The sequence below is a fragment of the Camelus bactrianus genome, chromosome 23 (genome assembly GCF_048773025.1).
Source record: "Camelus bactrianus isolate YW-2024 breed Bactrian camel chromosome 23, ASM4877302v1, whole genome shotgun sequence".
Classification (NCBI taxonomy): domain Eukaryota; kingdom Metazoa; phylum Chordata; class Mammalia; order Artiodactyla; family Camelidae; genus Camelus; species Camelus bactrianus.
The window spans coordinates 37,905,742-38,049,920 of NC_133561.1; the positions used below are offsets into that span (position 1 = coordinate 37,905,742).

At 34.8% G+C, this 144,179-nt stretch overlaps 7 protein-coding genes and 9 pseudogenes across 7 annotated transcripts; 8 read left to right on the forward strand and 8 right to left on the reverse strand.

Annotated features, from left to right (window-relative positions):
- The first annotated feature begins 6,704 nt into the window (after nucleotides 1–6,704).
- LOC105076751 (olfactory receptor 4C6-like) lies at nucleotides 6,705–7,632 on the forward strand (annotated as a pseudogene).
- Nucleotides 7,633–17,062: 9,430 nt separating this feature from the next.
- Nucleotides 17,063–17,979, reverse strand: LOC105081082 (olfactory receptor 4A47-like; annotated as a pseudogene).
- Nucleotides 17,980–20,532: 2,553 nt separating this feature from the next.
- Nucleotides 20,533–21,463, reverse strand: LOC105061715 (olfactory receptor 4A47-like; annotated as a pseudogene).
- Nucleotides 21,464–27,610: 6,147 nt separating this feature from the next.
- Nucleotides 27,611–28,540, reverse strand: LOC141574817 (olfactory receptor 4A47-like; annotated as a pseudogene).
- Nucleotides 28,541–34,702: 6,162 nt separating this feature from the next.
- Nucleotides 34,703–35,572, reverse strand: LOC141574856 (olfactory receptor 4A47-like). The gene has a single exon (XM_074352114.1). The coding sequence runs from the start codon at nucleotides 35,570–35,572 to the stop codon at nucleotides 34,703–34,705; it is 870 nt and encodes a 289-aa protein (XP_074208215.1).
- A 9,018-nt stretch (nucleotides 35,573–44,590) lies between these two features.
- Nucleotides 44,591–45,565, reverse strand: LOC141574818 (olfactory receptor 4A15-like). The gene has a single exon (XM_074352095.1). It carries the CDS (start codon nucleotides 45,563–45,565, stop codon nucleotides 44,591–44,593), a length of 975 nt encoding a protein of 324 aa, XP_074208196.1.
- Nucleotides 45,566–48,696: 3,131 nt separating this feature from the next.
- On the reverse strand, nucleotides 48,697–49,601 carry LOC123619611 (olfactory receptor 4C11-like; annotated as a pseudogene).
- An 11,540-nt stretch (nucleotides 49,602–61,141) lies between these two features.
- LOC105081044 (olfactory receptor 5J3-like) lies at nucleotides 61,142–62,076 on the forward strand (annotated as a pseudogene).
- An 11,928-nt stretch (nucleotides 62,077–74,004) lies between these two features.
- On the forward strand, nucleotides 74,005–76,233 carry LOC105081014 (olfactory receptor 8I2). The gene is given in 3 exon segments (XM_010970135.2): nucleotides 74,005–74,019; nucleotides 75,296–75,866; nucleotides 75,869–76,233. Coding segments are annotated over 3 exon segments (951 nt in total).
- Nucleotides 76,234–83,645: 7,412 nt separating this feature from the next.
- On the forward strand, nucleotides 83,646–84,593 carry LOC105081043 (olfactory receptor 8H1-like). The gene has a single exon (XM_010970164.2). The coding sequence runs from the start codon at nucleotides 83,646–83,648 to the stop codon at nucleotides 84,591–84,593; it is 948 nt and encodes a 315-aa protein (XP_010968466.2).
- A 5,580-nt stretch (nucleotides 84,594–90,173) lies between these two features.
- LOC141574819 (olfactory receptor 5T2-like) lies at nucleotides 90,174–91,105 on the reverse strand (annotated as a pseudogene).
- An 11,678-nt stretch (nucleotides 91,106–102,783) lies between these two features.
- On the forward strand, nucleotides 102,784–103,734 carry LOC105081010 (olfactory receptor 8K3-like; annotated as a pseudogene).
- Nucleotides 103,735–111,141: 7,407 nt separating this feature from the next.
- Nucleotides 111,142–112,040, forward strand: LOC141574857 (olfactory receptor 8K3-like; annotated as a pseudogene).
- A 5,353-nt stretch (nucleotides 112,041–117,393) lies between these two features.
- LOC105081007 (olfactory receptor 8K3-like) lies at nucleotides 117,394–118,335 on the forward strand. Its single transcript, XM_010970129.2, has one exon. It carries the CDS (start codon nucleotides 117,394–117,396, stop codon nucleotides 118,333–118,335), a length of 942 nt encoding a protein of 313 aa, XP_010968431.2.
- Nucleotides 118,336–124,704: 6,369 nt separating this feature from the next.
- LOC105081006 (olfactory receptor 8K3-like) lies at nucleotides 124,705–125,643 on the forward strand. The gene has a single exon (XM_010970128.2). The coding sequence runs from the start codon at nucleotides 124,705–124,707 to the stop codon at nucleotides 125,641–125,643; it is 939 nt and encodes a 312-aa protein (XP_010968430.2).
- Nucleotides 125,644–131,643: 6,000 nt separating this feature from the next.
- LOC141574858 (olfactory receptor 5J2-like) lies at nucleotides 131,644–132,579 on the reverse strand. Its single transcript, XM_074352116.1, has one exon. It carries the CDS (start codon nucleotides 132,577–132,579, stop codon nucleotides 131,644–131,646), a length of 936 nt encoding a protein of 311 aa, XP_074208217.1.
- Between the last annotated feature and the right edge of the window lie 11,600 nt (nucleotides 132,580–144,179).

Consider the following 144,179-nt stretch of genomic DNA (forward strand, 5'->3'; position numbering starts at 1 on the left):
ATCATATTCAGTAAAACTGGAAGAGTCTTCCTTCTCCAGGGACTTCCCAGAGTGTACGGTCAAATATATTAATGACCCAGTTGTAATCTATGAAGGGTATTATTAAGTGTACGGTATTGGTACTTTTACTTTTAAAGGTAGAAATGAATGAAGGCTATAACCCCAAATATTTCTAAGTTGAAAACAAATCATTTGATAATACTAATTCTTTTGCAGTGAGAAAAGATTTAGTTATTTTTCTGGCTAAGAAACATTTTAAAATCCTTTATTATGGCAACTGTCCTGCAGTTAGATGTGACACAATTTTAATAATAGCCTTGAGAGATGTAGACAGCACCAGATTGGGTGACAGAAAAATTCAGTTCTGGTACCAGCTAGGTGGCCAAAAACAAGTCCTACTGACATTTTCATTTGTTAATACAGGGAGATGGATCATCGTGTGGCCATTCTTCTATTGAAAAAGAGAGTTTAGTTGTGGAAAAAATAAGTGAACTTTTAATACCTTGATCTGGCTTTGAGCTGGTAGAGCATTGGGTTGGCATGTCTCCAGTGAAGCTCTGCCCCTGGGAGAAGTGGATCATCACAGGGACAGATGGACATTCACTGGTATGATGATTAGTGCCTCGGTCAGCAGAGACACAGCCTCAGAGGGATGCAGGTGAAATGATGCAAGTCTGCACATGTTGAAATCCTGTGTCATTTGAAAATTCTTCAAAAATAGTAGAAATCCTGGTTGTGTCAAAATAACTTCCCACTAAGTATTTGGATGATTTGTTTCCAGTGTAAGTCCCGATTTACTCACTTCAGTGTTAGGAATTGCTAAGTTGAAATGCTAATGTATTATGAGTCCTACCTTTTTTGTACATAAAACTTTGTATGAGTACATCCTTGATGAGGTGAGGCCTTTGGTTACCCTGACTTGATTCTAGAAAATTTACTTTTACAATCTCTGCCTCACACTTACAGGGACCATGAGGTGGCTGGTTTTAGAGGTCACAGAGACCACATCAGACTGAGTTGTGGAGGTGATTTTAGAAATGTTTTGAGTATTAAACATGATATTATTAATTTGAAGTACTATTTTGAAATCACTGAAATAATTGAATCACTTGTATACATGCACAACTATATTTTAAATGTGCTACTAGATCACCTGTTTTTTCTGTATAAACAAATTTTAGCCTCAAGATGGAGAGCTTTGAGCTATCGACAGTCTTTAGCTTAATTTACATTCCTCTTGGTTGGCATTATGGAAATTTAAGTGTTTACCTTTTGGACTCTATCCAGATTATGAGATTAGTAAATAAGTGTTTGTTTATGTTTCAGAGATGATATGTTAGGAAAAGGAGGAACAGGAGTAGCTGGAATGTATAGGACACTTCAAGACAGATTTTATGTTTCCCACTTTTTCAGCAATTTTCTCTGTATATGTATTATATAAGTAATATATATAATAATAATATATATAGTATATATTTCTGTGTTCCTCTGGTACCAACTTCCTTTAACTTTATTCTTTCACTAATCAGTTTTGGAAAGACTTTCTGTTTTGGTCAGTATATATTTATTATAGTTATTTAATGAAACTAATACATTGAACTAAATATATATGTGCATGCATATATGTATATACATGTAAGTCAGTGCTATGGGTGATGCATTAGGTTGCTCAGGAATTAAGCTTGTTCCCTTTGGAAGCATTCCAAGACAGAATTAATTTTTATATCTACAAATGCATATTAATTTTTTTCCAGGGAAAGTTCTACTGTAGATAATTCCATGTCTATTCATCTTTCAAGGAAATCACAGTGAGTTAGGAAGACTAACTGACTGAAATAAGCCTGCAAAGCCCTGCACTAGAGACAGTCTTAGTGATGCACATGCTCAGTGCACAGGCCTTGTGAGCAGCACAAGGCCCTACTGCTCCTTAAAAATGACAACACAGGGACACTCCCTAAATACACTGCTGTCACCCTCCTGCTATCCAGGATTTTACTGAATAAATCATCTAGCTCCATAAGAAATTTAGACACAAGAAACACAATCAACTCTAAAGTTGTCTCCTTGGATTCAAATCCAGTATTTATTACTTGCTAACTGTATATTCTTAAGCACATTAATTATTTTGCTTCATCTCAGCCATACTGTATGTCTCATCATAGCTAATTGTGAAGATGAAGTGAGAAAACATGTATAAAATATTAGAAAAATTTCTAATACATAAGATATACTAAATAATATATTATTGTTGTTAGTTTGAGTTAGACACTTAGATATGTGTATAGATTATATATCTCTATATAGATATTGCATTGCATTTAATTTAGCTTTATCTGGAGGCCAACATTCATTTTTTATCTCACAGTGAAATTCTGTGAATGAATGATTAAATGAATGTAAATTAAAATGATTTAAATTTTTACCTCATTTTTAAAAAAAGTATATATTCAATGTTGATAATATTTAGTGTCTGTAAGGCTGTGGGGAAAATTACTCTTTAATACACAATTTATGGGAATGAAAGATGCTTCAGGATGTTGAGAGCAGTGTTACAGGATCTACCAAATTTAAATCTATGCATATTTGTTTTGTTTGGTGATGACATAGATTTCTCCAACAGAAATATTCAAACAAGCAAGTAGTGATTTCTGTAAGTTATGTTCATTGTAACCCTGTGTATAAGGCAAACTATTAGAATAAATTTTGAGCAAACATGGACTTATTAAAGGAATCATGTGGTAACCATAAAATGGAATGATATGTAGCAATTAAAACGAAGGAAAAATCATAAGTACTGACAAATAGTGCCCGTACAAAGTGCAACTAGAATTTCAAATGCATTAGTATATACTTATGTACTTTGACATAGAGTAAAACACATACATGACTGCGTATATACCTACATACAAATGCAACTCTAAGGAGCATTTACTAAGTTGTTAATAAAGGGTTGAATGAGAATGAGCACTTATGGTTGGGAGAGGTTCTTGGACTTTAAATTTCTGTCACTCTATCTACCTATATAAACTATGTTCCTTGGGTCCATTTTAAATTTACTTTAAATTTTTATAAAAGTATATTATTTTTATTTGAACTATTATACTTTTTGTTAAAATTGTGTTTTAGAGAACAAGTTTGGAAGAATTTTCTCTTAAAGTCAGTTTAAAAAGCTATATGTTGCCAAGTGTGGAGGAGTCATTGGACTGATATCCTGCTGGCCATGGAGCATTTAATGCAAACATATGTAAACACATGGTCCATAGGCAAGGGACCTGTTTTAAAATAGTTTGTGGTCTGTATCATCCTCCTCTTGCTGGGAAAAGAAATAAGGAAGCTGGTCTAAGCATTTTATGTTTAGAAAATCACTTATTCTTTACAACAAAATTGCACAATAGGTGTCTTTTTTTTTTAATTTTACAGAGAATAAAAGTGAGGCACAGAGAGGTTGTCTGACTTATTATAAGTACTCAGAACACAGAAGTAACTCTAATGTGAAAATTCAAAAATTTACACAGATTTCTTTAGGATTATAGCTCTTACTACCCATCCCTAACTGAACTCCAGTCTGGCTGGGTGCATCTACTCAAGACACTTCATACCCGGGATTAATGGGGGGGTGGGAATGGGACTAAGTTTTATGAGAAACACAAAACGTGCCAGGCCATTATACTACTTAATAAACATTTAAACGAATATAAGTTCACATTCTTATTACATTTTACTGTTTATAAGGTTGAATATTAAAATTTAAGCTATAATTCTAGGAACTTAATGTTTAATACCACAACTCTGAAAAGCAACTGAGATTTAGGGGAATAAATAACTTCTGGTTAATTATATCCCTGGAAGGTCCATAATGAAACCCAGGTTTTCTGATGTCAAAAGTCCCTGAATTTTGACTCTACACCGTGTTTCCCCTTCTTTCTTCATGCCTTTTTTGTATAGTTGTCCTTCTTGTTCAGTTTCTAAATTTACAAATTTGTAATATTCTCAATGCTCGTGTCAAGGATTAGCTCACTTCATCTTTTTTGAAGTTTGTAGATCATACTGATATTTTCCCTTCTGGAACTTATTTTGTACGTGCATTGTTTCAGGAGTGCTCATGCAGTCTTGTCTCCCTCTTTATGGAGAAGGCATTGCCTTGAATCTTTTGCATTAATATACATGCTATGAAACAGAAATATATACAGTCTAGGTAATAATTAGACAATTGATGAAATGTAATTCCTCACTTCTTTATATGAGCACTCTTTTGAGCAATGGCATTTCACAGGAACACTGGAAGGAAACAGACAACATCACAAAGAGGATTTGAAGGCAGTGATTCAACATTCAACTGGGAGTCCAGGTATGGTCCAGCTCTTGGTTTTGGCTAAAACATGTCTAGGGATAAAAATGGTAAAGATGGAAGATGCGAAATGGGATTCTGAGCCTCACTGTCAGAGGAATGGCAGCCAGGCTCTGAGAACCGTACTCGGTTCTGGAGACATAGGCTAGCACCAGTTTGCTTGGGTGCCGTGGCTCAGTGAAATTTTCTTTAAATGAATTCAATTTCATGGATTTATATAAATTTAATTAAATAATTGGTATGCACACAGCACACCATTCAAAATTTTGTGGATAGAGAATCAATTATCTATCCCTAAACATCCACATAAGGAGTTAAAACTGATATGAAAATTGTCCTTGAAAATACCCTGATTTTTTGAGAATATGTCCTTTTTCTTCCCATAGGGCTATTAACTTTTTTTCTTTTTTTTTAATTTCTTGGCCTGGATATGGGAGAGGTTGGAGTTAATCTAAACTGCAGATTTGCAAAGTGTCCTGGAAAATATATCCTTTGTTTAATAAGAGAAATGAGTCTAAGAATGGGTCTTTGAGTGTTGAGAAGTTTCTTAGAGAACCTGTAGTTTACATCCCCATTTAAAGCAATGATCTCAACTACATTCTCATCAAGGGACAGACAGCCTCTGCTTAAGTATCCCAAGCAAAGAGAACTTTGCTACTGAACCAGTTCTTTTACCACATCATTTGACTTTAATATCACTTGTATTTAGCCAGTTGAGACTATTGTTCACTATTCATTGGTGTAGTGTAACACTTAGAATTTGTGATTCAAAATGAGATTACCTGGATTTGTAATCTCCACATATTTCAGAAGAGAAGCATAATGTGTCTGAGCTTTATTGTCCTCATCCTCAAGGTAAAATTTGTGACAGTACCCATCCCATGTGTGATAAAAAGATGTAATAATGCAAATAGCAGACCAAGCAACTTGCTGGTACATAGGGAGTACAAAATAGATGAGTCATGTTTTATTGCTTTTTTCACTATTATTTAGAATCCTTTGTTTCATCTGGGTGTGGCTCTACACACACACAAAAAAATGGAATAAATGATTGACACTGATTCAAGCTTATCTGCAAGGATGGTGTTGGACAAGTTGGATCTGGGTCTTCCTGGAGCAGAGAAAGAGATTTAAGGTATTTTTTTTCAATTTTGCATATCTGGAAAATAATTAGAATCTTGAAAACTTAGTTAAAGGTTATAACTTGTAGTTTCAGGATTGGATTATATTTATAAATAAAACATGGTCTTTATTGTAGAATTATCATTGGATTTCTCACTGAATTTTATTATATAACTATTGAATGAAATAAGCACAGGAAGCATATATTTATCTCAGTGGAATGTTGTGATATTGAAGTTATTAAATGATCAGTATCTATTCCACACCAAGCACTCATCATAAAAGAAGCAATATCACTTGTTATTGGTGTTGATTTTGATTCAGGAAAAGCTGGACTTGAACTTGGCTTCAATATTTACTACCTGTGGGTATGTGGTTTCATTTTTTTCATGACTTTTTGACTCAGTGTCATCTCTAAAATGAAGAAACTGTCTCACAGAATATTCCATTGCTTGGTACAGAGTAGGGATTTATTGAATATTCACAGTAATAATAATATTCCAATTTGAGGGGAAGAAATATAGATGGAAAGAGTACAGTTCTTAATAAGTGAAGAGTCCTTGGGCTACAACCTATCTGTCTTGTAAGATCTTCAATGAGCATATTTTAGGTGATTGATAATTATATGAAATACATAAATGAAATAAGATGAATTTTTCCAAGTTCTTGGTTATTAGGTGTGTCTAGTGATAATTAAGGTCAGATCATTAGCTTGGGGTTCTTGAAGGACAGTGTCTGAGAGAAGGGCTTGAGTGTAGGTGGTTCATTTTGGAAAACAGAAGGGAGGTAGTGAATGGGGGAGAGTGAAACAGGGAAGGAAAGATAGTGAATCTAAGATTGTAGTAAGTTGCTTACCGTTTATCCACTGGCTCCTCCTACTAAAGATCTAGGATTTCCTTGAGATATATTAATTATTCATATTATCAGGTATGTGTTTGCACCACAGTGATGAAGAATGGTCTTCTAAATGTCTCAAGCAACAAGTGTCAGGAAGGATAGCTAGATATACACTGGAGATAGAAGATTTTGGATGGATTAGTAGGATCAAGCTGGTCTCAGGATATAATTTTTATCAGCTGGTTGCTGAATTGGTGTCCAGGTAAAAAGATAGGACATGACGGTATGAGACAGAGTGCAAAAGAATGTCCAAAACTTTCAGTTATACCTAATTAAAAATAACATTCTTTGTAGATTTTCCAGCTCAGACTGATAAGTTTACGTCAGTCCACAGTAAATGGAGAATCCCAACAACGTGACTGAATTCATCCTTTTGGGCATTACAAAGAATCCAGAGCTGAGGAAAATACTCTCTGCTGTGTTTCTAATCATGTATGTGTCCCATCTTGGGAAACCTCCTCATTGTGGTAACCGTGGTCACAGATCAGAGTCTGAGATCACCTATGTATTTTTTCCTTTCCTCCTTGTTCCTCATGGATGCCACCTAATCTTCTGTCATTGCCCCCAAGATGATTGTGGACTCCCTCTCTGAGAGCACTGTCATCTCCCTCAAAGGCTGCATGACCCAGCTCTTTGCAGAGCACTTCTTTGGTGGAGTGGGAATCATCCTTCTCATTGCCATGGCCTATGACCGCTACGTGGCCATCTGTAAGCTGCTGCACTACATGATCATCATGAGGCCTCGGGTGTGCTGCCTGTTGCTGGGAGGGGCCTTGCTGGTGGGATTTTTCCACGCAGTTATACAGCTTCTCTTCATGTATCAAATCCCCTTCTGTGGCCCCAGTGTCATAGACAACTTTATGTGTGATTTGTTTCCATTGTTGAAACTGGCCTGCATGGACACCCACATCCTGGGCCTCTTAGTCATCCTCAAAAATGGGGTGATGTGTGTGTCCATCTTTCTTATCCTCATCACCTCCTATGTGGTCACCCTCTGCTCCCTAAAGACCTGCAGCTCTGAAGGACGGCGTAAAGCTCTCTCCACCTGTGGCTCCCACCTCACGGTGGTCGTCTTGTTCTTTGTGCCATGCATTTTCTTGTACATGAGACCTGTGGTCACCTACCCCATAGACAAGACAATGGCTGTGTCCTTTACCATTGTTGCACCTACGTTAAATCCATTGATCTACACCTTGAGGAACACAGAGGTGAAAAATGCCACGAGGAAACTGTGGATGAAGGAAGGGACCTTGTGTAGTCATTAACTTATAAGCTAGAACCAATCTTTTCTGAAGGACAATGAGATGTTACCCTCCCCATCCCAATTTATTCCAATCCTTTGAGGAGACAGCAGCCAATGACAGGTTTTAATCATGCGAGTCAGGTTAAGATCATGTTACTGCCCACATCTCCAGTACATTTCTCTGTCTCTGTCTCTCTCCTTTTTTAACCTGCTTTTTCAATAATTCAAGCATTTCTCAGTTCTAGATTTTGTTTTTCTTATGCAGCTTACTGCTGGAGTGCTCTTTTCCAGAGTTTTCACTTGCCTGTCCAAATCTCATTTTTTCCACTTTCAGTTGAACTTCAACCTTCTTAGATGAATCTTTCCTGATGACTTTCTCTAGCTCCCCTCAGTAATTCTCTTCATCTGGTTTTATCCTGAATATCAACAATCACAAACTAACCTAAGTTATTTGCTGCTTTCATTTTCTCTGTTTTCCCCACAAGGTGGTAATCCCTGTGAGGTCAGGGGTTATGTTTATTTGTTCATGCTAGGGTAGAATATTGCTGTTCTCCTAGTAGGTGCTTAATAAATAGTATTGAATGGATATAAATTTAAAAGTAGCTTAGCTTAGGGAGTAGACAAGATAGCAGAGCAGAATGATGCTCTTAGCTAACCTTCTCTCATGAATACTCCAAGAGAGACATCCAGGGACCCAACCATTTACTCAGAACACCTGCTGAACTTTGACAGAACATCACCTATTTCAAAAGACAAAATTTGTCACAAGTCTGGCAGGATAAAAAAAGAAGAACCAGGAAATTAGTGCACAACCTGTACCATGAGGAGGAAGAAGCAAAGGAGAAAAAGCGCTCTTATGCTGGGACTCCCCATCTCCAATGGAGAGGTCAGCAGGGACACAGGGGTAAGCTCTGAGGCTTGAATCTGTGCACAGCAGCCCTAAGTGAAACTGGAACAAAGGGCCCCTGTGACCCCCAACCCTCGATGCCAGCTGGCAGGTGTGGGCTGGGACAGGCTGCCTGAGACAGAGGAGTGGGGCTGACTGCACAGACACAGCCTGTACAGTGGCAGCCTCAGGTGCTGTGGCCTGGAGGGTATACAGAACAGAATAGTGTGTGTCACCCATTAAAAATAAAAGAAGAAACAAAGCAAGTAACACTACTAGTGTACATTTTGGGGAGAAGCCGGGTGCGATGCAGCTGGGTCATAGCTTTGTCTCCGCAGACCTGCAGCAGCATTGCTGGCACGTTCTTGGGAGAAGAGATGCAGGGCTCATCCCAGGCCAGTGTATCCACTGGTGTGCGGCTCCCAGGCTGAGGTGGGATTGAAACTTGAATCTGTACCCAGGGGCTCCTAAGCTTCATAGACAGGAATGAGATTTGTTTACAACCCCAAGCAGAGGGGACCCCTTTGCTCTGCAGGTGTTTTTGTGGACCTGAGTCTCTAAGACAAATGAGCAAAGAGTGGAGTTCTGGCATGCCGTTGGGGAAAAGGCTGGTGTGGCCATTTACTGCGAGCCCACCTACATCTGCAGATGTGGCACTTGGGACAGAATTGACCTAGTGGCCCAACCTGAGGATCGCTGGAATGAGAGAGCAGGGTCTGTGCATTGGGGTGAGTGTAGGGGTGATGTTTGGTGCTGGGGGCAGCACTGACACAGTAGCACTAACATGCAGTCACTGAGGGCTGGGGGCACTACCAGTGCAGGACTCTAAGACTAGCAAGGTGCTGGAGCTGGTGTTGACCTGACAGAGCACCATGATCCAGGTGTGCCACCCAGAAGTCAGCAAAACTGCACTTGTAGCACTGAGAGCAGAGAACCTGGGGGACACTAGAGCAGAGCACTGACATTCCCGTGGTCAAAGCAGGGACAAAGGCAGAGTCAACAAAGAGTACTTAAAGCACTCAAACCCCACCAGCTATGCACCACAGCTCAGAAACAGGTCTGGAAGCCTCCATTCCACCAAAAGGGGGAAAGATCTGGCCCCTGTCAGAGCCATGAGAACCACAGAACAAAAAGGAGGCCCCACTCAATAAGCAGGGAAGGTTCTGGTCACCACAACACTGCCCACATCTACAATCAAGGGAATAACAGCCAACACACATGGAAGAAAGACATGGCAACCATCCATAGTAAAAACAAACCTCATTACAAAATTATTAGGTGTGCAGGCTACACAAGAATGCATCCTCCTTTCATACACAAATCAATCAATGTGGTACACTATATCCACAAAAGAAAAGACAAAAGCCACATGATCATCTCATCTCAATAGATGCAGAAAAAGCATTTGATAAAATTCAACACCCATTTATGATTAAAAAAAGAAAAAAAACTTACCAAAGTGGGTATAGAGGGACCATATTTCAACATAATAAAAGCTGTTTATAACAAACCTACAGCCAGCATACTTAATGGTGAAAAACTGAAAGCCTTCTCACTAAAATCTGAAACAAGACAAGGATGCCCACTCTCACCACTTCTATTCAACATAGTCTTGGAAGTCCTAGTCACAGTAATCAGGCAAGAAAAATAAATAAAAGGAATTCAAATTATAAGAGAAGAGATAAAATTGTCACTATATGTGGATGATATGATACTATATGTAGAAAACTCTAAAGGCTCCACACAAAAACTATGAGACCTGATAAAATAATTTGGCAATACAGCAGGATGCAAGATTAACACACAATAATGAATTGTATTTCTTCACACAAACAATGAATTAGCAGGAAAAGAAAGTAAAGAAACAATTCCTTTTAAAATTGCATTCAATCAATAAAATATTTAGGAATAAATATGACCAAGGAGGTGAAAGACTTATAAGAGGAGAAATACAAAACATAGATTAAGGAAATTAAAGTTGACTTAAAAAAATGGAAAGATATCCCATGCTCTTGGATTGGAAAATCAATATCATTAAAATGGCCATACTGTCCAAGACAATCTACAGATTTAATGCAATACCTATCAAATTACCCAGGGCATTTTTCACAGAACTGGAACAAACAATCCTAAAATTTATATGGAATCACAAAAGACCCAGAATTGACAAAGCAATATTGAAGAGAAAGAATGAAGCTGGAATAACTCTACCAGACTCCAGACAATACTACAGAGCCACAGTAATCAAAACAGCATGATACTGTCAGAAAAAATGACCTATGGATCAATGGAACAGAATAGAGAGTCCAGAAATAAACCCACAGACCTATGGTCAATTAATATTTGACAAAGGAGACAAGAATATACAATGGAGAAGACAGTCTCTTTAGCAAGTTGTGTTGGGAAAACTAGATAGCAGCATGTAAATCAATGAAGTTAGAACACTCCCTCACACCATACACAAAACTAAAATCAAAATGGCTTAAAGACTTAAATATAAGACAAGACACGATAAATTTCCTAAAAGAAAACATAGGCAAAACATACTCTGACATAAATCTTAGCAATGTTCTCCTAGGCCAGTCTACCCAGGCAATAGAAATAAGAGCAAAAATAAACAAAAGGGACTTATACATTTATAAGCTTTTGCACAGCAAAAGAAACCATGAGCAAAACAAAATGACAACCTATGGAATGAGAGAAAATATTTGCAAATTATGCGACTGTCAAAGGCTTAATTTTCAGAATATGTAAATAGCTCATAACACTTAATAAAAAAAAAAATTCAAAAATGGGCAGAAGACCTAAACAAGCAGTTCTCCAGTGAAGAAGTACAAATGTCCGAGAGGCACATGGAAAATGCTCAATATAGCTACTTATCAGAGAAATGCAAATCAAAACTGCAACAAGGTATCACCTCACACCAGTCAGGATGGCCTTCTGAAGCATCACAAAGTAACTGAAAGTCAAAAGAACTTTAATTAGATTTTGACAGAAAGTTTGTCAACAACATCTGAAAGTTTCAAAACACTTAGTCAAATAGGATCGTAGGTCACTGTGAATATGTATTCACTTAACGAAGTGACAAAAGATTTCAAAAGCAAATGCAGACCACTCAGAGGCAAGGAAGTTCACACAATCTGTTATTCAAAAGCAGGATTTAAGTCAATTTAATCTGTCTACAGAGAGGAACCAAATCTAGCACCTGTACCAGCCTACTTTTAATTTAATAATCCAATCACCTAATTGAATTTAATCTAATTTCAGCCTGAAGAGGCACAAAATTCCTTTTTCAAATCTCCCTTTCTACAAACATTTCATAAATATCTATAGCCATTATTAGTGTCTCCCTTATGTCTCCATCCAGAAAAACAAAACAAAACAAAACAAAACAAAAAACTAGTTTTTGAATTAAGGTATACTTTTTTTGACAAAAATGGATGTACATGTGTGTGTGTGTGTGTATATATATATATATATATATATATATATAAAGGTATATATAGTGTTTTCTTTATCCATTCATTAGTGGATATTTTGGTTGTTTCCATGTCTTACTCATTATAAATAATGCTGCAGTAAACTTGAGAGTAGAGATAACTTAGCAGATTCCTGTTCTCATATTGTTGGATATATTTACAGACATGAGACTGTTGAACCATATGGTATTTTTATTTTTAATGTTTTTGAAAAGCTCCATTTTGTTCTGCATAGTTGCTGAACAAATTTATATTCACACAGAAGTATAGTAGGGTTCCATTTTCACTACACCCTCACCAAAATGTATTGTCTGCTATGTATCTCATATAGCCATCCTAATGAGTGTAAGATGATACCTCAGTTTAATTTTGATTTTCATTTCCCTGTTGATGAGTGATGTTGAGCAACTTCTCATGTCCATATTGGCCATTTGTATGAAAAGTACCTATTTATTTGAAAAATATCTATTCAAATTCTTTGCCCACTTTTATTATTTATTTTTGATGTTATTTAGTTGTAGTTCTTTATATATTTTAAATATTAACTTACTATGAAACATATGATTTGCAAATATTTTCTCCCATCCCATAGGTTACTTTTTCATCTTGTTGACTGTTTTCTTCAATGTGTAGAAACAGTGAGGATTTAGAGCTTGAGATCCCGGACTTCAACCTGATGTTATGATGGGATGAGACTTAAGATACCTGATAGCTTTTTCCTCTTCCCTCTTGGAGCCCTAAGCTGCCCTTTTACAAGTCTGACAACCACACTGGACAGACATTGTACATTGTCTTATATCACATGGAGAAGGAAAAAGACCCAGAAGAACCCAGTCTTGTAGCAATCCCTGCCAAGGAACCATTCATATAAGTGAAATAATCTTTGACCCTTCTTACAAGCCCAGCAATCAGCTGAATGCCAGAGAGTGACCTCAGTCCATGCCACATGGGACAGAAGAATTGTTTAGTCAAGTTCTGCCTAAATTCATATACTGTCAGATACAGACCAGTGAAAGGCAAAATAGCTCTATGTGTGGACAGATGCAGGCCTGTGTGTGAGCACATCAAATACATATACTTGTACATAAACAAATGCTTTCAGATAGGTAGTCAGATACTGATCTATGTGCCATCATATACACACCTATGTGTCTTCACATTTAGACACACACACACAATTGTATAAAGACCTACATACTATTGAAAATCTATGTACAAGTGGCCATAGAGATTCTCATGAGGTCTGATATAGAGCTGAGCTGTGGTGTAATACATACCTGTGTATTTGTTGATACAGGCCTAAGATTGTTTCAAAATAGACACATGCCTGAGACTTTGAGAACTGTGCTGTATTTCATGCTAGAAAAAGACACAAAGACCTTTCTGACCAGATCATTGAAAATATGAATCAAATGTAAATAAGAGGGGCCTCTTTTTAAATAAGAAAAACATACAGCAGGATTCATGTATACTCTGTGAAGATGATTATAAATTTTTATTGAGACATCAATCAATCATTCACAATGTGTGTTTTTTTTTCCTCCTGGATAGAAACACAAAATAGTAAATTGTAGTTCTTAAAGTAAACATGTAGTGTTATGACATTCTAAATACATTTTATGGGGAGTCTTCAAACTTCACAAAATGACCCTAAAGTTTTGGAGAAGGTGGAGAAGATGAGGAGAATGACCCCCCAAGATGAGTACTTTTTTTTATTGAGTTATAGTCATTTTACAATCTTGTGTCAAATTCCAGTGTAGAGCACAATTTTTCAGTTATATATGAACATTGTCACATTTCATTGTCACTTTTTTTTGCTGTGAGCCACCACAAGATCTTGTATATAATTCCCTGTGCTATACAGTATAATCTTATTTATCTATTCTATATATGCCTGTCAATATCTACAAATTTTGAAATCCCAGTCTGTTCCTTCACACCCCCCACCCCCTTGGTAACCACAAGTTTGTATTATATGTCTATGAGTCTGTTTCTGTTTAGTATTTATGTTATTATTATTTTTAATTCCACATATGAGTGATCTCATATGGTATTTTTCTTTCTCTTTCTTGCTTACTTCACTTAGAATGACTTTCTCCAGGAACATCCATGTTGCTGCAAATGGCATTATGTTGTCAGTTTTTATGGCTGAATAGTATTCCATTGTATAAATATACCACATCTTCTTTATCCAGTCATCTGTTGATGGACGTTTAGGCTGTTTCCATGTCTTGGCTATTGGAAATAGGGCTGCTATGAACATTTGGGAAGGCTTGATCTCCAGAATATATAAGCATCTCATACAACTTATAAGAAAGAAACAAACAACCCAATTCAAAAATGGGCAGAAGACCTAAACAAGCAATTCTCCAAGGAAGACATACAAATGATCAATAGGCACAAGAAAAAAATGTTCTATATCACTAATTATCAGAGAAATGCAAATCAAAACTACTATGAGGTATCACCTCACACCAGCCAGAATGGCCATCATTCCAAAATTCATAAATGACAAATGCTGGAGAGGCTGTGGAGAAGAGGGAACCCTCCTACACTGCTGGTGGAAATGCAGTTTGGTGCAGCCACTGTAGAAAACAGTATGGAGATTCCAAAAAAGACTAGGAACAGAATTACCATATAACCCAGGAATCCTGCTCCTGGACGTATATCCAGAAGGAACCCTACTTCAAAATGAGTACCCTTGACAGTGTAAAACTTGATGTACTAAATAGAAAATTTTAAAATTGATACTGAAATGAATAATTATGATGGAAGATTATTATGCCATTTTAACTTAGTTATTTCCTTATCACAAACAAAAATATATTATAGGTGGGTTAAAAAATAAAATATTTTCAAAGGTTGTATATATTTTTGAAAAAAGATTAAAATTGATAAAATCATTAGGTTATGAAATTTACTAAGAATGATGTGATAGAAAAAAATCAAAAAGTAAAAGAATGTTAAAATAATATCTTTATATAGAACATTCATAATTATAGCATAAAAGACACAATAATTATAAATATTTGTAGTAAATGTCAAAGAATAGTAAATATTTGTAGCAATATTTTATATATATATATCTTTAATGTAGAGTGTGTTAATCAAAATTTATCTGAAAAAATTACTCACTTCACTAGATCAAGGTTTCAACTAATTGACAAAGTCTATAGACTAGATTCTGGGTCCCCTGTATTGTTCAAGAAACAGAGAACACAAAGACAAGAAAATTTACCTGAGTTCAGGGAAATTATAGACCAATGAACAGACACAATTAATAAAGACTTCTATCTCATCAATTGAAATAACTACAAACATTTGAAAATTAACTAAATGTCTGACTTAGTCCATTTGGTTACTAACAAAGAAAACTTTAGACTGGGTGGTTTAAACAATAAACAGTTATTTTTCACAGGTTTAGGGATTCAAAAGTCCAAGATTAAGGTGCCAGCAGATTGCATATCTGGTTAGGTCCCTTCCCTGTTGATAGACAGTGGCCGTTTTGCAGTGTCTTCACATGGAAGAAGGGTCAAGTGAGTTCTTGGGATCTCTTTAAAAGGAAATTTATCTCAATGATGAGGACTCCATCTTCACGACCTAATCAATTCCTAATGGTCCCATCTCTAAATATCACCACATTATAAAGTATTTAACTTCTGATTTTGGAGAGGGACACAATTCTCACTCCATAGCAACATCTAAAAGTGAAAGAATGAATTACATAAAATCTGATCAACTCAAATGTTTGAAATTTTTGGAGGATAGTATTGTAGTTGAAAAAACTTTGAGATGATATAAAAAATCTCCACTTAACAAGTATAAAAGTCAGGATATAAGATTTCTCATACATTGTGACTTACTAATAAAAACCATCCATTGCCCCAAAGACTTAGCCCCCCATAAATCAAGACTAAAAATTGGAAGCAGAATAGCAAGCTTTCTTGACCACATTCTATTGACCATTTAGAGGCAGATAATATTTTATTTCAACACTGATTCAGAGAGAGAGACTATTTTATGAATATGTCTTCAAAAAACCCAATATATTTTGGCCTCTTTATTACCTAGTAAGCAGTATTTCATTAATAAGAGAGATAAGATAGTATATATAGTCAACATCTTCCTTAACAATAGCACCCATAGTATCTGGTATCATGTTCTGTAGTTCATGCTTGGAGCACATGGATCATGGTTTATACTAAATTTACAGATGAAAGGAAGAGTTTGCATCTCTATAGATGGCTATGAAACACTGTAAGCAAAAGAGCAGTTGGGGAGATTGAAAAGGAGCAGATGTGTTCCCAGATATTCTACACTATCTGGGAAGATTAATGATTGATCTTAATGAAAATATACATCCGGACAAATCTGCTCCACTTGAAGAGAAAATATGATTATACAATTGGGAAAAGAAGTAAGATTTGTTTATTTTTCTGCATATACACCTTGTTCATTCAGATAATTTTTATTAACATAGCCACCTTATGAGTAGTATTACAACCAAAACATCATGTTTCTTCAATATTAACTTGCTAAGAAATATAAGCAAAATAATACATGCAAAGTGTCCTGCAGACTCAAAAATAATACACATACCTCAATATTAACATAAGTTGTCTTTAGGGAAAGAGAGTGAATAAATTTTTATGTTGTATTGCTATTCTTTTTTGAAAGCTATAATGAGTCCTATGAATTATGAGAAAGATTACATTATCTAAGAGTAACAAGAGAAAATCTTCCACTAACTAAAATAAATTTATAGTATTAAATATAGCTTAACATCATATAGTACATAAATCTATGTTCTCAATGGAGACATTTACACCCAAATGTATACATAGTTTCCTAAGAAACTGAAAATCTTAAAAATTGTATTTCAAACTATATACACATATGTATTGAACTATCAAATCATGCAAATCTTAAGAGTATATTTTGATCATTGGAAGTATTCACAAAATAAATGTTTTTCATCACGTCCAAGTTACTAAACCTGAGAAGTTTACTGCAGTTCAGTAATTACATATATGTTTCCTGGAAAGAAAAAGTCTTTGAAAATAGATGATATATATATCTTTGCTGCTTCATGTACTTTTTCTGGTCCAGAGCTTTTTCATGGCACTTTTCATCTCTCCATTTCTCAGAGTATAGATTAGAGGGTTCAACATAGGGGTGATAATGGTGTAAAACACAGTCAAGGATTTAATAATGGGTAAGGTAGAAGGAGGTCTCACATACAGAAAGATACAAGGGATGAAGAAGAGGACCACCACAGTAATGTGGGAGCCACAGGTGGACAAGGCTTTGTGCCTCCCTTCTGCACTAACATTCTTTGGGAGTGCAGGATGACCCCATAGGAGATGAGTAAGAGCATAAAGATGACCGTACACATTGCCCCATTATTGGCAACCACAGTGAGGCCAATAATGTAGGTGTCAGTGCAGGCAAGTTTTAACAAGGGGTACATGTCACAGCCAAAGTGGTCAATGACATTGGGACCACAGAAGGGAAGGTTGTAAACAAAGAGAAGTTGAACTACAGCATGTAAAAACCCACCAACACAGGCCAACAGCAGCAGCAGTACACACACTCGCTGATTCATGATTGTGGAATAATGCAAAGGTTTGCAGATGGCCACATAGCGGTCATAAGCCATGATCACCAGGAGTAAAATCTCAGCACCACCAAATAAGTGTTCCATAAAAAGCTGAGCCATGCAGGCTTGGAATGAAATGGTTTTCTTCTTACTGAGTAAGTGAATAATCATATTTGGGGTGATTGTGTTAGAATAAAGAACATCCATATATGATAAATAGCCAAGAAAGAAATACATAGGGGAATCCAGGGTTGGACTGACCACCACAGTCACAACAATGAGTAGGTTGCCCACCATTGTCACAATGTACATTAGCAAGAACACAACAAATAATATTTTCTGACCCTGAGGGCTCCGAGTGAGCCCCAAGAGGACAAACTCAGTCACATTCCTCCTTTGTTCCATAGAGTCTTCTGTATGTCTTATTTCAGAGTTCAGAACAAAGCTACCTACAAATATAATTCTTACTAGTGACTTTCTGAAGTCTTAAGATAATTTGTTTATTCTTTCCACATATAAGCAATATGGTTTATGTTCCATACTTTCAAGTATTATCATGTAAGGCTGATTAAAACCTCATCACTAACCTGAAAAATCTTTCAGACTAATGGAGAGGCAAGTAATTAAGAGACATATGGGGGAAAGAACACATTATTAATAACTGATTTGTCATAATTTGCTTCCTATTTGGAGGGTAATATAGTTGTACATATAGCTAATGCCTTATACAAAAAATTTAAATGGGTTAAATTTTAATAAAAGATTAAAGCAAGGTTTACTTTGTTTTACTCTTCACATATTAAGGAGATAACTCTTTCATTTCTATGGGTGGGAGGTCTTCTTTACCAATCATTGAAATTCCTAAGAGGTATATTTAACAATTTCAAAAAAATTAAGTATGTAGTAAATTTAGATAGCACAATATAAATACATGAAAGCAGTCTGGAGAAAGATTTACATTGTAGAAGATTTACATAGAGGTAATATCTAAAATAGACAAAGATCTCTAAGCAATTAACAAATGAAAATATAAATTAAATATAAAAGAAATTTAAAATATATTTTAAAAATTAAGGGAAGAGTGTATCTCAATGGCCAACAAACATATGTTAGTACACTGAAGCTCAACTGGGAACAGAAAAGTGAGAATTGAAGGAAGAGCTTGCTTGGTACAGTATCACTTCATGTTCTTGAAAGCCATTCAATCAAGGTCTACAGATGCTACATCATCTTTTAATTTTTAACAGATTAATAAGCAATGTGTAGAGAACATATTAACTCAGAATATCAGCAGATTTACAAATATCTGCCCATGAAAATATCTCCAATTAATTACAGTTGAAATTATTCCTTAAGACTAGTTTATGTTAGAGAAGGTCAGTTTATCCCAGATCATTGTAACTCAAAAATATCCAAAAAGAGCATGACAGGATAGACTCAACCTCCACATATCTTTGTAAATCAGAGGAACACTAGCATGGCTGATTGTGAGAATGACAAAAGAGAGCTTCTGAAAGAGTGAATTCTCACACCACCAATGTACTCTTTCAAAATGTAAAGCCTAGTTCAGAATCTTGTGTATAAATACCTGTCCTGGGTTATCTGCATAAGAAGACAGCGTTTCAATTCACATTCTGTGCTCTTCTGTCTTCTCCCTTGCTCTTCACACACTGACATCATCTCTAAGAACACAACGAACAAGATACATGCAGCATTAGTAAGCAATTCATAGAGAAAGAATAAAATCATTTTAAACATGTAAATAGGTGCCCAAATAGATGGCATTTTTGCAATAAATATGAACATCAACATTTTAAATACATATAACAATTGAGTTAATTTCACTTCTAGGAACTCATACTAAAAAATTTCAAAACATTGCTTTTGTAGAATTATTTAACATCAAAAAAGACTGGGGAAAATATAAAGAGGACCAGATACATCAATTTCAGTGCTGCTTTATGAAGAATTTAATCAGTATGAAGAAACTAGGATGAGTTTCATCTGTATAAACTGGCACATAAAGACCTACAGGGGGTTGAGTGAAAAAAATAAAATTTATACACTGAAACATAAATATACACACATATATGAAAAATGGTTAATTTGAAAATATTATTTCTTCAAGAATCTTAGAAAAAAATTATAGTGATTGTATCTGAAAGGACTGGAAGAAACTGGTTTGGGATAGGTTGGAGGTTTATTCAACACTATTCCATTTTGCATAAATTTTATTATTAAAACATAATTCTCCATCATAGTTATAATTTTCATTTAAAAACAAAATATTACACTAAAAATTTCATGTATAAGGCAAATAAAATGGAATAAAGATAGTCTATGCAACAGTAAATATTTAATATAATATATAGAATGAAGATTATAAAAATAAGAATCTGACTAAAAATAAAATGAACTAATAGATACTAGTAAGAGTAAATGCAGAAATTAATTAACAATTGCTATATATAAAATAGATAAGAAAAAATGTTCCACTATATAACACAGGAAACTATATTCAAAACTTTGCAATTGCTTATAATAAAAAAAATGAAAAGGAATATCTATATGTACAACTGAATCATTATGCTGTACACCAGAAATTGACACAGCATTGTAAATAAACTATGCATCAATACAAAAATTTAATTTTTAAAAAGGTAAAAAAATTAACAATTGGTGTAACTCGATAAAAATTTCATTAATTCATTAAAAATTACTTATTGATTCCTTACTATAATTGCATCCTACTTTTCTAGATACAGTGATGAAACATTATACAGTTTACATTCTATTAAGGAATTGTTATTAATAGCATGAACATGCAATTTATTCTTCAAGAATAATTATCCTAAATCATTTGAAAAAATAAATTTTGCATCAGATTTATGAAATTTTTTACATTCCAAACAGATAGGACCTAATGCTAAATTACCAACTTCATGATGGATACAGCAATTATTTAATACTTGATCTGCCTGCATTTTTCCACCAAAGCTTCTTCATAGCATTAGTCATCTCAGAATTTCTTGGACTGTAGATTAATGGGTTCAGCATAGGGGTGATGACTGTATAAAACACTCTTAATGATTTGTCAAGGGGGAAGGTCTTAGCAGGTCTTGCATACATGAAAATGCAGGGGACAAAGAAGCAGACAACCACAGTGATGTGGGAAACACAGGTCTGGAGGGCTTTCTGTCTCCCGTCCTGACTCAGGTTCTTTAGAGAGTGCAAGATGACTCCATAGGAGATGAGTAAGAGCAGAAACACAGTAGTGCAGATCAGTCCTCCATTGGCCACCACTAAGATGCCAATGACATAGGTGTCACTGCTGACCAGTTTCAATAAGGGGTACATATCACATGAAAAGTGATCAATGACATTGGGGCCACAGAATGGGAGCCCATAAATAGTGCCAAGTTGAATGACTGAGTGCAGAAATCCTCCAACCCAGGACACCAGCAGCAGCACAACACACACCCTTTGCCTCATGATAACCAAATAATGCAGGGGCTTACAGATGGCCACATAGCAATCATAGGCCATCACCAACAGAAAGAAGACCTCTGATCCACTGAAAATATGCTCTATAAATGGATAAGTCCTGCAAGATTCAAAGGGTATGGCATTTTCCTCAAAGAACAAGTCTGAAAGCAATCGGGGAAATAGAAGAGGAATAAGCCATGTCCACAAATGATAAGCTAGCAAGAAAAAAGTACATCGGTGTGTTCAGGGTCTTACTGACACTTATAGTCATGACAATGAGCATGTTGCCCAACAAGGTCAAAATGTAGAAGAGCAAGAACATAACAAAAAGGACTTTCTGCTCCTTTGGATTCTGTGTGAGGCCAAGGAGGATGAAATAAGTTACATTGTTCCTTGGTTCCATCTAGTCTGTATAGGTGCTGAGGTCACATTATTAGAAGCAATTTACCTACAAAACATGTGGAAAACCTTTAAATGCATTATACAATTAATCTATTTTACCCATTCAATTAAAACTACATGTATGGAGTATCTATTCATGTCCAATGTGTCATAGACATTGTAATTACCAAGTTCAATGAGGCAACATTTGCAATCCTCAGTGATGTAATATATGACAAGGGATCAGACACTTCCAGACTCATGTAATAAGTGTCACTGTAAGGATATTCACACACAGCTAAGGGTCATGGAGTGGGAATGTGTCAGTCAAACTAGAATCAGAGAAGGCTTCCCAGAGGAGGCAATGTTTATCTGAGTTTTAAAGAAATAGCGAAAGAACAAGAAAAGAGGGGAAGAGGATTTCATGAACAGGTCCATAATTTATAAAGTCACAAAGTGTAATATTGAGACCCACTTAAACTAATTTACATATACAGGGCGAGGAACTCAAACTATGAACAGAAGTTCACTGTCCTAGATTGGCTCAGAACTCACTGAGGCCTATCTCATGTGGCCTTTAGTTGGCTATTTCTCCTTTTCCTGAACAATAAATGCTGAAGCAGTCAAATTTGGGTCTCCAGCCTTTACTTTTACACTAGCTTTCCAATTTTTACATGTGGTGTCTCCGATTTTGGACATGCACAGTTGGATATCAATTTAGTAAATATAACACAAAATATAAAATTTTCCACAACACTAAAGGTGTTCCCCATTTCATGAAATGGTACCACGTTCAATGTAATTGCTCAGACAGAAAATCTCACAGTATTATTCACTCACTTATTGCTCTCATATGACAAATTGATAACTTAAAAAAAATGCTACTGTCTTTACTTGGAAAGTGTATCACAAATTTGATTATTCCCTTTCCCCCATTTCCTTCTTGGCTCACTGCAATAGCCTCCTGCCAAGTCGCTCCACTTTTATCTGGACTTCAATAATTTGTTCTCCTAAAGAAGCCCAAATGATTTTCTTTAAATCTTGTTCTGATTATATCACTCAAGTGCTCAAAACTCCCACAGTGGATTGAAATCTTTCACTTACATTTTAATATATCACATTTAATATTCACATTAATGAGAAGAGTAATTCCCATTTTTATTTGAAGAAGTAAGTCTCAGAACATCTCATTAATTTCCCCAATGTCACACATTGTTCAGTGATTAAACTAGAATTGGATTCTAAGTTTGATTTATTTCAAAAATATTTAATTTTTACATGATAAAGACAGTGATATAATGGTGAGCCTGGTGGCCAATACTTACTGGTAGTCTTACCTTGTGGAGGCTTGTTCACAGTCTGGAGGATGACTTAAGTTACTCTCAAAGACTTGGAATTCCTCTTTCATTCAATACGGCCACAGAGGGGAGATAATTAGAGAGCTGTATATATTTTCCTTCATTCAGCTGTCTGTTCATTTCCTATATAGTCTCCTCTGGTTATTCAGAAACTACTATTATTTGAACTGTAGATAATTTTAAAGAAATTCCACAGTGTGCATAAAGAAACAAATATTCACCATGTTGGGATAATTTATTAAAAAGACAAGTAAATTCATGTTTACATAAGAAGATAGCAACTAGCCATTTCCCAGGGAAATTTATGTCGAGGAACTTCTTTCTCTACTAAATTCAAAATAGAAAAACACCATTCAGTTGTTTAGTCCTACTCATTCGATCATGTCAGTGTGGCCAGATTAGTCAGTTTGAGATTTCTAGACATTGTGGGGCTGCTTTTATTTTTTTTTTTTGCATTGCTTTAAGTCTAACCAAGGTCATCCTGAAATATATATATCAGTTATTAAAAGGATGTCACCTCTTTTCCCCCTTGGGGTCAAATCACTGGACATTTTCTCCCATGTAGCTGCATTTATCATTGTCTTAGAACTGGAATGTGTCCAGGACTGATTCTTGCTTAATTAAATTCACTGGGATTTCCCACTACATTTCAAAAGTACATCTGTGTGTAAAGATACTGCTAAACCACATCACACAATTAGGATCAAAAAGATGGAAAATGAAGAAAATAATCCACTAGAGAATCATGTTGAGACTAATGCAAGTAAAAACAAAATATCAGCCCAATCATTTTGATTCAATGAAGATTAATTTATCATATATTTTCACACTAGCCACAGCAAGTTTTTCTTTCTTTTTACTTAGTACTCGATCTATTCTGCCTTATTGTTTGGTTAAATGTATAAAAAATTTAATCATCAAATCAGATATAGTTACTAATTATTTATACAATTTTTTAAATAAAATATTTAGGGTACTTATTTTCATACACAAGCTGTGCTATGGGTGAGAACACAAAATTAATAACACAGGAAAATAAACTTATATAAAAGTTCCTATCTACCTGGATTTTATATTCTTATTCTGTAGCCAGACAATAATGAAATAGAAAATTTAATAATATATTTGTAGTCCAATGCCATTCTTATAAGACAGCAAATTAAGCGTTTTATTTATTTATTTATTTTTTTGGTTTGTTTGTTTTAAATTAAGCATTGTTATAGAGAAAAAAGGAAGAAACTTACTGTGGAAAATGTAATCAGAAAATACCTTTCTTAAAAAGTGATGTTTAAGCTGAGATGAAAAGAACAGGAAGTGACTACCAGTGGAAGCACTCTTACAGACAGTAATATTAAATAAAGATTAAGCAAAATTATCTCATTTCAGAGATGACTGGCTCTACACATAGAAAACACTAAAATTTTAATAGGAATTTTTATTGCAATACTATGTTCCAAAGGAGCAATGAGAGTCTTGTCTTGCTCCTGATCTTAATGTAGACACTTTCAAACTTGAATGTTGAGTGTGATGTGTGGTGTGGTTCTGTCATGTATGACACTAGTTGTGTTGAGGTACTTTCCTTCTATACCCAATTTAATGAGACTTTTTATCATGAAATGATGTTGAATTTTTATATTATCAAGAAACAACATGAAGAGAAAATTAAAAAAACAATTCCATTTGCAACAGTATTAATAAGAATAAAATTCCTGAGTAAATGTAAGCAAGGCGATGAAAGTCTTGAACACTGAAAGATGCAAAATGTTGCTGAAAGACAATAAAGAAGACACATGTAAATAGAAAGACATTTATGGGCTAGAATTTTAATATTGTTAAGATGTCAATGCTACCTAAATTGATTTACAGATTCAGTGCAACCTTTATCAAAATACCGAAAAATTTCTTTGCAGAAAAAGAAAAATCCATCCTAAAATTCATTTTTTTTTTCTATTTTGGTTGCTATAGCTAGGACAACTTATACTATGCTGAATAGAAGTGGTGAGAGTGGGCATCCTTGTCTTGTTCCAGATATTAGTGGGAAGGCTTTCAAATTTTTACCAATGAGTATTATGCTGGCTGTGGGTTTGTCATGAACAGTTTTTATTATGTTGAAATGTGTTCCCTCTCTGCCACTTTAGCAGGATTATTTTTATCATAAATGAGTACTGAATATATCAAAAGCATTTTTCTGCAACTATTGAGAAAATTATTTATTTTTGTCCATTCACCTGTCTATGTGGTCTTCCACACTGATTGATTTGCATATGTTGAGCCATCTTGTGTCCCTGGGATGAATCTAATTTGATCATAGTGTGCAATTTTTTTTATGTGTTGTTGGATTCTGTTTGCTAATATTTAGATGAGAATTTTTGCATCTATATTTATCAAAGAGAGTGGCCTGTAATTTTCATTATTGGCAGTGTCTTTGTCTGGCTTTGATATCAGAGTGATGATGGTGTCATAGATTGGCTTTGGGTGTGTCCCCTCCTTTTCAGCCCTTTGGAAGAGTTTGGAAAGGTTCAGTATAAGTCCTTCTTCCTATGCTTGGTAGATTTCCTCAGTGAAGCCATCTGGTACTGGACTTTTATTTGCAGGGAACTTTTTTACTGGTAATTCTATTTTACTTTTAGTGCTTGTTCTGTTCAAATTATCTATATCTTCTTATTTTACTTCATTTTTTAATTGAAGTACCATCAGTTAAAATGTGTCAATTTCTATGAAAGCTCAAATAAAGACATATATCCACAAATTTGGGGTGAATAATTCATGGCAGCAAAAGACGCTAAAACTTTTCTGACCAACTCACTAAAAATGTTAATCAAACCTACATCAGAGAGTCCTCTGTTTAGAAGAAAAAAAGACAAATTTTACTTAAACTCTATGGAAATGATTACAAATTTTTGAGACGTTTCATAATCAGTTTTTCACAATATATGTCTTAATTCAGAATTGGAAAACAAGATATTAAAACATGCCATTTTCCTCAAAACAAGTAAGTAGAATTATGATATTATAAATATATGTTATGGAAAGTTTTCAAACTTTGAAAAATATGATATGATAAATTGCAAATATTTAGGAATGAAAAGATCTTTCTGAAGAAGTATTTAGAGGAGTAATTGGGGGAATCTATCCTTAGTAGGTATAAATGCATATTAAAAATCCTTGACCACTGAAGTATGTTAGTGGTAATATTTTGAAATGGAGCCTTTGGGAAATGATTAGATAATGGGAGCATACCCCTAGTGAGTGAAAGTAATATCCTTATAAAAAGGCAATGTTGATAAAGATTTAGAAACTTTGGACCCTTGTACACTCTTGGTTGGAATATAAATTGATGCAACCAATATGGAAAATAATATAGGCATTGAACTAGGAAAATTCTTTCTAAGCAAGACAATATCCAAAGAAAATATGGACAGATTTAAAATTTAATTTAATTATGTAAATGCGATATTACTTCTACTTGTTCAAAAACATTCTGCACAGTATAAATATATCAAAAACAAATCGCAAGCTGGAAAAACAATAACTCCACATATATGGTAAGTGGGATAAATTCCTTAGTGTTTAATTAAATCATAAAATCAGTATGGGAAATATTAGCAATCTAATAAAACAAATGAAATTCATTAATAAGTAATTGATGAAAAAGAAATACATATCACCTTAAACACATCAATATATGTCCAAATTCTAATTATATTTATTTATTTATAATTAAAGTATACAAGTGAAATACAGTTTCTTTAATGAGATTGTAAAATACCACAAAGTTTACCAAGCACTAGTTCTTGAGAATGTTATCAAACGTGTATTTTCCAGAATGAAAGAAACAGTGAGTTTAGTACAAACTTGTGGATGGCATTTCGACAAGAACGGTGAACAACATTATAAATACATAAACCAGTTGACTCAAAAATTTCCCTTCCAGGACTCATACTTCAAAAATTTCAAAAACACTGCATAGCAGAATTATTTACCCTAGAAAAAGACAGGAAAAACCTGAAGAGGACTGGACATTTAAATTTGAGTGTATCTTTATAAGGAAATTTAAGAGTATCAGTTGTATCTATATAGACTGGTACATAAAGATCTTCAGGAGCCTCAGTAGTAAAATGCAACATTTGTACACAGAGACATAAACACATTCATGTATGAAAAAAGTATGCTTGTATTTGCAAGGATTACTACTTGAAGAATCTCAGGAACAGAATAGTGACAGCAACAGGGAGAAATGGGAGACAATACTATGGGATGGAGATGAGTTCTGTTCCACAGTATTTCATTGTTCTTGGGTTCTATTTCTAACATTTATTATTATCCATCATAGTTTCAGGTTTTATTTTAAAAATTAAAATATTATACTAAAATGTTCATATATAAAGCAACCGAAATTGAAAGCTCTATATAGCATTAAATAATTTAACTAGTACAATAAAAAAAGAAGAAGAAATGTACAAATCTGATGTAAAATAAAACTAAAGATCAAGAAGTTATAAATGTAAATGTAGGAATTAATTTAAAATTAGTATAACTATAAAAATTCCATTAGTTGATTAATTATATATTATTATTTATATATTCCTTACTGTAAATGCATCCCACCTTTCTAGGTACAGTGAGACATTAAGCAGTTTATATTGTAAAAGGAAAATTGTCATTGATAGCATGAAAATATAGTTCATTTTTAATATAATTATTGTAACTTCTTTAGAGAAAAATAAATTTGTATCTGATTTATGAAGACTTTTACATTCAGGAAGATTGGTCCTAAGGTTAAGTGAGTTTTCTCATGAATGATAATGAGCTTATTTCATACATAATCTGCTTTTTTTTCTCCAGAGGTTCTTCATAGCATTAGTCATCTCAGAATTTCTTAGACTGTAGATTAATGGGTTCAGCATAGGGGTGATGACTGTATACAAAACAGTCAAAGATTTGTCAAGGGGGAAGGTCTTAGCAGGTCTTGCATACATGAAAATACAGGGGACAAAGAAGCAGACAACTACAGTGATGTGGGAAACACAGGTCTGGAGGGCTTTCCGTCTCCCGTCCTGACTCAGGTTCTTTAGAGAGTGCAAGATGACTCCATAGGAGATGAGTAAGAGCAGAAACACAGTAGTGCAGATCAGTCCTCCATTGGCCACCACTAAGATGCCAATGACATAGGTGTCACTGCTGACCAGTTTCAATAAGGGGTACATATCACATGAAAAGTGATCAATGACATTGGGGCCACAGAATGGGAGCCCATAAATAGTGCCAAGTTGAATGACTGAGTGCAGAAATCCTCCAACCCAGGACACCAGCAGCAGCACAACACACACCCTTTGCCTCATGATAACCAAATAATGCAGGGGCTTACAGATGGCCACATAGCGATCATAGGCCATCACCAAGAGAAGGAAGACCTCTGATCCACCAAAAATATGCTCTATAAACAGATAAGTCATGCAAGATTCAAAGGATATGGTATTTTCCTCAAAGAACAAGTCTGAAAGAAATCTGGGGGAAATAGAAGAGGAATAAGCCATGTCCACAAATGATAAGCTAGCAAGAAAAAAGTACATCGGTGTGTTCAGGGTTTTGCTTACTGTTATTGTCACAAAAATGAGCAGGTTTCCCAACAATGTCAAAATGTAGAAGAGCAAGAATATAACAAAAAGGACCTACTGCTCCTTTGGATTCTGTGTGAGTCCCAAGAGGATGAAATAAGTTAAATTGTTCCTTGGTTCCATCTAGTCTGTACAGGTGCTGAGGTCACATTATTAGAAACAATTTACCTACAAAACAAGTGGAAAATATTTAAATGCATTGTAAGTTTAATCTCTTTTACCCATTCAATTAAAAGAATGTGTATAGAATATCTATTCATGTCCAATGTGTCATAGACATTGTAATTACCAAGTTCAATAAGGCATCATTCCCTACCCTCATAGATATAATATATGACAGGTGTTATGATGAATGAAATATGACAGATCTATCTAATAAGTGCCACTATAAAGGTATTCACACACAGCTGAGTCACAGAGTAGGAATGTATCAGTGAAACTAAAATCAGAGAAGGCTTCCCAGAGGAAGCAATATTTTAGCTGAGTTTTAAGGGAAAAGTAAATGAATGAGATGGGAAGAGGATTTCATAAACAGGTCCATAATTTATAAAGTCACAAAAGTATAATATTGAGACTGCTTAAACTAATTTACATACACAATGTGAGGAAGTCAGAGTATAAACAGAAGTTCACTGTCCTAGGTTGTCTCAGAACTCACTGAGACTTCTTCCATGTGGCCTTTAGTTAGATATTTCTCCTTTTCCTGAACATTAAATGCTGAAGCAGTTAAATTTGAGTCTCCAGCCTTTACTTCTACACTTGTTTTCCAATTTTTGTATGCAGTGTCTCCAATTTTGGACATCCACAATTGGATATCAATTTAGTAAATATAACACAAAATTTTAAATTTTCACAATATGAAATGTATTCTCCATTTCATGAAATGGTACCAGCTTCAATCTAATTGCTCAGACAGAAAATCTCAGTGATATTTTTCCCTTATTGCTCTCATATGACTTATTGATCCTTTTTTTTAATGTTGTTGTCTTTACTTGAAAAGTATATAACAAATTTGATTATTCCCTTTCCCCCATTTCCTTCTTGGCTCACTGCAGTAGCCTCCTGCCAAGTCACTCCAGTTTTATCTGGACTTTGATAATTTGTTCTCCTGAAGAAGCCCAAATGATTTTCTTTAAATCTTGTTCTGATTATATCACTCAAGTGCTCAAAACTCCCACAGTGGATTGCAAATCATTCACTCACATTTTAATATATCATATTTAATGTTTACATTAACAAGAACAGTAATTCCCATTTTTATTTGAAGAATTAAGGAAGGCTCAGAACATCTCATTAATTTCCCCAAGGTCACACATTGTTCAGTGATTAAACTAGAATTGGAATCTAAGTTTGATTTATTTCAAAAAGATTTAATTTTTATATGATAAAGAAGTGATATAATAGTCTTTCCTTGTGGAGTCTTGTTCAGTCTGGAGGATGACTTAAGTACTCACAAAAAGCTGGAATTCCTCTTTCATTCAATATGGCCTCAGAGGGGAGATAATTAGAGAGCTGTATTATTAGGATATATTTTCCTTCATTCAGCTGTCTGTTCATTTCCTAAATGGTCTCCTCTGGTTATTCAGAAACTACTTTTATTTGCACTATAGATAATTTTAAAGAAATTCCACAGCATGCACAAAGAAACAAATATTCATCATGTTGGGATAATTTATTAAAAAAAAAGAGTAAATTCATGTTCACATAGGAAGATAGCAACTAGCCATTTCCCAGGGAAATGTATCTCAAGTAACTTCTTTCTCTACTAAATTCAAAACAGAATTATACCATTCAGTTGTTTAGTCCTCATTTGATCATTTCAGTGTGGCCAGAATAGTCAGCTTGAGATTTTTAGACATTGTGGGGCTGTTTTTATTTTATTTTATTTTATGCACTGCTTTAAGTATAACCAAGGTCATCCTGAATAATATATATTGGTTCTTAAAAGGATGTCACCTCTTTTCCTTAGTGGGGTCAGATCATTGGACATTTTCTCCCTTGTAGCCACATTTATCATTGTCTTAGAACTGGAATGTGTCCAAGACTGATTCTTGCTTAATTAAATTCACTGGGATTTCCCACTACATTTCAAAAGTACATCTGTGTGTAAAGATACTGCTAAACCACATCACACAATTAGGATAAAAAAGATGGAAAATGAAGAAAATAATCAGCTTGAGAATCATGTTGACACTGTTGGTAATAAAAACATAGTATCAGCACAAACAGTTTGATTCAATGAAGATTAATTTATTATATATTTTGCCACTTGCCATAGCAAGTTTTTCTTTCTTTTTATTTAGTACTCAATCTATTCTGCCTTGATGTTTGCTCAAATATATAAAAATTCTATCACCAAATCAAATATAATTACTAATTATTTATACAATTATGAATTGTTTTTTATATAAAATTTAGGGTACTCATTTTTAATATACAAACTGTGCTATGGGTGGAATTAATAAGCAATGTATAGCACAGGGAAATATAGCCATATAAAAGTTCCTATCTGCATGGATTTTATATTATTATAATACAGTCAGACAATAAAGAGAAAATTTAGTAAAACAGTTGTAGTCCACTGCCATTCTTTTAAGACAGCAAATTAAACATTGTTATAGAGAAGAGAGGAAGGAACTTACTGTGGAAAATGTAATCGGAAAATGTAATCAGAAATGCCTTTCTTAAAAAGTGATGTTTAAGCTGAGCACAAAAGGACAGGATGTGACTACCAGTGGAAGCACTCTTACAGATAGTAATATTAAATAAAGATTAAGCAAAATTATCTCATTTCAGAGATGACCTGGTCTACATATAGAAAACAAAAAAATTAAAAGGAATTTTTATTACAGTACTATGTTGCAAAGGAGTGATGAGAGTCTAGTTTTGCTCCTGATTTTAATGTAAAAGCATTTGAACTTTAATGTTTAGTATGATGTGTGGATGTGTGTTGTGGTTCTCTCATGTTTGACACTAATTACATGAGGTACTTTCTTTCTATACCCAATTTAATGAAGTTTTTCATCAAGAAAGGATGTTGAATTTTTATACTATCAAAGAACAACACAAAGAGGAAATTAAGAAAATAATTCCATTTGCAAAAGCATCAAGAAGAATAAAATACTTGAGTAAATGTAAGCAAGGTGATGAAAGTCTTGAACACTGAAAGCTGCAGATGTTACTGAAAGTCATTAGAGAAGACACATGTAAATGGAAAGACATTTATGAGCTACATTTTTAATATAGTTAAGATGGCAATGATACCTCAATTGATTTACAGATTCAGTGCAACCTTTTTCAAAACACCCAAAAATTTCTTTGCAGAAAAAGAAAAATCCATCCTAAATTCATTTTTTTTCCTAGTCTGGTTGCTATAGCTAGGGCATCTAATACTATGCTGAATAGAAGTGGTGAGAGTGGGCATCCTTGTCTTGTTCCAGATTTTAGTGGGAAGGATTTCAACTTTTCACTATTGAGTATTATGCTGGTGGTGGGCTTGTCATAAATAGTTTTTATTATGTTAAGACGTGTTCTCTCTCTACCACTTTAGTAGGAGTTTGTATCATAAATGGGTATTGAATTTATCAAGTGCATTTTTCTGCATCTATTGAGATAATCATGTAATTTTTGTCCATTCATCTGTTAATGTGGTGAATCACACTGATTGATTTGCATATGTTGAGCCATCTTTGTCTCTGGGATGAATCTAACTTGATCATAGTGTACAGTCTTTTTTATGTGTTGTTGGATTCTGTTTGCTAATATTTTGGTGAGAATTTTTGCATCTAAATTTATCAAAGATAGTGGCCTATAATTTTCTTTTTTGGCAGTGTCTTTGTCTGGCTTTGATATCAGAGTGATGATGGCTTCATAGATTGACTTTGGGATTGTCCCTCCCTTTCAAGCCTTTTGGAAGAGTTTGGAAAGGTTCAGTATAAGTTCTTCTTCCTATGCTTGGTAGATTTCCTCAGTGAAGCCATCTGGTCCTGGACTTTTATTTGCAGGGAACTTTTTTATTTTTAATTCTATATCACTTCTACTGGTTGGTCTGTTCACATTATCTATTTTTACATTTGTTTATTTTATTTTTTATTTGAAGTACCATTAGTTACAATGTGTCAGTTTCTATGAGTGTTCAAATAAAGACATATTATCTGTGACTTTTGGGACTGTGCTATAACTCGGAATGTCAGCAAAAGACACTAAACTTTTCTTGAAATCACTAAAAATGTTAACCAAATCTACATCAGAGGGTCCTCTGTTTAAATAAAAAAAAAAGGCAAATTTTACTTACACTCTATGGAAATGATTACAAATTTTTTGAGACATCAATCAATTCTTCACAATATATGTCTGAATGCAGAATGAGAAAATGAGATATTAAAATATCATTTTCCTCTAAACAAAAATGTAGAGTTATGACATTCTAAATATATTTATGGGAAGTTTTCAAACTTTGAAAAATAACCGAAAAATTTATCATAAAATGCAAAAATTTAGAAATGGTAAGAACCTTCTGAAGAAGTATTTAGGGGAGTAATATCCTTAATAGGTATAAATGCACATTAAAATTCCTTGACCGCTGAAGTATGTTAGTGGTGATATTTCAAATGGAGCCTTTGGGAAATGATTAGATAATGGGAGCAGAGCCCTAATGAGTGAAAGTAATATCCTTATAAAAAAGCAATGTTGGTAAAGATTTAGAAACTTTGGACCCTTGTACACTCTTGGTTGGAATATAAATTAATGCAACAACTATGGAAAATAGTATAGTCATTGAAATAGGAAAATTCTTTCTAAGCAAGACAAAATCCAAAGAAAATATTGAAAGATTTAATTATGTAAATGCAAAATTATTTCTACTTGTTCAAAAACATTCTGCACAGTATAAATATATCAAAAACTAATCACAAGCTGGAAAGACAATAACATATATGGTAAATGGGATAAATTCCTTAGTGTTTAATTAAATCATAAAATCAGTATGGGAAATATTAGCAATCTAATAAAACAAATGAAATTCATTAATAAGTAATTGATGAAAAAGAAATACATATCACCTTAAACACATCAATATATGTCCAAATTCTAATTATATTTATTTATTTATAATTAAAGTATACAAGTGAAACACAGTTTCTTTAATGAGATTGTCAAATACCACAAAGTTTACCAAGCACTGGTTTCTGAGAATCTCATCAAATGTGGAATTTCCAGAATGAAAGGAATAGTGAGTTTAGTACAGGATTGTGGATGGCATTTTGACAATAACTATGAACACCAACATTATAAATACATAAACCAGTTGACTCAAAAATTTCCCTTCCAGGACTCATACTTCAAAAATTTCAAAAACACTGCATTGTACAATTATTTATCCTAGAAAAAGATGGGAAAAACCTGAAGAGGACTGGGCATTTAAATTTGAGTGTATCTTTATAAGGAAGTTAAATAGTATGACAGAAGTTAAATAGTATGAGTTAGATCTATATAAGACCGGTCACAAAGATCTTCAGGAGCAGTAGTAGTAAAATGCAAAATTTATACACAAGGACATAAACACGCTCATGTAAGAAAGTATGCTTATATTTGCAAGATTACTACTTGAAAACTCTCTAGAACAGAGTAGTGACTGCAACTGGGAGAACTAGGAGACAACGCCACGGGATGGAGAAGAGTTCTGTTCTACAGTATTTCAGTTTGCATGGGTTCGACTTCTAATATTTATTATTATCCATCATACTTCCAAGTTTATTTGAAAAATTAAAATACTATACTAAAAATTTCAAATGTAAAGCAAATGAAATTGAACAAATAGTCTATATAGCATGAAGTATTTTAAATAGAACAATAAAAAATGAAGATAAAAGGTAAGACTCTGATGTAAAATAAAACTAACTGTGAAAAAGTTACAAAGTAAATAAGGAATTAATTTAAAATTAGTGTAACTATAAACATTCCATTAATTAATTAATTACATATTGATTATAGATTCCCTATTGTAAATGCACCCCACCTTTCTAGGTTTTGTGATAAACCAGACATTATACAGTTTATATTCTAGCAGGAAAATTGTCATTGATCGCATGAACATACAGTTCATGTTTTAATATAATTTTTGCAATTCCTTTAGAGAAAAGGAAATTTCCACCAGATTTATAAAGACTTTTACATTCAGGAAGATTGGTCCTAAGGTTAAATGAGTTTCATCATGATTGACAAAGAACTTACTTAATACTATATCTGCTTTTTTTTCTCCAGAGTTTCTTCATAGCATTAGTCATCTCAGAATTTCTTAGACTGTAGATTAATGGATTCAGCATGGGGGTTATGATTGTATAAAACAGTCAATGATTTGTCAAGGGGGAAGGTCTTAGCAGGTCTTACATATATGAAAATACATGGAACAAAGTAAAAGACAATTACAGTGATGTGGGAACCACAGGTCTGGAGGGCTTTCCGTCTCCCTTCCTGACTCAGGTTCTTTAGAGAGTGCAAGATGACTCCATAGGAGATGAGTAAGAGCAGAAACACAGTAGTGCAGATCAGTCCTCCATTGGCCACCACTAAGATGCCAATGACATAGGTGTCACTGCAGAACAGTTTCAATAAGGGGTACATATCACATGAAAAGTGATCAATGACATTGGGGCCACAGAATGGGATCCCATAAATAGTGCCAAGTTGAATGACTGAGTGCAGAAATCCTCCAACCCAGGACACCACCAGCAGCACAACACACACCCTTTGCCTCATGATAACCAAATAATGCAGGGGCTTACAGATGACCACATAGTGGACATAGGCCATCACCAAGAGATGGAAGACCTCTGATCCACCAAAAATATGCTCTATAAACAGAAAAGCCATGCAAGATTCAAAGGATATGGTATTTTCCTCAAAGAACAAGTCTGAAAGCAATCTTGGGGAAACAGAAGAGGAATAAGCCATGTCCATAAATGATAAGCTAGCAAGAAAAAAGTACATTGGTGAGTTCAAGGTCTTATTGATAGTTATAGCCACAACAGTTAGAAGGTTGCCCCCCATGGTCAAAATGTAGAAGAGCAAAAACATAACAAAAAGGACTTTCTGCTCCTTTGGATCCTGTATGAGGCCCAAGAGGATGAAATAAGTTACATTGCTCCTAGGTTGCATCTAGTCTGTACAGGAGCTGAGTTCACATATTAGAAGCAGTTTACCTATAAAACAAGGGGGAAATTTATTAAATGCTTTTTAAACTTTGTCTTTTATTTATCCATTCAATTAAAAGTATGTGTGTAGAGAATGTATTTGGGTCCAATGCATCACTCACATTATGATTACCAAGTTGAATAGTAGTAGGTCCCTACACTCAGTGGTATGACAAATAATGAGAGATCAGAAAATTCCAGACCCATGTAGTAAGTGTCACTATAAGGATACTCACACACAGCTAAGGGTCACAGTGTAGGACTATATCAGTCAAACTGGAATCAAAGAAGTCTTCCTAGAGGAAGTAATACTTCAATTGAGTTTTAAAGGAAAAGTAAAAGAATGACAAAAGATGGGAAAGTAATTGCATGAAACAGTACAACATTTATAATTGTAAAGATATGGGGTTGGGTATAACTGAAGTGGTAGAGCACATGATTTAGAATGCATAAGGTCCTGGGTTTAATACCCAGTTCCACCTTTAAAAATAAATTAAAAAAAATAAATAGACCTAATTACCACCCCCAATAACAACAAAGAATAATCACAAAGATATAATATTGAGACCCATTTAAACTAATTTATATATTCAATGTGAGTAGATCAAAGTATCAGTAGAAGGTCACTGTCCTGGATTCTCTCAGAACTCACTGAGACTTCTTTCTTGGGGTCTTTGGTTGGATATTTCTCCCTTTCTTGAACAAAAAAAATGTTAAAGCAGTCAAATTTGTGTCTCTAGTCCCTCTCTCTACCCAAGTTTTAACATTTCTATAAGAAACACCTCTATTTTGACATTTAAAGTTGGATATCAACTTACTAAATACAACATAAATTTTAAATTTTCCACAATTAAAAAGTTGTTTCACATTTCATTAAATGACACCACCTTCAATGTATTTGCTCAGACAAAAATCTTAAAGGATTCTTCACTCTCTTTTTGCTCTCGTATTATTCATTGATAACTTTATCAAATTATGTGATCTCTATTTTCAAACTATATCATAAATTTGTCCATTCCTTACCCCTCATTTCCTTCTTGGTCCACTGCAGTAGCCTCCTGTCATGTCTGTCCACTTCAATTCTGTCCTCCAACAGTTTTTCTCCTGAATCAGCTCAAATTATACTCTTCAAATCTTGTTCTGATTATATCAATCAACTGCTCAAAACTCTCACAGTTGATCCCAATCACGCTCTCGCAATTTAATGCATCACAATTAGTATTTACAGGAACAAGTACTGTAATCACCATTTTACAGTTTATATAATGAGGGTCATACTATCTCATTAATTTTTCCAAATGCACACATTTTTAAGTGATAAAACTAGAATTAGTACCTACATTTGATTTATTGCAAAATGATTTATGTCTTACATAATAAAGAAAGTCACACAATTGTGACTCCTGTTTCCCACTATTTACTGTTAGTCTTACTTGTGGAAGCTTGTTTACAATCTGAAGGAAGACGTTTTAAATCACCCATAAATCCTGGAATTCTTCTTTCATCCAATATGACAAAGGAGGTGTGAAAGGCTGTACTATTACTTGAGGATAGGTTTGATTTCATTCAGCTGTCTGTTCATTTCCTCCATGGATTCTTCTGGTTATTCATAAGAATGTTTTTATTTGCACTATAGAGTGTTTTAAAAAAAATTCCACAGAGCACACAAAGACAACAGTTTACCACGTTAGAATAATTTATCAAATAGACAAGTGAATCCTGTGTTTATATATAAAGATAGCAAGTGCCATTTTCCAGGGAAAGTTGTCTTCAGTTACCTCTTTTCCCATTAACTCCAAGATAGAAAAATAACATTCAATTGTTTAGCCCTTCTCACTCTCCCATGTTGGTACAGCCAGACTACTTGACTGGAGATTTTGAGAGACTTCCTTGTGTTGCTATTGTTGTTGCCTTTTAATGCATTGTTTTAAGTCTAACAAAGAACCTCCTAAAATTTTTATATCAGTTCTTAAAAGGATATAATCTATCTTCCCAAAAGAGGTAAAGAACAATGGACATTTTATCTCTGTTAGTTATATCCATCATTAAGTCTTAGATCAGAATGTGTCCAAGATTGATTCTTGCTTAATTAAATTCACTGGGACTTTCTATTAAACTTTAAAATTACATCTGTTATATAAAGATCCTAGTAAACCACATCGCAGAATTAAGGTAAAAAAGATGTAACCTGGAGAGAAAAAAACCAGCTTTATAGTCATTTTCTGAATATTGCTAGACAAGAATAAATATCAGTCCAATCATTTTGCTTCAGTGAATATTAATTTATCATGTATATTCCCACTTGCCACAACAAGCTTTTCTTTCTTTTTTATTTAGTACTCAATTTATTCTGCCTTGACATTTGGCAGAATAAAAATTTATCAATTCAAGTACAATAACTAATTATTTATCCAATTATTAATTGTATCTTTTTTTAATATTTAGGGTACCAATGTCAGTACAAAACTGTGCCGTGAGTGAGGACAAAACAATGAATGAAATGGAAAAAGTTTCATATAAAAGATTCTTCCCTCATGGATCTTATATTCTTGTAATAGAGTTAGCCAATAAAGAAGGAGGCAATTTAATAAAGCAGTTGTAGTCTTATGCACTACTTCTAAGGCAAGAAATAAGGTACTGTAGCTGAAATAAGGGGGGGAATTCTACTACGGATAATGTAATCATAGAAGTCCCTTCCTGAAAGGTGATGTTTAAGCTGAGATTCAAAAGATAGGAAATGGCTACCACTGTTACAGACAGTAAAAATAAATTAAGTAATATTGCCTCCCATCAACAGGGTCCATGTCTAGAATAATGTAAAAATTTAACAGGAAGGATGGATGGCAAAGCAATCTGGAGGGGTGGTATGTGGATGGATCACTAGGAACTGACCAAATGCAAAAAGGTCTGTTCATCATATAAAGTTTCTATCAGAGAAAATCTCAGAAATCTGGTTGACAACATGACCTGTCTTGTGGACATCAGTCAGCCTCTTCAGCCACTTTGGTGGTCACCATAACAGAGATGAGTGATCTACACAGTCTGAGTGAGCAACAGGATCTACATGTCACCAGTCATGGTCTGGCTACTGTCACGGCTGAACGTCCAAAATTCCATTAATAAATTGCATCAATGACTCCCCCATAGGGCAAAATACTCTAGGGCAATCAGTCAAAAACCTTACTCTATTAAAACTCCTCAACCTGGAAGAGACAGATTCTTATCATCATATATTTTGAATGTGTATCTGTGTGTGTGTGTGTGTGTGTGTGTGTGTATCCCTTCTATCTCCAGTACTTCAGCTTGCTTTATTATTCATGGAGCATAATCTGTGATTCATTGCCCTGGTACTCCACTGATTATTATCTCTAACCAGGACACACATTTTGTACTAAATAAAGTAAAACAAATCACTCACCAACATAGAATTCACAGCTGTGACCATATTACTCATCACCTGGAAGCATTAACTGAATGGAATATTGGCATGGATTACTGAAGGCTGAGATTTGGTGCCACCTGGGAGACTGTGCCCCAAAACTTTAGAATACACTCCTAGATGTTTAACATAAAGTATGTGCTCAGTAAACTTTAGTCATCTTATACTTCAGGCCATTAACCAACTCTGAAGCTTCCATAATTTTGAAGTTTGCAGTTATGCTAGTCAATCAATAAATATCCTTAAATCTCAAAACAATTTCGATTGATTTTTCTATTATTTAGAACCAAAAGTATCCTAATAGAAATATCCTTATTTTAAATGTATGTGTGAAACCAGGTTATTTTATAAGTTCTTTTAATCATTTATATTGTAGCTATTTTTGAATCAGTACCACATGATTTTAATTGTAACATTACAATCTGTGTTAACATCTAGAATTGCTCATAATCCTTTCAAAACTTAATTGCAAATTGCATGTCTTTATGTTGCCATACGAAATTTACTATCAAAAGAAGGTCAGGCATAGTTTACTTTTATGTGGAAAGGAGTGAAATATACAATTATCATTTTTTCCTCAAAGATATACTTATTCAAGTATTTTAACTCATTACTGTATCTACTTGCTTTAGACTGGTCGTCATATAAGTTCAAACATTTTCTAAAAATAAATCCACATTTTCTTACTCACATCCCCCATATTTTATGATTTTGATGTGCTGTTTTACATCTTCATGTTTATTCATTTGCATTGTAGCTATCATTGCATTTCCATTTGTGTTTTCTGTTTTCTGTAGATTTTGGGTTTTTTTCTATTTAGAAAAGGCCTTTCAATATTTATTTTAGGATAGGCTTAGTATTGCTGTATTCTTTTAGTTTCTACTTGTCCGAGAAATTCTTTATTTCTCCATCTATTCTAAATGATAATCTTGCTGGGTAAAATATCCTAGGTTGCAGTTTTTCAGTGTGGAGATTCCTCAAAAGACTAGGAATAGACTTACCGTATGATCCAGGAATCCCGCTCCTGGGCTTATATCCAGAAGGACCCCTACTTCAGGATGACACATGCACCCCAATGTTCATAGCAGCCTTATTTACAATAGCCAAGACATGGAAACAGCCTAACTGTCCATCAACAGATGACTGGATAAAGAAGAAGTGGTATATTTATACAATGGAATACTACTCAGCCATAAAAACCAACAACATAATGCCATTTGCAGCAACATGGATGCTCCTGGAGAATGTTATTCTAAGTGAAGTAAGCCAGAAATAGAAAGAAAAATATCATATGAGATAGCTCATGTGTGGAATCTAAAAAACAAAAACAAAACAAAACAAAAAAGCATAAATACAAAACAGAAAAAGACTCATAGACATAGAATCCCTTTCAGGTTTTTTGAGTGTATCTTGTTTCCTTCTGGTCTGCAACTTTTTCATAAAGAAATCTGCCAATAGTCTTACTGGAGTTCCCTTGTAACCAACTCTTTGTTTTTCTCTTGCTGCCTTTAGAATCTTCTCTTTATCTTTAATTTTTATTTTAACTATAATACATTTTGATGTAGGTCTGTTTGGGTTCGTCTTATTTGGAACCCTCTATGTTCCCTGTACTTGGATATCTGTTTCCTTCTGTAGGTTTGGGAAGTTTTCAGTCATAATTTCTCTAAATACATTTTGACCACCTTTTCTCTTACTTCTCCTTCTAGGGCCCCTATGATGCATAGATTGGCAAGCTTTATATTATCCCATAGATCTCTTATATTGCTTTCATTAGTTTTCATTTGATTTTCTCTCTGCTGTTCTGATTGGGTGATTTCCATTATCCTGTCTTCTAAATCACTTATTCATCCTTCTGCATTATTTAGTCTGCTACTGATTGCCTTTAACTTGGCTTTTATTCCAGCAATTGAGTTTTCTGTATTTAATTGGCTCCTCCTTATAGTTCCTATTTCCTTTTTGCAATATTCTGCATTTCTGTTCATAGGCTCTCTCATTTCCTTTGGTGCTTTTATCAACTCTTTTTTGAATTCAGTATCTAGTAGACTGTCAAGGTCTATTATATTGTTTGTTCTTTCAGGGACTTCTCTTGTTCTTTTAATTTGGAGCAGTTCCTCTGTTTCTTCATTTTACTTACATTTCTCTGACTCTGTGAATTTAGGAGTAAGAGTTATCTACTGTGATCTTGAAGGGCTATTTTTATGTGGGAGCATCCCCGTGTTGCATGTGTACACCTAATATTTTTATTGCAAGGGCTGCTTTTAGTATGGATGCCTGCTACATCTTTTCTTTGTGTGTGCTATTATCCCCTTGATAGGGAGTGTAGTTGGTGTCATGGTGACCAGAGTCTGCACTAGATGTTAAGCAGGCTTCCTCTTTGCTCTGTGGTTGTCACAGACCTGTTGGGGGGCCACATCTGTTCCCCAATTTTGGGGGTAGAAGCCCCCAGATGCTTTTCTGAGGTATGGTGTAAAGCAGGTGGGGCTAGAGTGCTTCTTCTAGGGGAGGAGCTGTTGAGTTTTCCTCCACAGGAGCTGTCTACCAGGAAGTGCACTCTGATGTCACTTGTCACCTGTTGTGTGGGTGTACATATGCAAATCCATTCACATCAGTAGTCAAACACTGATCCATACTTTGTCAGATGCAGACCCATGAGGTTGGATACAGATCTAAATGCATGGTGAAATACATACTTATGTATTGTTGGATACAGGCCTATGAATATTTGGATAAGACATACACCCTGTGGCTTTGGGAATTGTACTGTGTTTCATGCCAGCAAGATAGTAAGCCCTTTAGGACAAGTTCACTGAAAATGTGAATCAAATGTAAATAAGAATGTTTAAAAGAAAACCAAAAAGCAGGATTTATGTATACTCCAGAGAGATTATTTTTATTGAGACATCAATCAGTCCTTCATAATACATGTCTTTTTCTGGATGGGAAAACAAGATATTAAACATGGCATTTTCCTCAAAATAAATATTTAGATTAATGACATCCTAAATATATATTTTATGGGAAATTTTCAAACTTGGCAAAATTATCTTAAAGTTTATCAGGAAAAACAAATATTTAGGAATTGTAAGAAGCTTTAGAAAAAATGAGTATGGGAACAAACCCCTACTAGGTATAAATACACATTAAAATTCCTTAATCACTGTAATATGTTACTGGTGGAGGAATATAACAAAGAAGAAAGCAGAGAAGAAAAGAAAGGAGGGGCATGAGGAGGAGAAACAGCCAGAAATTGGATCCTCTAGATGGTGTAAAACCTGACATATTAAATTAAAATTTCCATAGTATTACTAAAATTAATAATTGTATTTGCAGATTATTTTACTTGTTCAGGGAAAAGAGGCTTAGCTATTTTTTCACATCAAAAAAATCTAAAATGTGTTAAAAATTGCATTTAAAATGTTTTTTTAAAAAGATTAAAATTTATAAAATCACTGGAAGGAAATGGAATTTTCCAAAACTGATGTGATAGACAAAATTGAAAAGTAAAAAATATTAAAATATAACATCTTTATATAAAAACACTCATAATTATAACATAAAAACATAACAATATAAATATAAATTTGTAGCAAATATATGTATAGTTAATCAAAATTTATCAGTAAAAATTCTCATCCCAATAATTCAAGAACTCAAGGACACATATAATTGACAAAGTTGAGGGGTGAATTCTATGTCTCATACATTGTGCAAGGAGCAGAGAACACAAATACAATTAAGTAATTTTCCTGACTTCAGGGATCTTATACACCAATGAACAAAGAAAATTAACAAAGATTCTTATCTCATCACTTGAAATAACTATGCAAATTTAAAAATTAACTACATTTCTGTCTTGGCCATTTGGGTTCCTATTACAGAACACCATGGACATGGTGGCTTAAACAGTAAACAATAATCTTTCACAATTCTAGAGCCTCAGAAGTCAGACATTAAGATGCCAGCAGATTCCACTTATGGTGAGGATCCACTTCCTAGTACTCAGACACCATCTGCTGTGCCCTCATATGGCAGATGTGTCAAGAGACGCTGGGATATCTTTTATAAGGGCATGAATCCCACTCATGTGGGATCCATCTTCCTAAATTAATCATAGCTCAAAGGGACCACCTCCAAATTCCACCACATTATAAAGGACTTAACTTAGGAATTTGAAGGGTGATGCAAACTTTCAGTTTACAGCAACAACCAGAAGTAGAGGAATGAATTATATAAATTCTGATCAACTCAAATATTTGATATTATTTGGTCAATATTGCTTTTTTTTTTATAAGAATTTGGTATATTAAATCTTCATGTAATATAAAAAGCAGGACATAAAGTTTCTCATACAGTGTGATTCACCAGTGAAAAGAAATGATTGCTCCAAAGCCTTAGCTCTTGATGAATCCAGGCTAAGCAAGGGAGGCAGAATAGTAAGTTCTTTGACCACATACTTCTGGTATTTGATAATGATAATATTTTGTTTCAAGTCTGATTCAGAAAGAGAGAGAATGTTATGAATGATGTCTTTTACGTAAAACAATATATTCTGAACTCTTTACTACCAAGTAAACTACCTTTCATTAACAAGAGAGATAAGAATGGCATATATTGTCAGCATCTTTCTTAACAATGATGATCAAGATATCACGTGTCAAGTTTTTTAGTTTATGGATTATGGATTATGCTACATTCATACATGAAAGGCAGAGCCTGTGTATTTACAGAAGGCTATGAAACACTTTAAACAAAAAAGCAGTAGGACTATTGAAAAAGAGCAAAGGTGTAAACAGACATCCTAAAGTATCTGGGAAGATAAATGGATCATCTTTATGAAATATAACTCCATACAAATCTGCTTCACTTGAGAAGATAATGTGATTGCCCAATTGGAAAAATTAGTATGATTTGGTTATTTTTCTGTATATATCTTTTGTTCATTCAGATCGTTTTTATATACCTAGTTTCCTTATGATTAATATTACAACTCTGAAACATCATTATTCTTCAACATTAACATAAACATTAGGAATAAAATAATGTATGTAAAGTATCTTGCAGCTACAAAAATTAAGATACAGACTTCAAATATTAATATGGGCTATCTACGGGAAGAATAAACCAAGTTTTTATGTCTTATTTTTATTTAATTTTTCTGAAATCTGTATCAAGTCCCATAATTCTGAAAGATTATATTATTTAGAAGAGAAACATGAGAATATCTTCTACTAACTAAAATAAATTTACAGTCTTAAAATAGCTCAATTCATCATATAGAACATAAATCTACAATCTCAATAATCATTATATACCCCAAAGCTAAATATATTTTCCTAAGAAATTGTGAAAATCTAAAACTAAATACATTTTCCTAAGGATTGTGAAAATCCTAAAAATATATTTAAAAACAAAATGCATACTTTGAACTAGCAAATTATGAAAATCTTAAAAGTATATTTTGATCATTGGAAGTATTCACATAATAAATGGTTTCATCATGCCCAAGTTATCAAATCTGAGGAGAAATTTACTGCAATTAAAGAATCACACATGGCTTACCTGGAAAGAGCAATTCTTCATTGAAAATAGGTGATCTATTTTGCCTTCTTTTCTTTTTCTGGTCCAGAGCTTTTTCACTGCATTTTGCATCTCTCCATTTCTCAGAGTATAGATTAGAGGGTTCAACATAGGAGTGATTATGGTGCAAAAAAAATTCAAGGATTTATCAATGGGTAAGGTAGAAGGAGGTCTCACATACATAAAAATACAGGGGACAAAGTGGACCACCACAGTAATGTGGGAGCCACAGGTAGGTAAGGCTTTGCACCTCCCTTCCAGACTCAGAGTCTTCAGGGAGTGCAGGATGACCCCATAGGAGATGAGTAAGAGCATAAAGATGACCATACACATTGCCCCATCACTGGCAACCACAGTGAGGCCAATAATGTAGGTGCCAGTGCAGGCAAGTTTTAAAAAAAGGCACATGTCACAGAGGAAGTGATCAATGACATTGGGGCCACAGAAGGGAAGGTTGTATACAAAGAGAAGTTGACCTACAGCATGTAAAAACCCACCAACCCAAGTCAACAGCAGCAGCAGAGCACACACTTGCTTATTCATGATTGTTAAATAATGCAAAGGTTTGCAGATGGCCACGTAGCGGTCATAAGCCATGATCATCAGATGCAAAATCTCAGCACCACCAGGTAAGTGCCCTATAAAAAACTGAGTCATGCAGCCTTGGAATGAAATGGTTTTCTTCTCACTGAGTAAGTCTATAATCATATTTGGGGTGACTGTAGTAGAATAAACAGCATCCATAAATGATAAATAGCCAAGAAAGAAGTACCTAGGGGAATTCAGGATTGGACTGACCACCACAGTTATAGCAATGAGTAGGTTGCTCACCATTGTCACCATGTAGATGAACAAGAACACAACAAATAATATTTTCTGACCCTGGAGGCTCTGAGTGAGTCCCAAGTGGACAAACTCAGTTACATTGTTCCTTGATTTCATCTAGTCTGTAGAGGAGCTGACTTCACATATTTGATGTGATTTACCTACAAAACAATAGGGAAAACACTCAAATGCATTACAAATTTAACCTTTAATTTATCCATTCAATTAAAATAAATTGTATGGAGTATATATTTGAGTCCAATGTGTCAAAGATATTGTGAATACCAAACTGAATAAGGCATAGTTCCCTGACTTCAGGGATATATTAAAGACTAGGTATCAGAACAGCCCAGACTCGTGTAATAATTAGCATTATAAGTATATTCACACAAGCTAAGGTTCATGGCGTAGGAATGTGTCAGTCAAACTGAAATCAGAGAAGACTTCCTGGAAAAAGCAATGCTTAGCTCAGTTCTAAAGAAAAAGCAAAGAACAAGAAAAGATGGGATGGGAATTCCAAGAAAGGGTACACCATTTATAAATTCACAAAGGTGTAATATTGAGTCCCATTTAAGCTAATTTACATACTTAGTGTGAGTAGATCAAACTGTGAATAGAAGGTCACTGCCCTGAACAGTCTCAGAACTGAGACATCTTTCTGAGGGTCTTTCCTCCAGTTTTGTATCTCCAGCCCCTATCTCTACCCTTAATTTTAACACTTCTCTGAAGAACATCTCAATTTTGGACATCTCCAGTTGGATGTCAGTTTAGTATTTATAAAATAATACTTTAAATTTCCACAATAAATAAGGTGTTTCCCATCTCATTAAATGGTACCACGTCCATTATAATTGCTCAGTCAATAAATTTCATAGTGTTATTCACCCTGTTATTGGTCATATTACTCATTCATTCTTTTGACAGATCTGGTTGTCTCTAGTTTCAAAATATGTCACAAATTTGATCATTTGCTATCTCCCATCTTCTTCCTGGCCCACAGCTAAAGCCTCCTGTCAAGTCTGCAATTTTATTCTGGCTTCCAACAATTTGTTCTCCTGAAACAGCTCAAATGATTCTCTTTAAATCTTATTCTGATTATATCACTCAATTGCTCACATCTCCTACAATGGTTTCCAATCATGCACTCACAATTTAACGTATCACATCTAACATTTACATTAACAAGAACAGTAATCTTCATTTCATATTTGAAGACAAGGCTCAGAACATCTCATGAATTTCCCCAAGGTCACCCATTTTTAAGTCAAACTAGAAATGGGATCTAAGTTTGATTTATTTCAAAATGATTTACTTTCTTACATAATAAATTTACACAATTGTGTAGACTGGTTTCTACTATTTATTTTTAGTCTTACCTTGTGGAACCTTGTTCACTACCTGAAGGGAGACTTTTTAACTCATTCATAGATATCTGGGATTCTTCTTTCATCTAATATCACAGCAGAGGGTGAAAGGCTGCATTATTTCTTGAGGAGATGTTTGATTTTATTTAGCTCTCTGTCCATTTTCTCCTTGGAGTTTTCTGATGATTCAGAAGACATTTTTTACTTGCAATGTGAATTGTTTAAAAGAAATTCCAAGTAGCACACACAGACAACCCTCCCCCCAATTACCTTGTTAGGATAATGTTACAAAAAGGAAAGCAAATCTATGTTTACATAGGAAGATAGCAACTAGCCATTTCCCAGGGAAATTTATTTCAAGTCAGGTCTTTTCCTACAAGCTTCAAATTAGAAAAATACCATTCAATTGTTTAGCCCTTCTCATTTTACTATGTCAGTATGGCCAGACCAGTTGACTTGAGATTCTGTGAGACATTCTTACACTGGTTTTTTGTCTGCTTTTTTTCCCCTTTTTTTATGCATTGCTTTAAGTCTAGCAAATGACCTCCTAAAATTTTTGTATCCATTCTTAAAAGGATGTCATCTTTTCACCCTGATAGGAAAAAAAATTGACTTCATTACCTCTTTGAATAGCTGTTTTGTGTCAGTCTCAGTCTATGGAGAATAATGCTGTTAACTAGGAATCCCTGGCCACACTTATCTGAGCTTACCACTTGTGGGGAGCCCCCATAGAGGTTTTCCCAACCAGAACCAATGTTGTCACTGGATGGAATCTTGTGCTTTTTATGACAAGTGACACCCAGCAGGGAACTTTGGAAAAACAAGGTTTATTCCTCAGTGGTCATGAAGAGTACAGTACACTGCATGCCTGAAGTCACACAGGGATGCCACAGGTTCAGAGAGAGAGAGAGAAGAGAACCTGGGGTTCTGCCCTCACTGAGGTCAAGGGTGGAATGCCTACATCTTCTTGGGGTCTCTCTCTATTAGTTAATTTAAAACATAAGAGAAGGACTAAATCATAGGAAGGGGAAAGCAAGGTCACTCAAATGGTCAATTATAGGTCACCCAGGGCTTTGTAAAAGGGGAACTTCATGGACAAAATGCCTGGATCAGTATCTAATTATGCCAATGTATTTATTAAGATGAGTATCTTTGAAATGAATGGCTGGACAATCAAAAGCTTAATGTCAGGTGCTTACATTACACTCCAGAAAGCTGCCAGGTTCTTACACCACAAGACCCTATCTCTAAATAAAGGTCACATTTGGAGGTACTGTGAATTGACTCCAACACATTTCTTTTTTCTTAAGGGAAACAATTCAACTCATAACAACATCAAATTTCAAGTCATGGGTGAATGTCTCCTGTTAAAAACCTTTTCTTTCTCCAAATGTGTTATATATATATGGTGTAAAAGTTTCCTCTTTAAATTTTATGTAACATGAGGCAACAGTAACTGATTTGCCAACAAAGTGGATGGCAGAAATTAGTAATAAATTGTTAAATTTGGATAATAAACATGAAAAAGAAAAATACAAACCAGAACAATATATAAATAAATAAGGTAAACTAGAGAAACAATAAGATCTGGCTCACAAGCCTCAAAAGAGCAGAAATATCAATGCAGACAGCAGACATGAGGAACAGGCTTGGGCTTCCACAAATATGACTGTACTTAATGGTTTGTCACTCTATGAGACATTGGTTTAAAACAATATAGATCTTTGCTCTGTGCTCAGTCTGCATATTCCATACAAGGTCCCATTGGAAGAGGATAATATTGTCCACACTGAGATGAGAACATTTTGCCTTTTCTATCAATCCAGTTTTATTTAAACTGTGACAGAATTAGCAATTGGTGTCTTCTGCTCTTTACCACCTAAGTCAGAGTTTGTTGCACCATAACTTTCTCATGGAAGTTTTGACTTCTGCATTCCTCAGAGTATAAATCAGAGGGTTGAGCAAAGGTGTCCCAATCGTGTGAATCACAGCCACCATCTTGTCCACTGGAAATACAGTTAGAGGGTGAATGTATGTGAATATACATGGTACAAAGAATACGATGATAACAATAATGTGGGAGGTGCAGGCGGAGAGGGCTTTCCTTCTTCCTTCTGCACTCTGAGTACTCAGAGAATGTAAGAAGAAAACATAGGAGATATGCAGCATTATGAAACTCACCATGCATATGGACCCACTGTTAAACACAATGAGTAGATTGATGACATAAATATCCATGCAGGCAAGTTCCAGTAAAGGCTGCATATCACAGAAATAGTGATTGGTAACATTGGGACCTCAGAAGGATAATTTCAGAGCCAAGAGGATCTGTGTTGAAGAATGGATGCAAGACCCCACCCAGGTCAGATTCACCAATGCACCACAGACACGCTGGATCATGATGGTTGTGTATCTCAGGGGCTTAATAATGGCCACATAATGATCAAAGGACATGAGAATTATCACCAAGATCTCCATGCACCCAAAGAAGTGACCTGCAAAGATCTGGGTCAGGCATTCATTGTAGATGACTTTCTTCTCACATACAGAATCTACAATCAACCTAGGAGCAGTGGTTGTTGACAAACAGGCATCAGCAAAGGATAAACAGGAAAGGAAGAAGTACATGGGCTCCCACTTGTCTGACTACATCTTATGTTCATCACAATAAGGAAGTTTGCCAACAGAGTTGCAAGGTATAGAAGCAAGAAGATCACAGGTACTACTTTCTCCTTTAGAACATCCTGTGTTAACCCACACAGAATGAACTCACTAATGCTCCTATTCATAATGCTGCTTTTATGGTGAATGTAGGACAGACACAGCTGAGAAATGGTTCATCTGCAAAGAAAATTGGGGAAATGGTGACTTGGCAATACCAGTGTATTTGGACTCAAAATCACAACTTTCAGGTTTCTAATTCCATCAACACCTAGAACTCAGTGTTTCTCAAAGTTGCCCATAAATTATACTCACTTGGGAAGCTTTTTTTATTTTTTAATGCTGATGTTTATGCTTTAAGCATGGACATTGATTCAAGGTCTTTCTAGGGGGACTAAGTTTCTTTCTTTTTTTTTTTTTTTTTTGGTGGGGGAAAGCCCTTAAGTGATTATTCTCTCTGCCAAGTTCTGAGCACCAGCGACTTTGCTTTATGATCTCGATCAGGTCACTTTAATGTCTTGAAGCTCTTTCTTCATATGACAGAGATTCTAAAGATATTTTATTAAGCATATGCATATGTTAGCTTATGTGCATGCATATAATGTGTATGCATCTCAATTACTGAAAAACAATACTCATATATAATTTAGAAATAATGCTTCTGGAGATTCTCCCTTGACCAAGACTATTTTTTGATTTGGACACCAGTTTGCACAATTATTCCTGACCTCTTCAGTATCTTTCTTGGGTTATGCTTTAAGAAAAAATTATTTCTCCAATTTTAGACTTGCAGTGGCCATAGTTTGACTGTCATTGCCAGTTAGGATACATGAGAGTTATATCTCACAAAGGTTAGAGTTCCAGTGAATAATTAGGAAACTCTGGCCAGATTAATCCCACTAATAAAATCCAAATTTGAAGCTATATATGATTTTGTTAGGATCAGAATACTTTAAGAATGTAAGTCAGATTTAATTTTGTGAGAAAAGGAATGAAGCATAAAGAATGAGAAAAAATAGGCAGAGAACAATGGGTTTATTTTCTATTCAATTATCTATATTGATATAATTATAAAAAGTTTTAACATCAAAAATCAGGTTTAAAACCTACAACACTATATCTTCCATCATCTAAACTGTTCAGAAAAAGAAGATGGGGTTTAATGATAATTTTATTCTACCCAGTAGAATTAATTTTCATAGGTGGAACTAACAAACTACAAAATTTCAGCTACACTAAACCATCCACAGATAGCCGAATTATTGGTACAGCCCTCCCTAACCTCTGTACTCATTCTGATATCAATTTTAACTGCATGTATTCTTATACAAGATGCCATGTTCTGTTCACATTTTTCCTAGATGATTTCATGGTCTTTCCTTTCTTGACAGCCATGTTCTTTAAATGCTGGGGCTCTAACAGAGGTTGCTCAGGGCCCCTCAAACCACAGGCCCTGGGCCATGTCTTGGGGCTATAACCTTGGAAACTTTGCCTCCCCACTATTCCCATTGCCCACTGCTTCCTTCCCATTCATTTTGACAATGATACTATTCTAGTATCATTATGAAAATAATGCAAATTCCTGTTTCAATTTTGAAGTATATATAAGATTCAAAACTCTTAAAATTAGTAGTAGAATTGCCATTATAATGTTTTGTAATTTTATGACAATATTAAATTAAGATATTATCCCATTCTAATTAACCTCCCTGTTAAGCTCCTTAAATCTACTGCATTTTTAGTCCAGGGTTAGTATTTACTTCAGCACTGATTTATTCTTTATCTGTCTATTTAAGCATATTCTTTTCCCTGTTAATCTAAGAAATATGTTCTCTTCATATATCAGATCCTTTTCTCTCCCTTCAATATTGCTCAGCCAATTTCCCTAAATGTCTCAACTTTTATACTCTTTCTATTTCTGGAATTTTGAAAAAAATAACTTTTCAGCGTTCCCAGCTGAGTCCTTCCTGATGGATGCCTGGGCCTTATTTCCATCTGCTGTCTTAGTGATTTAGCTCATTTTAAGAGAGAGACAAATCCACGATCAATGGCCCTAAAGCACTTCAGAACTTCACCCAATTAAATACTCTTGAACAATCCTGGCAGAAATATAGTTCTATTTATGACATTGTTGACTGAAATAAAATCCCACAATGTGAGAATTGTGGGTTCTTTTATTTGGGGCAAAATGAGGATTCTAGCCCAGGAGACAGCATCCCAGAAAGCTCTGAGAAACTGCTTCAAAGAGTCAGGGGGATACTCAGTACCATATTTTTCAGTGAAGGGGGCACATGCTGCCAAGCACACACTTAGGCAGAGGCTTTCTCCTCATCATGAGGAACAAATGTCACTGGTAATGACTTTAGTGCTTTTCTAGATATGAGAAAAGGCAAGAAGTTGGACATATAAAATCTTCTTCTGAAAATATCTAACTATCTGAAGGCCCATTCAGCCAGTTTTCCTTGAACACAGAATGCCTCATTCCTGACCTCCATCCTGAACTTCTTTCAGGGTGTGTTGGAGGTTCATTGGCTGCAGTGGCTCCTGATTTAATCAAAACAAAATTAGATGACAAGTGCCAATGTAATCCAATACTCGTAAAGGCAGATGGCAAGTGCCAATTTTTGTTTAGCAACATTAAATGCACTTAGAGAAAATTAAGTAGATGAATTTAAAATAAGAAGGCTATACTCTGCGATTTGAGTAAAACATCCTTACCCTTCATGCCCTAGGCCATTCCTTAGTGTTTCGTTGCAGGAACATTAAATGCTACGTTACGTATTAATAGTGCTGTGAGTGGTAAACAGCACTTGCATTACTGTGCTCCTACATCAGTATTATTTACGTAGCCTCAGAATAATCCCACTTTTTAATCTAAATCACCAGGAAAAGGGACAATGTTAGAGGATGAATGATAAATGTATGCTATGAAAGAATAAATAAAACTATTGACTAGCTCTGACAAAAATATTCACTTGTTGCATTTCACAATTATTTGGATTGAAGTTGGAGAAGATAAACTGAAGGTAGGTCTAACTCCATTAGACTTGCAGTAACAAGGAGCCCTGGACTCCAAAGTAAGTTTGCATTCAAATGGCTGTTATTTATTGAGCATTTAAAATGTGTCAAATGCTGTCCAATCAAAGCCACATTATTATTTTGTTTCTAAATCATTTGAGGTTATTAGTATATAATTCCCATTAAGAATGAAGATTCTGAGGCCAAAAAATGGTTATATAACTAGCCCAGTGTACACAGTTTCATGATAGACCCTAGCTTGCCTTAAACTTGGCAGCCTGCATCAAGACACCCATACTTCTAGTACTACATCCCAATTTAAAACCCTCTTGGAATATGCACAAATGCAAATGATAAATCTCACCATGTCTCCATTCCTTGAAAATTCTGATAATGACAATCTTCTATTCTCTATGGAGGAAAGCCCATCTGCTAGAACTATGGTTCCAAGTCTCACGTCTACTTCTAAGAATGAGGACAGGCAGCTCTGGCTGATGAGATAAAGAATTTTCCCCACTGCTTCTCAAGCACTGTCTTCAACATGGTCTCAAGCTAAACATAAATAAAGAAGCAGAAGTTTCCTCATTGACTTCCAAATGGTCGTGTTCAGATTTCCCTGAAAGGTCATAATCCTGCAGAACCACCTCTCAGTTCCCCTCAGGGTTTATAAATTTCCCATCATTACAATTTTCCAAGACACAGTTATCTGTGGTCTGACCTATTCAAGTGTTTGCAAAATGTTTATGTCCCCAACCAATTAGATATTTCTTTCTTTCTTTCTTTCTTTCTTTCTTTCTTTCTTTCTTTCTTTCTTTCTTTCTTTCTTTCTTTCTTTCTTTCTTTCTTTCTTTCTTTCTTTCTTTCTTTCTTTCTTTCTTTCTTTCTTTCTTTTTTTATCTTCTCCTGGGCTTCTATTTGAAGATGCTTTTATTTCCCATCATGTTCAGAAATAGAAAACTGTGTAAACTGGGTCAGAATATAGTGTCTCTGCAGAATTGGGGTGAAATGCTCTTATACTTATAAAATGCAAAAGATGAGTTCTGGGATGAGATACACCATCAATCCACACAAATATATGCTGTTTGGTGACTAGAGGAGAAATTCGTTCTTATTCCAGAATAACAAAATTTATACATACATGTACAAAAATGCTTACATTAATCCAAGTTGTTCTTTTCTTCTTTCAGTACCTGATCTTAATATGCCATGACTTTTAAAAATAAAAGCACAATTTCTAGAGATTAAACAAACTTAACCCTCTCCATTTTTTTTTTTTAAAGAATGACAGGCCTGTTTTCTCTGATGGAATGTAGCACTGGGATTGAAGATTGATGGAAAACCTGGACTTAGTCTATGAGGCCTTTCAGAGAGAGTCTATGCCAAGGAGTTTGCTGTTCTATACATTCTTGAATCCTACCTATTTTTATGTGTATTCACACCCCACAGAAAAAAACCAGTATTGAACTGATTCATTAGAAAAGTAAAAGTCCATGAGTGCCTAGAATTCACTAGACTATTGTATTCAGGGACAAATGTTATTTTATTTTAATTAAAATTTTAGGTGTTTTTCCTGACATGGAAGAACCATCTGACATGGACTGCACTCCTGGAGGGGATGATAGTTTGCTGTTTTACATCATAACTAATGATGCTGCATAATTTATGGGACTGCCCATGAATACTGCCTTCCAGTTACTTTCTCAGTAATATTTCTTTATTAATGAGCACAAGTACAAACCTGAGGACCACAGTCTGAAGGAAAATATGAACAATAATTCATTCCCCAGTCATGTTAAATTAATGACTTGGAATTTTAGGAGTATATAGAATTATCCTCCAGCCATGACTTCCCTTGAACTCTTAATACCACAATGGCTGCATTTCTGGAAAGTGATAGATTTCACCACTGACCACAGCCCTGTCATCCACACACCACCACCAGCAGGCAGAGCAAATGGAAAACCTGAATGCAGGCAAAGAAAAGTGCTCCCATTCATGCTAATGATACTCCTCATCACACATGGTTTAGAAACAACACAAGAGAGCACAATTCCACCACATCCGTGGAGGCGAGAGAGGAACAATCCTCATTGAGAACAAATGCTTTCAAAGCCTTGCAAGATTTAAGTACAGCCACATCTGAAGACCTGACTGACACATGGCACAGAGCTTGTAGAAGGGCTGGGGTGACCTACTTGGGTATCTGCAGGAGAGATGCACAGGATGTAAGATGTCTGCATCTACTACTGTAGGTGGTGACAATGCAGTCAGACCTCAGATAAGTGACAGCTAAGAAGGGCCCAGACATCTGGCCCAAGCCAAAGGTCAATAGAGGACCATTTATAACCCAGATCGTTGAATGTGCCCTGTGTCACCCAAAAGCAGCATGTAAACACCAATCTAGTAATCAGCTTAGTACAATATTATGAAAGAAATAATGAACCAGCTCATAGAAGACATTTACTTCCTAGACGGCCCTCCTGGAACTAAGGTCCTGGCCACAGGGCCAGAGATAACCTCACAGAGGCAGATCCAGTAACCAGGGGTATCTGGTGGACCCCAGGTGAGGGATAGAACACCAAAGAGCACCTGGAGGGGAAAGCAGGGATGAGGCCCAGGCAGTCTAATCCTGGCTGGAGTGCCCCACTAGAAGGCACTTCCCAGTCCCTGACACTGAAAGAGAACTTAGAAAATTTCTCAGAAGACACTTCAAGATGTAGAGATAAGAAGAGTGTCTCTGCTTGTCCAGGTCCAAGGTCAGAACTAACTAACATATTAGTTATTTCCATTTACCACTATGAAGTGAGTTAGTCATACAGATGTCTGGGAGAAAGTGTGCTATGTAGGGAGAACAGCCTACGTAAAGGCACAACAGCAACAACACACCTCACCAGTAAGAGGCACAGAATGGTGCCAGAGCCGTCAGTAAGGAGTGGAATAAAAGAGAAACAATTTTTACTAATTGTAGGAGTTTTGACTTTTACCCTGGGTTACATGGAGACTGTTTGCTGAGTACTGAATAGAGGTGTGATGTGATCCGACTTATGAGTTTAAAAGATAATTGTGAGTGTTCTATTGAGGATAGAGTATTATTTGGCAGAGGATGCTAAAATAGAGCAAAGAGAGTAGGTTTGAGGCAATTGCAAGGATTCAGGGAAAGAAGATAGTAATTTGTTGCAGGTCTAAAAGTGATTAGAAGTGATTGAATTTGGGATATATATTGAAGGATGAGCAAAAAGATTTCCTAATATACTGGATGTGGGATGAAGAGGAGAGACCAAATGTACCATCAGCTAAGACAGAGAATGTTGTGAGTGGAGTAGGTTTGGGGATGAGGGAAGAACCAAGACACAGACTTAGTTAAGAAATCTATTAGTCATTCAGGAGGAAATAACATGGAGGAAGATCGATTTCCAGGTCTCAACCTCAAGAAAAAATTCTGAGCTGGAGGTAATAATTGGGGAATCATGTCATCTGAAGAAAGTGTGTCAAGGAAGATTGGGTGAAATGTTGCTGATGGATTCTTTACCATGAGAAGTGAACAATAACAAGTATATTTAGTGATGCAGAGGTCATTGGTGACATTGAAAAGAGCATTTTCAGTGTTAGTAATTGAAGTGTGACTGAATAGGGTTAAAGAGAGTGGAAGGAAAGAAATGGGAGACAAACATGATAGAACCTCCTGATTTTTGTTACAAAGAAGAGAGGGTGAAATGAAGTCATAGAAGATAAAGGGAATGGAACCAGGAAAGATTTTATTTTAAGAATGAGTGAGGTAACAGATTGCTTTTTGCTGATGTAAAATGATTCAGAGAAATGGCAAATATAGATGAAATAAGAGACATAGAAGAGATTTTTGACCAATACCTTCATGAGGGTTCTGACCAGCAGAAGACCCACTGAGACAGAATGAATTACCCGAGACTCTGTGGAAAGTCATGAGAGCAAGAGGGAGTCAGGGACCAACTCCACAAACCTCTCAAATGCTCCCACATTTATTGTGTACAATCAAAGGAAAAATCACTAACAGTTGTGTGATGGAATGCAGGAATTTAGTGAAAGACAGGATGAGATGGAGTTTGTAGAAATCACAATGAGTACAAAGGTTTAGTTTATCTTTAGGGAAGTCACAGGGAGAGGGGAACAAGGTATATTCTTTAGGTATGTTAATTAAAAAGCAGACCACCAGGCCAGCCAGTTCCTTGTCTTGGGCATAACAGACTATCTAAACATCAGGCACACCCAACATTTATAGTTTGAGGGCCTGGGTCATTGCTTTGCAATGAGCACAGTGCTATCTAACACCTCAACTATGCAAGCAAGGGATTGCCCCTGCTTTTTATGACAAGGAGACAGGAGTGCGATGCACAGACACCTGCTAACAAAGCAGTTACTAAAGCACATTTGTTCTTCCTAAAGGTGACAAGTGGCTGGGCTCTGTTGCAATTTGTTAACCAAGTCATGGGCTCCCACATATTCATGTAAAATATAAGGAGATGAGGTCCAGTGTATATGAGGTTGGTTGCCTTTGGATTGGAGTACAGAAAATGCATGTATAAGACTCAGGAGGGAGGTAGCATATAACTGAATGGGTGCTGCCAAATTGGTAAATAAAAATTCTCTCTTCTGTTAGCTAGTCCTCAGTGATATAGGAAGCAAGTTCATCCAATGTTTTCCAGTAAGTTTGAAGTTTGTAACTGATTTTTAGACCTGTCTCTCCCTCAAATTAAAAGATATATTCCTTTATACATTACACATGCATTCTCATATTGTGATGTCTTTGTATCATGAATAGTATTGGCTAATTAATTAATTTAATTGAATAAGTTCAATTCTGATATAGAGATCATATAAATTACAATCTAATATTAGCAAAAGCAAGTTCCTATAAAAAAGAGGTAAGATCAAGATTTATTTTAAATGTCGGAGTGTTAGGGAAATGACAAGCCAGCCAAGAAACAAGCACCACTCGGAGGGTTGGAGTACAGATGTATTACACTGGCGGACTCAGAGGGGCTTCTGCTCTGAAACTCTGAGCACCTCCAAGACGTGCACATGAGGTTTTATAGGGTAAAGTACAAGCTTGGGGTATTCGGCCAATAGGCATGGAATAGCTTTAGCAGCATCATTATCACAAAAGTGGAGGCAGGGAGGCAGCAAACCAACATTCCAAAGCCAGATACATCTCTTTGAAAATCCAGATGGCTCGCAAAAAAAAAAACATGAACAGCAAACCAACACTAATTAACTTAGATTTATGAGTTAGTCCAGCAGAACTCAGATCAGTATTCCGATACTTAGATGTGTGAGTTATCCTGCCATCCCAGCCCAGCTTTTCCTTCACATTCCTAGACTTGTGAGTTATCTTGTTAGCCCAGCCTGGCTTTTCCTTCACACTTTCATATGTGGACTGGAAATGAATTTTATATTTAAAAATTAAAACAGAGACTGCATCAGGTACTTAAAAAAATGTCCTAGGCCTTCTAAAATAATGGCTTATCTTCTGGCTTAATTCAGCCACAGAATCTCACCTAACCCCCCTCCTACTGTAAGAGGGAAGAACAAATCTGACTCCTTGCTAGACCTGTTTCTTTGGCTCTAACCCTGTGCTCTGTTTCCCGTGCTGAGTCATGCTGATTGTGCACCTTTTGTAAAAGAATGTTGCCTACAGCCTGAAATATAAAGGTGAGCCCATTCTCAAGGCACTGACTTTTAAGGGTATAATTCTTTCCCATTTATATAAATAAAAAGTTGCAGAGTTGAAAATAACATTGGTCTTGTTGGAGGTCTTCTGGGACACCATGACCTGACCTATGTGGGCAGCTGCATGAACGAAGGATTCTGACACCAAGAAGTTTGCAACAATCAACCATACTCTCTCCCCTTTTTAGTATAAAAGAAGCCTGAATTCTGACTTGGGTAAGATGGTTCTCCAGGACATTAGTCGGCCTTCTTCTCTGTCTGCTGGCTTTCCAAATAAGTTGTAATTCCTTGCCCTAACACTTTGTCTCCCAACTTATTGGCCTGTTGAGCAGTGAGCAGAATGATTTTGGGACCTAGTAACACTACCACCTGCCCCATCAGCTTTTACTTTAGGGATTTAGGAAATTTGCATTTAGGAAGAAAAATGTAATTATTTTTAGAATAAGCAATAAAGGATGATTCTTATTTAGATGTCTATGTAATGGAAGAGTGTGAAATACTGCTACCAGAATCCATCATAATTCATTTTAAAGCCACCCCCCCTCAAATTTTCTATCCACAGACACATAACTAGACTGGAAGAATCAAATTCAAGAGATAGGTGGTTGGATTCACTACAAGGTAGCCTTTTAAGAAGCAGTAGTTTTAATTTTCTTGTATGACTTTTTTGCAATCCAAAGAAGTAAAGGATTAAAATTGTTTTCTATCTAGTCTTGCTCTACTACATTAAAGCCCACTGACATCCCACTTTGCTTGTGTGTGTGTGTGTGTGTGTGTGTGTGTGTGTGTGTATGTGTGTGTGTTTGACAATTAGTTCCAAATAATAGGTTCTTTTGAAAAGCTTCCCTTGCTGAGGTGTGGAGCAGGCATCACTACCAATTCTATTGCAGTTTTTTTTTTTTTAATTTTCAGAGATTGTAGATTTCTGTTCTTTCTCTATACTTGCCCATTTTTCCTTCTATTCTTTTTAACAATCAGGAAATCAAATGCCTTAAGGGAGCCATTAAGTTATTGAGAGTTTCTTAAATCCCTCAAGAAGCACAGAGGAACTTTTAATAATATATTTAATATATCTTTGGATCACAAGATTAACTCCAGGGACTGTATTTCCATTTGAACGAAGGGAGATATATAACTGAACTTTTTAACAAAATCTATCTTCTAACATGATTGTTTTTGATCATCTTTCTCTTGCTTTCACAGCTTGGAGTCTGTGGCTTTGGTTCTCACATTTAAATAAGTTTGAATTTCAATCTTGCTACTCAGTAACTACTATTATTTACCCAATATATGTATCACTGAAAATATCAGTCAATTCACTATTCTTGTGTGATTTGGGTTTGTTTGTTTTGGTTGGGAAATAGAGAAAAATAAGCTATGAGGATCAGTGTTGATGAGGTTCATAAATGAACTAAGGTGTTGACTATTTTTTTCTTCCACTGGTAAGTAAAATTCACTTATTTAAATATCCAGTCTACATACATTCTGCTAATCAGTTAAAAATAACCAAAAAAAAAAAAAAAAACGAAGAAAAAAAGGTTCAGATTTTAATGTGATGAAGACTTCAAGTTATAGGGGAGGGAGAAATTTGTAACTTGACTGTTATTCCCACCTTTTGTCTTACACTTCAGTCTCTTTTTCTATATTAGCATCAAAATTGTTATGCAACTTCTATTGGAGTAATGAAAAATCAGTGTTTAAATTCAATCTGGAATATTTCCTAAAGGATGAATTGCAATCTAAATCATGACTCTGTATTCCCATGGGGATGTTTCATCTGTCACTCTAGATACTCTAGATGTAGCATAGATGTTTCCTTATTTCATATTAATCCAGTAATCTTGCAATGTTATTCTTATTCTAAGTTTTATCTCTGTACACAAGGAATAGCATCTCCTAAGTGAAAAGGATGATTAAGACACCAAAAATATATATATATATCATCCTATATTCTGCAGAGGTAAAGTCACTAGTATCCTAAATTGTTTAAAATATTTATTTTGAAAATAAATATTAAAAAATAGTTCAATTTTACAGGCAAAATGAGGTCACAATCAATAAATATGCTTGGCTTAAGTGAAAAAGGTATTGTATATTCTAAGAAAGGAGTTGCAATGTCAAGGAAAACAAAGTATTACAAAGCAGTAGCTGAATGGTTTGTAGGCTTGTTTTACTTTATAAGCTTGCTTTACTTTTTGTCAGAAAAAGCTAAAGACTCTTTTTCCTGAGTCTCCTGAGTAAGGTATTTCTATTGGATATCAAAGGCCAATTATAAGTTACTGTTCACCATTTTCATATTCCAGCTCAGAGCTCCCTCTCCCCACATGCCTAATGAGCACTCTTTTCAGGAGCTATTGCCTCTGGCTATTTTTGGAGAATGACTCCAGAATTTATTCATATTGGGGACATGCCTTTCTTCATAACCCAGTTTAAAAAAAAATGTGGAGTGTGAACTTAACATGAAGTCATTAAGTGGGAAAACTCAAGTTTAAATGTCACAATACCATTTATTCTTATATATTGATATAGTTGACATTGGCTACTATGAGATCCCAAGGAAGATGTTTCAAAGAGAGCTTCAATGGTACCACAGATTAAATTTTCAACTTCAGTCATTTATGCTTTATAAACTAGATTTTACATATTTTAGAATGAAATTCACTTAAGGTTTTGAATGTCTTCTGAATTCATCCCTAACTGAGACCTTAATGTTTTCTTTCTTCATGCATGGAATTTCCCAATGGAGCAGGCAAATAAACAGTGCTTAAAGAGACTAGAAAATTTTAGTTAAAATTTTATAATTTTATTCTTAAAATAAGTAGAGCAGAGAAGTCAACAACTCAAGTCACTAGTTAGGGATTCCAGATAGTCTTGATAATGCCACATGGTTACTTCTCAATTTATTCCAATCTCCTTATTGTTAAAAAGTCCCAAGAAAAGTAAGCACATGGCTGATGTTAATTTCACACTGGTGACCAAATTTATCCTCTTGGGACTGACAGATCGTGCTGACATGAAAGTGGTCCTCTTCCTGTTGTTCCTGCTCACCTACACCATCTCCTTGGTGGGGAACCTAGGCATGCTCTTTCTCATCCAGATAACTCCCAAACTCCAGACACCCATGTATCATTTCCTTAGCTGCCTATCACTTGTTGATGCCTGCTATTCATCAGTCTTTGCACCCAAAATGTTGATGAACTTCTTCGTTGAACGGGAGACGATTTCATTCTCTGTGTGCATTGTGCAATATTTTCTATTCGTGTCACTCCTGACCATGGAGGGCTTCTGCTGGCAGCTATGGCTTATGACCACTACATGGCCATTGTGAACCCTTTATTTTATACGGTGGCTATGACAAAAATGGTCTATGTCGCTCTAGTAATTGGATCGTGTGTAGGTTTAATCAACTCATTGACACACATGCTTGGTTTGCTGAAACTGTCTTTCTGTGGGCCCAATGTCATCAGGCACTTCTTCTGTGACCTTCCCCCACTGTTGAAGCTGTCATGTTCTGACACATCCGTGAATGAGCTGTTGCTTCTAATCTTCTCTGGAGTTATTGCCATGACCACTTTCCTGACTGTGATGATCTCCTATGTCTTCATCGTCGCTGACATCCTGAGAATCCACTCAGCAGCAGGAAGACACAAAGCCTTCTGCACATGTGCTTCACATCTTACAACTGTTACCTTGTTTTATGGCTCTATAAGTTTCAGTTACATTCAGCCAAGCTCCCAATACTCCTTAGAACAAGAAAATGTGGTATCTGTGTTTTATACTCTGGTGATCCCTATGTTAAACCCATTGATTTATAGCCTAAGAAATAAAGAAGTGAAGGATGCTGTGAAAAGAGTTAAAGAAATGAAATATATTCCTTGTTAATTTCATACCATACGTGCTCTAAAATAATAGACAGACAAGTGCCTTGGATAATGAAATTTATATGAATTTACTAAAACTATGAATCCAAAGAGCTCTTAGAGTTTATTTAATTGGAAACTTCTGCTTTACAATGGAAGAAAAAGGCCTGGAATAATGTCATAGTTGGCTGGTTACTGTGTAAACTAACCTAATAAACCATCCTAAATCTAGGTTAGTTATTTCTGGACAGTTGTTAACATTTTCATTCCTGTATGTGGGTAGAAATGAGTATATACACACAGATATATAGACACACAAACACACACAGAGATACAAACATAATATTCATAAATAGCAAAATATCTCTTAACAGGTTTTCTCTCGAGCATAGAAAAAAGCAAAATACTTTAAAAGCAGAAAGTACTAGTTTTTGAATTATCGAGTAAAACTGGTAGATACATGCTCCAAGAATTAGCCTTGATTATTTATATTCAGGTATTCTACAAAATAAAAGACGTGCTCAAAAATAGAGGGAGGACTTGGTTTTGACACCTTTCCACTCACAGAGGTTATCCTAAACCATTTCTCCTTTCCTGCCCTTGGTGTCCGTTACTACACATGAAACTGAGCAAGATGGAATGCCACAGCTTTATTACCATTTCCCATGGAAGAGCCACTAATTCTCAGAGAAAACTTACGCTGAAGAACTTGTCTTCATATTTAGGAAGGACGCCTCCAAGTTAATCAGAGAATATTCACTAATCAGACTCAATTCTCCTTTTCCTTTAAGTCTCTTCCAACATCTTCTTTAGACATTAAATGAAAAACTTCCCTGAAGGTCATCTAGGTAGGAGACAACTGCTGCTCTGTATTCTAAGCAGGGAAAGCATGTGAGGTCAATTGTTTCCCAGTGATTCAAATTATATGTACAGGGACATAATGATAAAATTAGAACCCTAAATACTGATTGCTTCATAATGATCTCTTTTCCCCAAATTGCTGCAAAGTATCCTGCCTGGAAAATAAAAACAGTATTGTAAAGAATACTTGTATTTACAAATAAAATTATATTTAATTTTTGGAGTCTGTTCTAAATACTGACATAAATAGTGGCAGTTTGGCTAAGCAGTGCAGAGACAGCTGGATGCTCTATATTATTAACTCATGTTTTTACAAGGCAGTGAGCCTGGATTAATCTGTATTTTTTCTTCTCAGTGACAGCCAAAATCACATAAATGAATGGTTCCAGTGTCTGTGAAGTTAGGAAATTGAAATGCTTATTGTATTAGACATTCATGAAAAGAAATTCATATGAAAGTTTACTTTCCAGAATAAAACAATCATACCACCACCACCACCAAGGACAGCATATAACATTTATATATACAGTCCTTCACAATTTTCCAAAATCATTTAATATATTATTTAAAACTGGGTGCTACAAGTCTGCATTTATGTATGAGGCATTGATGTAAATGTATTTGTATGTAAGTCTTCATTTTCAGAATAAGATAAAAATAAAATAATAACGATAATTTTACATAATTCATCACAACTTTTCGGGAGCATTAAGTGTCTTATATCTGAGAGTATGAAACACAAGAAATATTATAGGGGCAAAAGAATTGAAACTCAGAAAAATAAATTGAGCTGTTTACAATTTTTAATAAATTCTATTACAATATACACCCTATAGGAGAAGGGGGTGGCCTCCCAGCATGCAGACAAAAGAACACAGTTTACTAAGTATGAGTGTGTGTGTGTAGGGGGTGTTACTTTATGGAAAAGAAAGATTTTTGTTTCTTTCTAGTACTGACCTTCAACTAACCCTAACAAACAACTACTATACTATAAAACAGGGACTTGATGCTTAAATGAGAAAAAACATTCCGGTCCTAGAATTCTGAGGCAAATGGAGGGTGCGTGTGCAGACGTGTAGAACGTAGATTGGAAAATGAGTAATGTACCATTAATATGAAATGTATAAATATTAAAATTTATAAATTTTAACTTTAATACACCATTAAAATGAAATATTCTGAAAGGAAGTGAAATTGAGTTTAGCAGGTTCCAAATGTCCTTAAATGGCAGATATAATTAGTCAATAGCAAATGAACAGTTGACAAGGAAAAAGAAATACTCTTGCTAATAAAACTCCTTCTAACATCCCCTGTGTGTTGGTCTGTTTTCAGTATTGCTTCATTTTAAAATTACTGCAGATTTTCCCCACCTTTTCTCATGCTGTGTGTATTGGTTTGGTGCACTTGACTCATCTTAGGGACTTAGTCTTACAAGAGAATATCCCGTCCCCCTCTTTTAAGTTTAGCCTACCATTTCACTCTACAGCTACCTCCTTTTTATTTCCCAGTCTATCCCCCAAATATCAACCTACTCAGTATTTCTAAAATTTATTTTTATGTTCAGCCACTATTGTGACAAAAGTGTTGAACCTGATATTTATTTTAGTGTCCTAACTGACTGAATTACCCCAATATTAAAAGGCAATCCAGTGTATAAAAACACACACAGACCTGAGTTCTGCTTAGTCATTGCTCCCCCTTCTTTTGAGCTCTCTCAGATGTAAATGTGTGTGTTTTCCATGTTCATATCAGTAACAATGTATTTATAGAAGAACATGGCCCCCAACAGCGGGAGCTTAGTGCTCTTTAAAACCAGTATTATAAACATATATAAAGCCAATGTACATATTATTAAGTTCTGTAAATCATAACTATAGACACCAGTGGAGTTCATTTTTTAATAATTCATTTTTTCCTTGTAGAGACTCATCTAAGTGAGATAAGACACATGTGACAATTTTCTCTAAAACAGAGAAAAGGCCAAATACGTGAATTTCTATCATTTGACAAGATCATGCTGGGACATTACTCTCCCAGGACTCTAGCTGTTTGTTGAGACCAGGTGCTCACAGGACCCCTGTGGATGGCATCCCCCAAATGCCCTAAGCCAAATATAAGCACAAGTCAGGAAACCAATAGGAGTGACCAGGATTCCTCTCAACACCAGGTAGGGATTGCATTCGTGTGCTCTAACAAAGGAGTTATAAATGCCTTTCCCTGTATTCAAACAGAGCAACTCTCAATAGACACTGTGAATGAAATGTGAAGATAATCGTCTCCTTGAATCCGTCCCAGTTACTGAGATAATTGAAACCCAGTTAGACCATGACCAGGTCAACCGGCTTGCTTGAGGTCATTAGAGGGCTTATTCCATATTTCCTCAGGTAGCTGTGTTTATAGCGTCACATACTTGTGCCAGTTACAGGAGGGAATTTACTTACAGAAATTCATTGAGATTGACTATTGCAAACTGTTGAATTGTGTTAAATCTGAGGAAAAGAGCAGCCATTTATTTGGTCCTGTTAGCAGAGCTAAATTTTAGACTCAAAGACTAATTTATTCTGCATAACTGACTTTACAGTGAAAGGAAGTCCAGATGAAATGTACCAGTTATGAAGTGAAAATTAAAGAGAAATACAAAATCAGTGAAATAAGAAGAAATTCATCATCAAAGTAACAAATTGGTTTGTTTAAAAACAAAGTCAAGGCAAAGCTAACTCATCAAAACTAAACCAAAAAAGCAAAAATCCAAATAATCACTTTAGTCAAAGGCATCTGTCCAGTAGGTCAGCAGAGTCCAGTCTGTTTTCCTTATTTGTTTTACTTTGAACAGACAGCAAACATTTGAGAGTACCCATGGTGAGCCACCCTGTTTCCACATATTTTCTTATTTAAGTCTTACAACTACTGCTTGAGAAAGGTTTAGACATGAATCTAATAGTTAGGCTAGGAAACCAAGAGTTAGACTTGCAATCACAGCTCAACGTGGTATAAAGTGACTAGCCATTCTTTTTATATCTTCTATATCCAGTGTGAGAAAAATTAGACTCGGGATGGTCTCCTAGCCAACGGACATAAAGTTATCTGACACCATGATATGCAGAATTGTCATCAAATAACTTTCTTTGTATAACACTGATAATAAAGGTTAGAAATCCAAGCCCACACACTCTGTATTCAATATCAAGGAAATATTATTCCCAAAGCACAGATTATGGAACATCATCTTCATTAATATTTAGTGAAGATAGATCTGACTGTCAAATTAATATGAAATGTGTTCTGTATTTATTTATCTTATTGGAACTTGCAAAGCACAGTCAAATATTATGCATTTCTATAAGTCCTGCAGTAAAGAAAGCTTTCCTTAAAAGTTATTTAGCCAAGTGTTTCCCAAATATATTAGATATCAGAATGTTGCTTCTCACATAGTTTGGGTGATAAGATAAAAGCTAAAATAAAATTGATTTAATGATTTAACTTTTCCTGGATAAAACCCCAGATTCATATGTGAGCTAATGTGCCAAAATCACATGCATTGTCCTTGAAGTTAAAGTTTAGACTTAAAATCTTTTTTTCTTTGTGTGTGTGTGTGGGGGGGCAGTAATTTGGTTTATTTATTTATTTACATCGATAGAGGTTTTGGGAATTGACCCCAGGCCTTCATGGATGCTAAGCACTCATTCTACCACTGAGCTACATCCACCCCATCTAGAGTTGAGATTTCTTGACTGTAGGGGTTCAAACACGTGTTTGACTCAATCTTAAGGCAGAAAAATCTGCTGTGGTCTAATTTAGGCCATTTGGTAATAAATGCTATAAGAATTCCAACCGTGGAATGATAAATATCTTTTGGCATAACAAAGAATGACTTCCTGGAATAACTGAGTTTTAACGAATAAGTGACATCATATTGAGAGAAAATGTTTTAAGTTGTTTCATTCAGTCTGGACACACCTAATTCTCATTTTCCATTTCTATGGATAATGATCAATTGTATTAGATGACATTATATACACATATATGTATATTCTGCCCGCTTGTTATTTATATTGTTTAACATGTCATGTGTATTTTAGTCTAAGTTAAAAAGATGTCATAGAGAATAATTTTGCCAGATGCCCCAAGAATTTACCTGTTAAACGTTAAGTTTTTTGTTCTTTGTTAAGGGATCTTCTTCCTTAAAACATGAGGTCCTTGTCTTGTGTTCTGGAATCTGAGACGCACTGTTATCCAACATCCACCTCTGAACTGTATCTGTTGAACTAAGATCACTATTACAGCTTTTCACGTGGAGTTTACTTTCTCCAGGGGTTCTTATGTGGAACCTACTACCAGTTCACAGCCCCTGGTGAGACTTTGATCCAAATACGGTTCTGAATCAGGCTAACTTTCATACTTGCAAGAAATGAATTGACTATGGATTATTATTATTAACCAAAACCATGCAGTTTTCTAAAGATGCTGGTAGAACAAATTCATGTTCAATCTGCACCTTTTACTTATTTTCTGTTTCCTCTCATTTTCTGTAGACCCATCAGAAAGGAGCCACATAAATGGCTAACAGAAATGTCGGTGAGATAACTGAGTTCATCCACCTGGGGCTGACCAATGACCCTGAACTGAATATGTCCTATTTGTGCTGTTTCTCTTGATTTATCTCATCACTGTGTTGGGCAACGTTTGGCTGATTGCAGTCATCCTGGCTAGTGCCCAGCTCCATTCTCCCAAGTAATTTTTCCTCAGCCAGTTGGCTTTCTTGGATTTCTGCTATTCCTTGGTCTTTATCCCTAAGATGCTGATGAACTACATAGCAGGACAGAGAGCCATCTCCTTTTGCAGTTGCCCCCTTCAGTATTCCTTTGTCAGCATGCTCTTGACCACAGAATACTTCTTTCTGGCTGCAATGGCATTTGCCGCCCCCTTCATTACAAAGGTCTCATGACCCCTACACTCTGCATCCAACTGGTGACTGCGTCCTACCTAGTAGGTTGCACCTACTCACTCACCCATTTGAGTGGCTTGCTCAGTCTGTCCTTCTGTGGTCCCAATGTCATCAACCATTATTTTTGTGATATCCCACTGCTGTTCCAACTTTCCTGTTCTGATACCCAGTACAATGAGGCTTTGTTTACAGTCCTTTCTGGGACCGTGTCAGTGGCTACCTTTCTGATGATGGTTAGTTCCTATCTGAGCATCCTTCTCACTGTCCTGAAGATAGTCTTTGAGGGGCAGATACAAAGCCTTCTCCACGTGTGCCTCCCACCTAATGGTAGTGACTCTTTTCTACGGAAAAGTGATGTTTACTTATCTGGGGACCAGCTCTAGCTACCCACAGGATAGAGCCAAAATCCTGTCTGTGTTCTATACCCTTTTGCCACCAATATTAAATCTCCTGATATACAGTATAAGAAACACAGAGGACAAAGAAGCAATAAAAAGAATTATTATGCAAAAAAATTTGCTCAATGAATATAAAATTTCAAGAAAAAATTTAAGAAATATTGATTGATGCTACATGTTTTTAGGTTTACTAATTAAGGGCCTGTGAATTAAACTGATAGCTCAGTGGTAGAGCACATGCTTAGCATGCATGAGGTTCTGGGTTCAATCCCCAGTACAGCCATTAAAAATAAATAAATAAATATATTTAATTAAAAAAGATAAACTGACAAAAGGCAGCTTGACAGGAGAATAGACAAAGTGCATTCATATGTATATGAGTGCACCAAAAAAAGTGGCTAGCTCAAAAATTAGAGATGAAGTTTATCTCCCAACAATATAGGAAAGAGAGAAGGAGACATGGCTTCTATGGGAAAAACAAATGGGTTTCTAAGGGAGCAAATGAGAGACAGGAAATTCTGTGACATCATTTGTTTATGCAGGAGCAAGTGGTCTTTTCTGACTTCCTCTTCAAGACAAAGCAGTCCAGGGAGAGAGGATTTATGGCAGCTTCATTCTCAGAAGTTCTGCCTTTAGTCAGATAAAGGAGGCTCAGAGAAAACATCTCTCTGCATCGACTGAATCCCAAGTGGCTCCAGTTTAAAATAATTTTGTGCCATTGCATAATTTAGATTCTTTCGATTCCTCAATTATTACTTTGAATCTCTACTAACTTCTTAGGTAATAAATTGACACCATCTTCTACAGTTTGGTTAGTTACAGAATATGATTTTCAGTTTTAATTGGATATAGAAGAACCAGTAGGTGACAATCACCCAAACACACATACAGAAACACACACGTACACACACACACATGCGCATACAGATACTTCAAAAAGAATCAGTTACAGAGAGTGAAATCAGTCTTCCCTCTTTACAGCTCTAGAAGAGCTGACCCATTTTACAGATGAGGAAACAAGTGATCAAGGGAGTTAAAAGCTTACCCGAGATCAGACAGCATCCAACATTTGAGAAGTAGCGTTCAAACACACATATATTTGTGTACTTGTCCACAGACCTTCTCCCATTTTACACAAGGAAACACAATTTTCTGCATGCATTTTGTTTGCCATATTTACCTGGAACTTTTAAAATTTGAATATTTTACTTTAAAAATAATGCCACAGGCACAGAAGTGTTTATTTTTATGACAATTCTATTTCTCCCTGTTGTTTAACAGAAATACCAAAATAGCAATGCAGAGGTTTTCTGTTATATCAGTGTATATTGGAATTCACACACACACACAAAAAATCAGCCTTTAGGAAATTTCCATTAAATAGTACAGCCACTTGAAAATGCTGAAAGTTTTTTTTTAAACAAAATGACTCTTAGATTCCCACATTGCTATGTTCATATTATAGTCCCACTTACTCAGACATGCATCAGAAACTCGGTCCTGCACCACTGTCATCACTACAGTTGTTAAGAGAGAGAACACAGTCTTTGCTGGTGACACCTTTGCAATGCTTAGTGAACAACAGTTTCAAATTTGTGGAAAGAATGCTGATATTTATCAAATGGAATAACCCATAGTGCCTAGCAATAAACCTTATCTGTCAAACTCTGTAAGTCTGTGGGCTTTTCTTTTTTTTTTTTCTTATTACTTGACAATTAAACTTATGTCAATATGTATCAAAGTATTTTAAAGCAAATTGTATTTCATTGTTTCTATGTGGCCTATATTTTCTTCCATAATAATCCCATTGTTAAATATTCTGATTGCATATCACCACAACTGCCATGCATTTTCAAAAAAATAAGTAATCACTGTTAATGTTAAACCAAGATTTCAAAAGCAAAACTATTACTTAATGAGAGACTCGTTAGGATGTGGAAAGTGCTGAATGATGTCTCATAATCACAAACTAAAGTTCTAATGTACACTGGGCCAGCCAAAATATCCACCTCCTGGGTTGTACACTTCAGGTTTTAATGTCTTACAAAGTAATTTATAGCAAAATGATAAAGTCTGTGTGTAAAACTTATTCATTTTTCTACTTGTTTTCATCCTGATAGTTGTCTAATAATTGAATTCTTTGATGAAATGCATATTTTTTATCTTGACACTTTACTAAATTACTTTCCAAAATATTTATATAAAACTTAATGACTTCATCAATGTCATTATCTTTATTTAAAAATTTATAATATAATAATAACAGGGATCCTTTGAGAAGTGGCACTTTCTAGAGCATAGTCCAGGAAAATATATCATAAACCTGGAGCACACTGCACTGTCAGGATGTAAGAAGTGGAGATGAATCAAACAAACAAAGAGCAGAGCACGTGGGAGTTAATTCAATGACGGTTCCATTAGCAAAGCTAGAATGAATTGAGCAGCAATGGAAGTGATGGGGGTATTGGATAATAACCCCCCAAAACAAACTAATTATCAAAGAGTATATACTGCTATAAACAAATAAATAAGAAATGATGACTCTTCCTTACAGACTCATTTCAATTAAAATATGTTGAAAGACTAAGGGAAATGGAAATTTACTATGAAAACACCACCATAATTGTTAGAGGCAATATGTTGATAGATGCCAACAAGTATAAACAAAATATTTACATAATCTAAATTGTCTTCCATATTTATATAATTTATGTAAATTACATAGGAAAGAAAATTAAGTAAAATTTATTAATATTCTGTATACATGTTAGTTTATATAAATCATGTAGTAAAGAATCATAACTTCAGGGTGGGAAGGGATAGACTGGGAGTTCAAAATTTGTAGATACTGACAGGCATATGCAGAATAGACAAACAAGATTATACTGTATAGCACAGGGATGTATATACAAGATCTTGTGGTAGCTCATGGCAAAAAAAATGTGACAATGAATATATGTATGTTCATGTATAACTGAAAAATTGTGCTCTACACTAGAATTTGACATGACATTGTAAAATGACTAACTCAATAAAAAAAGTTTAAAAAAAAGAATCATAACTTTACAGTAAAGAAGTCTGGCAGGCACTATTTTATAATTCTTTTCTGTCAGGTGGGAGGTAATCAAATTTGTTTATTTATTTTCACAGGAGGCACTGGAGGTTGAACCCAGGGCCTCATGCATGCTAGGCAGGTGCTCTACCACTCAAGCTATAGCCTCCAGTTTGCACTTGCAGACAGTACTTTAAGTGATCAAGTTTAACATTACTAGTAATACTACTTAACATCCTGTATCCTCTAATTATATGAAAAGGACATGCATATCACCTCACTGGTACCTTTTTCTCATAATGATTAACTTCAAATTAATCATAAGAAAACATCAGGCAAACTTAAATCGAGAGACATCGGTAAAACACTTGACCAGTTATCTTGAAAAGTGTCAGTCGTGAAAGAACAGGAAAGAAAATGGGAAAGTCACAGATAGAAACACTTAAAGAGACATGACACTAATTGCAGTGTGATATTCTGGATTGGATCCTGGAAGAGAAAAAAGGACGCTGGGGGAAAGCTGGTGAAATTGAATAAAATGTGTAGTTTTGTTAACATTATTGTATCAGTGTGAACTTCTTTGTGTTAATGACTATGTAAGATGTTAACATTCATGAAACTGAGTAAAGAGCATGTTGAAACTCTGGAAGTTGAATAAAATTAACTAAAAAGTTAAATATAGCTGGTTAACAACTAGAACTTAAAATGGGTTTATAAGAAATATGAATTGAATTAAGTAAGCATTTACTACATGCCCATTAATCCTATAGAGCAGTCAACTCTAGCCCTAATATCAGGTATACACTGGTAGGTATGAACCTATTAACTCAACAAATATCAGATTATTAAAGAACTGAGACAAATTTTGAATCTTGAATCTTGAAAGAAGCAATCAACCTTAAGTAGCCTGAAAGTAGAGACAATATTCTCATCTTTGCAGTCCCACACAAATCATAGTATCTGTCATTTAATAGTGCTTAAAGTATATGGAAAGAATAAGTAAGAAATGGATGGAAATTTGAGATTACAGGTATATTATTCAGTATTTTCAAAGTTTTCTTTTCTCAAGACACATACTAGAGGGTAAAAAGAGTACTAATCATTTCTTTTGTCCTAATATCTAAATATGTTGATCACCAGTAAGTGATATGGCCCATTTATAATAGATTTTATTCTTTTTCTTTAAATCTCTAATGTGTCAAGTAGGATTAGAGATGCATGGTTTTCCTCCCCAATGAAGAGTCTGTCTTGTCTCAACATATGATTTATCATAGTAAATATCTTCTAAAAAAGAAGTAAAATAAGAGAATATAATGATAACAGTAGAACAGTCACTTAATTAGGCAAGTCTGTGAGATCCTTTTAAGCTAGTGTCTGAAAATAGTCCATGGACCTGAGGCATTCTGAAAAAGTTACTTTTTTGGATCAATCTCAGACCTACCAATTCAGTCATTATAGGGGTGTGGCTTAGGAAATTGCTTAAAAACAACAACAACAACAACAACAACAACAACAACAACAAATGAAATAATAATGTAATTAAATTTTTTCAAAGTACTGACCTATCAGCTGAACATGAAACTGAGAGCATGACCTTTAATTTTACTTTAGGTTTTTTTTTTGCTTATTTTCCTAGATGACATACATATTCTCAGCCTATTTTGTGTGTATGCACCATTAAGCACAGTCAGTTAAAAATCACAGAATGCCTGTTTTAAAAATAAATACATACATGACAGATTGACATAGGTGGTAACATAATCTCAACGTATACTAACACTATTAAATCAGTAGCTGGAAATGCTCACTGCTTTACCTGAGAGACCAGCAAAACCCCAGGCAGGAGCAATGGTTATCTGATATTCTCTAATGTCATGTATTTCACATATATTTCGTAATGCTTTATAAAAGATGTTTGAGATATATATATATACACACACATACATAAATCAAAACAAAGATAATTTTTAAAACTACATTAATTACATTACTCAGTATGTCTATAGTCATTTAAACTAAATACACACAGCTGAGGAACATTTACTTCCGAACTTTTCCACTGGAGATGCATTCTAGGAAAATTAAAAACAAACCTTGGGGCACAATTAAAATACAACCCTCAAGAGATCAACAATGCTAATTGACCAATTTCTTTATCATATAACTTTGCAAGTTTAAAAAGAGATGCTGGTATACTAGATTTCAGAAGACAATCCTTTTTTTAAATGGGACTGCTTTAGAAATACACTAAGAACAAAATTAATCCTGAATACAAATCTAAGTTTGACCTAAAAAAAAATAGATTTTAATTCTCAAGAAGACACACAAAAATAAATAATTATTTTGTTAATTCTGTTATTTTTATCCTATCAATGGAAGATAATACATGCATTATCCAGAACTGTCATCAAAACTATCCACATTTTTCCATAAAATTCCTAATACCAATAGGGGTGCATTATATAGGAAACAGAGCCCTGTGCTAACAGCAGCAGCAACAGCAAACACAACAGACACAAGCCAATATACTGAGAATTCATGGGATTCAGATTTATAGAGGAGAGAGATCTAGCCATATGCCAAAAACTAATGGTGGATTTTGCAAAGGTTGCAAAATGTTTTCTCTTCTTATTGTCTGAACATAAACCTGAAAATAGATGGAAGAGAGCTGAGAGAGAAGGGGTTTTCTGTTTGATGACTCAATACCAGGTAAGTCTAATTTTATCATTCTTTTCTTTGTTGTGTGTGTGCATGTGTGTGTGTGTGTGTGTTTCTTACACTGAGAAACATTTTCTTTTTACATGCCTGCATCTCCAGTAAGCTTTAAGAATAATGCCAGGCAAGACAAAATGTCTTCATGGACTAAATGCTACTTAAAGGAATGAATGGATAAACAAATAGGAGCGTTGTGAACGTGGGAGACCCTAAATGATTAAGTATACTTAACCAAGCAGAGTGCTAAATGTCTCAAATGAACTTGCAGTAATATCATGCTAGTTTCAGTTTTATTTATCACATACTTGTGTCAATTGAGTTGGGCAAATAAGTTCTCTAATTTCTAGTGAAATCACCTTATGTTTTAATTGTTTTAAATATAACAAATCATATTCCTTTTACCATTTGTAGGCTTTTTATTTTTGAAAATTGCTATTTGGCAATGAATTAGATATTACCTGAAGTTGTAGATAACCAGGTGCTTCATGCTGGAAACAAACATGGTCACTAACCACACACATCAAACAATCTGGCTATGTGACAGGGTAATTTCCTCGTTTGGTAGTAGCGAACCAACAGAAAGAAAGGACATGTGGTAGAAAAAAGTATACCGAAGTTTAGCATTAACGTATAAAAAAGCAAAAAATTGCTTTCCTGTTTTATCTGTGTGTAAGCTTTATATGCTTTATGTATTTATAAAATATATTTTATAAATCATATAAAAATTTGTATATGTATTTTATAAAATTTAAGAAAGCTTTATTGATTCCAAGGAAATATTTGTTGTGCCCATCTAAGATATTATTAAGCTCTTATAATAACCCTGAAAAGTGTCATTAAGAAGACTGACACACAAAGATATCATTGAATTCACAAATCACAGAGCCTCCTTTCCTAAACAACTTTATATTTTCTGAGAATACCTTACAACTAATCCAGTAGGTAAATTCCCAAGTATACGGTTTGGGGCCCAGAGATACAGTAGGGTTGAAGATGGTATATTTCAGGAGGAATCCTTCAAATGTCACGCTCCATAAATATCTTTGAGTGCAATGAGTTCCACAGGATTGTGAACTTGGAATTTTTTTTTTTTTAATCAGCATGTCAATTCTCTTAAAAAAAAAGAAAATTATATATAAATTTTCAATTAAATTAAAGTCATTAAATATTTGCTCCCCACCTGTCACTCTTTCATTATGGGAGTCTAAGTCAATGCTGGTTATCTTTAGGGTTGAATCCTTCTCTAACTTCTATCACTGTTACTCAGCAGGTAAGTCAAAGGCCTAGGCTGATAAAAGTGGCTGGGAACAATTTCACGGAGGTGACTTTCTTCATTCTCTCTGAATTTGCAAATCACCCTGAACTGCAAGTCAGCCTTTTCTGGATATTTCTCTTTATATACCTATTCACTGTATGGGGGAACCTTGGGCTAATTATGTTAATCGGAATTGACTCTCAGCTTCACACTCCTATGTACTTTTTCCTTAGCAATTTAGCACACATAGGCATATTTTATTCCTCTACTGTAATCCCCAAGGCACTGGTGAATTTCCAGTCAAAACAGAAAACCATCTCCTTCATTGGCTGCTTTGTTCAAATGAACTTTTTTGTGGGTTTGGTGTGTAGCGAGTGTTTTCTTCTGGGGTCAATGGCCTATGACCGCTATGTGGCAATCTGCAATCCCTTACTGTATTCAGTGGTTATGTCCCAGAAAGTGTGCAGCTGGTTGGGAGTCATGCCATATACAATAGGCTTCACAAATTCTCTGATATCCATCTGCATGATAAGCAATTTGGCATTCTGTAATGCCAGCATCAACCATTTTTTCTGTGACACCACAGCTCTTTGGCCCTGTAGTGTGGAGATGCCTTCAGCACAGAAATGGTGATCTTTGTTTTAGCTGGTTTCACCCTTCTCAGTTCCCTCTTCATTATCACCATCAATTACACGCCCATCATCTCAGCCATCCTCAAGATCCAGTCTGCGGTAGGCAGACAGAAAGCCTTTTCCACCTGTGCGTCCCACCTCCTGGGTGTGGCCGTCTTCTATGGGTCCCTGATTTTCACATATCTGCAGCCCAATAACACATCATCCTTGACCCAGGCACAGGTGGTCATCCCAATGCTGAATCCGCTCATCTATAGTCTGAGGAACAAAGACGTAAAAAAGGCTCTCCTGAGAGTCATACATAGAAAACTTTTTAAATGACAAATTTCTGCTTGTTGTAATTAAAGAAAAGTTGGATGGTTTCAGGCATTCAATTGCTACAACAATTAGGAAAAGACTAGAGTAAGTCCAAAGGCATAACACAAACTGAATAATAACTTAGAATCTTGACATAAAGGAGGTGAATTATCATTTTATTTGTTTATATGGAATACTGAATCTCTGTCTTAGGAGTTCATTTCAATACATAAATTATTCAGACATAGACATGCACAAACAAGTAAGGAAAGCAGGGACTGAGTCCCTCCCTGCACATTCTTGCATGAGCATGCCATCACACCACACACGTTAAACAGCAATTATACTGACTGTCCATATGGTTTGACGTTCTCTTTTCTCAGCCATCATCAAGCTGAGTGTAGAAAATGAGTAGTAGATTGAGACGATGACTCTTAAATATCGTTAACAAGAAATGATGGCTGATGGCCTAAGAGCAAAGGAAAGGGTACAGAGTTAACAAAAGCAAATGTAATTCCAGGGTTGGAGGGGGTAGTGGTTGAAGTCATTTCAGTGAGGTGTAAATACTAGTGATGACAAGCGACACTGGGTAGTACAGAGAAATCTCCAGGTAATGTGGGTTCCTCTTGTCCTAACAGTTAAAATTTTGATCATTTATCTTGATCATGATCCTTGATTACATAGAAAATTATGGGTCTATGAAGCGGAGTATGGTCTTCATCAAAAACAGCAGAGTTCTACTTCATAGCAACAATAATGTACCTTCCTAAGTTCAAAGACTTGACAAACTTAAATGTGTGTGTGTGTGTGTGTGTGTGTGTGTGTGTCTGTGTGTGTGTGTGTGTATAAATGAAGCACTAACTGTAACAAAATTCCTGAAGCATTTTGGAGGTATCGATGGAGACTCTGATTTCTTCAAATCAGGCAGAAAAAGCTTCATTAAGTCTATAGTATTAGAAGGAGGAATGGGATTTTGTTTTATTTTTCTTTGAAAAGAGACTTCAACATAAATCCCATTTAATGGATTTATGGAAAAGATGTAACCCTCAGGACTGCTTTCCTGTGCATGAATCATTGAGTCATAACCAGAGGAGCTGGGCAATCACATTTTAAAATGTATGTTGGAAGTGTCAGATAGTTAGACAAGTGGGGGCACCAGGCAGATGGGTGGGGGAGAGGGAGGACGGTCTGGAAAATGACATTATGCCCACATGCAGCTTAAAGGGGGTTTATTTTTTCTAAATGAGCACCAGCAAGAAACCGGGTAGGACTCGACAGCCCCGACTGCGTAGTAGCGGAAAAGACTTGACCAGACATGATCCAATGCTCACTGTATTCTAATTAACACTGCTGTTTGCCACCTCCTATGGGGTGTGTGCACCATGGGTAAGGATGTGCACAAAGGGGCCAGACAGGACTAAGCACTCCAGGGGTAAAAGCTGTCAATCAATCAAAAGGCCACCTCTGAGCGAGGGCATAAGGGAAAGTGCTGACAAAAATGAGCACCTTTCCTCCCTTGGGGCAGCCCACCTACCATCCTTGGGGGTGCACTTTTCCTTTTCTAAATAAATCTTTTAAAATCTCTTGCTACACAATGCACCATCTCCCAACTGTAAATTTATGTTTTGAGTATGATGAGAACTGGGGTCTGTACTTTTTGTGGTAACATAAGGAACTGAAGATTAATTTGGTGAGCTGCTTTTAAAAGAAAATGTGTGTGCTTATAATAGTTCTTTTTTTTCCAAGATTGAGAGAACTGTCCTTCACTCTTTGAGAGAAGTTTGTTTATTCGACTTGTGCTCCACAACAAAATGTGTAGCAAATGTACCACATATGAAATATGTAAGTAAATATTTTCTTTCCTTTTGGAGCATGGTGACAGATCCATGAAGGTCAGGAATTCCATCTGACTCAGTTTAGTCAGTCTAGTAAGCGTGCAGTGCCTTTGTAATGTTCCTGTCAACCATCTGTGTTCCTTAAGATTGTGTTCCATTTCATCACCTTTCACCACCTTTTTCTATGAAAATAAAGAAAAAAGTAAAATTGTTTCTTAACTTGTTTTATTTTTAAGAACCTTTGCAGAAATTCCTGAAGAAACAAATTCCTCCATGAAAATAAAACAAGACTGGCTTTTTGATAGCAGGTAGAGTCAGACTTACTCTTGTGCCATTACACAAAAATTAGAGGTCCATTCAGAAATGAATTTCAGATTATTATCTGAGAATTGGAGAAAGCAGTGTAAAATAACTTAGGGCTTTGCACAGGATATTTGCCTTTTCAAAATATGGGGGAAGGGGATGGTAGAAAAACTATCTAAAAATAGCTAAAGAAAGTAAATAAGAAAGAAAAAATACATCTCAGAAAAAGAAAGTATAGAAATATCGGTATTATAAAATATAAATATATTAGAGAAAAAATAAATAATTTTATATTTATAAAATATAAATATATATTTTTATAATTAAATAATATATAATATATACATTATATATCTATAAAAATAAAATATATTTATAAAGTGTAAAAAATTCCTCTAAAAAAACAAAGATTATCAGAGTGAATCAACATATAAACTCCAGGATATTATAGTTTTTACACAAATTTTACCATAATAAAGTGATGGAAAACATTAGGATAAAGTATTTCCATCAAACATTTTTTATTACACTTGTTGGTTTACCACTTCTTCCAGATATCTGTATAATTTTCTACTTCACTTCTTTCAGTGTGACCTGATCACTGAAGATTTCTTTGAAGAAATGTATTTTTAGAAGGAAAAATCCAACTGTCTCCGTGCATCCTCTCCATTTGTTTTTCTCCACAGCACTTACCACCACTGACATACAAATACTGCTCCTGTCACCCCCCCTCTCATCATAGAATAACACTCTTACTAGATAGTCCTTTCTGTCCCTCAAATTCTATGGACTGTTCCCTGCACAGGGCCTTGGCATGGATGATCCCCTATCCGAACCTCTTTCCTACAATGAACCTGCATGACCAACTCTTCCCTCCTTCAAATCTTTGCTTAAATTCCAACTTTTTAAATTTCAGCCTATCTTGATTATATTATTTCTGATTGTTTCCTCATGCCCTTATTCCAGAACCCCCATCCTCTAAGCTGTTTTACATTGTATTTATTTTTATTGTACTTTTTACCCTCTAACATATCACAAAATTTTGTATTTTGTTTGTTTGTTTGTTTGTTTATTTGTTTCAACCTAGCTTAGAATTTGTAATCTATAACACTATAATGGATAAGGCCAGATTTCATATCAACATTTGACTTTTTTCCCCAGAATCTATGAATCATTTATACTAATGGTTTCAATTAATCCATCAATTTCAACAAATTTACAAAATTTAACTGAAAGGACTTACATTTTCTGACTGCAATGCAATACAATTTAAAATTGTTATTTAAAGGTTAAAAATATAGATTTTTCAGCTTGAAAATTAAGAACAAATTTTTTTAAGTCTTGAATTGTCTTAGTCAAGTAGGAAAATTTAAAATTTATCTTAAATTACCTATATACTATATGACAATGATAATAATTAATATCTCTACATATAAATTAAAATTAAAGTAACACTCAGATGAATAATGCAGATATTAAATTCCTGTATTACTAAACAGGTATCAAAAGAAAATGAAACAAGTAAGTATTAACAGGTGCTAGAGAAAAAACATAATTCAGTATGAAGGGGAGCAGAATTTTCTGTGCCAAACTATGCCTCTTTGCCATAAAGGTTATCTTGAGCTGGTTATTTTCAAGAAGCAATAGACACAGGAGAAGCTCTGAAAATTAAATAGAAATTATGTTTTTGTAAGAGACATTTACATTTAAAAAAGATATCTCCATTTGTAAGGATGTCTCTGTACCAGGAAGAGAAAGATGCTTAAATCTCTAGAAACTCTTATCAATGAAGAAGGCAGGAAATTGAATATGCATTAACAAACACACTCTTGTTTCCAATGCTTTTCCTGGTTCCTATTCTTCCTGCCAATATCTTCTTGTGTCTTTAAGTGAAGATGGTACTTAAGGTGGTGGGCTGGACCATTTGGGGAGTATGTTCCTCAGTTGTCCTGGGTGTGTCCCATGTTTACAAATGGTATACATGTTATTAAATTTCTGTTTGTTTTTCTCCTCTTATTTGGTTTTTTATTACAGAAAGTGGGTCTCAGCTAAAAACCTAGAAGGGTAGAAGGAAAATTATTTGTTGTCCCCCACAAATCTAATAAAGTAAGGGAAAAAGTGATAAAACAGGTAACCATTAGTTAATTAGAAAGCAAAATGGTAATTTAATAACACTTAACCAAAAAAGTAAGAAGAATCATTCTTTCATGTGTCAAAGGAAAAAGAAAATGAAAATAACTAGAATAACCCAGGAAAGAAAGAAAGAAAAAAACATATATATATATATATATATATATATATATATGCATAGTTAAAGCTGTAATGAGCTAAGGCATTAAACTATATCATCATTAAATTAAAAAGGATTTAAAATCTCTGATCAGACTTTCATTTCTGTAATGACACAATAAATGGTATAAGAATAGCCTGAAATCATCAACAAGACTAAACATGGACAAAATTACTTCAAAATTGGGAAAATATTAAGCAAGAAAAACTTGCTCCTGGTAATTTTGCAATTACCATGGTTATTGAGGTGGCATTTGCATTGGAAATTACCATTAGTCTCTCTTTTGGCTTGACTTCTAAAGTTACCTAGTGTCAAATAGGTTTATGCTGGCCTCTTAATCTCCAAGTAAGCCTGTGTTGATGAAAAATTAATCAGTCAATCTAATAAATAGTTGGAAAATTTTATTCAAGACAAATTGAGGATTATAACTTGGGAACAACCTCTCAGAAACTTCCAAGAACTGTTCCACCCAATAGAAGTCAAAGGACAGTAATAGAAATTTTTGAAACAGAGGACTGTACATTAAATAACATATTATTGACAGTTTATACAACCCAGATGTCAGCATACAAACCGAGTAGTGGGGCATGGGTCACCATGGCCCCTAATAAGAGCAAGGAGGAATGTTATGTTTTAAGGAGTTTTCTTATTGACACTAGGAGATTATTGCTCTTTATGGTTGAGCAGGTATTTCTGCTGTTGGGGGAAGTTTGGCTGAAGCACTTTGCAGACACACAATGCACAGTGAGGGGAGAGAGGAGGCCAAAGGCAGAGAACATTTTTTGTGTTTAAATTTGTCTTGCCTTCTCATAAAATATGAATATTATTTGACACATGTTTGAGCAGCACTAACTTTTGATGAGTAAAATTGCCCTTCCAAAGTTCATCAAAGATACAATATATGCAAAATTACCTCCTTTATCCATACCAACTAATTATCTCCTGAAATTAAGGAGTTTGAGCAGACTTTCCTGTAAGAGTCATCTTTAAATCTACATGAAACTTGATTTTATTATCATGAATTAATGAAAGATTCAAAAGGCTATTTTAATCTGATTCTCAGTCTAACCCTTTTTAGAGCCTTCTTTTGTTTCCTCATCTTGGATAAGTAATGTTCAATAAAACCATTGACATCTGATGAACATTTATAGAGGGAAATTAGTCATAGGATATCAATCAATGCATAATACATGAAATTATGGGTCTAATGAATGACTAATATAACATTGGTCATAGTATATTATGAAATTTTAGTTATAAAATTAGGATGGGTACTGATTATACAGGCTCATAATATTTATGCAAATCTAGAGGTATACAAATAAACATTCTATAAATGAAAAAAGTAATTGGGAGAAATTTATCAAAATGTTACATCAGTTTTGAATGTTTTCTTACCATTCTTTGAATTTTGTTATATTCTAATTTTGTTTTTATGAATATATTTACTCATTTAATAGCATCACACATTAAAATATAAAATTTCCTTATGAAAAATGTATCTTTCCATCCCTGATGGCTTCAGTCATAGGATAATTATTTCTCTAGAAATAGTTTCTCTACTGCCCCAGACATAAATTTAGAGCATCACAAAGGAAGCCCAAACCATTGGGCTCTTCATTGTGTGGCTTCTAAGGGAAAAGAATACTAGCTTCTCAAAACCCAGCAGAACTGCAGGTAATCCTCAAACATTTGTCTTTGGAATCCTGCCAAGCAGTCTTCCTTGAAAATTGGTCCACAGGGAAGACCAAATGTTGCATTATCATCAGTCCCCAATATATGAGGTACCCTGGCATCATCAGGGTGAGAGGCCAGCCATACTCTGCTCTGCTCACATGCACAGTGGATCGCTGATATTCTTTTGAGACATAACTTCCTGGCAAATTTTACATTTGATCAGGACCTGAACAAAATTTCTAGGTGGATTTCTTTTTTACCCCAGAATAAAACAAAATGAATGCACTAAAATTTAAAAAGAACTTATCCAAACAAACAAATACTATATTACAGAAATTTTCAACTTAAATGGTTTTCACATTTTATTTGTGAGAAAAATTTGAGGTTGACATGTTTCTAGACAGATAATATTGGAAGACGATACTTTTTCACCAACATTGGCTCACAGTGAGTATTGTTCTCGAAATTAGAAGGTTTTAGTCAGGATAAAATAAAATGGGGACATAACCAGAAGAGCATGTGTACGTACAGAATATAGATCTTACCTTGCAATAACCCCAGGATTCATGGAATCAGAGATATAGAATTGATGGAATCATGGTTTACAAGTAATGTGCATATTTTCAGAAAAAAAATTGTTTTGAAGGGTCAAGCTTTGAAAATATTATATGTTTTGAAAATTAATACTAATATGGGATCCAAAATTTTAATGCACCTTACTAGAGTCTTCTAGGGTTGAAATTTGTCATCTTGTGTTAAATAAAATTGGAAACAAAAGGACAATACATGATGCATTAAAACTATTTTTCTATCTTTGTTTATTATGTACCTAGAATTTATCCATCAGGTTTTCTGAAATTAATTGTAAATAGGAACATAGTATTATGAGCATGCTCTCTGGAGTTAATCGATCTTGTTAGAATTCCAGAGTCAATATTGAATAACTGACTCGGAATAAGTTACCTATATTCTCTTTGCCTTTTTCTCACCTAAAAAATGTGGCTACATGTACTACTTATGATATAATAATTTTATGGAGATTAAATGCATTAATAACAGGAAGCATATAGAATAGTATCAGGGTTATTGTAATTAACCACTATATTAACTTTTATTATATTTTATCCAAATTTCAGTTTATACCTATTCCTATATTTCTCAATCAAATTAAGGATTTTCTCTCCATACTCTGTACACTATATTATTATCACTTTCTATTAACACTGAACTAATACAAATGTCATGGCATTCATATAAACCCAAATCTTTTTGAAGTACTTCCTGTTAAGTATTAGCTTTGATTTCTCAACAGTTTATAGCATTTGAACACTATGGGTCAAAGGAATAACACGCAAGTGTCCAGCTTCATCCTTCAGGGGCTGACAGATTCTGCAGGGATCCGGCTGGCCCTCTTCACGCTGTTTCTCCTGATATACCTGATCACCATGGTGGGGAATGCGGGGATGATACTGATAATCCGCCTGGATCTCCAGCTTCACACCCCCATGTATTTTTTCCTCAGTCACCTCTCATTCCTTGACCTCAGTTACTCAACTGTCATCACCCCTAAAACCTTAGAGAACTTACTGACCTCCACCAAGTCTATTTCACGGATGAACTGCTTCACCCAGTTGTACTTCTTTGTCTTCCTGGGTGCCACTGAATGTTTCCTTCTCTCCTCAATGGCCTATGATCGCTATGTAGCCATCTGCAACCCTCTGCATTACCCCATAGTTATGTCCCTGAGACGCTGCTGCTTCCTCATCCTTGGGTCCTATTTGATTGGCTTTCTGGACTCCTTTGTCAATGTCCTTTGCATAAGCAGATTGCATTTCTGTGAATCCAATATAATCCAGCACTTCTTCTGTGACACATCCCCAATCTTAGCCCTGTCCTGCACTGACACACATGACATCGAAATCATGATATTCATTGTCACTGGCACCACCCTAATGGTGTCTCTTATCACAATATCTGTGTCCTATGTGTTCATCCTGTCTACTGTCCTGAAAACTAATTCCACCTCCGGAAAGCAAAAAGCCTTTTCTACCTGTGGCTCACATCTCCTGGGAGTCACCATCTTTTATGGCACTATGATTTTCACTTATTTGAAACCAAGTAAATCTTACTCCTTGGGAAAGGATCAGGTGGCTTCTGTTTTTTATACCATTGTGATCCCCATGCTGAATCCATTCATTTATAGTCTTAGGAACAAAGAAGTAAAACATGCTTTCTGTAGAGTCACTCAGAAGAGAGAGGGATCCAGGCAATTAAAATAACAGTGATGCTAAACTTTTAAATTCATCTATTTTTTCTTGCTTATGGTGTATTTCCTTGCTCTCTTTCCAGAGACAGTAGAATCCTTTTTTTTTCTTTTTCCTTCTGTTGTGCTATCTTTCATTTGACCATTTATGATCTGGGAATTACCAGGAATATGCCTTTAGAAATTCACATAGTAATTGGAAACTATGAAATGTTAAATCTCTGGTTTAAATACTTGTTTTTAAGGGCAACTGACTTGCAAAATGAAACAAAATACAGTTGTCATCTTTTAACCTGTATCATACAAATTCCCATGCATACTCCAACTTCAGAGAATTTCACTTTGGAAATAAGCTCCATTGGAGGAACAATGATAACACTTTTATCGATTATTTCATATTTTATGGAGAAGCAATATAGCAGAGTGATTATGAGCATTTGCTTTGGAAGCAAACACTCCAGAATTCAGACTCTGTATCTGCTGTCCTTTTAGCTGCATAACCCTTTAATAAATCACTGAATCTTTTCAGTCTCAAGTGTCTTCGAACACATGACATAAGTAACAATTCCACATCCATATAGTTAATATAAATATTATATCAGATAATGGATATAAAACATTTAAGGCGGTACTAATAAATGCTGGCCATCATAATCGGAACACTCATTTTCCTGAGTATTTTTAATGCACATGAGCTTTTTTGTAAAGAACACTTCTTTCTGTTTTATAAATTAGTTTCGATTGATTTGAAGAACAAAAATACAAAAGGCAAAGGAAAAACTGAGCGCTTCACAATTTTGAACTTAGAATGGTATATGTTACCATTGGAGAAAATTTGAAAAATATTGAAAAATTTAAAATACTGGAAATGTCCTAACAGTTATTAACAGCTTTGTATATGTTCTTCTAGATGGATAGTTACATATGTACATGTATATATTAAAAACTTAAGCAATATTTCTGATATTTCCTATGTAGGTTTTTGAAGCTTTCTGTGTACAGTTACGAGTTTAACCATTGATTATTCCTTTGTCATTGAGACCTAAGATGAATGTGTTCTTTGCACATGAGAAAAATTCAGACTGTTACTTTGCAATGCTTTGGACATGACATGTTTGAAATTCATCACGTTAAAAATCTGCATGCAGTGGTGGCTACCTGAAAGCATTTAATTGTGTGATTTATGTGCAAGCTTTGTGTGATTCATCTGCAAGCTTCAGTAAACTGCTTCTTTGTTGAAAATCTGTGTATGTTTTTCAAAAAAATCATTACCTTTCTCCTGATTTCTGTAGGTTTGTTATAATCATTAAAGTAAATATTGAATTAAATGTTTGACTCATTTCTTTTAAATCTTTTAACAAAGATAAATTGTAAAGCTATGAATTTACTATGAATTCAAGTTTTGTGGCAACTCAAAAACTTTAGTCAGATAATCTTCTAAAATTTCCATTATTTTTAAATTTTTCTTCTACATAATCTAGAATTGGAAATTTCATGTTTTTTGCTATTTAAAGGCTATTTAAGAACATATTTTTCTGTTTTCCAAGTATTAGATTTTTTGAGTGTGAATTTTGGTAACTATATAGATTGCTTTTACTAAAAAATGATTGTAAAAATTTTATTTTTTGAAATTTATATTGTTTATAAAATTATAGTTGATGATTTTTCTTAAATATTTGTTAAATATTAAAAATAAGATGTAAAAGTGCAAATTTTTAGGAGTTAATTTTTAAAAAATTTTTACAAATTCAAAACTGTCAACTAATTTATTCAAGTCTTTTAAATATAAATTATTTTCCTTTACTTAATTTATTTTAAATATTTCTTCATCTAATATGAATGCCATTTAAAACTATTACGACTTATTTTTGCTCTGATATCCATGCTGTCTAGCCTCTATATTTACAGCTAACACTATTTGTTTTGTCTTGCAATTGTCTAAATTATGCTTTTTGGCTCCTCTCTCATCTTCTGTAAGCATTATGTTGTTTCATACGTTTACAGACCCTTTTCATTTTCCTAGTCTTTTTTATAAACTATGCTTTTACTTTGCTTTCAATTATTTCTATGATTAGGAAATGTATCCCGTTGTTTTGTGTTGGCAAATATGGTCTACAGATTCTATGATTTTGTGGACTACACTTAAGTAGAGAAAATTACAATTAAATTCAACTAAATTCTAATTAAATTAAGACTACCCTATCCTCTTTACAATTCAGTTTAGAAACCATGGTTACTATACCATTACAAAGGTGTAATACAATCTATGGGCAATAAGAAAGATTTGGACTATTTGCATTTGCCCTGAACATTCCTTGTTACATTAGTGCATATCATAGTTTATGTAAAATGTAGCCTGAAGCAACGTACAACATAATACTCTTTTTCATGGTGCCATGCCAAAATGCTATTTAATAAAAATATGATCAAGAAAATAAGACAAGAATAGAGCATGTCAGAAACATAAATATCTGTATTTGCCTCAAAAAAAAAATGGATAGATATAATGGTGATAACATACTTTGCTAGGCTCTTCCTATGTGCCAGACAACGTTCAAAGGGCTTTAGAGATAAAATTAACATGGTTTATCTTCACAAGATAGCTTGCAGGTAGGTACCAGCAATATCTAAATGTTAGTCATATGTAAAGGGAAGCCACCTTTGTACTCATTTAGGCAAAGACACACAAATAATCCTGAAATTGTCTCACATATCTCACATCCAATCTATCAGTGTATAATGTTGATTCAAAATACAGAATATATTTGCACATAACATATCTCTAAAATAAGACTTTCCAGATAGTTTTTTTAAAGGCAAATATATTAAAAATTGTTTCAGAAAGTTAAAAATAAATGTATGGGCAAATGTGCATTTAGGTAATACAAATGAAAACAAAACATTGGTTGTCATTTTAATGTCAAAAATGCAGATTGCAGGAAAGATTAAAATAAATAGAAAAGGATACTTTGTATTGAAGGACTTCAATTCATAATGAAAACTTAGAGGTAATTGTCATCTTTGCAAATAGTCATGTAGCAACAAATATTCTAAAACAGGAAACTTCTCACAGAGGAAATGAAAAGACAAAAATACATGGAATCATACCAATATTAGGAAAGCCTAATACACAGCAGTTAAAATTTTTTAATCAAGAAAACATTGAAGAGGACTTAAAAACTTAAAGCACTCATTAAATGTGATTATTTTATTGAAATTAATAGATAGATATTAAGCATTGACCATAAATAAGAAGGATTTCAGTTTCTTTTCCAGTGTACTTGCAGTATGTATAAAAACTGCCATAATTAGTGAAAACAATATTCTGAATTCAGAATATTTAAAAATTTTATTCTGTCTAGAAATGAATGACAAATAAAAACATTTTCAGTTACAAATAAGTATTTCAGTTAGGCATTAAAAGATAAGTTACTAAACCACTCCCAAATGAAAGACAAATAAGAAAAATACCAGATAGATTTATAGCAAAAATATGACATATTTAAAAAATGAGGGACGTCACTGACATAGTGTTCCTTGGAAACTCCATATCCAATACAGAAGACTAGAAAAGAAGAGCAAAATAGACTAATGAAAAGAAGAGGAAAATATTTTAAGGAAATAATAAACCAGAAAATCTAAACAATAACTAACATTGACACAAAAAATGCTGTCTCTATTTTACAAGTTTCCCTGAGTTGAATTAAGAAAAAAATGGTTTCACATTTTTTAACCTGTAATATTCATTCATTAAGGGAATATTTATGAGGAACAGTATGTATTAGACATTGTTCTAGACTCTGGAAAATAGATTAGACAACAAATCAAATAGAAATTAAACTGCATATTATGCAAAATAATTAAAAATGCAATGATGCATTTAATAAACAAGGAATGTGAGGAGATATAAAGCAGATAAACTGTCATATAAGATCTTCACTAAGAAGAGAGATTTAAAGGAAAGGATCATGTGAATAGCAGTGGGGAGAGCTTTCCAAATAGGAAAAAGAAATGCAGAAAAATTGGGGAGGATTTGTTTCATTAAGAAATGCTCTGTTTATACTGTCAAGTTGTTCTTAAACTTAGTAATCCCAGTTTAGGGAAATATATGTAAGTTGTATTCTATGTTCTAAGACTGGAATCAAAAGGATTTTCACAAAACACAAATAATAATAATGGAGAAATGAAAAAGAAAGAAACAAAAAAGAAAGGAAGGGAAGGAGGAAGAAATTAAGGAAAAAATGATCATTGAAGGGCACATATCCTTGCAATAAAAATGAGGCCTGCTGGGAGCAGAAGTAAAAGTGAGCGTAGTAGGGATGCTTTCTGTACGTTGGTCCTTAAGCCTGGGCGATGAGGAGTGGTGGCATCTGCAAAGACATCACAGAGGGGTAAGGGTGAAAGGGAAAGAGAGCAAAACTGAGTCTGGACCACACCTCTAGGGAAACCCAGAAAGATGTAGAGGAGCTTAGTTCAGAAAGAGCCAAATCCAAGGGCCAGATGTACCTTACCCTGTAAATTGTGCTTGGTTTGTCATTCTTGAGTTTAAGTATAATCTTGATAAATCCTAATGCCTAGCCTCTGTATTCTGTAAAAAATTATACAATGAGTTTAATGTACATGCTCTGGATGAACATATAAAAACAAGAGAAAGTTACCCTCACAAACATCGGGTAGTGAAACTAGGAACTGGAACACATATCCGTGATCCCTGACTCCCTGGCTGGGATTAGACTGATGTCCATGCGTGGATCTAAGGATGGAGAAAAGTGCTTTAAACTGGAGTCCAAATCAGTGATTCCACGGAAAGTGGTACAGGGGTATGCCAGCTGTAGGTTTGCTATCAATTGGGTGGTATTTGCTCAAGCTTGTCAGATATAATCATAAAGTTACTTGCAATTGCAACTTGGAATCCTATCCAACTTAACTTGCATTGAGATGAAAGTTAATACTATACATTTTAAAGAAAAGAGAACATTCTTATGTGACTGTGTGTGTGTAGATAAACAGAGGATATATGCCAGCATTCATGTGTTCAAATTCTAATCCTCGTACCACAGAATGTGACTGTGTTTGGAGATAAGTTCTTTGTGATGGTAATTAAGTGAAAATGAAACCTTTAGGGTGGACTCTAATGCAATAGACTCACAGAGAGAAAAGAATACGTGAAGACACAGGGCGAGGGAGACTGCAATTGATGATACAAAGGCCAGGACTGCAGAAGGCAAATCTGGCTTCACCCTGAACTCAGACTTGTGGACTCTAGACTAGTGAGAAATAAATTTCAGTTGTTTAAGCCACTAGCCTGCCATGCTTTGCTGTGTCAGCACTCATACTATTGTGCTGATGCAGTCAGTATCTACCTATCTGTACCCGTCTGTCTATGTGTCTGTGTATCTGAGTGAATCAAGTAAGAAGCAAATGGAAGACTCACTTTTCCTGCCTGTGTGGAAAGTGTACAGGTGGAGGTTTGACTATGATCTTTATTTAAAGATGTCTAAAAAGAATGGGGAGATTACTACACTAAAATAATTTTATCATAACTTCTTGATATGGAGACAAAGAACATCATTCTTCATTTGTTTCAATTTACTGGTTAATTTGAAAAATATGCTTTATTAATTATCCAATGTTTCCCAAACACTCTCTTCATGGCCTCTTTGACATCTTTGTTCCTTGAACTATAAATGATTGGATTCAGCATGGGAATCACGATGCTATAAAATACAGACACTATCAAGTCATGGTCCAAGGCATAGCTAGAACTCGGTCTCACGTACATGAAGAGGATGGTTCCATGGTAAATAGACACTGCAGTTAGGTGACAGCCGCACATAGAGAAGGCTTTCCTTCTCCCTTCGACAGAATGCATCCTCAGAATGGCCAGCAGAATGAAGCCATAGGAGATCAGGACAATCAGGATAGTGACTATCTCAATAGAGCCCACGAAGTAGAAGAGTAGAAGCTGGTTTGTGTGTGTCAGAGCAAGAAAGAGGGATGTCACAAAAGACGTGTTTAATTTCATTGGACACACAGAAGGACAGGCTAACTGTGTCCGCTGTGTGCACAGAAGCATTCACAATGCCACCAACATAGGAAGCAGTGATGAGTGGCACATAGACTCTGGGCACCATGCTCATTGAATAAAGGAGGGGCTTGTAGATTGCTACGTAGTGATCATATGCCATTGTGGCCAAGAGGAAGCATTCTGTGGTCCCTAAAGTAACAATGAGAAACAACTGGGCTGCACATTCAAAGAATGTAATGGCTTTATTTTTTGACATAAAATCTACTAACATATTTGGGGTAATTACTGAGGAAAGGCTGGCATCCACATATGATAACAGACTCAGAAAATAGTACATGGGGTTGTGCAGCCAGGAAGCCTTGGTGATCAACACAACTAGTCCTAATTTTCCCATCAGATTAAACAGGTAGATCACTAAAACCGGGAAAATAGGAAGATCTGCAGGTCAGGCTTGTCTGTGAAGCCCTTCAGTACAGAGTCACTTCAGTGACATTCTGCATGGTGACCCCTCATGAAACAAACTTGAAGGTATTCATAAAATTATAATTCATAGTGCTATGACAAGAGTGAGCAATATTGTGACTTAAGAAATGTGAACCGTATTCTCATATTTATTTCTTGGAAATGCATAACTTCCCAGCAGCAGTTCTAGAGACAGTGATAAGACGGTGGGCCGAAGGTTGACACCATTCACTGTGGAATCAGATGGAAGACTTGGGATTTAACTAACTGGTTCAATTCCTGTCATTTCTAAAAACTATCAAGTCAAATGATTAATTTTCTACTGAATTCTATTAGCTTTTTTCCTATGAAGTCACACTGAAACACAAAGTTTACAGCTAAAGAAAGATTTCTTATATAATTATTACATTAATATTTATCTCAAAAGCAGAATACATATAAATGTGCAAAGTGTATTAATAAACTTAAATATTTAAAATGAGTTTACATGTAGAACGGGCTGAATAAGATTTGTTTGGTAGACTAATTGCCAACTGAATTGTAGTATTTTATGAGTTAATCTCTGTAAAAACATTTACAGCTCGATTAGATTTTTCTGAAAAGAACTAATTAATTTTTTTCTGAGAATTGAATTGATTGCTATGATTGAATAATTTGGTCTTTTGTTTTGGGGAATCTAAATTCTCAATAATAGATACTTTTTCTTCTCTCAAATTCTGTGGTGAAATAGGAGAATTATAATAAAAATAAGAAACATTTTTTTCTCTCATAGCATAACATTTGATTATATATCACTGATTTTTTTATACAGGGAAATGACAGGTAGGTAACTATTATTTAAAAGTAACAAATAAACTTATAGATATTAGTCATTTAAAAATATAACTACAACAAAAACAATCTTTGCACCTAGACATAAAACTTAATATTTAAGAGTTTAAAAAAAACTTAGCAGGAAATGAAAGTTAGAAAAAGTCTTCCCTGTGTTGTCCCATGGTTGATCAAATGAGGACTCTCAGTGTTACCTGAACACGAATTCAGAGTTCTGTTATTCACCTGTAATTATAACACTAGTTGGAGGATAGATTTTATTTAAGTCATTTATTTTTTATAAATCTACCCTTCAAAAAATCTGAGTCAGCCTTCAGGGTACCTAGTGTACTGCAAATAATCTGCACATTATTTAAATTCATCCAGTTGCAATTAATTCAGATGCATCCCATTAGTGAGAGAAAGAGCCATCTTGATTAGAAAAAGTGGTAGAAGGAGACGAATGTGCATACCAATAACCTTCTGGAAGACAAAGCCAAGATCACCCAGAAAGAATGTCAACATATGACTTTAATGCAAGGTGGAATAGTCCAAATGCCTTGGGCTCAGTATTGAAACACTAAGTTCAAAAAGGAGGAGAGAAATTATAACTGCTAGTTATTGAACTGTAGGAAGGGGGCTTTGCACACGTTGCTCTAGTTCACCTTTGCAGAAACCCTGCCAACTGAGAAGTGCTGGCCAAGGTTGAGTCCCGATCTCCCCCAGGGTATATGTGCTTTTCACCACTTCTTCCCACCTCTTACTACATCCTGGCTTCATTCTGGATCTGATCTTCCCCCTCTCATCCCCTCACCCCCACTGAAATAAAATAAAACATGATCTTTGATGCATTCGGATATTTTCAAACCCTTAAGACAAGAGAAGCACTATGACACAAGTAGTAGTGGCTTCTGCATTACGTAACTAACAAAACAAGCATAAAAAAATTACTGATTATTTTTCTCACGTCAAAACATAAGCCCCCAGATAGGTGAGTAGGTCAAATGTTTTCTTGGCTTCTGTTGATAAATTTCCCATTTTACTTTGACTTGGACTGTCTTCTTCCAGATGGAAAATAAAAACTTAAACTCACTACTTCTACAAAAGTGAAACAGTATTGTCCATTTTGCTTTTGTTTTGTTCCAAGAAGTATTGTTTTTCAATTTTTAGACCGACACTGCGTGAATTACATTGTGATGAATGCGTTCTATTCACCAGTAGAAACGGCAACAACAGAAAGCCTTGGTACTAGGGATTTTATAACGTAATTAATTTTGATAATTTAGATCCCAACTCCTGAAATATTCTGCAGATGATCTGAAAATTTCTCTTACCTATGGAACAGAAAATGCAATCATCAGTACATTGTGAATATGGTTCCTTCAGATTCTTATATTCAGTTACTTAACTGTTGGTAAACCCACAGGAGATGCCCCAAGGGGAATATCCTTCAATTATCTTCTGGTTCAAAACAGCAACACGATGATTTACTCAATAATAAAAAAAGTAAGTGGTTCTAAAATAATGTACTACATGTTGATATGAATAAAATGAATAACGTTTTCAATGTCTGGTTTAAAATGATGCCTTCAAAAAATATATACATTGTCTAACCCTATATAGGAAACCTTAAGATGTGAGACATATTCTTATACCATAGCCCTGACACTGGGTTAGCACTAATTTCTCTGAGAACCAATGCTTTCATCCTGGCAATGTAAGCCATTTTACATTGCAACAAGTAAGTAAATATGGTAAACTATAGTAATGTAAAACCACAATACTTATTTTGCAGAATCTAGCAGATGGATTTATAGTCAATAAAATTCATTACACATTTACTCTGTTCAAATTACAAAGTGCTTGGTTAAAAACAGTAAAGTATAAATTTTGAGCTTATTATAAGTTTATTATTCAAGGTAATAAGAAAAGTAAAAAGAAAAATAAGCCATGGAAATGTGGAGGAGACCTCAAAAGTTTAAAGCTCTGTAGGATTTTGTAAGCCACGTAATCCATGAATCTTAAATATTAACCTATTTGGAAACTATTACATAGATTATCTATAGATTGTTCAGATTAAATAAATCTATGCAGAATAAATTTTAAAGTATCTAATATACACATACAATAAAACACACACAATCATACATACCCACACAAACACGCACCTAGGACCAAAATAGAGAAAATTAACATTGGTTAACAAGGGAGATCCAGTAGAACTTATATTTTTCTTCAGTTTGCCACATGATCTCAACCATTCAGTCACAAAGGGACTGTGAGAGACTGATACAGTTATTATTGTATTATTTAATTATATTTTTTGGTGGTAGTGGGGAGACAATTAGATTTATTTACTTTTAGAGGAGATACTGGGGATAGAACCCAGGACCTCATAAATGCTAGGCATGTGCTCCACCACTTGAGCTATACCCTCCCCCTGTTCCTGTTCATTGCTGAATAGTATTCCACTGTAAAGATGTACCATGTTTCACTTATCCATTCAATAGTTGATGGGCATTTGGGTTATTTCAAGGTTTAGAATATAGTGAATACGGATGCTAGAAATATTGGCATACAGGTCTTGGTGTAGACACGTTTTCTTTTATCCTGGGTAAATCAGACTGAGTGAGATTGCTGGGTGAGCTGCACCATTTTGCTTTCCTCCTAGCAGTGGATGGATGAGAGCTCCAGATGCGCTCCATCACTGTGAGAACTTTGTATGCTTACCTACTATTATATTTTAAAAATTCTAGTCATTCTGATAGATACTAAGAGATCACATTGTGGTTTTAAAATTGTATTTCTCTAATCACAAATGTTGTTGAACATTATTTTTTATAGACTTAGTTGCTACCAGTGTCTAGTGAAGTGTATATTCAAATGTATGCCCATATTTTAATTGTTTATCTTTCCTTTTGTTTTCATATTATTGAATTTTTAAAGTACTTTGTATATTATGTACAATAAATTCATATTCTTATTCAATATTCATATTCTTTATTGAATAGCTATTCAGTCTGTGGTTTGTTAATTTTCTCAACAAGGTCTTTCACAAAACAAACTTTAAATGTAATAAAGTATAATTTATCATTTTTCTCCTAGGGTTCATGAATTTTGTGTTTTATACAAAAGTTTGTGACTAACCCACAATCACAAAAATGTTGTCCTAATTTTTTTCTTAAAAATGATATTGTATTAGGGTTTTACATTAAGGTCTAAGATTTATTTTGAGACAACTTTTATATATGATGCAAAGAATGAGTCATGTCTGTTTTTTTGTGACATAAGGCTATTCTATACATTCATATCATTAGAAAAATACTGTTCTTCCTCTGTATATTTTCCTTAGCAAATGCATCAAGAATCAATTGACTGCACAGTGTGAATCTATTGCTGAAGATTATTCCATTGATCTACATACTCCTTGATGTATTAGTTTTGTGGCAAATCTTGAAATTAGATTATATAAATCTTACTTTACTCTTCTTTTTAAAAATTGCTCTGACTACTTTACTTTCTTTGCTTTTTAAAATAAATTGTAGAATTACCTTGTCAATTTGTTTAAAAAAATAGCTTGTTTAATTTTAATTAGAGTTGCATTGAACATATGGATCATTTGGGAATGCATCTAATAAACAGATCTTTTTTTGATAATTGTATGTATATCAGTATCATCTTTCATATTTCCTTTATTTCCTTCTTTTCTTCTTTCCTTCTTTCTTTCTTTTAAAAATCAGATTCCATTCCCTATCTATTAATTTAGTATCTCTGAGTGTAAGGCTTAAGCATTTATGTATTTTTCACAATTTTTTGAAGAATTTCTTTAAGTACATAGCCTAGCACTAGTTTATAAATTAGTATAAAGGGTTCCCAAGATGACACAAGATGCTACACAACTCAAATTTGACCTTCATCTTTGTTAGATCTCTAAGATTCTAATGTTCTATTATGTAGAATTTTACAGTTATTCACACACTGTCCTATTTTTGTTGTCAATGTTTCATATTGCTTTATTTATATCTTACCCTCTCTATTAATTACCCAATGAGTTTTAGAATATCTTTCATACTACTTACAAGTGTACCATTCTCCTTTTTACCATTTGAAAAACCAAAATCCTTCTGCTCCTTTTTGGTCCCAGAAGGGAATTAGTGTGTTTTCACCTTGGGGCATCCCTGTAGACTTCAAGAAGAGCTTGAGAACCTGATATAAGAGTTCAGATGTTCAGAAGGCATAGTGTGGCTTCATGAAATGAGTAGCTCCATTTCTACAGGTAAGAAGAAAGCTTTTCCATAATTTACAAAATACACCAGAAATTATAATCTTGTATCTCAAACTACATGATATGCTTTAGTATTTAAATTTGAGATAGAAATGTTTAGTTAACTCAGAGTGGAATAAAAGTTGAGTGAAAGAAGGCCAGGGGACATAACTAGGAAAGACTCCTTACGTATTTAGGTCAATAGATTTGTAAGTTAGAAATTTTATTTAATTTCTTTGATGGAAGATAACTTAAGGTAAATAGAGGGAGTGAGAATAAGAGGCTTTATTTCAAAAGTAGGAAAATTAGTGAATGGAGAGAAAATTTTCTGTCAGTCAACCACTGGGTATATGACATTTGGGAATCATTTTTGTCTCTCATGGAGGGATATACAAATTTTTAATTTATTTTATTTATTTCACTGAGAGTAGCAAGAAGGAAGTCAGTTACAGAGAGAAACCATGGTATCACAGGAGGCAGGGAAGGATGGTGAAAAGTACATGCATCGTGAGGAAGACCTTGGGCTGAAACTTGATTCTGGGATGTTTTAGCTGTGACAATTGCTATAAAAGGGAAATGAAGGAATGTATGCAAAAGTCCATTCCTGTGGCCTGTGCTCAGCACATGGCTGTTATTACTTTTCCTCTTTTGCAAACTTAGTGTTTCAATGTTGATTCTAAGATATTTGGATTTTTCTGTCTTCCATTAAATTATATTTTTGAAGAAGCCTTATATTAATTTTAAAAGTTGATCATAGATTATTGAATTCTTCAAGAGTTATTGTCACTTCCTTTTCATAATTCTAAATCCTTTCAATATATTCTAATATTGACTTAGTTGTACCCAGTATAACTTTCATTTTTGCCTGTAGCAGAAATGCCTCTTTAAAGAGGAATTTAGCTGAAGTATTTAACTTGGTAGTCTTTCACTCTCTTTTTGAGCCAAGTCAATTTAAGCTCACTGTAATGTAGAAAATACAATTGTGGTGAGCTGTGTGTGTATTTTTTAGTATCAACAGAATACACAATCATAACACTTCTTTATTTTCTAAGGAATAATCCAGAGACATAAAGAGTGAATAGAGTAAAAAAAATATGATCAAAATGTGATTCATTGGATTTATCCTGAGAGAATAATGTTTTGGTGTGTATTAATAATCACAAATCACATATGTTACATGAAGGTAAAGAATGAAATATCTGATTTGAAAATGAATATATGTATGTTCCTATATGACTGAAGTATTATGGTATACACCAGAAACTGACACAACATTATAAATTGACTGTACTTCAATAAAAATATATTTTAAAAAAGAATGAAATATCTGGATTAAGGTTCTTGCCACTTCTATTCAATGATTAGTTATAACACTAATTTTGTGATCCAATATTTTCTAATGCTTTAAAAATGCATGCATTTAGTGACAAAGTTCAATTATAGGGCAGTCTTAAATTTATAACACAAAACTGACATATTCAAAGGAAATTGCTTTGTATCTTCATTGCTTTACACATTTAATTAGTCTGCCTGGATGCATCTGTTTTTTTCCCCTTGGTCATTTAAATATATTGGTACTTTAAAGTGGGTAAACTTTGGAGAGCAAGTCTAACACCACACGTGGCTTTTAATCATGAACCTGGCTTATGAACACGTCCTTTCAGATTCTAAATTCTGTTATTTACCTTGAACAAGGAATATCATTGAACTAATGTCAAGAATTGTATCAGGGCTAGCCTTCTTATGATTCCTCCTCACATTTAAAAAAGTAGTTATTTCAACACTGTGGCGTAAATATTAATGTTCTCATTCTATAGGTGACCAGATTATAGCAAATCATTTTTTACAATTACTGAAAGGTCTGGAATGCTGATATTCTGTTCTAATTATCTATACACTGATATACTATCTCATGAGTTTCAATGTCAGAAGGAAATTATTTTTTGGCAAATCACTTGGAGTTTTAATGGGCTTTAATATGAAGACAGCTAACAGAATGCAGTGGTCAATTAACCAGCTGACCTGATGGTTTAGAAATGGCATGAATTCAATCAGCAAGTGAACACTCATGTATTTCCATTTGATTCTGCAGTCAGGGGCACAAACACTTGACCCACCACCTTGTCACTTTCTCCTGACTTGCACCTGGGAAATTATACATCCCCTGAAATTAATATGAGGACATGTCTCGTATTCCCCTGAGTCACCATACTGAGTCACAGTGTTGTTTATTCCTTTGTAGCAAAAGAATTGTGGGAAACACTGAATGTTGAAGTAATTATGGGTGATGAATGCATATATCCAACAATTAATAAACTTAAATCCAGATATTTGAGTGAGGGCAGTAAAAATAACTTAAAAATAAAGCAGGTGAATTGTACATAAAGAATGTTTCTTTTATAAGGAAATCAAAAATACCTTGAATACTTAACAAAGACCAGTGGCATCATTTCCTGTTCTCAGATGCTTTGGGAATAACCAAGGAATTGCATCAAGTTCCCAGAGGAGTATCTCAAAGGGGACAGACACATAAATTCTTCTGGCTGCAGTCAGACTAGTAATCACATTGGGGAACAAAGAGGCATTCCTTGTTTTAGGTGAGTAGATGGCACTGATTATCCTAATTACTAGATTAGCTCCAATGACAATTCTTGACCCCTGTCTTCAATTTTAAATTACAGATATGGGTTTTAGTCACCAATGCCAGTCTCAGTACTCTGTACCATGAATATTAATACACTTTTTTCATAACTGTGTTTTCTAGATAAATGATATATTTTGACAATTATTGGTGTTCTTTGAAGGTAATAAGGGACCTCATTTCTATGTTATTATTTCTGTATTTATACTAGGATTCTAGATCATAGGCCTTCTGAAGAGGGAATAAGCATTTCCTGAAAGCTCTTGAACGTTGTCTAAGCAAAGATGCTGACTGAGGTTTTGATTCTAAGTGTCAATGCCTCGATATTATAGTTTCTGATCAGGCTTTCAGTTATTCAGTAACACAATGTTATCATTATCTCTTATTGTCATGTATCCATAGAGTTTCATTTGTGTTCTACATATTTATGGCCTTTTTTTTTTCTTTTAGCTAATACCCTATAATTGTCAGATTGCAAATTTCCCCAAAAGAAGATTCTGAGGCCAGGAGTTGGGTATATAAAGTTAACTTGGTAGATGATTCTAGGAAGCAAAAATGAGAGAAACAGGAAGTGTGAGACCGAGAAGGGAGAAAGCTAATAAAGTGTGCATTAAAGAATAGATTACTGCTATATGCAACTAAGTTTCAATCACTTAAGATTTATTGCAGTGCCCTTCAGATTTCTTTTAGGAATTACTCAGAAGAAGGCTAGAAAGGCTTGGACAATTATCCACTGATTCCTGTCCCTTATTGGTTGGTTATTGCTCCTCAACACATTAAATCTCAGGCACTTCCAAAGTGCCTAGCCTGTGGTCTGAGCAAGATCTCAAGATATTATGCCTTCAGAAAAAGAGGTCATGGGACATGGGCTTCTACCAGCATGCCAGAAAATAATCTAGCATGGCTGCAAGCCAAGTCATGGGTGACCCAAAATGACAAGGGATGAGAGACAGGTATGTCTGCTACAGTGATATTTGTAACTGTAAGTTGATGGCAAAGCCAAAATAATACAAAATAGATTTTTGACTTGGGCTAATATCTCCACCACACCACCATGAAAGGATGTCTTTGCCCTACTAGCTTTACATAAATTTATTTTTGTATGAATGGTGAGGCTTAAGGCTTGGGAGTATAGCCTATATATTGACAGTGGGGGCAAAACTGAGTCTAAAATCAATGGCATTAAGTGGTCAAGGAAGATCGGTCTTTGGAAGAATCATCAATCTAGCGCATGCATTGCACTCTTAGTACTGGTGAACTCGCCACTCCTTAGCCACTTCATAATCTAGCCCACGATACTGCCTTGCCTTGCTCATAACGTACTTACATGCATTAAGGCACATTTTCTTCCTGATCTCTTTTTTGTATTACAAATTGTGCATATCACAAGTGAGTAGGAAAAAATATGTTTTGAAGGATGGAAAGAGGAGAGCAGGAGACCTTCCCATATCTCTCCAAAGGTCCGTTATTTGGCACAGATAAAACACCAACTGTTACTTAGCTCTTAGAATTTGACCCACGCATTTTAGAATTTAGCATTATTCTACATGATTATAATGAAGAAGTACAGTTTTTAAAAAATCTTCAAGGATTATAACAAGCCACATAATAGCGGTTTAGGGGATGACACTGAGTATAATACTGAACATCTTAAGTTACAAAAATTTGGTGTTTTCTAACTAGGACTTGCTAAGCAGCACAGTTGGTCAAATTCCAAAGTTGTAATTAGAAAAGATTTACATTGATTTTATATCCTTCACTAACACCACCTAATTGTAGTTAGTGGTCCTTTATTGAGAAAATGCAAACTCTTTTACACAATAGGGAGTAAAACATATATAAGGAAGGACTTGTAGCCTTATTAGCTGGGCTGGATGAGAGAAGTATGGGTGTCTTTAAATACTATATGTACATACTTTTGAAGATGCTAATTCAGTCAAAGATTGGTGAGCCTGACATAGTTTTAGAGCTGTTCAAGATTCTTCTTTCTTTTATCCTTTCTGGTTCTTTCTCTCCTTCCTTTGTGTGGGAATACAGTATTCTCAGTTTGACCAAACATGTATCTCAGTTGAGGCTATTTGCAAAGTTTTCTAGAAAGCTTAGTTGAGATTGGGTGTTTGCATTTGCATAAGAGGACGTCCGTGGGCTTCAGTTCCATCCCCCAAGTCCTGGTGCAACTCTGAAGTGTGTGCTTCCATCTGAAAAGAGTCAGTCTTGTTGCTCAGCCTCCTTGTTTCTTTCCAGTTAGTGCTTGGGTGGGGATGTTGAGGGGAGGATCAGATAAAAACATCAGCTCAGCTCAGTTTCAGAAGAACTCCAAGGATTTGTAAAAACGGCAAATGTTTGGATGAAGAGGTTTGCCATTATGAACAAGCCGTGGTGGAAACTTCCTTTCTTTGGGTATAGTTTTTTGTAGCTAAAGGCATTAGACTTTGTCATTTTCCTTGTTTGTTTGCTGCTAATGAATGCTTATTTTTCCTTTTTGTGTCTGTGAAAGTAACTTGTATGAGGCAGATTTAATCTTCCAAATTAATATTGAATTCACTTCTTCTGTCTTGTTTCTCAATAAAGTTTTGTCTCCTTTTACAAGTAGTTGTTTATTTTTTATAAATATTTTATCAAAGTTATGAAATTCCCCTCTTATTCTTAATTTTATTGTTTTTATTTATTCTAAACAGTGTTATTTGTTTTTTTAACATTTTTTATTGAGTTATATTCATTTTACAATGTTGTGTCAAATTCCAGTGTAGAGCAACATTTTTCAGTTTTATGTGAACATACATATATTCATTGTCACATGTTTTTCACTGTGAGCTGCCACAAAATCTTGTATGTATTTCCCTGTGCTATACAGTATAGTCTTGTCCTGTCTATGTAAATTTAAATAAAATTCAAATACTTCAAATGAATCATGCAATATCTAGTTCCTCTTGTTCCCTATGACATCTTTATTTTTCATCCTTATCCTTCATGCAGTGATATCCTTTGCCATTTGATGAGGCATTTGAGAGAGAATTCTCTCCTTCACAGAGATGTTTCTTTCTGTTGGATAAGTATATCCTAGTAGTTTACTAGATGGTTTTAATTTTTACTTGTCTTAAAATGTTCTAGAAAAATATAACAACTACAATATTAAATCCATCATTTCAGAGATATTGGGCTAAGGTCAAAGCAAATGTGGGCATATTTATCCGTTGTTCTTTCCCAGATTGAATCAATTACAGATGCAGGGTTTACTTGGTATGCAATATAGGAAAAGCTCAGAAACTTCAAAAATCGGCACACATTTGCTGAAGTTTCAGATCCACATTTCTTGAAGAAATAAGTCATTTATGTGCAGTACAGTGGGCATATTGGGGACTACTAAAAATTTGCTAAATTATTTTCTATCATTATAAACATCACTAAACAATATTTAAAACTCATAAAAGCATGGTTGAATGAGAGTAAAATTTAAAAAATCAAATGGATAGTGGAATGAAAATACCATTTGTCTATGTGGAGTTATAATGAAGAGAAGTGAATCAAAGTCTATTAAATTAGTTTAATAGCATTTTTTTGGAGACTGGGGCTAAATTGCAAGGTCAGGAAGCAAAGGGTTATTACTTTTTATTATAATTCTTTCTAAAATTGATACATTGTAACCAATTATGTGCGGTTTAAATGAAAAAAAATTTTGAAAAAATGTAAGAATTCCCACTCTGATCGAACTTCTCTGATGACATTGTTGACAGAGCTGTAAAGGAAATGTATGTACCTTGAAGTGATAACCAGTACATGACACACAAAAATAAGATGGCTGCTTTAGATCTTAGGTTGTAACGGTCTCTAAATTTGGTTCCAGGTTCAATGAGGGAGGTGAGTCTTGTTTTAAATCACTCTGTCTAAAATAATGGGATCTGTCTTACACAGGATGACTGTGAATACTAGACTTTTCACAGATGATGTCTTCTGAAACCCAGTGTCTCTTCTAATGGTTCTTCCCACAGTTAATTTCCTCCATGGCCTGGATGGACAGACACAATCAAATGGAGCTGAAAGAATTCATTCTCTTGGGAATCACAGACCACCCTGAGCTCCAGGCTCCATTATTTGGGCTCTTTCTCATCATCTACATGATCTCAGTGGTGGGCAACTTGGGCATGGTCATCCCCACCAAGGTGGACTCCAGGCTACAGACACCCATGTACTTCTTCTTTCTCAGACACCTGGCTTTCATTGAGTTTGGTTATTCAACAACTGTGGGGCCCAAAATGTTTGTAAATTTTATAAGTGATCAAAACACAATCCCCTGTAATTAGTGTGCCACACAGCTGGATTTCTTCATCTTGTTCATCATCGGTGAGCTTTTCATCCTGTCAGCAATGGCATATGACCATTCTGTGGCCATCTGTAACCCTCTGCTCTACAGTGTAGTTATGTCCCAAAGCATGTGCTGGGTGCTGGTTGGAGTCCCCTAACTTTACAGTGCCTCTGTGTCTCTGATAACCACCATAAAGATATTTACTTCATCATTCTGTGGCTATGTCATTAGTCACTTCTACTGTGACAGTCTTCTCTTGTTAAGTTTGCTGTGCTCAAGCACCCGAGAAATTGAGTTGTTCATACTGATCTGTTCAGTGTTTCATTTGGTTTCATCTCTTCTGATTGTCCTTGTGTCCTACATACTGATCCTTAAGGCCATCCTCAGGATGAACTCTGCAGAAGGCAGGTGCAAAGCCTTCTCCACCTGTGGGTCTCACCTGACAGTGGTAGTTGTGTTATATGTGACTCTCTCCTTCATGTACATGCAGCCCAAGTCCAGTCATTCCTTCAATTCTGATAAAATAGCCTCTGTGTTTTTCACTTTGGTAATTCCCATGCTGAATCCTACGATCTACAGTTTGAGGAACAGAGAGGTCAAAGGTGCCCTGTGTAGGATGTGGAAAAATCTGTGCAAATTCCCTATATAAAGTTTAATAGGCAATGCATATAAAACAAATTAGACTATAGACAACTGTTTATTACATGTGATTAACTGTTAGAAAGCAGTAATGGGTGAAAGGAATGCAAACTAGAAACATGTTTCTCATTTTCAACTTATAGATATTCAAGTATTGATCAACTTTGATTTGTCCTCAACTTTTAGGGCAAGAGACTGAAGTCCACATCCCTGTTCTCACGTTGCCAAATATTTATGTTGAAATTGAAGGGAAGTCTTTTTCACTGCATCTACCATTAAATAATCTTGTTTTCAAAGGTATGCTTGTGTCTTTTAATAAAATATTTCATATGTGTGTGTATCACACAATATTTAAATACTAGTGCCTGTCATACTGGCATACTGACACGTGGAAGATGACAGTGACTGTTCTGTGTGCTGGGCATGTATACAGCAATAAAAAATGCATTAAAAATATTGGCCTTCATGATGCTCTAACTCTGTCTCCTTTGTGGTTGCTGACACCTCAGATTTCTGTTAAATTATATGTAAACATGTATATGCTCAGGGAAACAAAAATAAAAGTGTAACTGTTTTCAAGTAGCATAATTGTGTTAATTAAAAATCCAAAAGAATTTTCAAGCTAAAAAATTAGAAATAAAAGGTGAATTTTGCAAAATTGGTGGATACAAGTTCAGCATACCAAAAGTTCATTATGTTTCTATATACTAGAATGAAACAGGTAAAAATAAAATTTTAAACAATCCATCACACTTGAAAAAAAATCTGAAAAATACTCAAAGAAAAATCTAATGAGTGATTTGTGTGACATTATGGCTACAAATTATGGAAACATTATTGAGTTATTAAAGAAGACACAAATGCAGCAATATACTGTGCCAATTGACTAGAGGAAATAAATGTGATGAAGTCAGTTCTCCCTAAATTTTCTTATAGATTTAATGCAATAACAAAATTCTTTTTTTAAATTTTAAAATAAAAGAATCTCTGTTTACTCTTGGTTCCTGAAATGGTCCATCTGATTCCATTTTTATAATAATATAATTATAAGATGTATAATTTTTTTAAGCATCTCTACATGTCAGAAGTTTCTATGCTTTATGTCATTTGAAGCTCACAACCAACTACCAAGGCACATATTTGCAGAGGGCATGTAAGAGATTAAACAGTGATTATACCTTGTATCATGAGGCTATGTAGTGAAATTTGAATCCAGATTTAAGTCCAAAAATTGGTCCTCCTTTAACACACGTGACCTAGCAACAATTCAATCCTAGTGTCTACTCTATGCTAAGTGGAGAGAAACAATTGAATCCTTCCCAGAAGCTAAGCTTGAGGGACAATCAGAATTTCCTCATAGATATGTTCCCACCCTGTTCTGTGACCAAAGCAGTTACTTAAGCAGTAAAACCTTCCACTGGTCAATGTCAGTTTCATATCCTAGGACTTGGCCCTGGCCAGTGGGAAAGGAAGGCCCCTGCTTCTAATTATTCAAATTTGATCTCTGAGGAAACATGTCCAGAGACCCCCCCAGGAAACCCATAATCTTCTCTGGGTGACCTAAGGTTGGGGGACCAATTCCTGCAGGGGACATTTGTTCATCCACACCCAGGGGCAACCCTGTCTTCCAACAAGACATCTTTTACTCTGAAGGTTTAAAACACTAATGAAGCCATTGGGCCTTTTTCCCTCTCCCTGCCAAGAATAGGATCAGGTATGGACAACAAATTCCAATCCCTCACCCTCTGCCCTTCTCAGAGTAACCAGTAAACATGCAGACATGTGTCCTAAGGTGCATGCACTCAATTCCCTGAGGGATGGGACCCCTCCAATCTCCAGGCTCTCCTGGACCTAAGTCATTGAAAAATTCTATTTAAAAAAAAATTACTGAAGCTGGTATTAAAATTAATATGGAAATGCAAAGATCCAGGATAACCAGAGCAATATGTTAGAAGAAGAAAGAATCCAGAGGACTTCCATTCACAGATATCAATTCTTTTAATAAAGCTAGATTATTTTAAAAATTATATCATCGTGCATGTATAGACAGACAGACCAATAAAATAAGTGAAAATCAAGTCTAAAGTAGAGGGGGGAGGGGAAGGGATGGGGAGAAAAATGAATGAATATGATATTAAGTGAAAGACCCTAGGTTCTCCAAAAGTTACACTGGTATATACAAATGGAAAAAATATTGACCTTTACTCAAAAGTACAGACATTTTATATGTTACATTTTTTCTTGGAATATGTGATACAGTTAAAGGATACAGCATATAAGCAAAAATGTGAGGTTGATTTCACACTTGGAAATCAATCTATGTAATTAATTTTGCTATAAGTTAAAAGAGAAGCTATAAAATAGGTTTACAATAAAATTAAACACCCATTTGTAATAAACTGTCTAGCAAAGTAAAATAGAAGAAAACAACTTTATGAACAGTATCTACAAAATTTCTACACATAGGGAGAGAATGAATAGTTAGAGCACAGAGAATTTTTAGGGCAGTGAAAATGCTCTGTATGATATAATTATGGATGCACATCATTACATTAAAAAAAAAACTATATAAAACTTCTAACGTAATACTGCAACATTGAAAATTGTGTCCTGAAATTGGTCCCAGGATCAGGATACCCAGTCTCACCATTAATATTTAGTATGTATTGAACATAGTAGTTGGTTCTTGATAATAAAGGGAAAAAAATGAGATATTAAAACAGAAAATCACATACTGCCAATTTTTTTCTAAATTTGGTATATGTTATGATTAACTATATAGTGAAAAACCCATGCATAATTTATTAAAAATGGTAAGTGAATTTAACAAAATTACTGGATACAAAAAGAACTTAGAAAAATCAACTTTATATATGCTACCAACTACAAATTAGAAAATAAAATTTGAGGAAATTTTTAAAAATGACAAAACCATAAAAAATGAAACCTAATTTAGGAATGAATATAACAAAAAATATTTAAGCCCTCAGCAATTGTAGGTATAAAAAATTAACAATGCATTTAATAGAGATAAATTAATGTAAACTGATAACGCATTTGTCCATGGAATGGAGGACTTATTATTGTAACAAAGTTTAGAATCTTTAGATTGATTTATAGGTTCAGTATAATCCCAACATAAATCCTTTCTCCCTCCCTTGCCCCAACTTCCTTTCTTTTCCCACTTTTCCTTCCTTCCTTCCTTTCTTCCCTTCTTTTTTCTTCCTTTTAGAACCTCAGAAGCTTATTGTAAAATTTATTCAGGAAGGCAAAACACCACAAATAGCAAAGATAATCTTGAGGAAAGAGAATAAAGTTGCAGAAGCTACATGACCAGATACTATGGCCTGTTATAAAGCTTTAATAATTAAAGAAACACTTTCCTGAGGACAGACAGACTGAGCTATGGAATGACTCCAGAAACAGATCCACACACTTATTGTTACCTGACTTAAAACAGAGGTATCACTATTTTCCAAAAGAGAAAGATCTTTTCAATAAATGCTATTAGGTAATTTGTATATTTATTTTGAGGAAAAAATAAAAGAACCTGAGCATCTACCCATACCCTATACAGAATCAGTCCTACCTAGATAAATGTGAAAGGTAAACAATAAACATTTTAGAGGAAAACAGTGAGAAATCTTTGTGATATTGGAATATGTACAAATTTTAAAACAGAACACACAAAGCAATAACTATATAAAATTTTAAAAAATTAATTGAACTGTTTTAAGAAATTCTATTCATCAAAAGTAATAATGTGGAAAGGGAAACTCTCATTGGGAGAGGATATTTTTATTAGATGTACAGAATCAAACACGTATATCTCAGAGTGGCCCATATGTAAAAGATAAAAATAACTCTTACAAATCAATAAATATTTGGCATGAAATACTACAAAAAGATGACACAAGACATGAACAAGCACGTCTCAAAAGAAAATATCTAAATGACCATTAAACTTGTGAACACATTTTTAATTTCATTCAGGATAGGATAATGCAAACTGAAACCACAGTGACACACGTACACTTCACCCCGAAGGGCAAAAAACAAAATAATGGAAAATATCAAACCCTGACAAGGATGCTGAGCGATCATAACTATTTTCACTGCTGGTACGAATGCACCTTGATATAATTACTCTGGAAATACATTTGGCAGTATTTGCTGCTCTGAATAAGAGTATCCCATGACTCAGCAATTTCAATGTAAGTAATGCAGCCAAATAGAAATACATTTACGACTAAGTCGATCTAGATTGAATATTGATGTTGATAAAAGTAATGTAGGAGTAGCTGTCTTTGGGGGGGATTGTTTTGTATTTTATCTGTGAGTGCTTCATTTCTATTTTATTCACTAGTTTGTTTTATTTTTTTAGATTCTACATATAAATGATACCATACAATATTTGTCTTTCTCTGTCTGACTTATTTCACTTAGCATAATACCCCCCAAGTCCATCCATGGACTTGTTGCAAATGGAAAAATTTTATTTTTAATGGCTAAGTATTATTCCATTGTGTATATATATATCCATTTTTATCCATGCATCTGTGGATGGAAATGCAAGTTGCTTCCATATCTTGGCTATTCCATAATATTGTTATGAAGATCAGAGTGCATGTATCTTTGCAAATTAGTGTTTTAATTTTTTTCAGATATATACCTAGAAGTGGAATTCCTGGATCATATGGTAGTTCTATTTTAAAAAGTTATTTATGAAGTATGCTTTTGTTAATATGTACATTACACTTCAGGAATAAGTTTAAAACACCACAAATAAGGGGAAAGGAGCTACACATATGTATTGTTTCCCCTTGTGAATTTTTAAAACAATACAAGAATTGTTCAAATATTTCTCCATTATGTCAGCAGCCATAAAGTCATCAAAGCCATTGCATTAATAGGAGAAAATGAAAGGCTGCAAGAGAAACTAAAATGCCTGTCTTACAGACACAGTGGTGTGATTCCAGATCTCTGAGCTGCAGCAGAAAACACTTAACCGAAGAGAAGCTGTGGAAAGGTATCTAACAAAACTTTATTTGTATAGGAATATAAAGATACTCTGTATAATTTCCAGATATCCCATTGACTTTGTTTAAAACTTAAAATGCTTCAGGTGTAATTAACAAATTATATCTTTTCTCCTCTGTGAGAGACTCAAAGGAGCAAAGAAACCCATATATTCTTCTCTGGGCCAGTACCATGTTGTAAACATCTTTATTATGATTTTTGATGGAAGCTAGGCATTTACTTTGATATGGTAAGTTTGTACTCTTTGGTAAAGAAATATCTCTAAAAATGGACCTAGCATTATTAAGAAACTAACAAGACCTTGAGATTTTTATAATTATTTTCTTTCACTTGGATCCTTAATCAAGAGGTCAAATATGATATTGTCATTTTTAGTTAGTGGGATTTGTTTCAGCATTTCAGATATGCCATGTGTTTCCCAAATTTACCAATATCATTGAAAGGATCAATGTCATTTGAAAGTTACTATTTTTGTTGTTGAAGGGAAGGCCAAAGTAAAATATTAAAGCATCCATCACACCATAATGTCTGATTAGTATTTGAAATGCCATCATATTGTCCCTTGAATGACTAAATGCACATCTAAAGGAGATTGGAACTAAGATTAAAATCTATACAAATACAGATTTAAGCAAAAAACAGTCCTTTCAAAATTATAAAAGAGGAATGTGTATTTTGCCTAAAATTATGGTGTCTTTACCATTCTTTTTTTAGTAGTTCTTAGTAAAACTCCCTTTATTCCTTCTCAAAAATTACTTTGGTGTTTAAATATATCGATTTAGATATATATTTTTGATCTCTCATTGTAGAATACATTTACTGTCACTTATTTTAGTGTTGAATGTGTATTTGGTGCACAGGGCAGGGATGGAAATTATTTGACCTCTCTAATCTCTCTCCTCAGCATAGCTTTATAGTGATGGTCCAATGCTAAGCCTTGCCTGTTGTATTTTGTACATGTTTCAAGAATCTTGAGAGAAAAAAAGATTTAAAGGTTCAGAACCAGACCATCTTCACTAATCATGTAAAATAATATAAGTAGAATTTTTTTTCATTTAGTGCTTTACACAGAACTCTAAGGATGGTGAGAAAAATATTTCACAATTTTCTCACATACAAGGAGACTGGTACTTATTAGCATGGATTTAGAAAAGAACACACTTCCTAACCTCATTTATCCAACCAGTTGAGATTTGTACATAAAAATTTATATAATTTTATATCCACTGAAATTTGTCCCCAAATGGATTGTCTCTTGTTAATTAATTCAGTGTTCCTGAACAAGCCACAATAACCTGCTTTCTGTCTCTGTGGATTTGTCTGTTCTGGGTATTTCACACGATGGATATGTGTGATATGTAGCTTTTTATACTTGGGTTCTTTCACTTAGCACAGTGCTTCAAAGGCTCATGGATGGTGCAGCATGTATCAGTATCTCTTCCCTTTTATGGCTCATTCATATTACATTGTATGGATATATCATATTTATTCATTACTAGATGGACACCTATGTGGTTTCTACCTTTTGACTATTATGAAAAATGTTGCAATGAACATTTATGTACATGATTTTGTAGGAGCATGTGTGGTTTTCAGAACTTTGAGGCACATATCCAGGAGTGGAATTGCTGGGTCACAGTGGCAAATCTATGGTTAATTTATAGAGTGCCAAATTATTTTCGTAGTGGCTACACCATTTTACATTCCTCAAAACAATGGGTAAAGGTTCTAATCTTTCCACACCCTTGTCAGCATTTGCAATTTTTTTTTTTTAAATAGCCATGGTGGAAGGGGTGGTATGAAGTGATATCTCATTGTGGCTTTGATTTGCATTTCCCTAATGACTAATAGTGTTGGATATCTTTTCATGTGCTTATTGTCCATTTGTGTATCTTCTGTGACAAATTTCTATTTAAGGTCTTTGCCTGTTTTCAAATTTGGGTCATTAAGTCTTTTTGTTGTTGAGTTATAGAAATCCTTTCTATACTCTGTATACTAGATTCTCATCAAATATATGATTTGCAATTTTTTTCTATTGTGTGTGTCACATTTTTAATTCTTTGAGAATGTCCTATGCTGCACAAAGTTTTGTTTTGTTTTGTTTTGTTTTAATTTTGATTAAGTCCAATGTATCTATGTTTACTTCTGCTGTTTGTGTTTTTGGTGTCATGTCTAAGAAACCTGTCAACAGCTTAGCTGAGCAGGGGGAGAGAGAGAATTAAGGTGCCATGTGTTGGGCTAGCCAATTAAACCAGCAAGCCATAAATAAAAGATGTAAGACTTAAATCACTTATTACAATGATAATCTCAGATATATCTCATGAAAGTTAACAATTATTTTGATATTCATTTCCAGTATGTTTCCCAAATGGCTTGGATGCACAAATGCAGTTTGACAGTGTTGAATGAATTCATCCTAATAGGATCACGGACCTCCCTGAGCTGCAGGCTCCATTGTTTGGACTCTTCCTCATTGTATACATGGTCTCAGTGGTGGGTAATCTGGGCTTGATCATCCTCACCAAGATAGACTTCAAGGCTACAAACACCCATGTATTTTTTCCTCAGACACCTGGCTTTCACTGATCTTGGTTATTCAACAGCTGTGGGGCCCAAAATGCTAGTCGACTTGGCTGTAGATGAGCATGCAATCTCTCATAACTGGTGTGCCCAGCTGACTGTCTTTGGTGTGTTTATCATCAGTGAACGTTTCATTCTGTCTGCAATGGCCTATGACCACTATGTGGCCATCTGTAACCCCCTGCTCTACACAGTCATCATGTCCCAAAGATTATGTCAGGCACTTGTAGCAATCTTCTATTTCTACGGTGTCTTTTTGTCTTTGCTGACCATCATAAAAATTTTTACTTCATTGTTTTGTGGCTATAATGTCATTAGGCAGTTCTACTGCGACTCTCAGCCACTGATATCTTTGCTCTGCACAGAGACATGAAGATTAAGTCGATAATTCTGATCCTTTCAGCTTTTAATTTGATTTCATCCCTCCTGGTAGTCCTTGTGCCCTATAGTTTGATCCTGGTCACCATCCTCAAGACAAACTCTGCAGAAGGCAGGCACAAATCTTTCTTCACCTGTGGGTCTCACCTGACAGTGATAGTCATATTCTACAGTACTCTATTCTTTATGTATGTGAAGTCCAAATCCAGTGATTCATTTGATGCAGATAAAATGGCCTCTTTATTTTATACTTTAGTAATACCCATGCTAAATCCTATGATCTACAGTTTGAGGAACAAAGAGGTGAAAACTGCCTGACTTAGAACCTGGAGAATGTGTGCAATTATTCTACTTAAAATTCACTGTAGGATATGCTAACAGTAAATTATATATTCATCTATGTATACTATAACCGGCATTGTTTTAGCTCCGTAATGTTACCTCTATGGGATAAACAAAAATCAATGTATGATAAGCATATAAATAAAGAAAATGATTTATTATTTTCAAAACAAAGTATATCACAGGTGACTAATTCCTGCTCATACTTCAGATATCTACCCATATCTAGTTTCCAGTCCAAATGACGTGTCATTCCTACATGTTCTCACACGTAGCCTGTTTACTATATAAAGAATAGATGTATGAAATTATCATATATTATTGACTACAATGAAGAAAGTAACAAAAAAAAGTCACAACATGGATTTGTGACAAATAAAGTGACCTAAAATGCAACAAAACAAATTACAGCAAAATAACACAGTAAAATATGCACAGAAAATATTACATTTTTGCAGACCACATTGATCATGCTGGGTATATATCAAGCATAGTAGAATATGTGTCAAGTTAGACAAGAAGAGTTGGAGTGAATATTGGACATAATGGAAGAATAAGAAATAATGAAATATAACACAGGCAAATGTAATGAAAGAGAAGACCTAAAGAGATCATGACAATACAATATAAAATGAGAATGGGAAGTGTAAGTAACTAATTTATCTCTCTATCTTCAAAAAGAAAAAAAAGAAATTAATGAAAAAATAATTGAAGGAAATCACACTTCATACACATAATGCATTATTACTTTGAGTTCATTCAATCATTTAAATAATGTGATAGGACATTGTTTAAAATGTCTCAATTATCACCCATTTGTGGAGACCATTGTAGATGGGAGGAATATTGACAAGGTTGTTGTATAGATAAAATAAAGAAATCCATTTGCCTGTGGGATTGTATTAGTAAAGATACTCAGAGAAACAGATTCAAAAGAAGATTCATACATATATATATGTATACATAGAGAGAGATCAGGGGACCTCAGCATTTACTTTTTAGGACATTCAGCTAATTAGATGAAGCACACCTCTATTCAGGAGGATAACTGGCTATACTAAAATTCTATTGATTTAAATGTTAACAAAATCTTTAAAAAAAATCTTCACAATGACGTCTAGACTGATGTTTGACCAAATGACTGGGCACCACAGCCTGGCCAAAGGGATGCAGAAATTAACTATCAAAGCAGAAAAAATAGAAAGTTAATAAAGAGTAAAAAGTAGGAATGCAATCTAAATCACCTACTGGTAAAAACAAATTGTTCTGTACTATTAATAAATCCACCCTTTCCTTTGTAATCTATTATGATTTCAGTACTTCAGGGACAATCAAGAAAGTGCTTGGCATTCCCTGAGGGAGGGTCTCATGGGGTGAAAAAGAACCCATAAATTGATCTCACTATGTGTGTCATGAAACACGTGGAGAAGCCAGGGCAGAGGTCTCATCACAGGTAAACAGGTAGTACATTCCATGTTGGTGCCATATTTTACCAATATCCAGACAGCTTGGTGACTTGCAGTAGAGTGCCTATTCTATGACAAAGCACAGTAAAACATAAGGAGTCTGATTCACTTCCGTGTACACCCTGCCGTTGATAATGCATGGAGCAGAACAGGACGGCTTCCCTTTTCCTTCAGATTGATGTACAAATATTTTCACAAAGGCTAATGAGCATCTTTGAAATGTCAGTGCCATATTGTTTATGTAATATTTAAGTTTTATATACATACTTAGTCATATGAAGAAGAAAGTTCAAAACTGAGGGACAAGAAAGCCTAACTAAAGAGTCAGGAATAAAAAATTAAAATCATGGCAGAATTAAGAAGCCACAGGTGGTCAGTTTCTAGTTTGATGTCCTGTCAAATCCTTAGTCAATTAGTGACTCTAGGCACTTCTTATTCCTTTCTCAAAAATATTGTATATTTAATGAATATTGAAATCAATGTATAAATGTGAATTTTTCTGATCTCTTGTTTAGCACAAAGGGAGTTTCCACCTTGCAGTGAGATGTGAAAAGCAACTTTTGGAAGCTAGGAGATTTTGAGTGCCCAGGGTTACAGTGATGGTATAATGTTCAGTTTCCAGTGCAATCAGACAGAAAGCACATAAAATTTTCTCAAAGAATATAGCTTTAAAAATAATAATCAGGTAATCAACACAGATAGTAAACTATGAAAAGTTAATTTGATACCTTCCATACAACTCTGTTGCTGGTAAGGAAAAGTTCTTCAACCCTCCCTTATCTTACAGAAAACTCAACACTTATCAATGTGCTTTGTTTCTGTAGCCTTTCATCATAACATGGATATACCACAAATAGTGAATTATATTCAACAATGCAAATGTACAGCTCAGTAACATACACACATAGTAAAACATATGCATGGAAAACATTCCATCGTTGCAGAATGTATGACTTATATGAAGCACGTTGGAGTATATGTCAAGGTAGACAAGAGAAATTTGATAGGGTATTGGGCATGATGGGAAAACAAGGAATATTGGAATGTAATGAATACAGACATAATGAAAAAGTCCTAAACAGACAGATGATGATGATTCAGTATGGACTGAAAATGAGAAACAGAAGTAACTAATTCCTCTCCCTAGAGTTAAAAAAGAAACATCTTACATCTACACAACTTATTATTATTTTTAGCTCATTTACATTTTTTAACTCATGCAGTAGGACAGTGATTAAGCACATTTCACATCACCTAATTCAGAGGACCGTTGCAGTCACAGGGGAATGCTGACAGGCCTGTGATGGATAGAATCTAATATTCCAGATGCCTGTATGGCTGTATTAAAGTACACCAGAGAAATAGAATATATATGGGGGCAGAGAGAGAGAGATTTTAAGATTATACGATGTGGTTGTGGGGCCTGGCAGATAGCAAGAGTGGATGCTGAGCAAAAGTGTGGGAAACTGAGGCAGAATGTCTTTCTGGCAATCTGGAAGCAGAATTCCTTTTTCTTTAGGGGTTCTAAGTCTTTACTCTTGATAGAAAAGGACCCATCCACATTCTGGAGGGAAGTTGGCTGTACTCAAAATCTACTGCTTTAAAAGTTAATCACATCTGAAAAATATCCCCATAGCTACATCTAGACTGATGTTTGGCCAAACAACTGGGCAGCGTAGTCTAACTACATGGACAGAAAATAAATAAACATCAGAGTCAGGAAGAAAAGAAAATCAATCAGGAGTAAAAGGTAGAAATGTAACACACGTACAATAATATACCTAACTCACTGGTGTGTAAAACTGTTCTGGACTACTGATAAACACACTCTCCTTTGCCCTCTGTTGTGATTTCAGTGCTTCAGGGACAATCAAGAAATTGCTTGGGATCTCCTCAGGGAGAGTCTCAGAGGGTGAAAAGAATGAATAAATTTATCTCATTATGCACCTTATGAAGCACATGGGGAAGCCACGTCAGAGGTTCCATTACAGGTAAACAGTATATTTCATATGGCATCATATTGTACCTGTATTTTAATAGTTTGGGTGACATTTGCAAGATAACACTTTTATTCACTGACAGAGCACAGCAAAATATGAGGACTTCTATTTCCATGTACATCCTACTATTAATAATGCCTGAGCAGAACAGGACTTCCCCCCTTTCCTTCAGATTAATGTTCAAATATTTTCACAAATGCTAATGAGCATCTTTGAAATGTCAGTGTCATGTTGTTAATTTAATATTTATAGTCTATATAAATAATCATCTGAATAAGAAAGGACAAAACTGTGGGTCAAGAAAGGCTAACTAAAGAGCCAGGAATAAATAACAAAAATTATGGCAGAAATATGAAGCTGCAGGTGTTCAGTTTCCTGTTTGATGTCTTTCTAAATCTTTAGTTAGTTGGTAACTGTGGCTCTTCTTATTTTTGTCTCAAAATATTTTAATAATTAATATGAAATTAAAACAATCTATAAATGTGATATTTTTCCTGAAATTTTGACGAACAAAATGAGTACTTCCATCTTACAATGATATGAAAAATAACTTTTGGTGTTCAGAAAACTTTTAAGTATCCAGTTTTAAGGTGATGATCCAATATACAGCATGTACGGTTTCCAGTGGAATTTGAAGGAAACACATTCAATTTTCTCAAAAGATACATAGCCTTAAAAAGAATAATCAGATAATCAACACAGGTCATAAAGTATGAAAATGCAATTTGATGCTGTCCATAGATGTCTAAAAATGGTGCGAGTAATGGTAACATTCCTTATTTTACTGGAAAATCAGCATTTAATATAATTTTTCTTTAGTTTTCCATCATTGTACTCAAACAAGATTTATATTGCTTCTTATTTCTTTGATTTAAATATTTTTAAGAGAAGTTCAGTATTTCTGACATGGAGAGGTAAGCACATGGGGATAGAATATCAGACACTCACAACCTTATAAGCCATGTTTTATTTGAGAAAAATGTGGGTTTTCTGTAAATGTATAGGTATAGATATATAACTGAATGCTGTTAATGCTGTGTTTTTCTATTGTCTTTCTTATAGCTCACTAAAAGACACCGGACACATATTTTCCTTGTACCCAGAATCAATTCCCTTTTTCTTTTTCCTTCTTCAGTTTTTTCCTTCTTTCTTTTTCTTTTTCTTTCCTTTCTCTTTCTTTTGAAACGCTGATAGTCAATTTTTTAAACCACTAATCATTTTACTCTACCCTGCCATCCTCCTTCTATTCTTGTATTTTTTTAATTAGCAGCTTATTAGGGATATTCATATACTTTTTTACCATTTTTTAAAAAAATTAGTCTATATCTGTATTTATATCTATCTGTACCTGTCTATGTAAGTGTTTGTAAATCTTGGCCTTACTGACATTTTGGTTTTGATAAAACTTTGTTGTCATGTGTGGGGGTCTAGTCGTAATGTAGCAAGACAAATGGCAGCATCACTAGATTCCAACCATCAGATGCCAGTAGCTCCCCCTTTCACTCACTCTACTTGTGGCAACCAAAATGCCTCAAGAGATTACCAGATGTTCTTTGGGCTACAAATCATCCCCAATTGTAAAAACACTGATCTATTTCTGTCTCCAACCCTATCTCTATTATCAATGGCTATCTATCTATCTATCATCTATCTATCTATCTATCTATCTATCTATCTATACATCATCATTGTTATATATGTTTATTGTGGCAGGCCAGTTTATTTTAAAATTCCAGAATTGGAAATTTGGATTTATCATATTTGTTCTAGCTCTGCATCCTAAAACACTACCAGCTGATACCACGTGACAGCTATTGACTGTGCTGATGTCTTTATCCAGAGTAGGCTTTCTGATAAAACTGGATGGAAAAACACAATGGAACAGTGCTGAGTGAATTCATTCTCATGGGCATCACAGACCGCCCTGAGCTGCAGGCTCCGTTATTTGGGCTCTTCCTTGTCATCTACATGATCTCAGTGGTGGGCAACTTGGGCATGGTCATCCTCACTACAGTGGACTCCAGGCTACAGACACCCATGTACTTCTTCCTCAAACATCTGTCTCTCACTGATCTGGGCTATTCAACAACTGTGGGACCCAAAATGTTAGTAAGTTTTGCTGTGGATGAAAATACAATCTCCTATTATTTTTGTGCCACACAAGGAGCTTTCTACATTATGTTCATCATTAGTGAATTTTTCATTCTGTCAGCAATGTCCTATGACCGTTATGTGGCCATCTGTAACCCTCTGCTCTACACAGTCATCATGTCACAAAGGGCGTGTCAGGTGCTGGTGGCAGTCCCCTATCTCTATAGCACATTTGTGTCTCTTCTAGTCACCATAAAGGTATTTAATTTATCCTTCTGTGGCTACAATGTTGTCAGTCATTTCTACTGTGACTGTCTTGCCTTGTTATCTTTGCTCTGCTCAGATACGCAGGATATTGAATTGATTATTATGATTTTCTCAGTGTTTAATTTGATTTCATTGCTTCTGGTGGTTCTTGTGTCTTACCTGTGTATCCTTGTAGCCATTCTCAGGATGAACTCCACTGGGGGTCGGCACAAGGCTTGGTCTACCTGTGGATCCCACCTGACAGTGGCGACAGTCTTCTGTGGGACTTTACTCTTTATGTATTTGCAGCCCAAGTCCAGACATTCCTTTGACACTGACAAAGTGACTTCTATATTCTATACTCTCAGTATCCCCATGTTGAATCCCTTGTTCTATAGCTTGAGGAACAAAGATGTAAAATATACTGTCCATAAGATATGGAAAAAAATATGCAATATCTTTTCTTAAATTCATTTTAATGTTCCTCTGAATCAGGCTATGAACATTATGAAGCATTGTTTTGTGCCCTCTCAGAGGGGAAAGCAAGGATAAATGAGATCAACATATATTTAGAGATTGTCTTCTATGCAACAGCCGTACTTCTAAGTGCTCTAAATACATTAGTTAATTAGCAATAAATATCTTTTCCTTCTTTGATGGAAGAAATGTATCATAAACATAATAATTAGGTAACTTATTGCTACAGTATAATGGGTTAGGGAGTCCCATTATATGGGTTAGACTATAGCCACAGGCAAAGAGTGTGGGTATGATTCACAGGAGGGAAAAACATTAGCTGGTACACACAGGGAGTTAAAGTGACTTGTGTTATTCTCAAGTATTAGAATAAAAGTTCCAGTGCCTGCATATTAGTGTGTATGTATGTTTGCTTTCCTGTAAGCACACACTTTCTGCTTAGCCTTCATTCGTTTCTATAGGATGGGTTAAAACACACTTGATGTTAGTTTCAAGGAGGCTCAGTGTATTGTGTTAATTTGAAGTCATCTGAATTTGCTCAAATGTCTCCTTCCCACAAGGGGATCTTTGTGTTCTGCTCTTGTCTCATCAGTACCATTACTTTCACATATGAGCCTTAAATAGTCGATTTACTCAACATACTTGGCATTTTGGCAACCCAGATCAACACAGCAGCTAAGTTTGTCTAAATCAGTCCATTTGTCTATAAAAAATGGATATACCAATTGAGTTCTGTTTCTTGTGGTTTGCCATAGAAGCTTCCTGGGTTTTTACTTTTTGTTTTTCTTATCAACTGATCTTGATTCCTAACCACTTGCTTTTGTTTAATGGATTGTTACCTTTTTTTTAAGCTTTCTGAAAAATAAGAATAATTCTTGTTATGTTCCAGTTGTTTTTCTCTTCTTGTGTATGAGGTCTCCTCTTGGATAAATTGGGGTGTTGCCTCTCTTTAATTTGGCTGCCTTTCCACAAATGTGGTTTGAATGAGGGTCACTATGTTTTGATTAAGATTCTTTATTTGACTACATCAGTTTGATGACCCTACTTGGAAGAAGCAAAATGAGATGATTTCATGATTTGGATGATACTATATTTCTAGTGAATGTGTAGTGTAATATGCAGTCATTTATAAAGTTGTCATGTCTTTTGGACATGCTTCCTACATGACCCTTATTACATTCTCTTATTTTTTGTTCATTTTATTACTTTTTAACATTCAGTAGACTTATTTACATCATAGAGATAATGAACTGTTTTCTGAGTTCATCATCATGGAATAAAATTATCAGTGAAGCCAATCAAATTTGAATAAAAACAATTCACAAGGTTATATAGTGAGTGAGGTAAATATTATTGACATCTTTACAGTTTATTTCTAATTATTAAGAAATATATATATATATACCTAAGTATGAGCTATGCATACATAAACAGTTAAAAAATTTCTTTCCTAGATTATTTATCTTGTACACAAATACAGTACAATGTTAAAATATATGGATTTGAAAATACAAACTTGAATAAACACAGCCCAATATCTCACTTCTAAAATTAATAATGAGGTATCTTTGATTATCCCTCAGATTATAAAACAAAAAGAAAAAAAGTATTAAGATTTACATATTTTGAAACTATATTTCATTCATTCAAAAATGAGTCTTTATTTCATTACCAAGTAGATACACAATTTATATCATAAAATATTATATTTTCTATAGAATATTAAATGTAAAAATCAGGAACTGGTGCATAACATAAAAAGTCACTCAGCCTCATTATTCACTAAATAATCTTCATTTAAATTTCAATGAGATAACACTATATTCAACTAGAATATCTAGTTGTCTGTGTGTGGAGAAACTACAAATTTCATACATTATTGATAGAAAGCAAAATGGTATATAAATATTTTAAACCATTTGATTTAAGATTCACTACCTTAAAAATTAAACATGACTCTAACATAATATTTAGCTATTCGACTGGCCCGTATTTACCCACAAGATATGAAAGCACATTTTATTACAAACACATGTATGCAAATGTCTGTATAAGCTTTCTTTATAGCAGTCAGACACTGGAAACAATCTAAAAATTGATCCACTTGAGAGTGGGATATCCAAGCAAGTGAATACCACATAGCTATAAAAAGTAGTAAATTATTGATACACTGAAAACATGGATGGCTCTCAAAATTATTATGCAAAGGAAAGGATGCTGACTTAAAATAGTAAATAATCTAAAATTAAATTACAAAAAAATCTAAAATGCACACATCTGTAGTTGTACAAAGCAGATCAAATAAGAAATCTCAGAATGTACAAAAAAAAAAAGGCATAAAAGGCATACATCTTGGAAAAGAAGAAGTAAGATGATCTGTAACTGCAAACAACATGCTGTTGAATAGAAAATCTCAAGGAATTCTCCCCACAAAGTGAGTTCAGCAAGATGTTAATTCACATATGTATACAAATAACATGCAGAAATCAAAATAAATATATATATACTTGCATATACATGTACCACTTACAATCACACAAGTATAATGAAATAGTAAGAAACTCAGAAAATGTGCAGGATATGTATGCAGAAAAGTATGCTGATTAAATAAATCAAAGATCTGAATGTACTGTAAGATATACTGAGTTTGTAGATTAGTAGAACATTTCCAGGAGGGGAAGAAAAATTGGAGTAGGAATTGCACAGAATGGAATAAATGAAATGCTGCAACGTGCAATTAAGGAAAAAACATATCAAAAGAGAATTTGTAACTAGTCAAAGACGGCAACACACTATGAAGTGAGGAAAAATGAGTAACGAATGCCTGCTTCAGAGGGAAGGAAAACAACAAAAACAACTAAAATCAAGAAGATAACAGGTCACATTTCCCTAATGCATCATTTTTACTCTATTTAAATTTTTCAAAGAATGTAATAGGACGGAGTTTGACACTTCTCCACCTTGTTACCCACTTGAGGAGACCTCTTTGGGTTCGGGTGCTCTTGATAATCTGGTCCTAAACATCTAACCATTTACTCAAGAGTCCTGTGTGGCACAAATGGAAAGTTAACTAAGAGTGAAAAATAGGAATTAAACAAATAATAAACTTACTCACTGGTGAATACAAATTGTTCTTGACAATTTTTGAACCACTGCCAGGCATTTTGCTGTGCTGTCCTATGCTTTAGGGATAATCAACAAATTGCTTGGCATCTCCTCAGGGAGAGTCTCAAAAGGTGAACAAAATATATAAATTGTTCTCAATATGTCATGTTAAGAAACACATATGGGAGTCAAGACAGAGGCTTTATTAAAGGTAAAAATGATAGCATATTTCATATGGGACCGTGTGCTACCGATATCCGCACTGTCTCAGTGACGTTTTGCAAAGTTCCACTCTAATTCCACAGCAAAGCCAAAGCGAAATGTGACCATTTCTGATTCAGTCCTGTTTTCTTTCTAACAACAATAATGCTCTCGAACAAGAATAGGAACTCTTTCTTTTTTTCTTCTTAATTGTTGAATACTGTCATATGGGTAGAGAGGCTTAATGCTCATATGCCTCTTTGAATCACTATCCTATTGTTTGTAAAATATTTCTTTTAAGTGATAGGGGAAGGGTACAGCTCAGTGGTAGAGTGCATGCACAAGGTCCCGGGTTCAATCCGCAGCACCTCCATCAAAAAAGAGAGGCATGAAATTTTTATAATTGCCAAAATTAAGAAACCGCAGGTATTCAGTCTCTCATTCTGATGTCCTTCCAAATACTTTTTTAGTGATGCTGGACTGTTTTTGTGATCCTTGCAAAGGTAACTTCACTTTTAATGGTCATTTAAATAACCATAGAAAGATAATTCTCACTTGATAACTTGATGAGGAAAAAAGAGGTTGCCCCCTCACACTGAGATGGGAAAAGCTTTTTTGGGACACTAGGAGCCTTTTAAGTACCCAGTTTTATGATAATGGTGCAATGTTCAGCATATGCTCCATTTTCTAGTGAGATCTGACAGAAACCAGATATAATTCTCTCAAAGAGTATAGCTTCAAAAAAATAAAAACTGAAAATTCAACAGATATACTAAACTGTGAAAGAACAATTTGGTTCTTTCCATCAAACTCCAAAGCCGGTGTGGGAAAATGATCTTATCTTCCCTTACCTTATGGGAAAATTGGTACTTACCACGTGCTGTTTGCTTTTTTTAGCCTTCCATGATAGTAAAGAGAAACAATATGAAGGAAGCCAAAAAGAAAAAAAAAAGCAAAAACCAAGATTTATCCTCCTCTTTATTGAGTTTAATATTTCTCTAATAATACAGTCTACTGATGCACATTTCCAGGTTTCTAATATAAAAAAGGTGTGTGCTTCAAGGCAGTGTAGAATAGCAGGAGGTCACAAATTTAGAAGCAACATTTTCAGTAATTTAGCGTAAATTGCATGTAATTACCTTTATATTTAATGTGAAATTCTATGATTTTGTCTGCATAGAGTGCACTCAGAGACTCTTTTTATTTTATTTAAAAAGAATAATTTCTATTCCTTAAAAAAAAGAGAGAAAATAAAAAACAAACAATAACAACAAAAACCCAGGAGCACTGATGGCCGAAAGTTTTAAACCAAAAATAATTATCTTACTTTAACATGTGATTCACCTCCTACTCTGCTATATAATTTTTTATCTGTGGGTTTTAAGGGTATTTTAGATACATTTCATGCCATTATATACATGGTTATCTGTCTTATGTGCTTTATCATAGTTTGAAAGAGTCCCTGTGGGCTTAATGTGCAGAAGGATTTCAAATCACATATAGGAATCTATGTATGTCTCATCTTTGGTGCATTTTATCTTGTCTCTATGGTATCATGCATCATCATGATTTTAAACATTTTTTTTCTTTAAAGTATTGTATCCTATAATCCAAAGGGAATTTTTACAGAAGTTTACTATGTAAAACCACTGCTAGTGACCTCTTTTCCTCCCAGTTGGCCCAATTTCTTCAGAGTTCCCTAGTTTCTTGCATGACATAGTGCTTCTGATTTGTTACATACAAGGTAGTATATTTCAATCTTAATGAAAATGCTGCAAGGGGAAAAATATTTTAAGCAAATTTATATCAAAAGAACTTGCATTAAAATGCTGGTAAAATGGATTAAAATTAGAAGATAAGCGATCCCAACTCAATTGTTCAAGTTTAGTCGTGAAATAGGGGTAGGGTAGGGACTGGGGTAAGTTGCATGTGTTACAGCCTACCAATTCCACACTACCCATCACTATAGCCCTGCCAAAGACCTTGCAGTCCAGAGAATTGAATTTAGATATAAAACCTTTTCCAGGAGAGTTACTATCACTACTAAAAAAGAAAAAAAAAAACAAAAAACTATGTACTTGATATTTGAGAAATATTTTCAGGTAACAGAGACTCATTGAACCATGGAATCTTTATCATTCCCAACAACCCTGCAAAATACTTTGCTTTATATAGGAGAATAAACAGTTTTAGATAATTTACATTATTTGCCCCAATTAACCCTTTGTCTACACCACACATAAAGGTACTGCAGAAATTGTATTTACACACACACATCTCCCAGTATGTTTCACCATATAAACAAAAATAATCCCCCCTGTGACCCATTACACTTTCCTTATTCATACACTTATCTGTAACTGCCAAGGGCGCTAACTCTTCAGCCAGTACCACCTGAAGGTATCAGATCTTTCATAGGACTATGTTTTGAGTAGTGGGTTAAATGAACTTTTGGAATTTGTGGTTTGAAATTTTTATTATATAATTGGCATATGTATTATGTTCTATTATTGATACATTTTATAAATGTCATTATGTGATTGTACCATATAAGTAGTAAAAGGAAAATTTTAAAGAATAGTTAAATAACTGCCCGTATATTTAATACCTGAAGCTTTAACATTGTTTTATTGTGTTTTCCTTTTTGCTTTGTTATCCATATTTATGTAACTCTCTCTGTCTAGATATCTATATGCATACCATCAGGGTTTCTCAACCTTGATACTATTGTGACCACTGGCTGAATATTGTTACAGTTTGGATAGTGGCTACTGTAAAATACTGAACAGCTTAACTGGACTCAAACCATTAGATATTATCTGAGGAGTAAAATCACTCCAGTAGAGAACCACTGATGTATTTCCATATTTTTTTCGATCTCTAGATTTTGATGTCCAGTAGATGAATTTATTTTCAAATATTCTAACCTGGAACGTTTAAATGTATCATATTCACACTAGCTTTGCATACTAACACGTCTCCGAGAAGATAATTCATAAAATCTATTGACTATGCTGATGTCTCTTTTCAGAATATGTTCTCTACTAAGTCTGGATGGAAAACTACAATCAAACAGTGCTGAGCGAATTCATTCTCATGGGAATCACAGACCGCTCTGAGCTGCAGGCTCCGTTATTTGGGCTCTTCCTCGTCATCTATGTGATCTCAGTGGTGGGCAGCTTGGGCGTGGTCATCCTCACTACAGTGGACTCCGGGCTACAGACACCCATGTACTTCCTTCTCAGACACCTGGCTTTTACTGATTTGGGTTATTCAACTACCATAGGACCCAAAATGTTGGTAAATTTTGTTGCAGATCAAAATAAAATCTATTATTTTTGTGCTACACAACTAGCTTTCTTTCTTGAGTTCATCATTAGTGAACTTTTCATTCTGTCAGCAATGTCCTATGACCGCTATGTTGCCATCTGTAACCTTCTGCTCTACACATTCATCATGTCACAAAGGGCATGTCAGGTGCTGGTGGCAGTCCCCTATCTCTATTGCACATTTGTTTCTCTTCTAGTCACCACAAAGATATTTAATTTATCCTTCTCTGGCTACAATGTCATTAAGCATTTCTACTGTGACAGTCTTCCTTTGATATCTTTGCTCTGTTCAAACACTTGTGAAATTGAACTGATTATTCTGATCTTAGCAGGTTTTAACTTGATTTTCTCCCTTCTGATAGTTCTCATGTCTTACCTGCGCATTCTTGAATCCGTTCTCAAGAAGAACTCTGCTGAAGGTAGGCGGAAACCTTTCTCTACCTGTGGGTCCCACCTGACAGTGGTCACAGTGTTCTACAGGACTTTGACATTTATGTATGTGCAACCAGAGTCCAGTCATTCCTTTGACACTGACAAAGTGGCTTCCATATTTTACACCCTCGTCATCCCCATGTTAAATCCCTTGATCTATAGCCTGAAGAACAAAGATGTGAAATGTGCCCTACAAAGGATGTGGAAAAAACTATGCAATGTTTTCTCTTAAAGTTTACATACAATATGAGTCCTACAAACTGGTTATGGACCTTAAATTTTGCTCTGTTTGCCTCCAAAAGAAATAGTGAGCATAAATGAGTTCAACACATATTTATAGATTGTCTTACATATGCCAGGTATTTCTAATTATTGTAAATAAATTAATGAACAAAAGAGTAAAAATACTTGACTATCTTGAGTGGGAACTATCAATTACATACATAAGTAAAGTAAATGTTATAACACAGTAGGATGTGTTAGGTGGATATAGACCAGAAAAAAGCTGTCAATGATTCTGGTATTTTTCTCATCTATTAGAATAAAATTGTAGAGTGTGTGTCTGTACTTCTAAGTCCTTTCTTTTCCTTCAGTTTTAGCCTTCACACTCTTCCTTGTTATGTTTTATCTGTGTATTTGATGACTTGAAGTACTCTGTCATATTAGTTTAATCAAATATCCTTATTTTAAACATTGGGATTCCACTTTTTTACTCATCAATTCCTTCACTTCTGTATATGAGTCTAATAGGCTCACCAAACATCTGTAGGTTCTGTTTGGTGTATAATTTTTGTCTCAAACAGTCCATTTGGTTGATATCAGAAGATATTCCAATTAAGATAAATTTTGTGGTCCCTCATAAGCTCCCAGATTTGTAAATTTTATTCCCCCAAGTCGTTGTTCTTTTTTTATAACTGGCAGTTTGGTTTAGGAGACTGTAATATATTCCTGTCTTTTTGACAAAAAAAAAGTAATTATCCATGTTTAAAAGTTATATTCCAGTTGTTTCTGTATCCTTGTTAAAATAGAAATCCACAGCAAAGTGAAGACAAGACAAAATCTGAGTAGATCTATAATAAATTGAAGGAGGGCAAAAATTAATATTAAGTTCTCAGGACATGCATGCTGAAAAGGAAACAAGGGAGTTTACATTTTAAGAAATACCCCTAATGATTTGTAGGAGGAATTCGGTAAGGCACAATACAAGAGAAAAATGTTCTTTCCCAAAAAAGAGAAGTCTGTGAGGGAAATAATCATTCTCCAACACCTTCTGCTTCTCAGACTTTGAAGAAGCTTTTTATGTAAGCTTCAGCCACTTGAGAAATTAATTTAAGGACAAAAGAATATATTGACTCTAATACTATTCACTACTTAAAGAATGAAAGCCATAAAGCATGACATGTGATCACTTTTTTTTAAAAAAATTAAGCTCTGTTGAGCTAGAATTTGTTAAATGATCCATTACATGCATGGTGACAGTACTCCTAAATGATACAGTGGGGAAAGGCTGAGTGTCACGTGCAGGTGCAAAGTTTGGGTACTACGGTATTTTAGGGTGTAGCATTCATATAGACCAAGAAAAACACCTTCCCAAAGAGGTACCACATATTGAGTGTTGCCCTGACTCATGGAAACACCCAAAGGCTGCCCAGCACAGTGACTGGACAGATGAAAGGAACATACAACTCAGAAATATTTACCAACGTCATGGAAAGAAGCTTCACTGATAAACCTACACTATGTGTCATTGAAGGAGTGCCTGAAAATGGGAGAGAGAAACAATACTAATTGAGAAGCTTGAATATGAAAATTAGATGGTATTATCTTTAGAATAAGAAATTCATTAGGTATTTAATGACTCACAACAGCCATCATATTCTCAAGTGTCAAACTGCATCTGCGTATGGTTTCTTCATTGGAGAAAGGTGCCACTGGGAAAGAAGGAGAGTATGGGAAATAACAAATCAGTACCACAAATATCCCAGGGTCCCCTGGGAAAAGAGCAACCGCTGGAGAGCTGACCGTGATGCTATCAAGAAGCGAGCTCTCAAAGTCCTGGAACGGGAGGGGTTCTATTCTAATTTCTAGCATATGTGAGTGGAAATATGAGGGGCATGCCCTTCACAAGGGCACGTGGTGCTTCTCCATTTCCTACTATTTCATATTTGAACAGAAGTTTACATTGTATTTACAGGCAATCTTACCTTCCTTAGCTTCTTGATGATAAGGATTAAAATATTTTGTATGAAATCCTGACAAACTTGTGTGTTTTGCATAGTAATGCATATCCAGTTATGGGAAGCCTTGACTTCTATCAGTTTGTGTTCACATAAAACAAAAAAAATAAATATTATCCACTATAGGAAGCCTTGAATCATACGCCATCGAACACGCACCACTAATAATCTCTGGTGTGACATAATGCCTTGGGGTGCATGATTAAAATTAAGTCACTCCTTTCTGCAAATACTCAGTGGCAACAACACTTTCAGTGGCTAAGCTGACTGGCCACAACAGTCTAAGAGAGGCTCGAGGCCCTTGAGGGCCAGACTTCTCATGCCAGCTCCATCCGAAGGGTTTTCCTTGAGGTTCACCATCATAGGAAGAGCATGTCTACCCAGAAAGAGGCAGAGACCAGAGAGAAATCTCTCATCCAGGAAACATGGCTGTGTTGCACAGTCTGCTTGTAAAGCTGATGAGGAAATGTGCAATTGTCCTGCGACTGTCACAAACCTGATGGAATAAAATGTGCACAGCAAGCCCTCAGGAGGGAAGGACTGGCTAACGTGTCATTTGCAGGGCAGTCTGACTTACAGGTCAGACTTAGGCTTTCACACTGGTGACTGGAAACCCAAGCTGGTGGGACCTGGCCTTCGCTGCTGGGTTGTAATGGTGTCCACAAAATAGACAGAGACTGAGGTCTATTGAAAGTTGTCTCCACTGACTCTCCTGGTCTAGAAATGTATGATCTTGGAAAAGAGGGTACTTTGGCTTGGAAAATCTGTTAAAGTGACGTGGTAATATTAACTGCCATGTGATTTGCTGAGTGTGCTGCAACCATATGGTACAGCAGAGGCTCCGTAACTTCACTTGATAACCTGAATGAAAGTAAAACTTATGAAAAAAGTGATCACAAGGAACACATTATGTGAGGTTGACCTAAAAGCCCCATAACATAAAAACAATTGGTGGCCGCATTGTTAGAGAAATTAGTACTTTAGCTTTGGATAAGTTACATATATAGTAGCTTTGTGTCCAGAAAAAAACTGTAGGAAGGTAAAAAAGAATTGAGAGATACAGGGCAGAGGGAAAGAAATGTTATAAAACATATGAGGGGCTGTAGTTATGGGTAATATGTTTTTGTTTACAAAATCCCAACTTGACATTGGATAATTTGGGCTCTATTAAATGGTCAGCATTTTAACTTGTACAGAGAACATTATAGAAATTGATGTAATAAACATTTCAAAAAATATCTAAGGAATATGTAGCAAATAACAAAAGTCAAAGTTAAAAAAGTGGAAGAAATTCCTTAACAGTTAGTTTGTGTAATTATTTCTAGTCCACGGGACACCTAATGCTCTATTTGATAGAGCTCACTTCCAGAATTAACTCAAGGAATTTGTGGGGACTATATGGAAAAATAGATAAGTAAAAATATGCTTCCAAAAATGATGCATGGAAGTCCGGTTGACATGATTGTATGCTGCATGGAGCATATGAGGAGGCTATGTTACTAACAAGGATGAAAAACTTGAGAGGTCCTATAGCCGGTGGCTTCCTTGAGCTGAGATTTTCCTGCATACAGTTTAGTTTCTGGTGCCCAAGTTTGTTTCAAACAGAAAAGTCCTGGGGCAATGGAGGCTGAAATCAGGGGTCATTGGATCTCTGCTGTGGGGTTATCCATGCTGTTCTGTCTGTCCTGTAGAGCCTCTTAAAATTAAATAATTTTTTTTTTATAGAGGTATAGTCAGTTTGCAATGTTCTGTCAATTTCTGGTGTGCAGCACAATTCTTCTGTCATACATGAATATATGTATATTCATTTTCCCATTCTTTTTCATCATAAACTACCATAAGATTAAAATTAAATAAATTTGATACTGACATCTCTTCCCTGCAAATATCAAAAGTGTAACGGAAATATTATGAACAAACTTTTGTCCATGAATTTGAGACCATACAGGCAAATTCCTTGAAAGACTCAAAGTATAAAACACACTAAATTGTAATAGAGAGATTTTAGAGCTATATATATATTTTTAAAAATTGAATTAATAGAAAAACCTCCTAAGAAAACCAGAGGCTAAATGATGGTATCATTGAAAAATTCTACTAATATTTAATGAAAAAAAAATCTCACACTTTCTTCTTCCAAGAAGTAGGAGAAAAGAGGTCACTTTCCAGCAAAATTTTTGACGTCAGTATAACTGAGACACCAAAACCAGACAAAGACAATACAAGAAAAGAATAACACAGCTTGCTAATCTGTAAACTCAAGATCATAGTCATAAAAAATCTTCAATAAAATATTAGTAAGTTTAATCCAATATATAGAATTAATAATAAATGATGACCAAAATAAGGTTTATTTTAGGAATGTAAGCTTAGTTCAACATTTAAATATCAATAATGTAGTTAATCATATCAACAGAATAAAGAAAAAAATATGGTTTCTCTCAGTTGATGCAGAAAAAGTGTTTGATGAAATTCAGTGTGCATTTACAGTAAAAAATAAAATTAAATCTCAACAATCTGGAAATAGATAAGGGCTCCCTGCAAAATGATACAGGACATCTACAGTAAAACTTACATGAACAGCACACTTAACTATGAAAAGATAAATATTTTCCTACTAAAACTGGAGAAAGACAAGACTGTTTTATCTCACAACTATTAAAGACCGTAATGGAGATCCCAGCCTGTGGAATAAGGTGAGGAAAAGAATAAAAAGACATACTGATTTGAAACTGATCAGTGAAATTGCCTCTATTTGTAGTTGGCATGATTGTTTACATAGAAAATGAAACTGTAAAAGTTACTAGAACTAATCACTCAGTACAGTAAAGCCACAGTATGCAAAGCCAACATACAGAATTCTTCTGCATTTCTGAATATATGTAATAAACAATTGGAAATTTTAAAAATTATACAAATTAATACAATAAAACAAAAATACATGATTTTATTATAAATCTGACAGAATATGATCAAGCTCTACCTGTTGAACACAGCAAAACTGATGAAACAAACTGAAGATGTGTAAATGGAGAATTATATTTTGCTCATGGATTGGAAGCCACAGTATTTTTAAGATGTGAAACATCTATTCATTAAGTGGGAGAAATCTAGAAGCTGATTCCAAACTATAAATGGAAGGACAAAGAAATTAGAATAGGCCAAAGAATTTTAAAAATAAAAAAGGACAAAGTTAGAGGACTCATTTGTTCTATTTTTATTTGTTGTGTGTCTACTATACACTTAAAGAAAGGCCAAATGAGAGCTACTTATTCAAAACATAACAAAAAATAGCAATGTTAAATAATCACAAAAATAGAAACACAATTCAAAACTTCTAAAGAGACTGGGCGAATTGATGTTTTGTTACCTGGGGGTTGAATTTCATATATAATTTTACTATACTTAACATCATGATTTCTGTAAAGCTATGTCTTCAAAACATAACAAGACACCTTTATTGTTTTCCTCACCTAGGAAATTCCAAGGATGTTAGGAACAATGTACAAAAATGGAGGATGAAGATCGATCAAATATGTATTTTTTATCATAATGTCACAATCACTCTTTAGACCATTTAAAACACAAATCAGTGAAGGCAGATTTTGGCTATAGACATTATATCTATATTCCTAGAAAATTGAAAACCAATTATTTTTCTTAGTAAGTACTTTATTTTTGTCTTCAAATGCAAGTATTATTATACAATTATTTTCTCTAAACAACCAAAAATATAAATGTAATACTCTACTGTGTACTGACTCAGAAATTCACAACCCAGGATACCAGAAGAAGACTTATGTGATAGACTGTGGTTTTCCTCATGCAGCTGTATGGTTACACAGCTTTCTCCTATTGGCTGTCTCCCCATATGGCAAATAAGTGTATAGAATGAAATTATCTGTGCAGTCCTTAGAAGCTTTAACATTCATGGAAGTCTTTGAAGTGAGAACCAACTGGTACAGTATTATAGGGTTAACAGTGATTTCAAATTATCAGAGGGAATATTTCATTTCTATGGCTCTTCTCACAGCATCCTTTACCTCTTTGTTTCTCAGACTGTAAATCAGGGGGTTTAACATGGGAATCACTAGTGTGTAGAACACAGAAACCATCTTCTCCTGTTCTACAGAATACTGGGAGCTGGGCTGAATGTAACTAAAGCTTAAGGTACCATAGAATATGGTCACAGCAGTCAGGTGAGAGGCACAGGTGGAGAAGGCTTTCTGTCTGCCTGCTGCTGAGCGGATCCTCAGGATAGCAACAGCAATGAACATGTAGGAAATGATCACAGTCAAGAAGGTGGCCATGGCAATGACTCCAGAGAAGATTGAGAGCATCAGCTCATTCATGGAGGTATCAGAACAAGACAGCTTTAGGTGTGATGGAATATCACAGAAGAAGTGGTTGACAACATTCAGCCTACAGAAGGACAGTTTCCCCAAACTTATTGTGTGTATTAACAAGTTAATTATTCCACAAATCCATGACCCAGCGACCAGCCCTGCACATTTCCTCTTAGGCATGGCTATAGTATAAAGCAAAGGATTCACAATGGCGACGTAACGGTCGTACGCCATCACCGACAGCAAGAAGCCTTCTGTGGTAACAAAGATCCCAAAACATAAATGCTGTGCCATGCAAGCAGAGAAAGAGATGGTTCCCTTCACAACCACGAGGTTGGTCAGCATCTTGGGTGCTATGGCAGATGAGTAGCAGGCATCCACAAATGAAAGGCAGCTGAGGAAACAGTACATGGGAGTGTGGAGCTTGGGTGTGATGTAGATTAACAAGATCATGCCCAGATTCCCCACCAAAGTAACAGCATAAATCACCAGGAACAACACAAAAAGCACAACTTTCAGTTCAGCCCAGTCTGTCAGTCCTAAAAGAATAAATTTAGTGACAACTGTAAAATTCTCTTCAGCCATTGGTTAATTCTTTATCTTGACGTCTGAGGTGAAAAATACATGCAGGTTAGAATGGACACAGGAGAATCTGGTATTTATTATTAAAAGATAATAGAAACACTATAGGCTTCTGTCCTTGGAGCTTGATTAGATTGCTTCGATTTGTGTGTGTGTTACGTATAGTTCTATTCTGTAAGAAAATGATGAAAATGCATTTTGCCTCTCACAAATTTAATCCTGTCTCTAAAGTGCCTGCCTCTATAAGAAAATGACATCTGGCATGAGGGACATTGATGACAAGTGAAAAGAATTTTCAAAATTTAATTTAAGCCTTCTATAAATCTCCTCATTTTTAGGTATAAAAGAAGTGCATTACAAGAAGATCTCAAATCAGCTCTGGTATTACACATGTAACTAGTCCACAAAAGCACTATGATATAAGCAGAGGTAGGCAAAGATTATGAGATGGGGTCTTGACCGCCAAAGATGATGTCATGATCCTCTTAAAAGTGTCTAAATCTCTGGCCCCTTCTGATGCCTCCTTATCAGAACCATGGAAGGAGATCACCAGTGGACTCACTCAACCACGAGACTTGGAGCACAGAGAGCTACATCTTGCCTGCTTGGAGCAGTTAGAGGACATCACAAATTACATGCTGATTTTTGGCTTATGCACATTATGCTTATATGCTTATGTATCTGTTGTTGTATAAGTTTCTATAAAATGTCATGCTTAACATTTTCTATATTTAATTATTTAATATATCAATTATAGTTATGCATATATAAATGTATGTATGTATATACCCACATACACACATGCATAGATAAGATAAAATGTAGCATGTGGATAACCACAATTACCTATTGGTCTGGAATACTCTTTCTTATCCTTTATATAATTATATATAAACTGTTATGGTTTTCTAAATCCAGTTTCCATTCATTACTTTTTGTTACTTAGGCTTTTTATTCTAATATATCCTGCTTTTTAAAGAAAATACATATATCCAAAATAAAATAGAGCTCACCCATATTCTGTATTTAGTCAAGATTATTTATATTTTTAGGAATAAAGATATAAACACAATGATAAAATTTGGTTTATCTATGTCAATTCTATTGATTTACTTTAATTCATATACTTCACTTGCCACAAAAGGAAAGTGGTTAGCATTAGCCCAAACTGCGATTAAAAGATGTTTCTGTCATTTATTGATTTATTGACTTTGGTAAAGTCATTTATCTTCTCTCAGACAGAATATAATTTCACCTACATCACACAATTTCTCATACAGTTCTTAGACACTACAAAAATTTACTTACCAAAATGTATGAGTTCTTTCAGCAATAATATTAAATCTAGGTATTTCAAAACCAAATATAGCATTAGTCCATGACATCTGAATTATCCAAAACACTAGCTAGTAACTTTATGTGAATATTTAAATAGAATTTGATGAAATTTCTGCTCTTTGAATTAATCCCAATTCAAGTGTTCAATAGCCATTTGCAGCTAGTAGCCACTGTACTGAATGGCACTAATTATAGAACATTTCCATCACTGCAGGAATACATGTGTTGATTAGAATGCTCCCCTAGCTCTCTGACTTATCTTTTTAGAGTACCAATTAAATAAAATTTTTCTCAAAGAAAGATTATATATTGTGAATAGTGTTCATTGAAAGAATAATTAAGGAGATGGGATTTCCAGACAGAATTTAGAAATTAAACTATATTACTTGTTCAGGGATGCCCATCTCCTGCAAAACTTAAGGTGGTATTGTGAACAGAATTGAATGACAAGTGGCATGGACAGAATGGAGTTGGATTAAATATTCTAAACATTCATGATTCTATCTGATTTAAAACAAACTTTCAGATAATAAGGAAATTTTAAAAAGAAAAGAAAAAGATCAGCTTTTATAAAATAAGTATAACTTACCAAAAGAAAATATTTTAAAATTTCAGCTCTAGAAAAGTCATGTCCTTTTCCATGTTTCCTTACTTTTAACAAAAACAATATATTCACAGTATGTAACTGAAGACACCTCCAGGTAAAAGGATTGAAGGTAAGTCTGTACTATTAATATACAACAAGCAGAACAATGAACCAGCAGATAAAGTCTTAACATATTGTTTTTCCCTCTAAGAGGACAAATTTGGATAGAAGGGAGAACTGTATACACATATACATTTTACATCAGCCTCTAATGAGCCCTTACAGCTTAAATGTTACAGAGTAACGCATGAAACCTTGGGAGACCCTGCTCCCATGACTCATAAATCTCCCTGAAGTGTGTAATTAACTAAAATGCTATAAAGAATTTAAGAAAACATCAAGCTAGGGGGAGGGGATTCTTGAATTCAGTAACATATAATAGGAACAATAATTGAGAAGAATTTGCCCCATAGAACAGAAAATGACCTAAGCGATAAATTGTTAGACATTGCTAGGTTTGTTACAAATTTTGTCTTTATGCAGATGTCCAAGATAAGGAACCTGAAAATGCTGTTACTTTTAAAGACTCTTTAAAAACAACACGCACACACAACACGCACAAACACAAGTTCTGATGGTTAGGTCGCCTATCTCTAATTTCAGTTTACTGTGTAGAATAAGTTGGAAAGAATACTTCTAGAAATGTGTAAATTCAAGGCTTTCATTCATCAAACCAATATTTACTGAAGGATGCCACACTCTAGGCATCATGTTACACACCAGAGACAAGGGGGTTACCAGAATGATCAAATCTTTGTTTTTAGAAAGATTGAATAATAAATATACTCCCAAAGACACTTAGATTATCTAGAAATCTGTTATTAAAACAGGAAATTGGCTTTTATGAATCATAGGGAAAACATGGATCATCACTATAGGGAAAAATGGGAAGGATGCTCAAGTTAGACTGGTAGGGAAACTGAGGGGTTTTATCAGTCTTGGTACCTGGAATGTTGAATTTTAATAAATCTGCTGCTGAAAACAACTGGAAAATTAGAGGAAGGCATGTAACAGAAGTTGTCATATATTTGATGTCTGTCAGCACAAAACCAGGACCTGTGAGAGAAGGGACATGATTACTGGTCCCCGACATGGAGTGATGGTGGGTACATGGGGAACACAATAATCATGTCAAGATAAAGACACAAAATCAGATCAGGAAGGGATGAGGTGCCTGGAACACGTGGAACTGGGTCCTTGAGTGGAGACACCCAAGCTGACGAAGTGATCGCATATCAACGTGAGATGCTGGTTGATTTCTAAACTGCACCTACCTATTAAGGTGAGATTCTGTAACGCTAGATCAAGAACAGCTACTAGGGAAAAAGAAGCCACCAGGGATCTGCATGATGAAAACCACCAGTTCACACAGGGTTGGGACACATTTACTCCTGTCAGAGGTTAGTCAGGAATCTCACTGAATCTCTAGGGCTTTCAGAAGACAGCAGAAGAGAGAACTGACCCCAGAGGAAAGGATGCACTGTACTCCACTCTAACAAAGCTCCACATTAGCTCACAAAATGATTAAGCAGACTTGCAAGTAAATAAATTTCTTCCCAAAACAAAGTTCAACACTGTTTGAAGAAAAATTTAAAATTCTGGACTCAACTGAAAAATGTCCACAATGTCCAACATCCAAAGAAACATTTACATGCATGTTGAAGAAGCAGGAGAACGTTATGCACGACCATTGACGTTATGAAACATTAAGAAATATTAACATTATGGAAAATAAGTCATCATATCTGGACCCAGGAAAACCAGAGATGATAGAATTGGCAGAAAGAACTTTAAAACAGTAATAAACATTTCTAAGAATTCGAAGGCAACATGAACATTAAAAAGAGAAGAATCATGATAGAAAACCAAATTGAGTAACTAGGGCGGAATATCATATCAGATATGAATATTTTATTGTGTATTTGTTAAAGGCAGAATATACATTACAGACATAAATTAGTGAATTTGAACATAAGAGAATAGAAATTATCCACACTTAAGTACCAAGAGATTAAATAGAAAGTATTAAAAGTGTAGACACTTGAAAGACCTAAAAATAATACATACAGGAAAAACAAAGATAAGAATGAACACAGACTTTGTGATAAAAATAGTGGGAAGCAGAAGAAAATTGAGCAACCTCTTAAAACACTGGAAAAATATCAGACAATAATTCTATATCAGGCAAAAACATAATTTAGAATCTCAAAGAGATATACATTTTCCTTATTTGTTTCTGGTAATGACCAAGTAAGCTTTGCTAATACATGCCACCTCACAGTTAAAAATCTAGTATCTTAGAAAATACAGAACAAAACAAACCTGAAAGCATTGGAGACAGAAAATCAGGCAGGTTCTGAAAGGCATTAGATATGAATGGAACAAGAGATTTTCTCATTTTACAAATTCTATTTCGAGAAAGGCCTTGATCTGCTCCAAATGGGAACCTTCTATATAACACACTGCCTTTCTGAGCTAAGGAATGGAAAGCCAGAATGGGGACAAACACAGTCAAAGGAAAATAAAGGATGCATTCCAGGAAGGGGAAATCCAGGGAATGTTAGATTCATACTCTGTGTGCCAAGTTAACCGACCCTGAGCCATGAAAGTGTGGAGCAGGTTACAGAATGCCAGACAGAGCTAAAGATACGAAGTAATATTTGTATTACCACCCAGGAGACAGGGTTTGTAGTTTGAGTCAAACCATGTTAATTTTCTGATAAAATATGAAAGAAAATGAGCAAATAAAATCAACCCTCTTAAGAAGGATATAACAATCTTCAGACATTTTTGTAGCATGATACTACAATGTCCAAGATAGATTCCAAAATTCCTTGACATGCAAATGTACAAGGAAATGAAAGCAACCTTTATAGTGATGACAGGGAGTGGTTCTTGGTTCTGCTGCCTTCTCAGTCATCAGAGTCTGTGCACCATGGGCTGGGGTTTCACTAACTTTATGGCCTCTCCTACCTACTCCATCCCCTTACCCACATCTGTTTGTATACATGGAGCTCTCAGATGGGAGAGAGTTTTCTGCCCCCCCCCCCAGTGGTAGCACAGCTCTGCTTTGTATCACTGCAGGATCCTAGGCCAAACAACTGAAGCAATAAAACCTCTAGGAGAAAATCTGAAAAGGCAGTTTTGTCCAGCACACATATAAAATTCCCCCCCCCCAAAAATGATTAACAAACAATCAAATTAAAATGGGCAAAAGTTTAGATACTTTAAAAGAAGCTACATGAATGGCCCACAGATACAAAGAAAAGTGTTCATCATATTTAGTTATCAAGTAAATGAAAATTAAAATCACAATGAAATAATTTTCTCAAATTTCCATTTCAAAGTAAAAATAATTTACATCAAATATTGGGATGGAGAAAATGGGAATCTCATATATATTTATTGGTAATGTAAAATGCTATAATAAGTTTGGAAAGCTTGAAGTTTTCTATAAACTTAAATATACATTTACCTTATGATCCAAAAATTTCACTTCAATATAACAAAGAGAAATTAACCCACCTGTCCATAAATAAACTTATATAGGAATGCTTATAGTAGACTTTTTCATAATAAACCAAAACTCAAATATCCATCAATAGGAGAATAAAGAATTGTGGCATATGCACAAAGTGGACTGTGTATCCGTAAGAACATAACAGAGATGAAATTCAACATCATTATACTGAATGAAAGAAACCAGACTGAAAGTATGTATTGTGTGATTCTACTTACATGAAATTCAGAAATGGGAAAAATTAGTTTAGGGATAGAAACCAGAGCTGCAGTTGCTAGAGGTGGGACAGTATTATTTGGGGAGTCAAGAGATAAGGAAAATTTCCTCATGATGGGTGTGGTCTAGATGTAGGAAATATAAAGCATCAGGGAAATGTCTTTGGTGTTGAAAATGCTCTATATCTTGATTTAGGTATTAGGAACAAATAAAATATTCTTCAAAATGTATCCATCTTCAGCTGTATGTAAATTTCCTTCAATTCTTGTACATATGGAAGTTATAGAGAAAGACGGCATGAGTGAAATGTTATGAGAAGAAAAGTAGTATCTCATATTAGATTTTATTCTTAATGAGGTTGTACTGAATGTTACCCAAGAGTGGTGGGATTTCAACTCAAGAAACACTACAGTTGAGGCAATCATTAGAGTAACACATGGCATTACAACAATCATTGTGGGTTTACCATATGAAAGGACAAGACAGGTATAGCACTCATTTAAAAATGAGGTTTTAATTTCTTTATATATCTTTAACCCAGTGCCTACTACATAGTTTTATCTGCATAATAAATTCAAAGAAAAAATCTTACGTGATGATAATGGCATGTAAAATGTATCATGAGTTTTGAATTGTTCCAGTTTTAGTAGGATAAAGCTGATGTCAAAGTATTTTCCATTGTTACTTTAATCATCGACTCTGTATGGGAGTGAGTGCATTTATGTAGGTCTCCATGAATGTACAGATCATTTATCTTATTTTGTTCCTTTCCTTAAATTGCCCCTTATATTTTTTCACTAGGGAATATATAGGATGTCCTGGATAATTAGTAAACACCACAGGCAATTGAAAAAAAAAATCACTGAGATAATTTGGGCTTAATCATCTGAATAAATTATATGCTATTTCCTCAGGCATCATCACAGAGAGAGAGGAAAGGCATTTACTCTCCCTACCCAGAGAAAAAGTGAATGTAAATTTGGAGAAGAAAAGCCAATTCTTCATTAAAGGTGAGTAGAGAGGAATGTCAATTTTGATTATCACCTGGGTGTTGGTAATTTCGCATGGTTTCTGGTTGCTGACCATTGACACTCTTGTGGTCAGTGACAGCTGATACTTCACACCACAAAAGTTCGTTATCTCTCTTTTTGACTGGAGTAGTACAGTATTGTTAGGACTTTAAATCCTATGAATTTACTAGATGCCATGCATCCATTTGATTTCTGAATGTTGAAAGTGCATTTGGATATTGCAAGTGAAGAAGTTGGAAATATCTGAAAAAATCATTACTGATCTCATGTATTAGAATCTATTAAGGTTAGGATTTCTAGATAAAATACAGGATGCCCAGTCACATCTGAATTTCAGATTAAAACTTTTTTTCTTAGTATATGTCCTGTATAATATTTGACAAATATAGTTTTATATAAACACATCCAATGCAATGTTTGAAAAATAATATGTTGCAATATGCACTATATTATAATATTTTATAAAATTTTGCAATATTTTTAAATGAACATAAATTGAATATAAGGATATAAGTCCTTATATATAAGGTAACCTCCCATGCATGAACATATAGATTTTTTTAGTTGTCTGCTTGTTTTCCCTACTGGTTGCTTACCCTTTGGTTAATTTTATTTTCAGAACAGGCTTTAAAAACTGAGTTAGTAGGCTGGCAAATAAATAGAATTATTTAAGAGTTATGGAGAAAGCCCTGAGCCCCAAATAATTCCAAACTGCTATCACCAGGTCTGAGAATGGAAAAGCAGTCGTCCTTCTGCATACTTTTTGCATCCTGCCTGCCCTAATGTTTAGGCCTAAATGGAACTATATAAAATGCTGCATCAACATGTCCAAACATGACCAGAGATATCCTTTCCCAAATAAGAAGAATGGGCAAGGTATTAATATCACTTTAATGTCCTGATGGCAATGCTTTTCCATAAATGCCCAGAAATGAGATTGCTGGATCATACGGGGAATTGCTAATCAACAGATCTGAAATTTCAATTATGAAAGATGAACAGTATCAGAGATCTGTTGTACAACATTGTGTATAGTTAGCAATACTGTATTGTTCACTTAGTACACTCTCTTACTAGAATGGGCAGCTCAAAGAATCAAGACATCTTCAGAGGGAAGTAGTAACCAACACTGAAGATGGAGACAAACTCAATAAACATTCTCAGCAACACTGAAAACTTCAGAGTAGTAAGATCAGGACTGGAATTTTGAATTCCTTTGCTTAACTCAGTGCGTCTCTCATTCTGTAGGAAAACCTTAACAGAAGATCCTGAAACACTTGACTGTTATTTGTAAAATGGTAAAAAGCAAAAAAAAAAAAAACCCCAAAAACCTGTAAGTAGAATGGGATTCAATGGAGAAACAACAGACAGAATCATCTAGGAAAAAGAGACAGATCTGGCTCATCCCCAAGTAATTTAGATAAACAGCTTGTTCCCAGAATAGAACTATCACCAGCGGTATCTACAGAGAAAGTCGCCTAGTGTGGTGGGGGAAACTCAGGCAGTGCATGGAGATCAGTGCTCACGCTGCGTACCATTGTCTCTGCATGGCCCAGCAAATATCTGTTTACCAAATATTTGCTTTCCATCTGCATGTGAATTGCCTCCATCTCCTTTGAAATCCCAAACCACTGCCCCCAACACCCTCTTTTGCCTTTAGTTGAAGATGGCATTTAAGGTGAGGACTTAGGTCATTTGGGTGAGTTACTCAAGTTTCCTGGGTCTCTCTCATGTATACACATTATATAAATTTTATTTGATTTTCTCCTGTTAATCTGACTCACAGCAATTTAATTCTTAGACCAGCCAAAAGAACTTAGAAGGGTAGAGGAAAATTTCTTCCCCCCTGACAGCTCTGATGAAATAAAAATTTATATTCTAAGGTAAATCAAAGAACTTTAACCATAAAAATTTTCCTCTGCCCTTTAACCTCCTCTCCCCTCTGCTGTGCGTTGTGTGTCTGCATTATGCACCAAACCCGCCCCCAACAGCAGAAATACCCATCAGCTCAACCGCAAAGAGCAACATTCTGTCAATAAGATAACTCCTTAGGAGAGAGCTTTCCTTTTTAATCTTGTAAGGGACCACAATGACCCATGACCCGCTACTCACCTTCTATGGGTAGAGCTGGATTGTGTAAACTGTCAATAATACATCACTTAATGCACAGCCCTCTGTTTCAAAAACTTATGTAACTATGTTTTGACCTTTAATAGGTGGACAGTTCTCAGAGCTTTCTGAGAGGCTGTTCTTGGATTAAAATCCTCAATTTCATTAGAATAAAATCCTCCATTTCTTTCTTAGTTTGACTGATTAATTTTTCTTCAACAACTCCCAGAAATTTCACCTGATAGGAAGGAGTTTCTGCCTTGGCCCATTTGGACTGGGCAGGCTAGAGCCAAGCATTCTATTACATTGTAGTAATTCTATCCTGCATTTTGCCTGATTGAGCGTGTTGAACTCCAATGTCTCCTCCAACTGAAAATCATGCTTACAGAGTTCCAGGTTTTCATGGAGAAGAAACTGAATGTGAAAGGAAGGGAATCCAGGTGGATTAAGATAAAGCAGGTTCATTATCTTCAACCAGAGTGGTTCCACTTAGTTTTACTGACTTCCTACATAAATTTTATAAAATGCAGAGGGTGACACTATCACTGAAATATTTTAAAATTCCAGTGTTATGCTCTTTATATACACTTTTGTACAATTTGAGAGCACTGCAAGAATTCTCAGACAAAAATGGAAGTGTATGAAAGAAAAATTGGGATACGATTGTGTAGATGAAATGAAGTCTAACATTTCTCTGTTAACACCATTATGGATTTTTCTAAATCAATGGACATGTTCCAAATATTTCTGACTCTTTAGAGTCTCATATGTCATAACAGAGCATGTGTTTCATTTGACTACCCTTTCTTGGGAAGTAAAAGTTTCTGTCATTTATTTTAGTTTCAAAATCAGATGTGGAAATTATTTTTCTATGTCCTATTACTAAGAAAACATCCATTATGTCTTTGTTCAGGTGACACTAAATGAAACTAATAACAACCCCTCTGCTTTTTCCCAGAAAAGCTAACTGGACTAAATGGGCCAGCAGAATCTATCATCGTTGACTGAATTCATTCTGATGGGAGTCACAAGGCAGCCTGAACTGCAGGTCCCCCTTTTTGGGGTCTTCCTCATCATCTACACAGTCACAGTGGTGGGCAATCTGGGCATGATTATCTTGACCCAAGTGGACTCTCATTTACACACACCTATATGTTTTTTTTAATCAAACATCTGGCTTTCATTGTTCTTGGTAATTCTACTGTCATTTGTCCCAAGATGCTGGTAAGTTTTGTCGTGGATCAAAATACCATATCCTATTATGCATGTGTCACACAGTTGGCTTGCTTTCTTATGTTCTTTATCAGTGAAATTTTTATCCTGTCACCCATGGCCTATGACCGCTATTTGGCCTTCTGTCACCCTCTGTGCTACAATGTCATCATGTCCTGGAGAATTCGTCATGTGCTGGTGGGCATCCTACTATCCTACATACTGATTCTGATACCCATATTTCGAATGCATTCTGCAGAGGGCAGGAAAAAAGCTTTCCCTACATGTGGTTCACATCTGACGGTGGTGGTTGTGTTCTATGGGTCTCTGCTCTTTATGTACATGGAGCCTAACTCTGCTCACTCCTTCCATACTGATAAAATGGCTTCAGTGTTTTACGCTTTAGTGATCCCGGTGCTTAACCCCTTCATCTACAGCTTAAGGAACAAAGAAGTAAAAAACACATTTTATAGAATCTTTAAGAATTAAAGCAAACTTTGTATCTAATATCCAATATGGAATATTGTTTTAATAAACTATGATAAAAGCAAATGTTACTTGATAATATTTCTAATAAATATAAATGCATTCTTTTTGGCTCCAGAGCAAAGGCTAATTAAAATGCACAGACAAATGCATTGTTTTGCTTTTATTCAGCCAAATGAATCTTCATATTTTAGATCTCAATTAAATGTCACTCATTCCCCAACATCCCAACATTCCTTGCTGTTGATTCAATGTTTCATTTAATGATTGCACAGAATCCCCCATCTCTGCCAACAGAAACAATTATTAAACTCTATGTCAGCAAACTGTTTGTTTCTGTCAGGTTTTTTTTTTTTTTTCTTTATGGCAGGTATCTTTTCAATCATGTTTTCATTGTATTTTCTGCACAAAACATCAGTGTAAACAGTAATCCTCTTAAAGACAGCAGATAATTGGATCATGATTTTTTAAATTCATTCTACTAGTCTCTGCCTTTGGAGACTTTAATCCATTTACATTTAAAGTAACAATATTACAAGGTTTCTTTGAGTTTCTTACTGAACATTAATTTGGGCATGCCTACAGTGAAAGTCCACAAATCTATTAAAAAAGAATAATCACAGAATTATAAGCTGAATAATTCCAGAGATGACAAAGCCCAGGAAGACATTAGAGTTACAAAAAGCCAGAAAGCAGAATCTTTGTTCAGCACCTGGGCATCCAGTATAGAGGATCTCACAGGTAAAATCTACTGTAGGCTTCTACTCATACAATTTGAAAACAAGTCCTAAACAGAGCCACCAAATCCCTGTTTAAAATGTTTAACATTCTTTTAAGAAGACAGAAAAAATACAACACTTATTAACATAAAAATTCGCAATATTTAGCATTCAATCCCAAATATTAGACATATGTGAAAGCAGGAACATGTGATCTCATCCAGGAGATGATTAAAATAGATTCTTAAATGACAGTGATGATAGAATTATTCGGCAAGGACTTAAAATTTATTATAAATATGTTCAACATACTGAATAACTTAATT

Bases quoted from the DNA above. Each gene is read 5' to 3' on its own strand.
- LOC141574856 (XM_074352114.1), bottom strand. From the start codon at position 35,572: ATGCAACCTAGGAGCAATGTAACTTATTTCATCCTCTTGGGCCTCATA.
- LOC141574818 (XM_074352095.1), bottom strand. From the start codon at position 45,565: ATGAAATCAAGGAACAATGTAACTGAGTTTGTCCACTTGGGACTCACT.
- LOC105081043 (XM_010970164.2), top strand. From the start codon at position 83,646: ATGGGTCAAAGGAATAACACGCAAGTGTCCAGCTTCATCCTTCAGGGG.
- LOC105081006 (XM_010970128.2), top strand. From the start codon at position 124,705: ATGGAAAACTACAATCAAACAGTGCTGAGCGAATTCATTCTCATGGGA.
- LOC105081007 (XM_010970129.2), top strand. From the start codon at position 117,394: ATGGAAAAACACAATGGAACAGTGCTGAGTGAATTCATTCTCATGGGC.
- LOC141574858 (XM_074352116.1), bottom strand. From the start codon at position 132,579: ATGGCTGAAGAGAATTTTACAGTTGTCACTAAATTTATTCTTTTAGGA.